Raw genomic sequence first — 121,896 nt, forward strand, 5'->3', positions numbered from 1 at the left:
CATTTTATTTCCTGTTAATTTTTTATATGAGATTTTTGCAACCCTGTAAAAAAAAACAATTTATGCCATCTAAACACAGTTTAAAACCCTGACTGATGTGTTTTTTATTGCTCTGGTTATTTCCATACCTTGACATTATTGTATGATTATTGGATACAGTCAATAAGGTAAAGATCTCTGAGGTGGGATGGGCCAAAATGTTCACTTTAAAGGGGTGATTGATTATGATTTCACATTTTTAACTTTAGTTAGTGTGTAATGTTGGTGTTAGAGCATAAACAACATCTTCAAAGTTACAATGCTCAAAGTTCAATGCAAAGGGAGATATTTTCTTTTGAAGAATTCACTGTTTAAGGACTACAACACAAATCTGGTACACATCTAGGGACTAACAAGCTTCTTCCCAGGTTAATGACATCACTAACTCTAAAATTTACATAAACCCTGCCTCTGAGAACACGCAACAAAGTGGGTGAGGCCATGCTGGACTGCTTTAGAGAAGAGGAAGAGTTGTTGTAGTAGAGTGTTGTTACCATGCCGTTATTTTACGCTGGACTGCTTTACAAACTAGGGTCAATTTAACGCTGAATTTGCACAATAGATTAACATGATGGCACATGCTAGTCGATGAGTTGAATCAACTCCACAGCAACTACATAAATTTATCTACTAACCATTCAAAAATGTCCAGTTGCGTTCTTAAAGTTGTAACTTCTTCCCGAGTCTCTCCATCAGTGTCCGACTCCGGTTTGAACAATGTAAGGCTGAACACCGTTACTGACAATCGTCATTTTGGCTGCGTGAGATTCTCCAGCTTTGTTGTTGTTGAGCAACTGAAGCACGAGTTGTTAAAGCTCCGCCCTGTTCTTGAAAGGGGGCCAGGAACAGCAGCTCATTTGCATTTAAAGGGACACACACAAAAACGGTGTGTTTTTGCTCACACTCAAATAGGGGCTAATTTGACAAGCTATAATAAATGATCTGTGGGGTATTTTGAGCTGAAACTTCACAGACACATTCTGGGGACACCAGAGACTTATATTAGTACAACATTATATCTTGTAAAAGGGGCATTATAGGACCCCTTTAAGAGAGAATAACAATGTGGAAAAAATGAGAGTGCTGTTGTTACACTTCACTATACTGTTTCACTGCATTGGTTCTCTAATTTCGCTTATGGCATTATCTTCAGTAACCGGATGTTGCTGCAGTGGACCAGGGCTTTTTTTGGCTATTATATTGCAGTGGATTCTCGTGAACAATATGTAATATGCCTGTGTGTAGGTTTTTGCCGCAGATCTAAAGCCAGCTTATTGAGAGAACAGTATAAATAGATGGCCTTCTTGTTGCAGGACTTGAATGAGCAATCTCTAATCCAATTTTGTTATTAATAACATGAGCTTATATTATTTCCACATATTAATTATACTTAGTGCTGCGCTTTAGGCAATTATCACGGGTATGCGGAAATGATCATTTTCTTCTCTTCCTTTGTTTATCATCTATGTCTCGCATGCCAATATTCGCACACACTGCCCATCAGTAAGGGAGTTGCATATTTTTCCCTCAAGCATGACGCATCCATCTGACATCCAATTCTGAGTGTATAAAAAGTGTTTGATTTTTTTGGATAAATGCGTTGTTTGATGTTTATACCGTCCCCCCACCCCCCACCCTATACCCTTCAGAGTCTGCCCCAGTTTCCAGATTGACTGTAAATAAGACAAATGCAGTGACATTGCAGTGTCTGCAGATTGAGAGGGATGGGCCAATAAATATGTATCATGTTCTGAGGGTATGTTATGTGCTTATGTGTTTGGACAAAGGGATACAATTTGATGTGAGCAGTCAAGTGTATTCAATCCACAGGATATATTTTTGTTGTAATGACTGGGCCAAGTGAAGCAGAAAGCCAATGTTCTCCCAGGGCAGATAAAAGAGCATTCAAACAACCCAGAGTACATGTATAGGTGCATGAAGCCTGACTTTGAGGAACATCTATTTAAAGGAATACAACTGTAATCATGGTATTTGAGGATAAGCTATCCACTTACATTTCATTAATCTATATAAAAAGACAACCAACATAACCTGAGACAAGTCTATTTTGTATCTGTATTATTTGCAAAAGAAAAATAATATTAATTTGCTATGATTCAGATTTGTTGAGTGATTCCTATACAGTGGCAGATGGAATAGTCCAGCCTGATTAGTACAGTAATTTGGCCCACAGCAAAAGCCTGTTTTCAGAAACAACTTGATCGCATCTACGAATTAGTTGGTGGGCAGAAAGAGGGTGGAATGACTCCAGCTGTTTCCCTGATGGATCAGAAACCATCATCTATTGATTCATCCCTCAGTTCTCAGGTCACATTGATCACTGGCAATGTTTAAGTGAGCTTTCTCTTCACTCACATTCACATTGATTGTGTAAGAGGTTTGCTGTTGTTTAATAGGGATCTCATGGGAAAGAAGGATAACATTGGACAAGGACTTATGCGATTCCATTTCTACCTACTGTCCATCCGGTTAGCAAAACGTCTATTGAATTTCTAGGGTATTAAAGTGTTTTCTGTGATGTGCAATGACAGGATCTTTATTCTTTTAAAAACCCCTTGCATTGCCACAGTGCCACAACTATGCAATCCAAAAGAGAAAATCAAAGGAGCTGTGCGCAAAATGAGTTTAAAATGCATTAATGTATACATAGGAAATTCCAAGTACCTTTCACATACTCTCTATCACCATCTGTGGTTGAAACAAAAAACTGCAAGTTACCTGCAAAGCACTTAAAGGGATAGTTCACCCAAAAATGAAAATTATTCCGTATTTTACTCACCCTCAAGCCATCCTAGGTGTATATGACTATCTTCTTTCAGACGAACACAATCTGGCGTGACAGCCATATGCATTCGACATACGTCCAAAAAGCGTTAACTTCCACAATAACATTACGTTCTACACTATGCCATGACGTACTATACGCTATGTCCTATGCTATAACGTGTAGTACGTCATGTTATTGTGTGCTTTTTGGACGTACATTGAATGCGTATGGCTGTCGCACCGGAAGCTCATTATTTTATGGATTCATTTTTTTTTATGGATGGATGCATTTTTTTTTTTTGTCTTCAAAATGTGGCCACCCATTCACAAGCATTATAAACCTTGGAGGACTAAGGACATTTTTAAGTATATCTCAGATTGTGTTCGTCTGAAAGAAGATACACCTAGGATGGCTTGAGGGTGAGTAAATCATAATTTTCATTTTTGGGTGAACTATCCCTTTAACAACAAACATCACGGTAATTTCCTAAACACCTGCTTGTCTTTGTGCATGTGAAATTTCTGTGATCCATAATTTCATTGTATGCAATAATATAAGATCGAATTTGAGAGTTTTTTGAAAGAAATTAATACTTTATTTAATCAAGGATACATTCAACTGATCAAATGTCACTGTAAAGTAATTTATAATGTTACAGAAGATTCCTATTTCACATTAATGCTGTTCTTTTGAACTTTCTTTTCATCAAAGAATCATGGTTTCCACTAAAATATGAAGCTACACAACTATCTTCAACATTGATTTTTGAAAAAAAAAAAAAAAAAAAAGCCTTGGTGAACATATAAGACTTTTAAATGGTATTAGACTAGAAAAAAAGACATTTTCTTTAAGGGAGGCTTTAAATCCCATTATATCCTTCTGTGATTTCTACCACACTTTTAATCTCGTATCGCATTTAGGATGGAAAGTAAGTGCATTGTTATTCACTCCATGTCTATATCTAACATATCTAAAACCTCTCTGTCTCATCTGGTTACACTAACAGTCCTCCACAGTATTTCACAATGCACTTCACAACACTCAGCCTCTCTCTTCCCAGTCAACTACACAGACTCTTTGAAAAGTTCTGCGAGAGATCCCAGTTAAATGAAAAGTTTGATCACAGCCATCATGTCATTATCCGTGGGATCGAGAGTGACAGAAGGCCGGGTACGGCAGCTTTAAAGTCAGACGGCAAGCCACTCTGCATACAATTTCCTCCACGAGTCCCCAGAGGCGGAGCAGTGGTAATGGAGAGCAGGAGCAGACTGTCATTATCTCTCCCTGTGACGCTCCATCTCATTGTGGAGCAACAGCACATTAGTAGACTGACTAACTACATGTAGAATAGGGGCAGTGTGGCGCTTGGTCGAGGATAAAGGACAAACATATGCTGCGGGCATCATTTCGGTGGTGCTAATCAGCTTTTAATGGAGTCACAAAGCATTAAGACTCCCTGTATTGTTTTAAAAGTTATTCATTGCTTTGTATTGTTCGCTCCTGAAACGGCTGTATGTAGTTTTAATCAATCTTGCACAAATGTTGGCTGTAACGGAATGTATGAAACAGCCCCTGTATGTCACCCCAAACTCGTAAACTATTACACAAATGCAATAACACAAATTTGTGCAAACTATGCACAAATGCAAATCACGTTATGCAATGGCGTTATGCAAATAGCAGTTTTAACTCTTTCATTATTTTACATTTCTCTCAGTTAAAATGTATCAATCTGACAGAAGCAACATGAGGTTATGTTTTGTTGCATCTGCTGTTTAGTATGTGCTCTCTATGTCAAGCATCAGTGGGTGTTAGATTGGACTCGCGGCTGTGTTCATGTGCATGTCTTGTAGGCAGGACTGACTTATGGTCAACAGCAGGACAGTATCTGCGATCGTGACAGCTAAGGTTAATAAACAAGGCACAGATCTTTGCTTCAGGGTAGTGAGCGAGTAAAAACCCTTGTCCTTTGCATGGCCAGCATTCAAAAGGTATATTTAATCCACTGGTGCTTGAGTGGCGGTCACATTTTTTTATTTTTTTATTCATTTTTTTATTTCAATGAAATGAATGTACTATATTTCAGTACGATAATGTCTTTTATGTAATATTTTGTATTTTTAGGGGATTTATTAGTACTAAATTATATTTATGCAGTAGTTATAATCCATTTATTACCTGTTGACCACTTTTTGAGCATAGACCTGAAAATGAACATTTCCAACTTAAACTCTTGAACGCTTTGGAGCACAGACTTAAATTTGTCTTTTTAAGTTTTTTAATGACTTTTTAAAAAAGACACTTGGCAGATTATTGCTGAAGTGAAAAAAGTTATTAAAAACAAAACATGTTTTACTCTAAAACTGCTAGAAAATCAAAGCCATAAATCTAAACAAGTTGTGTTCTAAATTTGAGGTTGATATCTCAAAAAATGGGCTTTCAGTAAGATTTTGTTTGGGCTCAGTACCAAACGTTTCCACTATGAAATTTGTTTCCGATTCACTTCATGAAACTTCGAAGCTTTACGAATCTTCGAATCAGTGGTTTGGAGCGCCAAAATCACGTGAGTTTAGTAAACAAGGCTTCGTTACGTCATAAGTGTTTCGAAATTTCAATAGTTCACATGACTTTGGCAGTTTGATATGCGCTCCGAACCACTGATTCGAAACAAATAATTCGTAAAGCTTCGAAGCTTCATGAAGCAGTGTTTTGGGTAACACTTTACAATACGGGTGCACTAATATGCATTAATTCATGCTTAACTAATGCACAGATAATCATGTTTTAATGTATGACTCATGAAGAACTAAACCATTAAATAATGATTACTGCATCAGCAACTAATAAAGTTTCAATATGATTAATAGATTAAGTAATATATGAATTGTTATTAATTAAATGTGTCATAATGTATTAATACCTTAATAACATATTTTATTAACTAAAAGTTTAAGTTAATGTGTTAACTACCACAATGGGTTGAAGCCATGTACTTCAGTTTCCAGTTGTCTGCTTTAATTAATCATTAACCAATGATTTGAAAATGTATCATTAAGTTATGACTTTACTTGTTGAGGCACATGACTATTAACTAATTGTTAGCTAATGTGTAATTAATGGGTTTTGACAGTTGCACATGCAGTGAGTGTAATGACAAAGAATGTGTTTGAAGGATGGGTAAGTTGGGCTGCACACAAATATCAGCACACCAGAATCTGAACTACTGACTGCTGTTACACTGTGTTTAAACTGGACGCGACCATTATCGAGTCATGCCGCAACAGTTGTTTACACTGGACATGACAGACCATTGCAAGTCCATTTGTCCTTCATAACAGAAGTGACGTTTTGTTGTGTTGTGTTGTGTTGCGTCATGCCGCATCCAGTGTAGTATCACTATCACTGATTATAATGGGTTCTATTCTCTTTGTCCGGTCTTGACACTGTGTTATGAAATAGCAGTGTCCGGCCACATGTTCTCAGTTGTACATAGTTGGAAATTGAAATCCATGGCTTAGTGGGGTCTTCAACCAACTCCCTCTCATATATAAAATTGAATTTTCATTCTTTCTTTCAAAACACAACAGTTAGAAAATCAGAAATAGAAAGTAGGCTGTTTCCATGTAATTGTTGTACCTGGCGGAGCAAAGAGCTGTTGGCCTTTTATCCCATAGTTCTTTTAGAAGTGAAACTCCAGCTAGGAAAAGGTCTGCAGGGGGTGTCCATATGCTTTATTATGCTCTGTAATAGCTGAAACTCCACCTGTTTCCTCAGTAGCACGCTCTGGAGGGAGCTCCTTTTTCAAAAAATTCTAGCTCAAACTTACTGCTTTGCAAAAGCAAGTATTAATTGAAAGGATGATGTAATGCTTTGAAACAGAAAGATTGTTCAAGGATTAAACTAGGTCAGAAAACTTTTACAGTATGTATTGTTTTTACAATAAATGACTAAATGTTTTGTGGTCACAGATTTTTTCCTCAATTATTCTAAATTATGCATGTTAACTTGTCGGAGGGTGGATGGAGGGAGACTGGGACTAGTGTTACACTTTTTACTCCAGTAAAAGCTTCTCATGGTAGGTTTACTTTTGACAGTAAGTGTATAAGTTTGTGCCAGTATATTTAATTTGTATATTTTCCATTTTCATTTTTGTTACAGTTTTAGTAATTTTGTTGTTTGTTTTTATGTCTATATATTTTTTATTAATTTCTATTCCAGTTTTAGTTATTTTAATACATTACGTTAAACTAAATGAAAAATAAATGTTTCCTTGGTAACCAGCTGAAATAAAATAAAATAAGTTTAATATTTTATTTCAGATATACGGAGCCTCGCACATGACATGCAGGGGGAAAAAAAGTAAATCGTGAGCACATTTTATTAAGTTGTTCCCTCGATTTATAAATCATGCACATGATTTACTAATTCAAGGGAAAGAATTAGTAAATCATGCTCACGATTTACTTTTTTTCCCCTGCATGTCATGTGCAAGGCTCCGTACAGTTAACATTTATTTCAAGTAACATTTTTTTTTTTTTTACTACAAAAAAGCTACTGAACATTTCCATCATTATAGACCATTTGCAGTGCTGACGTGTTTTGTGGGCGGAGCCTACCTGAAATGCAGAAAATGACAGGGTTTTTTTTTTGGTATGTTTTCCAGTTTTATGAAATATTGTGTGTTTAGAAATGGTTTAAGTCATTTGCAGCTGCGCACACATTGTGGTGGCAGAAAAACAGTGGTAACAAGCGAAGGAAAATGAGCGCGATCCATGGAAAAGAGAAAAAATGTCTTTTGAATGTCAGAATCAGAATGCAAAAAAAAGATGGTCTTCATTTCTATAGAATACCGTCGTCGAAAACACCCTTTGAAGTTAAATGCAGATGTTTATAAGCAATTAAATGGACAAACTGGATGAATCCTCCGATGATTAGTCTAATATTAAAACGTGAATTTGATATAAACAATAGATCTAGTATTCACAAGTGCAGTTCATAGGGGACATAATGTATTAAGGCCCGTTCACACCAAGAACGAAAACTATAAAGATAACTATATTAGCGTCCACACCAGCATTGTTCTGCTTATTCTAAACACGTGCTGCCGCTCGAGCTCTTTAAAGCAGGAAGCATTCTGATTGGCTTTGGCTGTCAATGTTTTTATCGTCGTCAGCTGGAAAAAAATCATTCTGAAAGTGATTCCAAAGATATCGTTTCTCTGTGCTGTTATCGTTATAGCTGTGGTGTGGACTCTGCTATTCTTTTATATTTAGAACAATTTTTAGATCTATATTGTTATAGTTATCGTCCTTTGTGTGAATGGGCCTTTAGCCTTTAACCATACAGTTACAGCATAAAATAATATTTAAACCTAGTCTATAACATTTACATAGGTAACATTTTTATTGCCATAGTGAGTTTATATCACAATTCTGAGGGAAAATAGAAAGGATTGCAGAAAAAAAACTCAATTCTGAGGAAAAAAGACAGAATCTGCAATTCTTGCAATTCATATTTTTCTTCTCAGAATTATGAGATATAAACTCAGAATTGCGAGAAAAAATTCAGAATTGTGACATATATACTCAAAATGACCTTTTTTACTCTTTTATTCCATGGCTTCCATAGACTGCTACTTCAGAAATAACATATTAAAAATTAAAAAAAGGGTTTTGAACTAGGTGTTTAAAACTAACTTCAAAAACCACTGCTAGAGAAAAGTGAAATCTTCCCTCATTTTTGTAAACTAATGAATTGTATGATTGCCGTGGTACCTCTAGAATATTTTATTTTTTTTCTACAGAGTGATAATTTTGCTCACAGGTTGGTGCTGTTATTCCTGCTGGTCTTATGAAACCAGAGCACTGGTCCTGATTTAAAAAGGTCACATGATGCTGTCACTACACTAAAAAAATATGCAAAACAAATGAAGTGCAATCTTTTTTCAGTCACAATCAATTCATTTTATTTTGATAGTCTTCTCGCAAACGATACCAATAAGGTGACTCGTGTTAGAAATTTTTCAAATGACGTGTTTTTAAAGGTTTGATTTATGTATTGTTTATGAATAAATTAACAAGAACTGGCAGTGGATATGATGGCAAGAGTTAATGTTAAGTCTCATGTGTATAAAGTGTATCTGTGGGAGCATGAAAACTCTGTGAAACAGAGCAAAGAAAATTCAAGACTCTCTCGTGCTTATAGTGCATCACACATGACTAAAAACAGCACATGATGAATGTTCTGAGTAATTCACATCGATCCATGAGTCATAGAAGTTATGTCGTATCGACAGCCACAGACAACACAACAGCATTAGCCATGCAACGAAGAATAAATCAAATTAATAATTCTTAATCATACATCATATTATTGATGTACATATACTTGATGTAATTTTTCTTAATATATATCAATGTGGGAGGGGGAATGAGACATTAAGCTGAAAATATCAATTGTCACTTGACTTTTTTTCTAAATAAAGTATTCGGGGAAACCTGAAAAAGTGTTTGAAAGTGTTTGGTGACACTAGCGATGCAGAAATGACACTTCACCTTTAAAGAGCATTATGTTCTCAGTGAGAATACTACAATGATGATGTTCTTACAGGAAAGTAAAACAACTGACAGAATGAGTATACGGAGATAATCCCTTCAACGTCCTGCATTTTGATGATAAAAGAACTTTCAGATGCAATCCCTCCAGGAAGCATTTAATCCCAAGAAAACTACCCCCCCACCCCACCCAAAAAAAAAAAAAAAAAAGCCCGGAGTGCATGATCTCAGGCACCTGGAATCACAACAGCAATGCTGATGTGGGAAGATTTATAGATGCCTGCTCAGGCTTCCATTAAAACACAGCTCAAGTCTTTCAAACACAGATGCAGATCAAGATTTTAACAGAATAGCCTATATATTTTAACCCAAATTCCCCTTTTTCTTTTCTTGGTGGCTCAGATAAATATTTGATAAACTTAGCATGACAAAAAAAAAAAAAAAAACAGTTGGTAAGGAGCTGATTAATTTTTACTCATTGCACTCAGTATAGAGGGTTCATTTGGAGTCCGTTATGGGGGTGTTACATGTTTATGTTCCATTTTCAGTATGTTGATCCCTTTTCTCTCAAATTTGCAATTAAAATCTACAACAAAATTAAAGATACAGTTTATGCTGGAGTATTTAGACAAATGTTAGAAGGGCACAGGCTGCTATTTTTCCTATCTGTGTGTGACATGCTAAAATAATTATAGAATTATGTTCAATGATATGAAATAAGTAGCTAACGGAGAATGTACAGTCATCCAGTTATTACTGCAAAATAAACAACAACTAAAATACATGGACATTAAATATTGATTTGAGTTTATTTTATTTTATAATTTTTATTATCCTAAAATGTACAAAACAATCGGCCAAGCAGCGAGATGAACACTGCAACAATATTAAGATATATTAAGATAATATTAATACTGAAGTGCTCTGCAGGTTACCCAGACAAGCAGTCTGAAATATGATTAAATATGATTGAAATATGATGAAATATGATTAATTAATAATCTGATCAAATGACTTCGCAATCAGAATCCGACAGACAATAAGAATATTCCAGAGAGCCGTATATATAAGAAGTACATTAAACCGACATCTATTTAACGCTTTACTTGCCTGTCTTTGAATCATTTTAATTTGGGGGCTTTTCTCAGCAAATATTGATATATAAAATAAGAATAATTTGGCTAATTCATCAGCATATTATGCAATTAATTTGACTATTTTACTTAAAACCCTTGTTCGCACTGTTTGAGTGATAAAAGTAAAATCATGCACAAACATGAGTTAATGAACTTTTACAATGTTAGTTCTTGAAAGAACTCCCTCAAACAACCCTGTATAGCACACACCAAGACAGGCTATTTAACAGATCCGATCTTTGTACTGGCAGGTCTGTCAAAAGGGCCTTATGATGGGATTAGGATACTGCACAACGTTTTAGTTATCGCCAAAATGGTCCCAATGTGACTTTACCTCCTCACTAATTAGCTTCCAGTGAGTTATGATAATAGGTAGCTAATTAACCAACGTAATGAAGCTCTTCCTAGACCTTGGTGAGTTTATAGCTCTTGCAGAGGTGCAACACTTCCCTTTCCAACTGCAACGGTACATTTAAGCAGCCTGATAACCACTGGGATTTTACACAGATCCACTTCAAAGAGTTGATGACCTTTCTCAGATGATCCATAGAGTGCGAGATGTGCAAAGTTAACCGGTTATTTGTACCTTCAACAATGATCTACAGGTCATTGTACAGGTTATTTCAATATATTTTTCTGATTGTGTAATGTTTAATGTCAAAAGTAATGAAATTACTTTTAATTCCAACAAAACATACAAAGCTATGTGGCACTCATTACATTATAACTCACATTATTATATGTGAGGTCAGAGGGTCTAATCTTAATTTATTCAAGAAGTCTATTTTTTGCTTCTATCTGCATATTGTATAATGTGCTAAGTTATTGTTATAATAAAATAGAGGTCAATTTAGTTGCTGAGGGAATTTAAGAGAATGTAAATGTGGTTTTGGGGAACTTAAACAGACGTCATCAGTTTAATTTTAACATTCTGATTGCTTTAAAGCTTCTAAACAGTTTTTTGGTCCAAATAGCAATCAAAGAAATAAACATGGTCTTTACTTTGTGCTGCGCCATGACTGCATTTGTTATGCTTCCGTCTTCTGTCAGCTCGCTTTCTGATTGGATATTGTTTCGTTTCACGTGATAATCTCCAGAGTGTGCGTGTGTTTGTCCTCGGGATTCCCCCCACACACCAGGATTTCTGGTCAACAAGTTGAACATTTGCGATTCGCGATCGGGGTGGCTCCGACATTCTTCCGCGCAGATTCAGTCACTCTTCACACACCTCACACCACAGGAAAATCTGATAAGATAATCTGTAGAACCATCAAGATAATCGGGACATTACCTAGTCGGAAGGGGAGAAATTGGCCCAAAATCTGCCCGATTATCTTGTGGCGTGTACCCAGCATAAGGTGTGCAATTATTTTCTGGGAAACGCACGGCTAAAGTAGTTCCAGGCAAGTCTTGACCGCATTACAGTTCCATATCACTTCGCCAAATGATTTCAGTTATTTCAAAGGTCCTTATAACCTACAATATCAAAAGAACCAAAACACACAAGGACACTGACCAAGCAAATAAGTATAGTAAACAATAGGATAAAAACGAAAAATTATTTCCATGATTTTTTGCAACAATATTACGGATTATTATGTACAGAAAGCACATACTCTCTTTCTCCCGCTCTCTCTCTCTCACTCAAACGCACACACATTCAGTACGGACTAGACATGTGCCGATATTCGGTAATATCACGATAGTGGATATGCACGATATTGTTATCGTGGGAACTTCAAAATACCGTGAATAATTATTATTACGAATTATTAACATTTTTATAATACATTTTACCCATCAACCGTATAAAATACATAACACCGCAGTATGCTGCGTCAAAAGAACGCGCGCGCTCAGATGTAAACAAGCCCGACGTGCATGAGAAGCACATGGCGGAACTAGTGAAGGAGACGCGCTGAATGAAAGTGCACGTTCACTCTCTGACAGCAGAGGGCGCTGATGGAACAGCAGAAGTGCAGCGGTTACCCCGGAAACCACGTAAACAAAGCAGCTGTTGGAATTAGCAACGGAGGCTTGGGATTAGATGAGAAATGAGTCCTACACACAAGAGCATTTAAAGGACAAAAAAACTGACAAATGTCTTGAAATACATCATCTGAACAATGTTTTGAGGTTTGGTAATCGTAGTATAAGTGGAATAATTGACTCTGAGCCAAGGAATTATTGAAAAATAATGCACACCCGAGCATTACCACCTCGGTTGTGCATTATTGTTCTAATAATTCAACAGCCTGTCATCAATTATTCCTTACATAATATAATAAATGTATAATTTTAAAAGATGCCTTTGATTTATTTCAGTCCATCTGTATGTACTGTAATCAAGATAAATCAGCCATGGCATATAGAGAGACAGCAACAGTCATTAATATTCATTGCTGGTGTTCTACAACACAGATAAAGAGAAGTGTTTCAATAATGTTCTGTATAAGCACTCCGCTACCTTTGCCAGCTAACTACTGTAGTTGAGTTTGGTGCATTTGGGAAAGTGCACCATTACCCCATAATGATGGGAGCTGTCATAAAAAATTACATCTAAATTTTATTACAACCTACAATGTGCTCTCTGCCTCTTGCATAGCATGCTATGAACTCATGAATCGGAATAATGCACGCCCCCTTTTATGATTCATATCATTTATCTTACAGCGGAGCAGTCTCTGAAGATACATGCCGTTATCGCACTAATTCAAGACTAGAATGATGAGGGAATTTTCTAGGACTGAACTCTAGTAGAGAGGGTGAGTAAGGGAAGAGGTGATGAAGGATTAATTAGGCTTTGGTACACTTGGTGAGAATGAATCTCTGCAGCCCAGTTGGAGAGTAATGATATGTGCCCATGCTGGTCAAGGATTACAGACTGTGCCTCTGATGCAATCTTATCCACCCCGTCTACTGTGACTTATTAATGCTCCAACAACACCAAAACACTTCCACTAAGTTCCTGTACACCACCTCCGGCAAACAATATGGGGCTGTGACCTGCAGTTACTTACCAGCTTTGAGGGTTTTTCTCTCACAGTGAGGGTCTGTTTTTGATAAAGACTGCCAGTTCAACCAGTTGTGCACACAATTCAGTCTTACTGACATACCTAGGGAACTTGAGTCTGCATTTCCTTGTAAATAAAATCTGAAGCCTACAATCTGGACACGCAGCAGGAGGCAGTGTAACTGAGAATTTGAAAGGTCCTTCTGACACTGTGAAAATGTGCAAATCAGATTCTCATACTTTTAGAAGTCGCACTGAGCTTCAACTCACAACTAAGTTGAAATATGTAAGCAATATCACACAAGCAAGACTGCTGTTTTATTGAATATCATTTGACTGAAGGCCTGTAATAAAATAGTGTAATAAGAAAAAAGATGTTTACAATGAATCACTTACATTCCAGATGAAATTTGCTTCTAAAGTAGTTCCTAAGAATTTTTGGTGAACTGTCATCAAGTACTTTATGTTCAACTTTTCAATTAGTTGAATTAAATCTGTATAGTTATGACAAGCAATCTTAATGGTTATTGAACATTATGTTTTAATGCCAGAGGATGAGAAAGTACAAAAACATATTCTGTTGAAAGAACCAGGATTCCTCAATTAATAGCATTATGCTGGAGAGAGTGCAAATCCCAAAGTGTCCAATGCAGCAGAATAACCAGCCCAGCTGTCATAAAGTATGCTGACAACTGTCACTGGGGAAGATACAGTTTGCACAAAGTATCTCTGTACAGGAACTATAGTGGTATGTTAAAGTCAGCAACTTTCCCCCCAAAATCATTATATTTGTCAAAACCAACCAACAGCAAGGAAATGAAAAAAGATACAACATAAATAAGGTACACAAATTCTACGTACATTTATATATGATAAACGTCAGTTATAAAATGGATAGTTCTGGTCCTTGATTCTGATTGGTTGAGCCTCATTCGAAGCCATTGTCAATACAAACATACACCCTTGACCTCATTACATCAGTTTTGTTGCTGTGTGTTTATTTCATGAATAAAATACATTTTAAAATAAATATTTTTATGGACTAAAAATATGCGTCGTGCCTAACAACGCCCCTTAGCTGTTCTAAATTCACTGTAAACCACAGCTACACAGGGCTTATTGCATTAATTTATGGTTTTTGAAGTAAAAACTTAAAACAAAGCAAAAAACAGTAAAAGGGTTTTCCCAGAATAGAGTTAAATAGAGTTAAAATTGTAGACTTGGACTTACTGTTTTTTACCATATTTGATGCACAATTACCATATCTGATGCTAAATTAAATCGGTCTAAACTTTAAATTTGGGTGAATTATACACAATAAATATTGTTGCTATCCATAATACATATGTTGCATTTTTGTATATTCTGACACAATATATTGTTACAGCCCGCATGGCACACGCTGATTGGCCTGCTGATCCTGCAGCCAATGAGATGCTTGCTCAACATTCAAACGGTCTGGTTCACTGATTGCTGTAAGCTAGTCCCGAGAGTTCCTCTGAAACCCTCCACCTCCCCAGCTCCACCTGCCTAGATCTGCTATGGGATTTATGTATGTCTATTTATGCTGCAGCAGCACATGCTCATAGCAGCGTGTATGTGTATTTATTAGCAGTAGCAAGTCCATACTTGCAGCAATAATCAACAGCAGCAGCGTAGCAGTCCGCCAAGACAAATACATTAACATTGCCATATTTAATAACATGCTAAAACTATTCTGAGAGTTTTCATGATTGAAATATATATACAGTTTTATGTATTATGTATTACTGGCTGTTCTTATGCAATACTAATATATCTTAATCTGAAATGTAATATATATAATCTACAAACCATACACCTAATTAGCCATTTGTTATATGCACCTTCATGTTCTCACACAGAGTTTAAATCTACACTCTGTGTACATGCTGAAGGAGACTTTGGCTTACATGCCGTATGGGGTTTATTGATGCTGAGTTTCAGAACGGGTCTCTGTAATCCTCATATACAATTCAAAAAGAGCATTTTTAAACCTGCATCCCCCCTCCCCCGTCTGCCTCCACAGCATGAGGGAGAGAGACTGAGAAGAGTTGAAGTTAGATGGAGGAAAGACAGGATAACAATTAATATAAGGAGACATTTTCCAATCAGTTTATGCCCCTGTGTGAAATTAAATTTTTGTTTATGTACACGCTTTCATTGGCTGCGACTGACAGCCCTGACAGCACCTGTGAAGGGAAATAGTTTTGAAGAGTCTGTGGAGCGAGGGGGTGCACACAAATCTTCTTACGCTTGAAATGTAAACACACCTGCCACCTCGCATATAACAGCAATGCAACATGTGTAACCATACCTCTGTTCTAGCAGATATATTCACCTCAGTTTTTATAGAACAGAATACTGCTTTCTGTATAACGGCATACTTCACCATACAATAATTCATTTTTTAATCAGTATTTTTGGTCTTATTTCAGTAAAAAATAAAAATATCTAAACATCCTTATAACAAAATACATTTTGTTGAGAAGAGAAAATACATAGTATATTATGATTTGTTTCCAGAGAATAGTTGTTGTTGTTTTTTTACCCCATTGATAAGTTATTTTTTTCTTTCTTTAACCATAAATCAAACATTATTTAGTGAGGCTTAAGCAATTAGGTTAAAAATATTTAAGAAATTAATTAAATCCAATCTAAACAAGTGTTATTATGATGCAACTCCTTGATGCAACTTTTCAAGTACATTTAAATAATATGCTTTCTAGAAAACACTGATTTAAAGAGTTATTTTTGCAGGGCTGTTAACAACATTATTAGCACTCTTCTAGCTTTTATTGATGATATTCAAGACCAGAGTGGTGTTCGCAAGGAGACATGCTCCTTTCTAATGCTGATAATAAGGCCCTGGCACAGGCAGTCACATGAAACAGAGCAGGAAGACTCCTTAGAGAAGCCCAGATGGGTTTCATATGAGTGGGGAAGACACAATTCAGACTACGGCCAACATGAAAGTACTTTCACTGCCATTGTTAACCAACAAGACTAACCTGAGCAGAGAACAACTGTCAAACGTTAATAAGCTACTAATGTGTGAACACTATTTTGACCAATATTTTTAATTAGAAAAAAAGACAACACTGATAAAGATTCTTTTAGGTGCAACAATCTGTGCTGTGTTTGTTACGACATCCAAAGGTACATCCACTTAAAGGGTTAGTTCACCCAAAAATGAAAATTATGTAATTAATTACTCCCCCTCATGTTGTTCCACATCCGTAAGACCTTCGTTCATCTTCGGAACACAAATTAAGATATTTTTGATTAAATCCAATGGCCTGCATCACCAGCAATAACACTCCCTTTTTCAGTGTCCAGAAAGCTACTAAAAACATATTTAAAACAGTTCATGTGACTACAGTGGTTCAACCTTAATATTATAAAGCAACAAGAACACTTTTTGTGTGCCAAAAATAACAAAATAGCAAATTTATTCAACAATATCTAGTGATGGGCGATTTCAAAACACTGCTTCATGAATCTTTTGTTTCGATTCAGTAGTTCAGAGCGCGTATCAAACTGCCAAAGTCATGTGAACTATTGAAGTTTCAAAACACTTATGACGTAACGAAGCCTCGTTTACTGAAATCATGTGATTTTGGTGCTCTGAACCACTGATTTGAAACAAATGATTCGTAAATCTTCGAAGCTTCATGAAGCATTGTTTCTAGATATTGTGGAATAAAGTCGCCATTTTGTTATTTTTGGCGCACAAAAAGTATTCTCATCGCTTTATAATATTAAGGTTAAACATGAACTGTTTTAAATATATTTTTTAGTAGCTTTCTGGGTACTGAAAAAGGGAGTGTTATTGCTGGCGATGTAGGCCTCACTGAGATTTTATCAAAAATATCTTAATTTGTGTTCCGAATATGAACGAAGGTCTTATGGGTGTGGAACGACATAAGAGTGAGTAATTAATGACAGAATTTTCATTTTTGGGTGAACTAACCATTTAACAGAGAATATGAAATTCATTATGAGTGTAAATGTTGCATCTCCAACAAACACGATAATCTTTGACAATTTCTCTATTGCTAAGATTTCTCTAAAAATCCAACCTCATTTAATAAGCAAAAGCACAGAAAACTCATTTAACTATTGTTTTTGTCATTGATTGTATTTGAATTCAACTATTTCATATTCAAGGCCAATGGATCAAGTCTACCAAAACATTTTTAAAAAGTTGCAAAGGAACTGATTTTGAAGGAGCTTCATAAAGGATGCAAAATCACCATCAAAGTATTATAAAATTAGTTTACATAAGTTGAAGCCCAGTCCTCAATCACTTTCATAATATTGAAAAAAAAAGAAACATGAGAATGCTGTGAGTAAATGATGCCATTTTCATTTTTGGCTGAAATGTCCCTTTAACTGTACAAAGACCAATAAGCAACATATTAATAAACATATAATCTTTTTGTCATTTTGGTACACAGAATTTTTTGGACAGCCAGTCAATCTAATACTAATTCAGGCTAAACCAAGAGCCAAAGAAATGTTCAGACCACCTGACAACCACACAGTTTCTAGTTTCAGCAAGACTTGGATAAAATTAACATAACACCTCTATCATATAACATTTGCCAAGCTACGAAGTTGAGAACAGATAAGAAAATCTCAGCTGAAGTTCTGCTAAAGCCGTCAGGGCCTGTTAGTGAGCCAGTATTTTACGTAACGGCAGTGTAAGGCTTAAGTCAATGAGTCATGAGGCACGTCAAGTGCCTCCATTGAATGTAGCCACTAATATAGTCGCGCTTAACCCTCAACTGCTCCTTCAAAGACAGACGTCAGCCCTCAGAATGTCAAACGGAGCAATATTTGGAAGCATTTGTCTGTATGACAACATGAGCAGCACTGAATTCATTTAACGAGACATTACTATGAAACGTATCTATTGATTTTGGTAAATATGAACACTAAAGATGTTACTTTTTATATTAAAGGGGTTCATTTTTAGTGTTTAAGCAATTTATTCCACTAGGTGAACATGCTTATGCTTCACATTGAAACTTGTTCTCTTCACATTTAAACTTGTGCCCAAAGCTACAAAGCAACTTAGAATACTGTATGAAAAAAAATTCTATACTCCACAACTCTAACCTGCATGTATAAGAACTGTGAGACAATGTAAGCCCCCTTCCTTTAATGTGGTTTCTTTGTTGCCGCCAGTCAGTAGGAGTTATTTTCATTTATTTATTTATTTTTTACAAAAGGCACATCATTAGTATCTTTTTCTGTGAATCCAGTGAATCCAGAGGTATGCTGCTGTTGCATTTTACTGCACTGTAATCATCACCAACCATGAAAGACTTCTCTGCACCTACAAAACATCCCTTAATGTTTTTTTCCCTCAAGTAAGTGTTCACGATGAAGACAGAGATGTTTCCCAAGAGCTTATTTTAAACGTTATAGTCAAAATGAAAATTCTGTCATTAATTACTCACCCTCCTGTCGTTCCACACCCGTAAGACCTTCGTTCATCTTCAGAAGACAAATTAAGATATTTTTGTTGAATAAAATATTGTTGAATAAAGACATTATTTTGTTTTTTTGGCACACAAAATGTATTCTCGTCGCTTCATAACATTAAGGCTGAACCACTGTAGTCACATTAACTATTTTAAAAATATCTTTAGTAGCTTTCTGGGCATCTGAAAGTGTTAATTATCTTGCTGCCAATGGAGGCCTCACTGAGCCATCGGATTTTATTAAAAATTTCTTAATTTGTGTTCCGAAGATGAACGAAGGTCTTACAGGTGACGAATTTTCATTTTTGGGTGAACTAACCCTTTAATTAAATGAAATGAGTTCGTTACACTCAAATAATAATGAAAGTTCACTGTAGAAAAAAGTTGTGTGAACTCAAAATTTCATTGTAGTAAGCTGTACTTAATATGATTAAGTTGAGTTGCAGCAGATTTCTAAATCCCAGCATGCTTTGTGTCAGACTGTATAAATAAATGTTGAAATTAAATTTTATTTTGTGTGTTTTTGCACAAGATTAACATAGGGAGACATAAGTTAGTGTTTAATGTTGCGTTATGTTGGGATTTACAGGGGGTTCTGTTATGTTAGCATTGTGGTGAAGAGTAGAGCCTGTGGTTAGGTTAAGGATGGGCTGCAAAACTTTTAAGACCACATATACTGTATGTTGTTTGATTATATACATGCAAGTATATAATGACAGTCTCTCTGATAGTTATAATAGCATGTGTTATTTGCTATCTAACATTTAACCGAGATCTGACTGCGATGTTTATGTAAATTAAATTTATGTTTGTAAGTAACATTAAGATGAGAACTGTGGGAGTGAAGGGATGTTGGTGAAGTGACTGTTAATAAGAGATACCTGTGCACCACACTGGCCTTGCTCCACTTTCCGCCCCACTTGTCACAAACATTTTAAGTTCTACTAACTTGAGTTAGTCTACTTAAATGTTTTGAGGTAAAAAGTTTCCTAAAGTGTTCTGAGTATTCTGAACTTATTGTGTTTTACAGTGTGTATGACTGACTTACTTCTATAGAACAAAAAAGAAGATATTTTAAAGAATACTGGTAACCAGTTTTGGTGCCCTTCCAAAAGAAAAAAAAGACATTTTTCAAAATATATTATTATAGAAAGAAAGAAAATCATACAGGTTTGCAATGAATTTTCATTTTTGGATGAAATATCCCTTAAAACAATTCAAACAATCAAGGTAAAACAAAATTTAACAAAATTTATTCATAGAAATAATGTACATATTGCTGTATCTACTAGTACAAATTTCACTAGTGGGCAATGAAAAGAGTGAAAATACTGACACTTCTTTACTTTACTGCTCTATTTTTGTCTGGAAGATGCTATATTTCTAGATTTTTTAAATGCGGGCATTTTTGTACTTTTCTATGTCAAGTTAATTTAAAGGGTTAGTTCACACAAAAATGAAAATTCTGTCATTAAGTACTCACCCTCATGTCGTCCCAAACCCATAAGACCTTCGTTTGTCTTCGGAACACAAATGAAGATATTTTTGATGAAATCCAAGGGTATCTGATCCACACATAGGCAGCAACGACACTGCACTTTTTGACGTCCAGAAAGGTACTAAAGATATCGTTAAAACCGTTGACGTGACTCCAGTGATTCAACCTTAATATTATGAAGCGACAAGAATACTTTTTGTGCAAAAAACAAACAAACAAAAATAACGACTTTATTCAACAAATTTGTCTGTCCCCTGTCATTCTGTTATGCTATTTTCGTTGCAGAGCTTCAGTGTTTATGTCCGAATGGCAGCTCAGTATTGGCCAGCTCTGGTCATGTGAGCAGCACAAAGCATGCGTGTGATGCTGACGCAGTAGCCAGCCAATACTGAACCCGCGACATGAGTGTGAGTACTTAATGACAGAAATTTTATTTTTGAGTGAACTAACCCTTTAACTACACATTTCTACCACTGATGGAGCACAGATGGAAAGAAAATGAAATAATTTTGGAAGTGACAAAATAAGACAATACTGCACATTTCCAATGGCTGTAGACATAGACAAGGTGACCTACGACTCAATTAGGCACTCTAAAGACCATTAGAGCTCCTGCTGAACCTACTGGAATGGGAAAACCATCACTGCATATGGTTTCATTAATCATTAAGTCATTATGTTAAACTATTATATGAAAATCACTCAAGTAAAAACCTGCTTGGAATTTGGCAAACAGAATAGACTAAGATCCTGATGAAAAAAAGATTCTCTGGTCTGATGAAATAAACGTTAAACTCTTCAGCATGAATGCCAAGCCCCGTGACTAAAATGGCTCAACACCTGCTACCGTACCTATGGTGAAACATGGTGATAGCAGAATCATGCTGTGGGGATGTTTCACTTAGAAAATAAGCCTCAAGATTACAGATCATTTTGGCAACCTTCTGGGCATTTTTGTATAGAAAAAGCAGCAAGCAAGTACAGCGTTTCATTCTTAAAAGGCTGTACCTTTCAAATAGCATGCTTCTAATTAAGGGCTGAAATTAGTTTCTTAATCATATTCAAATATTAAAAAGGTTAAACGCCAAAGAACACCGCCCATTCATCAGGGTTTAGTAAAGCTTGAAAGCTTGGGCATATGAAATGTTCGGTTGCATATTAGTATAAGCTAGGTCATACAGTCCTAAAAGAAAGGAAGAATGCATCTTTTCTTTTAGGGGTTAAAAAAAAGGATATAACCTCCATGCTACTGTATGTGATGAATTAGTATATTATTGTTATCTCGACTGTGTAATGTCACTCGAATATGGCCTCAATGTGGAGTAAATTTACTACAATACTCTGCACTACAACAGCAAGCACAGTTTATCTCCATCTCAATGGCATTCCAGCTAATGTAGTATATTCAGTGAAAAGTAGGTTTTCTCAAGCTGTGATTAATGTACGCTGCTGTAAAGCTGTTTATTTGATGCCAGAATCATGCCAATTTGTCACTGTAAATCTACTAGTGAAAGCGAGCTGGTTAGAGGATGCTGAGTCTGTAACAGCTGGTTGAGGGGGTGATGCAGTGAGGGGTAAGGCAACCGCAGGAGCTCCCTACTATAAGCAACGGTTGCCATAGCAACGCTGGGGGAAATTAGGTGTTAAAGGAGTATCTTGTTATGCACAAAAGCACAATGCACCAGTAATTTTGTTTTGAAAGTTAGACAGTAGATATACAGTTTTCAGAGTGTGAAAACATTGCATGCTTGAATGTTATTTTGTAGTATTTTATGACATATCACTCATCAAAATATACTATAAAAACACTTGTGTATGTGTGTGTGTGTGTATATATATATATATATATATATACTATGTGTGTGTGTGTGTTTAAAATGTGTGACTAATCTCCTGTAATATCCAATTTAATGTTTAATGACTTATTTTATTTTTTATATATGCTATGAATTCATTTTAGAAATGCTGTTCCACCAGTTCGATTTAATATCAGTTAACTGTAAAGTACTGAAGCAGAAGTTTTAAAGCAGCTTGCTTTGTAACACCTTCCCAGCATCTGAAATGCGGGACTGCAGCTTCAGCGCCCTGGGTGGAATTTAGAGAGAGAATGATGATTTCAAAGGAAGCTTATTCAGCTGTAACAATCCGATGAGGAATTCAGTCTCAGGTGGTGGTGGAAGTTTGCAGTCGGTCTCTGAGCAAGAGGGGATTTTCTAACCTCTATTTATTTCCTTTAAGCTTCACTGCTTCTAACAAAAAATAATTTGCACATGTGCATTCACAGTTTCAAGATGTGTTTATTGTGTATATACTGTATACATCAGATAGATAAATAATTGTGAACATGGGTTTAATGATATTACATAAAAATACAACATCATATAGCAGTTATACTCACCTACTAACATTATTTAGAGGGATTATATTTTGAGAGCATCTTCTACTTAGAGGCTGAAAAACAAAAACACTTTGGATAAATAATGCATTTAAAACATTTAAGAGAATCATTTGTAACATTAAAGCTGAATTCCGAAAGTTTTGCCTCTTTGTCGCAATCTCTGTTTGAAACCTTTAATTGGAGTTATATGCGGAATTATTATCGTTACGTGCGTTGTGCATCGGCACGGCTCCTCAGCGCGGATGAATCTAATGTTTGGTGTCAGTCACCGCGTCTGTGTGGATACTGTAGCCTACTTCGGAAACACAGATTCTGCGTCTTAGAAGTATGACTAAAATAAGAATTTTCACCGGAAAATGTCATCTGAACAAGTAAGTAACATGTCTGCCACTTTTGTTCTGACCAACTGAGGAAAAAAGCATTAGGCCTACACAACACCGGCCCGTGGAATAGGCGACATAGGCAGTTGCCTAGATCGCAAAATGACTGGGGGGCGCCGCACTTAAGTTTTTTTTCTCGGAAGAGCGCCCTCTTGTGACCATCGTGCGCTCCTACACCCATATATTAAGCAAATATTGACAATTAAGAATTTTAGTGCTCATCGATCATCGAAATGATTAAAATAAGAATAAAATTAAATTGACATCAACGAAAAATCATAAGAGTCATGTTGGACTAGTTTTAACACTTTCTGCGTCATGACGTAATTATAATACATCACCATAACGCATGAATTATACATGGCGCGCGCCGTTAAAATAATTTTGCCATTTATGTGCTCTTAAAGTATCATTTCTAAAAAATGATTGAAAAAAGAAACTTATCAGTGGCACAAGGCAGGAAGCGACTCAAAGAAGAAAAAAAGAGCAATATAGAGAACAATCACAAGTTAATCACTGTATTATCCCGTGATGTTTATGCAGTATTTTGAAATAGCCTTTTTAGAACATCTTAGGGGCCTTTCACATATCGCGTCTAAAAACGCGCCGCTTTCTCCTTATTTCCAAAGCGCTTGCGCTCCCGTGGCGTCTGTCGTTGCTATGCAACCATGAACTGCGCTCTCCACGAGGACGAGGAAGTTTCAGCAAAGGATAAATTGATTTCTAGCCCTTGCGTTGGCTTTACTACTAGATATATTTATGGAGATGAGAAATAAAAACCACCATGTACAGCTATGATCAGCTGTTCGGCTGAGCTTTCGATGTTTTGTTATGGAAAGGCGAAGCTGATCTGTTGGTTCTTGACACATGACCTGCGGTGCGCTTGCGGCATTCTGAAAAGTTGAGAATTTTTCATCTCGATGCGCCTGGAAAACGCACCGCATGCGCGTCACTTTCATTATGAGCGCGCCAGCCGCGCGGGTACATTTGAAATAACGAATTTGAGCGCGCAAAAGATGCGATATGTGAACGGCCCCTTAACTGGCAACACTGTGGAACGTTTTTGCTTGAGTTAACTGCTGATTTAATTTTACTCTATTTTCTTTAAAATAAATGCAAGCTTCTGTAATGTTGTTTTAATTTCAGTTACATTACTGCTTGCTTTTAATTCACCAAAAAGTGCACTAAATGTCTTTTGAAAAAGACCATGACTAGGACTATAATCTAGCATTCATGAATTAAAATAATTTAAGTTTAAGCCATTTTCCACTGTATGCACAAAATGGAAATGAAATGGGTATGCTAATTAGATTAACTGGCTAGCTTGTTGGCTAACATCTACAAATAAATTGCAATATGTAGCCTTTATTTTGTTGCCTTCAGGCGTGTTCAGTTTTGAAACTGTTCTGTAATTCTGAAAATATAATTGCACTTTTTTGTTTATTTGCACTTTAATTTCTAATTTAATTTTTGTGTTATTCTTCAGGTGACTGTAAGTCAAATTTGTTTATTATCACAATTTATTTACTTATTTATGTTAATACTTATCAGTATGTTATGTTATGTTATATTATATTATAAATCTGTATTTTTTGAATTTTTTAATGGCGAATTTTTTAAATTGCGCTGCCAATGGTTATTAAATCTAACGATCGCTTAGCTCATGCCAAACCGTGCAAATTATTATTACTGTTATATTTTGTTCTCAAATTATTAATGTTAACAACATCAGCATTGCGTGGCTATATGTTTTTAGTGTGTATTAGCATTACCTGTAGATTTCAATTTCTGTAGCCACTCCGCAGTCCAATGACTTTTGCTTTTGACTACGGGTGAATCTCCAGTTATCACTGATGATTGTCATTTGGATCTTTCTGGATTACAATCCGCTATCAAAATGATAAGTTTAATTATTTCAGCTGCTGTGAGAAAAGGCTTTAAATGATCCATCACCTGCAGCATCCTCACATGATATAGCCACTATAGCTGGGACTCCGTCCTTTCTGTTTACAGACATGACGTAATGAAGCAAAGATGAACAGCTGCATGCTCGAATTTTCCACGGAAACCCACCAGTACCGCTCTCATTATAAAACATTATTACAAGCTTACCGTTGTGAATCGAGCTAAGGTAAGGAGATAGTTTTGAACACTGGCTGGTTATGTACTTGCTCAAAAATTGATTTTGGATAATTTTTAACCAAAACAACTTACTGACTGCAGCTTTAAGTTGAATGTGAAAACATATTATTATTAAACTACCCAAAGTGACATTTCTTTTGTATCACAAATAACAAATGCACAGTTCATCCTTAGTTTTCTAGGATGTACTGCTGAGAGACTCTCCAGGTGGTGTGAAAATTATGATTATCTGCAGAACAGAAGCACTATCATTAACCTGTCAAAGTCATTGTGGTTGGAGTTATGTGAAGCATCGCCATTCAATTGCAGAAAATATCATGCTGTTATTATGCTGTGCTCCCAACTTTTGGAGGTCGCACGTGATATGATATCAGACGTGAGGGTTTTTTAGGCCCTGCAGGGAAGTTCCTCAGATTTCAGCTGGTGAATGGGTCTATCACGAAACTCTTCTGGGCTAATGCACCGAAGTCTTTGCAGAGGTGAATGATTAGCCCTCGTCTGGGCTACGTAATGTACCAACGAGTTGATACTGCAGTCACATTTCCATGGGTTATCGTGCAGATACACCTCCTTCAACCCTGAATCAAACAGAGATGTGATTAACATGTTACACTTAACAGATAAGAATAAAAAAGTATTCGTTTTTTTTTTAGCTTTGATATGTTTAGCAGCGATGCTTTAATTAGGACTGCATTTATAAGACATTGTGAAAAAGTAAAAAAATAGTCTAAACTGTAAAAGTCATCTTGAGACACCTATATTCTTTTCTATTACATTGTGCTCCATCTAGATAAACACAGAGGTATGTCTTATGGCAACACCCTCTAAGAAACAAGTCCGATTGGTGTCGGGGAACCTGAAACCAGTCTAATAATATAGTGTTTCCTTAGAACTGATAGTCAGCGACAGCTCGTCATTCAGGCAACCAACCTACTAGTCAATTTTAAAAATCCTAATTCTTACCTTGCATGTTGGCTAGCATGTTCCCATCAATAGCATGAAGGCGATTCCCACTTAAGCCCACATGAGTAAGTTTAGGTGTGTGGCGGAATACGTCAGCTGGCAGGCTCTTAATTTCATTCTTTCTGATATAGAGCTCCTGCAGGTTGGAAAGACCTTCTAGTGTGGACGCGGTAAGTGTGGAGAGCAAATTGTTGTCCAGCACCAGCATCTCAAGACCAGTCAGGGGCCCAAAGGTCCCAGCTTGAATATTCTCCAGCTTGTTGTTGTCCAAGTTGAGAAAAAGCAGCTCTTCAAGTCCAACAAAGGCTTTGGGCGAGATCCTTTGGATGCGGTTCAAGGCAAGGTCAAGAACTTTTAGGGCAATCAAAGGCTTGAACGCATTTGGTGGAAGAGCAGTGAGGGCGTTCAGGGGCAGGTCCAGCTCTGAGAGGTTCCTCATGCCAATGAACATGTTTGGTTTTAGGTTAGCTATCTGATTCTGGCCCAGCATGAGAAAGCGTAGGTTTAGGAGATCTTTGAAGCCCTTTACAGGAAGTTTGGACAGTCGGTTTCCTTGCAGATTCAAAAGCATCAATCGCTGGGCACCAGCAAATGCTTGAGGGTGTATTGATTTAATTGAGTTTCGCTCCAAGTTTAGGCTCTCGATTTTTGGGACTGAGCTCAGGATGTTTTCTGGGAGGTCTTGCAGAAAATTTTCACCTTGAAAATAAAGAAACAAATGGAAGCAAAAGAGGAGGGTTTAATTGGTGGTGCTGAATCAAACATCACTATGCTCATACTTAGGGTTAAGAACTTGAGTGCAACAGAAGTAAAATTCCCAATCCTTTTCTCCAAAGGGGAATTGATTTTTACCAATAATTAAACTACATTACTCATGATTCTGTAAAGAAAGCTTCACCAGTCAGAGAAACAAAACATGCAAATCACACCAAAAAACTCTTTACTGCTACCTACGCTCTCAAAGTACTTAAATATTTGGGCAACACTTTACAATAAGGTTCATTAGTTAACTACATTAGTTAACATGAACTAATTATGAACTGCACTTTGAACTGCGTTTATTAATATTTGTTTGTGTTAATTTCAACATTTACTAATACATTATTAGATTAGTAATTACAGTAACAATGTATTGCTCATGGTTAGTTAATGTTAGTTAATACATTAATACATAATACATTGATAAACCTTATTGTAAAGTGTTCCCAATATTTGTAACATGAAATATGTTGTTTCTATATATACGTCATCAACATCTTTGAATCAGTAATTTGATATTTGTCCATTGCTTTTAATTTGATTATGTAATTTGCCATGCGTCTTGTACCTTAACAAAGACTTTTTTTAAATCCCTATGGGAAAAATACTTTTGGAACCAATGCCGCTGAAAAAGTGAACGAGGCTGGCACTGTTTGCACTTTTACAGACAATACCTCACATTTTGCAGTTGATTTACATATATTTTGAATGAGAAACCTGAGCTGTATCTAGGGACCAGAATTTAATGCAACCTTGCTGAATAGAACTAATTTCTTTCTTTCAAAAAAAAAAAAAGTACTTATCCCAAATCTTTGAATTGTAATGTAGACACACATTTTTGTATTTTGGATGAAAATATGGTACATTTTTGAACAGGTAAGCAGTTGGTTAAGGTTACATGAAGATCCATGCACATTACTGAGAACATTCTTGCTCACCCATTTTTAGGATCCATGAGTCCAGAGGGAGTTTGGGTGGGATGCTCTGAAGTCCCCTCTTTTGACAGTTGACTTCAGTCTTTTCCGTACTGGTTTTCTGGCTGCATTTACAATCACTGGGGCAGTTTTCCACGGCCTCTGCAACCCACAGCCATAGCACGGCTAACCCTGCAACCAGCTTCATAGCCCTGAAAACACGCAGAGCCAGTGATTTAATTATGTCACGAAGGACATTATAATCCTACTGAAAAGAGCATTAGGGGTATTACTGCAAAGAGAAACCCACATATTGCCTCAAAACGGACATACCATTTGTGTTCGATGCAAATTACTCATGCAGACTTACCTTGTGACCAGATGCTTAATGGGATTTCAAAGTCTAAAGTCAACGCTGCTTTTTCACCCAAAGCTGATAGCCGGTCTGTACTCGGATGAAGTCTGAAATGAGCCGAAATGTTAGCCCCTCTAGTAAAGTGTGATCTCTGTAAAACTCCCAGCACAGCACGTTGGTGAGAAAAATGACATGCACAGATCATGACAGGTTTCCCTGCCAAATGAACTCCTGCGTCCCTAGAGAAAAATCTGCGGGCATGCGTTTTTGCGTGGGTGTGTGAATTCGCAGGGCACCTTATGCACGGCTTTGATTGTTTAACTTGGCACAGGTACGGTCTGGTTCACGGCAGATTGATGTCACTGTTATATCAGTGAGCACACATGATAATAGGCCAGGTCGATGAGCACCAGTGATCGGTGGAGGCGCCACAATCGCTCTGCCCTCGGAGAGCCTGCTGAGCTGATAAGGACAAGGACCTCATACATCTTTCCCCTTGGGCTTTTCTTGGCATTGTCCGCCAGGATTAACAGTAAGAACGAGTCACAGTTTCTCAGTTTCTCGCGAGCATCATCAGTGTCACTCTCATTTACACGGCCCCAGCGCTTTGAAAGAGGAGGGCTGGCTGCAGGAAATGCGCAGACCTCCAGAGATGTTATTATAGCTGTGTCTTTAAGTTTGACGTGTCTGCTCACCGAGATGATTTTATTGCGCGATAAAGATGAAAGCTCTTTCAAGGCCCGCCAACAGCAACACAATATGCAAGCCATCTGGAGCAACATAATTATAATTTTCTCCAGCTCCAAGCTGAGAAAAACCGACGCACCACCTCCCGCCACCCAAAAAGAGGAGCAGTCAGAGCTGATAAAAAACGCCTGCGTGGTTCTGATTAATAGGAATGTGTTAATGCTGCATCTGTTCTTTAACAATTATTAATTTCTTTATCAAGTAAACAAACAAAAAGAACACAAACAGCTAGAAAAATCAAAGATTTAAGTGCATTTCATGCTTTTACTGTGTTTGTGAAAAAGTTACACACGCATACTTCTTTCAACATCAGTGAATCCCTTTCCACCCCAATCAGATGGATGTGTTGTTGTAAAATAAAACTGCATCTCAAAAACATGTTTCAATGCACCACAGCTCTGCACTCATGCTCTGTCGGTGATGCCAAATAGTACCAAAACTGGACAATTTCCTGTAATTTCCAGTGCTGTAATAAATTGCAGATGGACTCAATCAACCGCAGCATGCTGCAGACAAGAACACAAAGAGTCTGGCTGAAGAAAAAAACACATATTACTAGAGGTTACATACATCCTCAGATTTACACTATATTGCCAAAAGTATCGGGACACCCCTCCAAATCATTGAATTCAGGTGTTCCAATCACTTCCATGGCCACAAGTTTGTAAAATCAAGCACCTAGGCATGCAGACTGCTTCTACAAACATTTGTGAAAGAATGGGTCGCTCTCAGGAGCTCAGTGGATTCAAGCGTGGTACCGTGATAGGTTGCCACCTGTGCAATAAGTCCATTCGTGAAATTTCCTCACTACTAAATATTCCACGGTCAACTGTTAGTGGTCTCATAACAAAGTGGAAGCAATTGGGAACAACAGCAACTCAGCCACGAAGTGGTAGGCCACATAAAATCACAGAGCGGGGTCAGCGCATGCTGAGGCGCACAGTGCGCAGAAGTCGCCAACTTTCTGCAGAGTCAATAGCTACAGACCTCCAAACTTCGTGTGGCCTTCAGATTACCTCAAGAACAGTGTGTAGAGAGCTTCATGGAGTGGGTTTCCATGGCCGAGCAGCTGCATCCAAGCCTTACATCACCAAGTGCAATGTAAAGTGTCGGATGCAGTGGTGTAAAGCACGCCGCCACTGGACTCTAGAGCAGTGGAGACGTGTTCTCTGGAGTGACGAATCATGCTTCTCTGTCTGGCAGTCCGATGGATGAGTCTGGGTTTGGCGGTTGCCAGGAGAACGGTACTTGCCTGACTGCATTGTGCCAAGTGTGAAGTTTGGTGGAGGGGGGCCCCTTAGTTCCAGTGGAAGGAACTCTTAATGCTTCAGCATGCAAGACATTTTGGACAATTTCATGCTCCCAACTTTGTGGGAACAGTTTGGGGATGGCCCCTTCCTGTTCCAACATGACTGCGCACCAGTGCACAAAGCAAGGTCCATAAAGACAAGGATGAGTGAGTTTGGTGTGGAGGAACTTGACTGGCCTGCACAGAGTCCTGACCTCAACCCGTTAGAACACCTTTGGGATGAATAAGAGCGAAGACTGCGAGCCAGGCCTTCTCGTCCAACATCAGTGCCTGACCTCACAAATGCACTTCTAGAAGAATGGTCAAAAATTCCCATAAACACACTCCTAAACCTTGTGGAAAGCCTTCCCAGAAGAGTTGAGGCTGTTATAGCTGCAAAGGGTGGGCCAACTCTATATTAAACCCCACGGATTAAGAATGGGATGTCATTAAAGTTCATGTGCACGTAAAGACAGGCGTCCCAAAACTTTTGGCAATATAGTGTATTACTAGAAGTTACATACGTACTCAGATTTATGTCCACCCCCAATGCCTAGGCTCTATTAAAAATGCCCATCTTGCTCTAAATGAGAAGAAACAATGGGTAACCTTTTTGTATCAGTCCCTGGCGAGTTATGATAAATGTACGCAGCTTGGAGCAACACTATGAAACACAATTGAGTGAATTTTTGAACGGACACAGATTGGATTTCACATATACAACAATATTTGACTTTGACAAATGTTTTTTATAGTCACAAAAATTATGTGTGGTAAAAAAAAAACAAGTGTTCGAATTTGCCAAACTCACAGGAAATTGTCTTAGGAAAGAAGAAAAGTCTAGTTTGAAAGTGAGAAGCACTTCACACAGATCCAGGCTAACAGATGTTGTCTGTAATAAAGCACAATTTAGCATGACACTAAAACCAATTAGCTTTCTAATGTGCACATTCATGGGTACTTCATTTGTTGCGCATTGGCCAAGGAATGAAATGGTTTCATGCATCAGTCACTTTGTCATTTCCCTTGATGAGGGAAGTGATACTCTGACACTATATCCTTCACCCCAGAAGCCTAAAATAAACATTCTTATGCCAGCTGACCTATCACAGTGCAAACCTCACATCACATTGCTGACATCTAGTGTTAGACTGTAGCTAATGCATAGGAATATCACTGATGAGTCTATAAGGGCCTGCCCTGTCCCAATACATTTTTTACAGTCTATGCCTAATACTCACAATTTCAGTCTTGGTCACTTGAGAGCATGAGCACGAAAGTAAGTGTGCAGGACTAATGCAGGTTGGGAATATGACAAAGCTTAGTGCCCATTACACACAATAAATTAACACTCTAATCCAGGGTTCCTCAAATCCGGTCCTGGAGGGCCACTGCCCTGCAGAGTTTAGTTCCAACCCTAATCAAACACACCTGAACAAGCTAGTCAAGGTCTTTAGAGTTACTAGAAAACTGCAGGTATGTGAGTTCAATCATGGTTTGAGCTAAACTCTGCAGGACAGTGGCCCTCCAGGGCTGATTTTGTCTTGTTATGTGCGTAAAGCCTATAGGAAGGAATATAGGCTTGTTTGACTTAATGCGGCACCGCAAAGATTGGCTGCTGCCTGACAAAAGCAATGCATTCTGGTTAGAAAATTTGTCCGACTTTGATTGCCGCTGCAGCCGCCTTACAATCACATGTGCCATCAAAGTACTGTGAGAGCAAAACGAGACGGCCATCTCTGTACTCCTCCCCCGCCTGTAACTGGCAGATCTCGCCAGCCAGTGACAGGCTAGTGTAGTTCATCTCGGACAAGCCTAATACTATCTCAACTTCAGTTTCATGCTGACTTTATGACTTTAAATTCATTCTCGTCCACTCATCCGTTTTGGCCAAATGCTGGATATACAGGTGCTGGTCATATAATTAGAATATCATCAAAAAGTTGATTTATTTCACTAATTCCATTCAAAAAGTGAAACTTGTATATTATATTCATTCATTACACACAGACTGATATATTTCAAATGTTTATTTCTTTTAATTTTGATGATTATAACTGACAAATAAGGAAAATCCCAAATTCGGTATCTCAGAAAATTAGAATATTGTGAAAAGGTTCAATATTGAAGACACTTGGTGCCACACTCTAATCAGCTAATTAACTCAAAACACCTGCAAAGGCCTTTAAATGGTCTCTCAGTCTAGTTCGGTAGGCTACACAATCATGGGGAAGACTGCTGACTTGACAGTTGTCCAAAAGACGACCATTGACACATTGCACACGGAGGGCAAGACACAAAAGGTCATTGCAAAAGAGGCTGGCTATTCACAGAGCTCTGTGTCCAAGCACATTAATATAGAGGTGAAGGGAAGGAAAAGATGTGGTAGAAAAAAGTGTACAAGCAATAGGGATAACCGCACCCTGGAGAGGATTGTGAAACAAAACCCATTCAAAAATGTGGGGGAGATTCACAAAGAGTGGACTGCAGCTGGAGTCAGTGCTTCAAGAACCACTACGCACAGACGTATGCAAGACATGGGTTTCAGCTTTCGCATTCCTTGTGTCAAGCCACTCTTGAACAACAGACAGCGTCAGAAGCGTCTCGCATGGGCTAAAGACAAAAAGGACTGGACTGCTGCTGAGTGGTCCAAAGTTATGTTCTCTGATGAAAGTAAATTTTGCATTTCCTTTGGAAATCAGGGTCCCAGAGTCTGGAGGAAGAGAGGAGAGACACACAATCCACGTTGCTTGAGGTCCAGTGTAAAGTTTCCACAGTCAGTGATGGTTTGGGGTGCCATGTCATCTGCTGGTGTTGGTCCACTGTGTTTTCTGAGGTCCAAGGTCAACGCAGCCATATACCAGGAAGTTTTAGAGCACTTCATGCTTCCTGCTGCTGACCAACTTTATGGAGATGCAGATTTCATTTTCCAACAGGACTTGGCACCTGCACACAGTGCCAAAGCTACCAGTACCTGGTTTAAGGACCATGGTATCCCTGTTCTTAATTGGCCAGCAAACTCGCCTGACCTTAACCCCATAGAAAATCTATGGGGTATTGTGAAGAGGAAGATGCGATATGCCAGACCCAACAATGCAGAAGAGCTGAAGGCCACTATCAGAGCAACCTGGGCTCTTATAACACCTGAGCAGTGCCACAGACTGATCGACTCCATGCCACGCTGCATTGCTGCAGTAATTCAGGCAAAAGGAGCCCCAACTAAGTATTGAGTGCTGTACATGCTCATACTTTTCATGTTCATACTTTTCAGTTGGCCAAGATTTCTAAAAATCCTTTCTTTGTATTGGTCTTAAGTAATATTCTAATTTTCTGAGATACTGAATTTGGGATTTTCCTTAGTTGTCAGTTATAATCATCAAAATTAAAAGAAATAAACATTTGAAATATATCAGTCTGTGTGTAATGAATGAATATAATATACAAGTTTCACTTTTTGAATGGAATTAGTGAAATAAATCAACGTTTTGATGATATTCTAATTATATGACCAGCACCTGTATGTCATGTAAGACAAGTGGTCAAGTGCAAAGACCGCAGGTGTGGGTATTGGGACAGGCCCTAAGTAAAAGAATAAAAATATGACAAATTTGTCAGTTTACTCACCCTTCAAAACCTGATATTTCTTCTATGGAACACAAAGGAGGATTTTTGAAGAATATGGATGCAGCTCTTGTCAGGTCCCTATAGTGACCACAGTTTTCAAGCTTCAAAAAACTACAAGAGAAGGCTGCACGTGCAACCGACTAACAACATCATGTGATCAAACAAAAATTTTAATTCTCATTTCTCACTGAGCAGGGCCATAGGCAGGTCTTTATGATTACCAAAGTCCCAAATTTGAGGTAGTTAGGGGGGTTGGTCCCCCGAGAAAATTTTGATTTCTGTGATCTACATAATTGCATTTCAAGACATTTGAAGGCCAAAAAAATGTATAAGAAATAGCTTTAAAAGCATGCAGTGGGCAGTAGATTATTCATTTTCTTTTGAGTATCCTATTAAATCCTTTTTTTCAAATAGTTTTACAATATTATAAACTTTGTTTATATTTAACTATTTTGGCATTTAATACAATAAATTGTTTTTTTATGTTACTAATTCTGAGTATGTGAATTTTTGTGTAGTTCACTGTACATAGTTACTGAAGGCATGGACTTTCTTCAATTGTTATATAATATTAAATCCAGCCAAAATATGACATTTTAAATCTTTACAAATAGTCTAAAAATATGGAAAGGAAATAAAACATTTAATATATTTTGTGATGACAAGATTCATTTCTTGTTTTGAATAACACATTTATCAATTACAAGTCATTTGACCAGAGGAAAAAAATAAAATAATTCTGTAATCTGTACATTTCATTTTTCGACAAGACATGGCAGTCTATTTGTCTAGAGTGGTTTAATTAATAATGGGTATTAAAAATGGCATTTATACAGAAATTGCTTGTCAGATAACAAAATTTAACAAAAGCGAACACTAAAATTTAACCAGATAAATAACATTGTACAATGCTTCTGTTCACTGCGATTAAGTAACAGCTCATCTTAGCTATAAACACTTATATAAAACTCTCATTAGGACAACTGTTATGCCCACAAGTGATATACTTGCATAAAACATATGCAAAAGTAATAAGTTAAGAAAAGCCTTACATTACACATTCACAGTTGAGCATGTCATTTTAAATTAAGACTTTAAAAAAATGTAAAGAAGTTTACGCTACCTTGTACAAGATTGAAGTTCAAAGCGCAAAGTTTTTGTTCACAGCACACAATTACAATTTTGAAAAAGATACTAGGACACTTCACATAGTGCCTGAAAACTTTTTTAACGGGAAAAATCTGAGGTAGCAAAGCCAAATTTTGTGAACTTTGGATAAAAGAAAGTCTTTTAGCATAGTGCATAATGCCTAAAATGCAAACTAAAACTTTTGTATTAAATATGTACAGAAATTAAGAAAATATAGTTTTGTTGTTTTTTTTTTTCCTTCACAAATTACTGGTCCTGAGAAAGAACATTACATCTTTTCTTACTATACATATTAAAAAGAAATATCCCATCATACACAATATACAAAAGCATTACACAAACTGTCATTACAAAAAGTCAACGGTAAATAGCCAAGCAGATACTTTGAATGTGTATATGTGTACAGAAGATGAGATGGCAAGTTACGGATTATGCAAAACAATCTTGTGAGTAAAAAAAAAAATTAAAAAAAATCACATCTGTACAACAATATACATCTTTAAGAGATCAAACTCTGAAAACTGGGGCAGTGTCCACAATCCGTAAACATTTTGTGACAAGGCAGAAAATTTGGTTTAAATTTGGTGCTCAATTGCAAAAAAAGTCAAAGATTTAAAAAAGACAGCAAGCTGCTACGATTCATTCCCTGTCTGATGTTTAATGTCATCCTGAGGAAAGTTTGATTTGCCCCGAGTGTCCGTAACAGATTGAGTCTTTGAGTTCTCAGTAAATCCTAGGGAAAATGCGGTACGGGACAGCTTTGCAGTACTCTTCCCATGCAGAGCCATACTTTTTCCTGCACTGACGCTCGTCTCGTGCATTACGGTGCACCAGCAGAGTGATCAAATAGATCAGGTAAAAGTATGGGATCAAATGGTTGAATCCTACAGGAAAAGACAGGGATAAAATGGTGGAATTTAATCAAAACAGGCTGATAAGACAGTTTAATTGCATCAGAAAGGTGAACTGAAGCTGAAAACTTACCACACGGTAGAGACCATGCCAAACCCATGATGATATCACCCAGGTAATTAGGATGACGGACGAACCCCCAGAGACCAGACACAATAAGACTCTTTCCAGTTGCAGTGGGAATAGTTTTCAGGTCTGATAAGATAAAGAAAAAACTATTTAGACCAAACAACCTTATGTTTATTCTTTTGTTTCATCCGTTTCAAAACACTTACGAGACACTGTCGGGTCATACGGGTTTTTCCTGAAGGCAAACTTCTGAGAGTTGGCTTTCCGGAAAATGTAGTATCCAACTCCTGATGGAGAAGTAAAAAACTCAAGTTTAAAGTCTGAGCATATCAATACCCTGTTATTATTGGCTGAATTAGAATCTATACGTACTTTATGGTGTAGCTAAAGAAAAAACAGGAAAAAATGTGTCAGAAACTGACCATTCATAATGATGAGGGTAACGATCCAGTATACAGAGAGTTCGTTGGGATGGGCGACTAGATAGTATGCTTGACAGGTGAATGTAAAGGGAACAAAAGCCAGATCTCCAAATGTCAGCATAAATCCGAAACCATCACAGACTATATCCATCATGGTCAGAAGTTTCTCCTAAAATACAGAGTGATTTAATTAGAATCAGTTCATGGTTTCCACATTGCATAAAGAAATAACTGTTTGTTTCGGAAAACCCTTGTCGTACCTCATGCCAAATGCCATCAACAACCCACAGGAGCTGGAAGATGTTGACCAGGAGCATCGCAGGAGAGGGAATCTCTAGATTCTGGTGCTTCATTTCAGCAAGCAACATCGCAAAGTTAATCAATACCTGTGGAAACAAGCAATAATTATGTTTCTTCAATAGGTAAAAAAAAAAAAAGGTACACTTTAACAAGGAAAACAGTTAGCATGTTCAAAAAAAACCCCCAAAAAACATTTTGACCACTAGAGGGAGCAAACAAACAATAACAGTACTCACCCAACCCATCAGGCCTGGGCGCATTTCACAGAAGAACTTGATATCGAAGTTTTTGATGCGGGGATTTAACTCTCTGCCCATGAAGAAGTCATAAATGAAGTAGCCTAGAGGAATAAAAAGAATAAGCATAATCTTTTAAAATCTATAAACTTATATATACCGACATATAAATGGAAATCCTTCCTTGCAATCTCTATAAATTGATTGTATTAAAAGGCTTATTTAGTAATCATAAATAACTATGAATGGTCTATTTTAACTAGCACTGTGGAAAGTAACAGGAAATACATGACAGCTCTGTCTGGATGATCATGGTGATGAGAAACTTTAAAAGCCACTGAAGTGAAAATACTCAAAATGGGAGAAGGATCTCACACTATTTGTCTTACCAGAGTTCCCTCCAGGAGCGAGCTCATCTTGAGATGCCCAGCGGGAGCGGACGAACAGGTAGATGCTGAGAAAAGTGACGATGAGCAGGGACGAGGTGTAGAACTGCAGGAAGTGAGCATGGATGTAGCTGAGGTCCACCTCCTGGTACACGGCAACACCTACTGCCATAGCCGTGAGGAGGAGTGCATAGAAACCTGACGGAGAACAGTTTCGGATATCGTCAAACAGCTCGCTCACATATATTTAGTAGTGAAGCTTTTAAATTCAAACTTGAATAAGCTTCATTTTAAGGTTTTTCAATCATTGTCAAAACAAAAACTTTATTCCATTAACATTAGAAATGACAGCATAAAATGTATCAAAACTGACCATTAATCCTATATTTCAAAGTTTTCCCATTCTTGAGAGGCATTCCGTCAACGAGCTGTAGGGTGGAGAGATAAAGAGAGATGCAGGATTTACATGTGACCACTAATGTGTTGTTATTAACTAAAACTTAAAGAAGTTGTTTTTTGTTAAATGAAATAAAGCTGAAATAAAATATAAATATTAGATAAAAAACTTGACTTAAAAATGTTGCCTTGTACTGCAGATATCATGCAGTATAAACTAAAACACTGACCAAAACTATCATATACAAGTTCAGAATCTTACTCAGCATTGATTTATTGCTAGGCAATCAGGTCCTTTTTGTTCAGAAAAACCCAGAATCATCTTGAAATAATCTCTTTAAGCTCAAACTCATGGAAAAGCACCGCAATTTTTAGATTCTATCTTAATTACCCTTAAGCGGCTGGAAATGAAACCAGATGTTTTCCAGAGAGGCTCTCTATCTGCATGCCACCTCCAGTGATTAATCTAATCTAGTCTGCTTCGCTGTAGCTAACAGGCAAAGCAGAAACAAGAGCCACAGAGTTATGTGGTCATGTGCCTAAACCCAGGTCACGGGGAGTCATGTGATTGCGGACAGTACCTTTCCGACAGGGAGCAGGGAGAGGACGGCCTGGCAAAGAAGCCAGAGCAGGACAATGCCAAAGACCTGCCAATCCCAGAGAGACTGAAGAGTAGGAAGCTCAAGAGGGAAGCTCTGGAGACTGGCATCCTTCTGCCCACAGAGAATGAGCAGAGCCAACACAGCCACAGGCAACAGAAACATCAGGAAGAACACACCTGAGAGAGAAGAGGGATGGGGATAATTTATTATAATCTTAGCCAATGATTTATTTTTAAATATGCTTGAAAAGCTATTTTAGATTTTAATAGGGGCACAAAAATAATCAGAGAATTTCTGACGAGAATTAATTAATATTTCCCTGCTTGCTTTACTGTAGACTTAATGTTTGCATTAAAGGGATAGTTTACCCAAAAATGAAAATTCTGTCATCATTTACTCACCCTCAGGTTGCTCCAAACCTGTATACATTTCTTTGTTCTGTTGAACACAAAGCAAGATATTTTGAAGAACGTTTGTAACCAGGCTGCTTTGGGGCACCACTGACTTCCATAGTAGAAAAAAAAAAAAATACTATGGAAGTCAATGGTGCCCCAGAACTGTTCAGTTTCCCACATTCTTCAAAATATCTTCCTTGTGTTTAACAAAACAAAGAAATTTATATAGGTTTGGAACAACCTGAGGGCATGTGATAAATGATGACAGAATTTTCAATTTTGGGTTGAACTATCCCTTTTAAAGAGGCCATATTCTACACTTTTTTGTTTATATGTACTTATGTTAGTCAAAATTTAGTTTCATGAAGGAATACTAGACAGATTTTAATAAAAATGGGTAAAAGTCATTTTAAAATGCTCTGACAAACATTTTACCTCAAAGAACTGTGCTGTGAATATCTACACTGTACAAAATTACAATAAATCACTGACAAGACTCACCAACTCTTCCACCAAACTCCAGATCAGTTGTCTTGATGGCAGCAGGTGTTTTAGTTTGCGATACTGCCTCTGTCTCTTCCTTTTTCTCCAACTCTACTTCCTTGCCATCGCCCTGGTCCTTCCTGCGCCGTAGATTGTAGCGTCCACCTGCCTGGTTCTCTGATTCAGTCACTGTCTTCTGCTGTTAGAGCATTACAATGAGTAAAGACAGCATACTAAATGCAAACACTTTCTTTACTCAGTACAAAAAAATACAAACCAATTAAAACAATAAATAATTTCACAACCATAAAAACAGAAACACAGTCATTCAAAAGTCTGAGGTCAGTAAGATTTCTTTTAAAGAAATTAATACTTTCATTCAGCAATGATGCATGATCAAAAGTGACAGTAAAGGCATTTATGATACAAAATATTTCTATTTCAAACAAAATATTAAGCAAGCAGCACAACTGTTTTCAACATCGATAATAATAAGAATTGTTTCTTGAGTACTGAATGAATTCGGAAGGATCACGTTACTCTGAAGAATGGAGTAAAGATGCTAAAATTTCAGCTTTGCCATCACAGGAATAAACAGCATTTTAAAATCTATTAAAACAGTTAAAATGGCAACAATAGATAACTGCAGCCTTTGTGAGCACTTTCTTCTTTCAAAAACATTTTACTAACCCCAAACATTTGAACTGTAGTGTTTATGTGTTACAGCCCCTTTAAACCACTAATTCCCAGTTTGAGAAGCTCTAGTGTCAATAAAATAAAAACATGTTGTGTCATGCTTAGACTCAGTTTCAATGGCAATCGATGTCGCTGTCAGTCTAAGTCAAGAAAAGAAATGTTACTATTATGTGGCCGCACTACTGTAAGGCTAAAGCAATCTGGTCATGCTTTGTAAAGCCCATTCAATTGTCCCATGAGGAGAAACATGCTGAAAAACGTGAGGGTATGATTAAACAGAAACCACAGTCAGCTTTAGCTTTGTGTGCACAACTAAATGGGCTCCTGTCACACATGAGAGGCACAACATGCATGCATCATGACATTCCAGCCTTTACTAGACCAGTTTCTAACATGTAACAGGAAACATTTAGGTGGTTCTATTGTTGCTACTTGCTAGTGATTAAAATATTATTGAAATGTGAATCCATGATGTATTTATACCTCAGTGACTGTGGAAGCTGTATTAGCTGTATTATTTTCTTCTTTCTTCTCATGTTTGCTGTTGCTATTGTTCTCGTGTGTCATCGGCTGAGACAGATGACAGTCAAGGACATGTGAGGTGAACCCATGAGGAAAGACAAATGAGATAACAGCATTAAAATTGTTGGGTTAATGGCTCTGAATTAGATTAAACTCCTATACTTACGATCAACAAACAAAAATACCATCACAGGAATAAAACAGATTTTAAAATACATTAAAATAGAAAACACTTTCAAAACTCATTTAAAGCTTTTAATTCTGGGTCAGACAGAGCATGTAAAGAGAAAGAAAGACAAAGCGAGTGTGTGTTTGTTTTGTCCTAACAAATGAGTGTCCTTACGATGGGTGTGAGTCGGACCTCCAGTGCTTCTTTGAGTTTTTCCTTGCGCACATCTGTGGTGCGAGAGGAAGATCGACGGGGCGTCCTAGCTGGAGAACGGGAGCGACTACGACGTGTGCGTCCCGGTGAGCGAGAGCGGGATCTGGACCGAGAGCGTGCAACACCCTGCTTAAATACGATCGTGCTCTGCAATAAAGAAAACAATATCCACAAGACACTATAAGTTCAGTTAAATCTCTATTTAACTGGTATTTTTCAGAGGCATGGATTAAAAGTTTTAGGATCTTGAAACATTTGAAGAAATATTATGACACTAAAAAATATTCTGCTGAATTTCTAGGTCACTAATCAAATAACTTATGTGACCTCAATTGTACAGACGGTCATATGTTCTGGCTTCTATTGTAGCACAAGAAGCTCTTTGAATCATTCTCAAATTATGCAGGACAACATGTCAGAGAGGTTTCATACCGTGATGTCAGACTCCTTCAGCTCCAGCTCAGTACCATCTTTGTAGATGACGGTGTAGAGCCGAGTCTTGCTGTCATAACTCAACACCTTGACCTCATAATAAAGGTTACTGCCAGGCCAGCGGCCCATTACAGTATCTCCACTCTGAAACCTTGCAGCCGGCATCCTCGTTTACCTACAAAACAATTAACACAAGATAAAAGGTCTGCATCCCAACCAATTCACCATGTTTTTTTCCCACTTGAATCAGACAGTATGATGACATTGTGCATTCTCATGACCTTTCCAGTTAAACTACATACTTAACATAACAGTCTGGAAATTAGGACATGATAGAAACAAACTGCATCAACGCTAACTTAATGATAGTATCTCTTACAGCAGTGCAGCCCTTAAAGATGAAGTCAAGTGTGTAATTTCTGGGCCAATAGCATCACCAAACCGATTTTTCAACTGGTTCAAGCGCTCAGACAGGTTTTACAAGACAAAATCTTCCACTGACCAGACAAACTCCAAAAACTCAAGGTGGGAACTTATGATGCTAAAAGTGTTTTGCTAATTCCACAGAGCCATAGTCTTTATATTTTTGGGAAAATTTACCTATGAATAGCTTTTCAATGCATATTAAGCTGGGATTTACATGGAAAAAGCACACATCACCTTAAAAAAACTTAACATGTATACTCCAAAACAAACTTTCTAGACTTAAATATTCTCTGTGTGATTATTTCAATATGTTCAATAGTAAACCCATGAGGGAAACACCAGAGTAGCTGCACATGGCCTGATGACAATGAAGCGGTGATGTCAGCTGCTGTCTCAGAAGTGCTGATGGGTCTGAATTACACATCCACACTGTACTCTCTGCACCAGTGCTATTGTTGAGCTCTCAATGGCCTTTATGAGAGGGATTCTACTATCACACAGGTAACATCAACTTCTGGCCAAAGAGATGGCTTTTACTATCCAGCTACAGACAAAATATCCCTAAAGAAAGGCCGATAGTAATTACTTAGTATTTACTTAATAGTAATAGTAAAGTATTTTATACATATTCACACTTTTCTACTTAAAGGGTTAGTTCACCCAAAAATGAAAATTATGTCATTAATTACTCACTCTCATGTCGTTCTACACCCGTAAGACCTTCGTTCATCTTCGGAACACAAATTAAGATATTTTTGATAAAATCTCAGTGAGGCCTGCGTCGCCAGCAATAACACTCCCTTTTTCAATGCCCAGAAAGCTACTAAAAAGCTATTTAAAACAGTTCATGTGACCACAGTGGTTCAACTTTAATATTATAAAGCGACAAGATACTTTTGTGCGCCAAAAATAACAAACTAGCGACTTTATTCCACAATATCTAGTGATGGGCGATTTCAAAACAATGCTTCGAAGCTTTACGAATCTTTTGTTCGAATCAGTGGTTCAGAGCGCCAAAATCACATGATTTCAGTAAACGAGGCTTCGTTACATCATAAGTGTTCTGAAACTTCAATAGTTCACGTGACTTTGGCAGTTTGATACGCGCTCTGAACTACTGAATCGAAAAAAAAAAAAAAGATTCATAAAGCTTTGAAGCTTCATGAAACAGTGTTTTGAAATCACTCATCACTAGATATTGTGGAATAAAGTCGATATTTTGTTATTTTTGCCGCACAAAAAAGTATTATCGCCGCTTTATAATATTAAGGTTGAACCACTGTAGTCACATGAACTGTTTTAAATATGTTTTTAGTAGCTTTCTGGGCATTGAAAAAGGGAGTGTCATTGCTGGCGATGCAGGCCTCACTGAGCCATCGGATTTTATCAAAAATAACTTAATTTGTATTCGGAAGATGAACGAAGGTCTTACGGTAGTGGAACGACATGAGGGTGAGTAATTAATGACAGAATTTTCTTTTTTGGGTGAACTAACCCTTTAACTGGTTCTTTAATTTTAGATCTACAGATAATTGTCCCTATTTAGTGGGTTTCTAAAGAAAAGTACCCCAAAACACCATTACACTACATCCAAAAGTAAAAAAAAATGTTTGTATTATTACTTAACTTTTTACAGACATAAAAATAAAATAGTTTAAGTTTAACAATCCCAAACCAAGATAAAAAAAAAGTTTGCAACTATTTAGACTGCAAAACACTTTCCATAAATATAATGCATCATTTAATAACATATAAATCCAGAAATAATAATAATGTATATTAATTGTTTTTTCATTGTTGCAGCCTAATGATTGTTAAATGGTATCATATATTTTAACATAAAAAAGTTAGCCAATTTTTAAATTTAACAAACTATCACTTCACCACTGAAAGATAGTAACGGCTTGATGCTGATCCTTGCAAAGAAATGTTGTTGTAACAACTAAACACCACCATAACATTAAGCAGTTTTTTTTTTTACCACCAACACATTAATGATTTTAGCACTTAAGCAAGACCAGAAGCATAAGTAAAAATTACGCTCACACATATAGAAGCATTTTAGCAGATTCAAGCAGGCACACTCCATTACAGAAAACACCCAAGATTATTAAAACCACATGTAAAGTATAGACCATAAAAACATAAGCCATCTACCCTAAAACCATCTAATCCAATGAAACACATTCCAGACATTCTTGAACCAGAACACACTGACACACACCCAACACTGAGTTGAAGTCCAGCACTGCAGAAATCCCATGTGCTTCCAGAGAGTTGAAGTGAAACTACAGAGCAAAAGATTTAAACTGTGTCAATGTGAGTGGGCGAGGTCTGTTGCCTGTTTGTTATGCAAATGTGGGGGCACAAGACGACACGCGCGCTTTACTATCACTACCAGAGGCTATTGAAATGAAAACTTACTTGAGAAAATCTGACTTCTTTAAATCAACAGTATATCAGACACTGACCACATTTGTGAACTTTTAATTTTACATTAACAGACCAACGAAATGCCTTAGCTTTGGCGGACTGAACATAAATTCTGGAATATTTTAATACAAAAAAAGCCTGTAAAATTGTTATTGTGTTTATTCTTAGTGTTTGTAATGTGATAAGGAGGCGCAGGAGCATTCGCGTGCTGCTCCTTTAACACAGCAAAAGAATGACAGGAATGGAGGGAAAACGTCATGTATTCAAACCATTGTCAGTCCGCTCCGCACGCGAGAGAGGCTAATTCACAGCAACATTAAATCAGTGTTAATAAATAACGGGTACATAAACCAACTGTTATAATGACCGAATGGTGTATTTAACACACATTTACTGCCAAACCACAGAGTCAAAGACCATTAAAAGTGACTATTTTGTGCAGGAGTGGAACGACTCACTTGCACTTTCGTGCACATACATACAAGATAATGAAACCAAAAGGTCCAATATGAAATAAGATATAATAACTTAAAACAGAATTTAATTATGGAGATAAAACAGACGAGTTGTGTTAGAGGATAATAAATGCGCGCGTGCCCAAGTTTCCTGTGTAACGAGCCGGCTGGAAATCGGGTTATTCGTTCAAACCAAACACAAAAGCAACGATAAACAGCTGTAGTATTTACATAAATAAGGATTATAATTGTTTGGAACATTATATGAAGAAAGTGTCCGTTAAAAGCAATACATTATGTTTAAGTTGCTTCATAAAGCAGAGTTGCGGGCGGACCGAGCTCTAGTTCTGTACCGTTAACTACGCAGTCAAAATAAAGGCATTTCCAGACAAAAACATTAAACATGCAAAGTGAATTAATTAAGATTTCTTACCTTCAATCGATCGTAATTCCCTATTAATCACTAAAGCTTATCCACGAAACTTCATAAAATAAAGAATATTGTTTTAAAAAACTAGCCCCCGCTCTGAATACGTTCCTCCCTCTATGACCGCTCAACCTACCAGCGTCCTTGAGGGCGGGAAGCTCTCTGATTGGCTGGGGTGTCCAGTTTTTAAATTTTTGAATTTTCTGATTGGACGGCGGTGGGGTTTACGTGAGTGTTGATTGGAAACGAGGCATTTGAGCACGAAGGGATTCGGGTTTTACAAAATGGAGTCCTGTCCTGTCGAGACAGTTGATGATCAGTGAGATATAAGAGGAGAGAGGATGGGCAACTGACGTCATACGTTGTGCTTCTACCGCGAAATGTTTTTTGTTAAATATAGTTCATTTTTAATGGGTAGAGGCATCGAAAGGTTCAATGTAACTTATTAAACTGGAATTGACGGTATTTTTCAGACACATAGGAGGGTAATGCTTTTGAAATACATAAACTAATAACTAAAACGAGACTTCTTTTACTCTGTTGGAATATTTGTTTTCTGGAAATAATTTTTAGATTAATACTGTTCATAAATGCATTTAATCGCCCACTTCTGATTTATCATGTTGATTGGAAGTTATTTATACATCATAAAACACAACCTTGTTTTGTCGTTAATTATATCTTGTATCAATATAGTAAATGTGGTATCTTAGAAAATAACACTGAATAAGATGAATATAAAGTTTAGAGTGAAAACCACAGACAATTAAGTTTTTAAAACAATATTTTATATATAGGCCTACTGAACTTTTAGCCTACTTTTTCAATCTTGTGAACTTACACATTACTTTGTGGGTCAACTAACAGTATTAAGTTTAAAATAGATTTCTGTGATATATAATTTACATTTGTACAGATTATATATTATTAAATTAATTAGATTGTTATTATTAATAGAAATCTTATATCAATGTAATTTCTATAATGACTACATAATATAATGATTCCAATATTTTTTTTTTACAATAAGCAGTGCTTAATTTACAAAAAGAATCTGTATAACAGTTTGCAGTCTCATTCACCAACCAGATTTTCTTTGGTTATGCTGAGGAGTAGGTGCACAGCATATATAGTCTCACTCAGTTTCCGTTTTTGCAAAGTTGCATTGCTGCATATGACCTCAGGTGAACTAGCAAATGCCTTTACATGCTCACTCCTGGAGCTGTCACAAAAATTGAGCATCTTGGTACTTGAACTGCTAGTAGCTGCTTTCTGGCCCAGTAAGATTGCACTTTAGCTGTGTTTAAGAAGAGTACAGTGTTCAGTAGCGATTCATGTAACCCTCATCTTTATTTGCAGTGCTAGTTTAGTCCCGCCTTCTTCCTGTTTGCCACAGCTGAACAGTGCAGCAGCAACAAAAAGCAGCATTTGATTTCAATGAGGTGTGAAAGTGGAAGTTATGTCACGTTAAACAAGGTGCAAATGAGTAATTAAGTCAAATAGGCTGACTAAGATAAGATTTGAGTAGATATTAATATAAATGCATTAATATAAAAGTTGTCAAATTTACAACCCTTCAGGATGTGTTTGCTGCTTTGAAAGAAAAATACAGTGAAGTAAAACAACTGTCGTCTTTTCAATTCAGAAATAAATGCAAACAGCAATGTATTGCAATTTTTATTTAATTTGCTCAAACAAAACAATGTTAGCATGTAAGAAACTTCTAATTAACATGAAAACAGTATGGTACAACATGAACGATAAAAAAAGAAAGATAAGGAAACTGAAAACTGCATTACAAGGACATTCGGTTGAATCTGACCAGCACAGTCTGCTCATAATCGAGTCTCAATGTACTGACAATACCATCAATGTTTTGCTAAAATTGTTCAACTGATTTCCATCATGATAAAGATCATTTCTCAGATCCCACCAGCATACACGGTCTTAACCATAACACAATCCACACTGTAATGCAACAGAAAAAAAATGACACTGAGAGAAGAATGTGAATGCATGTTTGATTTTAAACAAAGATCGTAAAAGCGTCCTTTGTAACTCACTGAAGCGAAATGCAAAACAAATGAATAAAGTTATGGCAGGCCCTAAATTAATACTCTCTATATATACGCTTTTACATTTTTGACATATCAAATGCAACTTCCGAACAAGGCACAAACCATGAAGATCACAAACAGGTTTATCCAGGAATGAATCAACCCTGATCAAAACATTTTGCTTAACCTAATATGACCTCACTTCTTAACCTAAAGACCAATCAACAATAGTTATCTGTTGTCAAAACAAAGGTGGATCAGGAGAGTGTGACGTTCTAGAGATTACCATTTAGCTTTGGTGATACTGCCGATCAAAAAGTGACGGCCATCTTGTCAGCAAGAGAGTCATTTGAATTTCTACGGGTTTTTAAAGTGCAATCAATGCTGTAAACACTCTATACAAACGTTCTGATTCCTTGAGAGATTATTTTCGAGTGATGGGTTTGAACTACTCAAGTGGAAAAAAAAAAAAAACTACAAAGGATTGACAAGTGAGCATGGCATGGGGGAAATGGATAACTGAGGAAAAATCTGATCTGAGAGAACGTCACAAATGTTCTCAGTTATTCTCCTCAAAATTTGCACAGCCTATAATCACACTTCATGTTTGTACAAAGATTTCGGTCTTAAAAAGCACATTTCCCAATAAAAGTTCCCTAACAAAAGTGTGTTGGAAGATAAAGCCCCTCTGAAAGAAAAAGTCGAGTCGAGTGCCTTCCGGTGTGCAGAAAGAGGTTAAACAATAAACGATTGGACGAAGAAAAAATCCCATTCAAAAAGATGTGTTGCTTGGCCCTCATTAGACACTCCAGACTTGTTTAGCTGGTTAATAACACCCCATGCAAAATGAATAATTTGCCATACATGATCTTTCACATCCTTGAATCCCAAAATAAAAAGGAAAATGAGTAAAATGTCATACCCCTGCAAATTTATTATGGCTATAAAGAGGTGTCTGTTGTGAACTGCACTTTGAGAATGCTTATGGAGAACATTCATCCACAATTTGAGGGCAGAGTGGATGATCAAAATAAAAAACGAACAAAGGGACAGAAAAATGCGTAACAATGCTACACTTATTGCTTATGAACTGAAAACAAAATTATTTTTCGTGGCAACCATTTTTTCCCTTACCGTTCATAAGAAGACATGCACTGAAATCGAAAGAAATACGAAAAGAGCCTACGGTGAATAAAAAGTTCATAGTATTTCTGGTTAGCACTATCTACAGATACGGTCTGAGCTGACGTTGACGTCAACCTTAACTTCGATTGGCTGAGAGGATTTTGGTAGAGAGCTACAATGATGTACAGTAGAAAGGCATTGTCCTTCGTGATCTTCCCGAACATTTAGCGAACACACAAGACGAAGAAGGTATACAGGTAACAGTGGATCATTAGAGACAGCCTGTGGAGCATTCACTTTTGAAAAGAGAAGTCTGAATAATAATGAAAAACCGACCAAAAGAGCGAGTAAGCTACCTGATGTGGTCATGGCGTACATTAGAACAGGTTGACTGAATGACTTGCAGGTATAATGTTTATTTTGTCATCACTTTAATGTACATATTCTGGTTAAAATAGTAGGAAGACAAGCTTTAGAGTCCTGCAGCAATAGACCATACTCGTTTGGTTGGCCAGATTCAAGGTTTTGCTCTATACAAGGCCAACTGAGTTAACATTACTTCACCACCACCATTACCATCTTTTAAATTCATAAACAAAGCCTGCCCTTTGCTAAACAATGTGCCGTAGAATGAATGTCATCTGCTTGATTTACAATTTCACTCTTCAATGGTTAATACAGTATGTAATTCAGTAATAGTTTGTTTATTTTCTTTCCATAGTAAAAGTCATCCATTGCATACTGACAGTCACTTCCTTAAGACTGTTTCCTGACTCCCCTCAAGATGGGGCTTTTGGTGTATGGCGTTGCTTTGAGGCGTCTGGTTATCCTCTCGCTGATACGCCTCCTGTGCCCCCACGCTCAAAGTTTGTCTTTCCCGGCATCATACTTGACAGATCCACCGAATCAACATGGTTATTGTGATCACCACTGGTTAAAACTGTAATTTTCCATTTTCATTGCTTTTGAGATAACTGAAGCTGACCTCTGAAGTGACAGATTGTGATTAAAAAATACAGGTGCATCTCATCCTCCTATGCAGAGTTTGACTTGCCCAACTCCTCCCTGATTGCTGAAAACACAAAGACGACAAAAGAATTAGAAACAGTCCTGGTCAGATAGGTACATTAGTTAAATTTTACACTAAAAATCTTACAGTCAAAGTTTTAGACACCTACCCATTCATTATTACTATTTATACAACAGTTCTTTCTGGTTCTTGAATCTGATTGGCTGAGAGCCATGCGATATTCTAGTGATAACTGCACTCCAACCTTTTCACCGTTTATATCACTCCGCTTGAAGCAACTCTCATGGTGGCCGAGCAAATCCACCATATTTTTTTTTTTTTTTTTACATATACTACACTTGTTGTACCATGAACTGTATTTTTAAGAGTTTTTTAGGTGAAAATGTAGTCGTTTAGACCTGAAATGTGACTCATATTTAATCATAGTGCCTATTTTACAATTTGTTTATACGTTATTGGAGATGCAAGCTCCAGGCTGTCAGTGGCCATTCAGTGCTCGTGTACCCGCCGAGAACAGCTTCATCTCAGCCAGTGCTCCGGGGATTTGCTGCTGGCTCATAGTGGTTAAACATGAGATATAATTCATTTTGTGTACATTAAACAGGCAATCTTTGTTCTTATTAATTACTTCTTTCTGAGCAAATCGAATTGGGCTGTTAAATGTAATAATTTAATATTAAGGCTATATTTAACTTATATCCTGTAGAGCACTGCTTTTGTATATTTGACTGAATTGTACAATTGTGTTTATTTCCTGTTGTCATTTATAATGGCTATTGTTGTTAATTTAAATATCGTTGTTCAATAAATATTATTTTGCATAAACAATGTGTTATATTTGGTATTTAGAAAGGGTCCATTAGTGCGTAATATGGATTGCATTTATACGCCATTACAGTGAATGTATTTATAATTTTTTTTTTATTTATTTATGAATTTACTTATAAATAAATACATCCACAAATATTAATCAATAAATGCTCAAATAAATTATTATTTGCCTAGATTATAGATTATTTCTAATTAAAATTCTGTAACAGCAGTTTTGTTTGTATTTAAAAAAAAAAAAAAGGAATAATAAATTAATAAATGAATACATTAAATAATTAGATTTATATATATATATATATATATATATATATATATAGCCTTTAGATCAAATGTTTTTAAGATCATAAAAAACAAATTCAAACTTTTGACTGTTAGTCTCAAGTATTTTTGTTTCTAAAGTATAAAAAAACCTCAATATGCATTATATATATTGGGGCAGTACAACACAACAAAGTGTTACCATCAATAAGTTCTTCTTTCAGCTTTGATAGTTCCTTCCTCATCTCTTCTAGAATGTCCTAAAAAGCAAAGCAATACATTAAGAATTTGATTAGAATAATGTTTGTTACATATAAATCAAAAGGAGTCAAACTGAACTGTTTTCATGTCAATAAGATTGCATTTAAGACTAAAATATATACAGCAGAATGCAAGAGAAATTAGCTGGCATAAGAACATTGTGCCAAGTAAAAATACGGACATGACCCTGTGCTATGAGTTCTTAATATAGGCTGTTACATCAAATGCTTTAAAAGTATTAAATGACGAGAGATCCAGATGAGTAGGTGTATGTCATATCTCAAGTCAGTTTAATTACAGCTGCTATTAGTAACTCTTCAACAACAAAAACACTCTCTGAGCACTTGAGGGGGGAAAGCTAAGGCAGACAGAGCTGAGCGACTTGAGTAACTGTGCCCTCAGATAAGTGAGATTCCTACATATGCCTTCCATATCTAACATGCTCATTCATAGAGAAGGGAGGTATAGCCTTTGTAGAGAGGACTATAATTGTACACACCCACATAAGCGTAACTGCACTGTGAACCAGTATTTCTCCGTCGTTTTTTTAGGAAGTGCTGTAATGAGAAATTGTACCACTAGCTTTGGTAACACTTTGCCAACGTACTGAGGAAGTGAACAGCCCCCTCTATCAAACCCGAAGGGCTAAAAGGTTAAATGAGTTTCAGTTCAAGTTAGTTACTTGTTGGTTCTAAGAAGTACCTGTTTCAATCTGTCGTAGTCAAGAGCTTCTGTTGGCACCCCATTGGCACTTATGGATCCGGTAGGAGTTGGTGTAGACCTTGGTCTAAATAGAAAAGATATGGTGTGAAGCAAAGCTATTTTAGTCACAGAAGTCGACACTGTGCAGTCAAGATGCAAGGCAGAAGTTTAGTGACACGCATTAACAGTCATTTCATATGCTGTGTAATTTTACACTGTTACAGCACCAATTATATTGGTGATTCAAAGAATATACACAACATTAACATGGAATAAACTCAAGACAAAGTGCAAGATATGTCAGATTTCAGGTACTTGAAACTCTTGAACTGAAAAGGAAATTCACACATCCAGACACATCTGCATAAATGGGTGACATGAAAATGAGACTTGAGAGGAGCTGCAAAATTCATCAAAACCCACATTTGCAAAGTCAACCCCAACTAGAAAATGGCACAGCAAACCAAAAGCTTGAGACACGATCCTCACTTCAAAACACACAATGCAGCTGCCATATCACTCTCATGCTTGTCTGTAGCTGAATCAGACAGGATACTATTGCCAACACAATAATCACCATTGGGTGGAACATGGGAAATTAGGGAAATGACGCTTTATCTATCCCATCGGAAAAGAAATAAATGCTGAACAGTGGGTTGCCTTGTGTAGAAAGGAAGTAGAAGTCAAGCGGATAAGAACATTGTGACACAGTTTAAAGAAAGAAACAAATTACAGAGCAAAAGTTCATGAGATACAAGAGTGTACTGCCTGAAGTCTTTGTAACAAAGCTGTCTGCATTTTGTATATGAGAGGATATTTTCCTTTCTTGGCAGAATAAAACAAATTAAATGCACATTTGTGGGGGGAGGAGGGAGCATGTTATCTTTGGAACCAGGTGGACAAATTGGCAAGAGTGGACAAATGCTCCAGCTTTCTGATATGACCTTTGACGACACCTAGTACTGCACAATTTATCAGGACGCTCTAATAATGATACTATGGTTAATCCTTCATAGCTTCCATAGCAATGAAAAGAAAAATTCAAATAGGTGTTTCTCTTTAACTATGTGCACTTTATTTTAACAGGGGGTGATTATTAAAATTAACAGAAGTTAATGAATATTATAGTCGTAAAAATGTATTACTTTACATTATGTATAGATTTTATTGTTTTACTATTGTCGCATATGTGAAATTATTATAAACCATTTTAACATTTATATTGTGTGAAAATTATTTATATGCACTACCATTCAAAAGTTGGAGATGGTTTGAAAGAAGCCTCTTATGCTCACCGAGGCTGCATTTATTTGATGGAAAATACAGTAAACACTGTAAAATTGTAAAATTTAGTATTTACTATTGTAAAAGTTTTAGTATATTTTTAAATGTAATTTATTCTTGTCATTCCAGTCATTACTCCAGTCAGTGTCACATGATTCTTCAGAAATCATTCTAATATGCTGGTTTGGTATTCAAGAAACATTTATTATTAGTATTAGTATTATTACAATTGAAAATGGGTGTGCTACTTAATATTTTTGTGGAAACCGAGATACATTTTTTCAAAATTCTTTCATGTACAGAAAGTAAAAAAGGCATTTATTTGATAGAGTTTTTTGTAACAATGTGAAAGTCTTTCATGTCACTTTTGATCTATGTAATGAATTTAATTACTGAATAAAAGTATTAATTTCTTTAAAAACAAAAAGCAAATTACCACTCTCACATGTGCCGCCATTTCCTTTTTTTCCCCCAAAAAAGTCCACAGGATCAAAAGTGCTCAAAGTTGAAGAAACACCTAAATATTAAATATGCATCTTTGTTATTAAAGCAGCAGCAATTTTGGGAAGCACAACATATTTTATTTATGCCATTTCATGGTGATTATATTGTTGGCAACAGCAGAATCCTTGTGTATGGAAAAAAATGAGAATAACTGTAGACAATCACTGCACCAACCCTCACCCTATTTAAAGAGCACTCTCAGCAAACAAAGTCTAGAAAGAGTTCTCAAACTAGCCTCTTATACCTGTTTAAGGAATCATAGTACTTGTCAGTACCCATCTGATTTCTCCATGGTGTGTCCCGTCTGTGAGAGTAAAGAGACTAACCAGGTCAGAGGTCAATAGTGTGGATCTGAACTATTTATTTTCATAGTAATCTTCTGAATGCACTAGGTCCAACTCAGGTGAAAGGAGAAATATTTCTATTTCAGTGTAGCCCTACTGTAAAGTGCTTCAATCATCTGTATAATTGTATGTGTAAACGCCTGAATGGATGGCATATACTAAGCAAAAAGAATAAGCAAATCCTTCAAAAAATGCGGAACAGCTCTGGTACACACAGATCTGATGAGAAGCAACAGCACTGTGTTTTAGTGATTTCAAGCACGGGACCCGACTGCCTGCATTCTGACATGCGATTGTGAGGGGCCCCCCGGCCACAAGCACGTGATGCAAAGCAGTCGAAGCAACAATAATTCAAAGTAGCTTTGAGAAAGCGGGACCTGCCGAAGAGTCAGATCCCAAAAGCAGGACATTTTTCTTCAAAAGGAACTATGAATTTGTGGAGGTATAACATGCAAATTATTACCTTCCAATGACTGGTGATTTGCTACCATTCATGGTGTTTGTCCTCTCCCAAGGCTTTCTGGGCATATCTGTAAAAAAATTCAATGCAATGTTACATTTTATGATACTGGTATTATTATATTCATCAAATAGCCATCTTTCTCAAATGATTTTGCTTCAAGATCCAGTTAAAAAAAAGCTGTTTTTACATAAATAAAAAAATCCTTAAAAAAATAAAATTTATTTTAAAAATTACCATGAACTGCACAGGATCAAAAATATGCTAAATTATGCTAAAGCCATGTAACTAACATGTGTCAAATGAATCTGCACCAAAATACCACAGACTTTGAATGAACAACAAACAAAAGATATGGGAAACGTCACCTCCCTTTTAAAAGTTGATTACCCCATTAATTTTGCAAACCTAATGATTCATAAAGAGCATTATTATTTAGTTTTATCATTTATTTTTAGCATTGCTTTTCCCCTGCTTACCTGGTGTGCTACAGGCTGACACTTTTGGAGTTATGGTAGCCTCAATGTCATCCTAAAGGAGAAATAAAAAATATATATATATCTTTTTGAAAATCCATCACAAACTGTTTGATCAAATCAATGAAAATTAAGAGTAGCCTATAATGTACAGGTTTAGTCAGAGACTGTATACAGCTGAATGAAGCACTACATTAACTCACAGCTTTCTGCTCGGGCTCTGGTGATGATCCCTTCTCAGCAATTCTTCTCCTGTATCAAATCAACGATACATATTCTTACATTTCATTACATTTCTGGATATGATACAACATTTCTGATAATTAACCTCAGAATTTTTTTTTTTTTTTTAACTAAATTCCAAGGCTAATCATTGTTTGAAAACTAGTCCCTGCTTCTATCACTGCAATCATTCTGGCATTAGAGACAAACGTAGTTCACCTCCTGGCCAGCAGGGCGCTCATCTCCTCCATTAGACCTCCTCCTCCAGGTAAAGGACCATTCCCACGGGATGCCTCAGGCTTGGCACCACCAGAACTCACCGCGGTTCCTGCAGCTGGAGCTAGGGGCTCATCACTCTACAGTAACAGAGGATTTGGTATTGAACATTTTTAGCATTTTTGATGATGTTCACGAAAAACTTCAAGACGTTATCTGTTTTAAGGCCCTGATTTACTTCAAGCGAACCAAAGAACAAACTGGTGTGATGTAATTTTGAACAAAATCAGGGAGTTTGAAACAGTTTGCCAAAATAAACACCTTCGAACTACCACTGGCGATAACATAATATGTAGGTGTGTTATGAGGCTCCACCTTCTTTGACGTGAAAATCTTTTCCGGTTCATTTCTTCTGTTTAGTCCGTCGAGGTCAGCCGCAAGTAAAGACTGACACTGACGCTGTTTTTTTCATGTTTAATACTGTAAAGCTGCTTGCTTTAAAGCAATCTATTGTATAAAGTGCTATATAAATAAACGTGATATGACTTGACTGGAGAGCCGAATTGCAGAGCTTGTGCAAAATATCCACATCACTATAGACCTTATTTACAGCAGCGCCATCTTTGATTTTTAACTGGAATGAAAGCGAGGATGTGAGGGATACACGTTTAATGCGTTTATGGATTGTTCTGCTAAGGAAACACTGCAAAAATATCTTTCCAAGAAATTTCACTAGATTAAAACTGCGGACAATATGAGGTGTGGAAAATTATAAGTGATCTATGAGCTTTACACAGCTTTTTACAGCAGATGCCATTGAAAACACAGTAAGTCACCTAAGTCACAGTAAGTTCATACCTGTAATGGCGCTGCTCTGTATAAGGTCTAAGATCATATGGTTTTTAACTGATGTTTGCTTTTGCTTTTGTTTTTTTTTTAGTTATTGATAGGAAAGCACACAGCACATATTTACATATTCATCTAAACACCGCTCCCAGTATTATATTCTAACAGTACACCGATGCAAAGGTATTTCAAACTTTTTTTTTTTACCCCCAAGGAAAGGGGAAAAAGAACTTCGCCATGAGTATATCAGGGCATTTAGGGTGCAGCGTTAAGACATTTAAGGTGTAATTCAATCCAAGTGAGAGTTTTACAGGCCTCAAACCCTTACCCTTGGCACTTTCTTTAGCTTGGCTCCAGCAAGGGCGGCTGCAAGCCCAGAGAGGCCCTTGTTCTCCTCCGTGGTGGGCGAGGGGGTGAACAGACCCGAGGGCAAAGGTGGGGCAGGGGGTGGAGGTGGTGCTGGTGGCGGAGCCTGACCTGAGGGTGGAGGTGGTGGCCCAGGGGGAGGGGGAGGCCCTGTTGGGGTAAGTGTGGGGGGCAGAGGTGGTGGGGGAGGAGGGGGACCAGGGGGTGGCGGAGGTCCAGCAGTGGTGGGAGTCACAGTAGAGCCGGGAGGGAGGGGTGGTGGGGGTGGAGGGGTTGGCATCCCCTGTACTGAATCTGTAGGGACAAATAAAAAAAGAACATAATAGTTAGGATATTTCTTTGTAACTTTCTGTGCTGATCAGTTAAACTTTGATTTGTTCTACATTCAGGACTGTTTTAACTTTTTGTTTTTGCATTGTGAAATAGATGTGAAATGATTGTAAAATGAGCTAAATGGATGTCATAATATTATATAATATAATACATACACTGCCGTAATAAGAATAATAACTCACATCCAAAGCTCATTCATAATAGTAAACACAGACAAATGACATTAACACGACTGAACACTTGTCCATAGCTGATGATCATTATAACATTATACACAAGGACGATACTGATGATTCATGGGAACATGAAACAAATCTGTACATAAATTTAACAAAATGAAGAAAAACGCAGAGTAATTGGGGTAATGGTTTTGTCCCATCTAATCCTTAAAATGTAACTTTAAGGATTGGGTTAGTTCACCCAAAAATGAAAATGATGTCATTTATTACCCTCATGTCGTTCTACAGCCGTAAGACCTTCGTTCATTTTCCGAACACAAATTAAGATATTGTTGATGAAATCCGATGGCTCGGTGAGGCCTTTATTGAGAGCAAAGCAATTCAAACTCTCAAGGTCCATAAAGGTACTAAAAACATATTTGAAACAGTTCATGTGAGTTCATTAGTTCTATCTTAATATTATAAAGCGACAAGAATACTTTTTGTGCGCCAAAAAAACTTTAACTTTAACAATATCTATATGGGCCGATTTCAAAACACTGCTTCAGAGCTTTACGAATCGAATCAGTGAATTGGAGCACCAAAGTCACATGATTTCAGCAGTTTAGCTGTTTGATAGGAGATACGAATCACTAATTCGAAACAAAATATTCATAAAGCTCAGAAGCTTCATGCAGCAGTATTTTGAAATTGGCCCATATAGATATTTTTGAAAAGTCGTTATTTTGTTTTTTTGGCACACAAAAAGTATTCTTGTCGCTTTATAATATTAAGATAGAACCACTGAACTCACATGAACTGTTTCAAATATGTTTTTAGTACCTTTATGGACCTTGAGAGTTTGAATTGCTTTGCTCTCAATAGAGGCCTCACCGAGCCATCGGATTTCATCAACAATATCTTAATTTGTGTTCCGAAGATGAATGAAGGTCTTACGGGTGTAGAACGACATGAGGGTGAGTAATAAATGACATTATTTTCATTTTTGGGTGAACTAACCCTTTAAAGCTGATGTTGCATCACTATGTATAAAGAGTAAAAAACTTCACAATTTAGGAAGGTGCCAGTCTGACTATTTTCATGCACCCCTGCCAAACACAGTGAAGTTAATCATATTAGTGTGTAGAATTCAGCTCAATGTCAAGATGCATCATGCATATGAAGTGTGAAGTCTAAAACCTCTTCTATAAATAATTCAGAGGAAGAGTTGATCTTATTTCTTCTTTGCTGATGACCTGACCTCATATGAAAAGCTCCACTTATTGTATGCAGTATGTAACATAAACCTAGTCAAAGATGAAAAAAAGGATTAATTTTAATTTCGTTTAAACGTTGCTTTTTAAAATGAGGATGTTTCATGAATAAATGTGTGAATGTGAATAATAACCAAAGAGGATGTAAAGCAGCCAGTTATAGACCATGTAAAGCTTACTGTGCAATGACAGTTTACTTCTACATGCTAACATCTAGACCTTCTTTACCATAAACCAATAATCAAAATGAGATGGTTGTGATAAACAGCAGGAAAAAAAAAATGATGAGAACTAAAGCGAAGACATTCGCTTTGCAATCTGTGAGATTCAAAGTTTCACGAGAGAGTGGAGATGTGTTTTCATGCCATGCCATATCACACAATTACAGGCCACACAAACGAGCATCCATCAAACCGATAATCACGGGAACCAGTACAACCCAACAGACAAGACAAAACAGCAAAACATTTCCTGAGGACTTTCATATTGAGCCAACAAGCAATCAATAGTAGCCAATTGCAGCCAAAAGCAACCCAGCTCAACATGGCAGGCCCCCTCCTCGAACCCCAATTAGCGGGTTAGTGGAGGCTGAGCGACACAGAAGAGGCCTTACCCGGCTGGCTGGGGAAGTCAGCAGGCTGAGTGGGCGGCTCTGGAGCACAGGAGCAGGAGTCTCCCAACCCAGAGTTTACAGAGTGCTCAGCAGAGGCGGGGAAGGCTGTGGAAGGAGAAGGGAGAACAGCAGGCTGGGGTGAGGGACAAGACACAAGGGGAGCGATGGGCAAGGTGGGTGAGGGAGAGTACAGGGGCGGTGGTGGGGGTGGCGTCGGGGGCGAAGAGAATGGCTGGCCAGAGACGGGGGATGAGGTGTGGAAGTGAAGCGAGGTGGGCGGCCCATTGGGCGCCGAGATGGGCGAAGGGGGTTTCTGGGAGAGCGGACTGGGGGCTGGGATTGCGATCATCGGGCGAGGGCCCGTTGCCTTCCCAGGGGGGCTGCTGATCATGACCGGAGGGGAAGGCGGTAAGGGAGTAAAGTTGTTAGCTGTCCAGATGACAGATTTGGAGGCCGGAGCTGATGGAGGAGGAGCTGGGGCAGGGGGCGGCGGTGTGGCCGGGGCAGGTTGTCTGCGAGGGACAGTGGCGTAATGAGGCAGGACCGGGTGGAAGGCGGAGCCCAGCGACGTGGCGAATCGAGAGGCCGAGTGACGCAGGGGCGGGGTCGGAGGAGTGGCTGTGGAGGGTGATGGCGTCGGTGGAGGGTAGCTGGGTGTGGAAGGAGAGACGGGTGAGGAGGAAGTGGTCTTGTATTCGGGAGGTGGAGGAGTGTAGAGGGTGCTTTCAAATGCTGCACATAACCGGAGGACAGGACAGGACAGGAGGGAGGTAGCAGCAACCGTGCAAAGGGAAAAACACAAGACAAAGAGAGAAAAGGGGGAAGGAGACAGAAGAGAGAAAGGGGGCAAATGAAGCAAGAAAACCAGCAGAGACCTACAAGTCCATCATATGTTCTTATTTCTGTCTATGAACAGGGAACACACTTGAATTAGTACAATCGGTTAGCTGTAGACAACATAATGAACTGGAAAAGACAGGTCAATTCCAACACGTGGGCAAAATGTTACACAAACATCCTGTTTAGCATGTAGTACTTTTAGGAGACCGAAGGGTTACTGTACTGCTGGATGCATGTCACGTGAGGTTAGCGTCTCAGCATCATCACACACCTGCTAAAGGCTAGTTATCCACTCTCTGCATGGCAAGAAAATGATAATAGATAGAAGTTATGCTAATGAAAATTTGTTTGTTTTTTTGCACTTTATACGGCTTAATATCACATTAAATTTAACAAATTTAACCCAATACTCATACATTTCCACTGAAACAGCATCACTGGTGAGCAGTGGTTGGGGTAACGCATTACAAGTAACATGAGTTACGTAATCAGATTACATTTTTTAAGTAACTAGTAAAGTAACGAAATCCTTTTAAATTTACAACAAAATATCTAAGCATTTACTCATCTCTCTTGCACAAAAACAGTGAAATGCAATCTCAGAATATTACGCAAACCTGCAATAAATAAATATATTAAATTAAACAAATATACTTTATGCATTTAATCTCACTTTATTAACCAATGTCTTTGCTGCTGACCTTCAATGATCCAGTTTAGCCATACTAATAAGCAAAAATGGCTTTAGATAAACATCAGTTGTGTTTATTTATTTTTATTTTTTTTAATTTATTGTTGAAGTAAGAGTGTTGAACTTTCTTCTCCTCCGATCCAGAATGACAGCAAAGCATAAAGGTTTGTTTGAGCTGCGCCCTCTACTGTTGCATTTCCTTCAGCCTGAGGCTTATTCGTTTAACTTTTGGTGTAAAAGAGCCTTTACATTTGCCAAAAATAGAACTTTTTTATTGTTATGAAAAATCAAACAACAAGCCCAGCCCAGGTGAAAAAAAGTAATGCAAAAATAATGTAACATTACTTTCCATAAAAAGTAACTAAGTAACACAATTAGTTTTTTAGGGAGTAAGGCAATATTGTAATGTATTACTTTTAAAAGTAACTTTCCTCAACACTGCTGGCGAGTCATGAGCTGTGTACAAATTCACAAACTTATACATTAAAAGTATGTACAAAATAGTCAAAATAATGTGAAAAAAAAAATGTTAAAAAAAATGTGAAAAAATGTGAAAACTATACTACCATTCAAAAGTTTTGGGTCAGTAAGATTTTTTTTAATGTTTTAAAAGAAGTCTCTTACGTTAAAAAAAAAATGCAGCAAAAACAGTGATTTGCAAAATATTATTACAATTTAAAATAATATATATTTTAATATATTTAAAAACGTAATTTATTCCTGTGATGACAAAGCCGAAGTTTCAGCATCACTACTCCAGTCTTCAGTGTCACATGATCCTTCAGAAAGCATTATAATATGCTGATTCTGTGCTCAAGAAACATGTTTTATTATTATCAATGTTGAAAACCCGTTGTGCTGCTTAATATTTTTGTGGAAACCGTGATAAACTTTTCAGGATTCTTTGATGAATATAAAGACGAGCATTTATTTGAAAAATAAATCTTTTGTAACATTATAAGTGTTTTTAGGGTCACTTTTGATCAATTTAATGCATTCTTGCTGAATGAAAAAAAAAAAAAAAAAAAAAAAAAAAAAAACTCCTTCAAAAAAAATTCTCTCTTTTTTATATATCTTACTGACCCCAAACAGTACTACTTTGAACAGTAGTGTACATAAATACATCACAATACGGATGTTATTAAAGGCCCGGCTTAAAGTGCATCACTTGATTTTATACAATATACATGTCTCTCTATTTACTAGTGCAAGGCAATATAATTTGCAATGTATTTATGGTTGTTTATATAGGAAATGCATGTAAATTCATGTTTTGGTTTATAGAGAGTCTGCACTGTAAGAGTCACTGCCTGCCATATGTTGGCCAAATCTTTCTGCTCTAGTGATTCTCATAAGCAGCCTGCAGACACAGCTGCCCTCCTGCTGCGTGAAGCCCACCACGCCCCCTGAGCATTCTTCAAAATACACATCAACACAAAGGCAAACACAAATTATCATGCCCTACATTCAGGTCATCTCCTTATTAACACTTTGCAATTGTTCAAGCTGGCTTCATGACTTGAGTGCAGCTGATTTCTGTTTTTTCCTTGTTTCAAATGATAATGTAACCTATTTGTACCTTACTTTCTTCCATTTCACTTGCCTCTTCTGCGTTTCTACACCATTAGCTTTGACAAGCAGACCACATGACCCGTGATGTAGTGCAGTATGTTCACCAGAGTGACTTAATGAAATTCTTCCACTCCTAAAGCACAGGCGGTCACATGGCAAGACCAATCGGCTGTGCTCTAGAAGGACTAATCCAACTTTATTAAATCAACTTGTGACTACGGATTCTCACATTCACTGTTTTTCATACTAATGAGTTTATTTGTTTACAAACTATTGCATATTATGCGCTGAAGTGAAAAAGTGAACCATTTTGGCTATAATTATCCATTTACACCTTCCATTAAATAGAAGTACCTGTATTCACTTATCCTTACTAGTGCCTTGACTAATGATACAGATTTTGTTGCACACATCCGGCAGAATCTCAGGGTATTTATTTGATAATCCTTCTCCCAGACACAACTCAGAAGTCACAGAGTCAAGACAAGATCCACTAACAAATACAACTGCCATACAGAAAGACTTCATAACAGACAGATAACTCAATTTAGTGTCAATTCAACAGTCAGAATAAAACATTAAGAGCACCTACCAGTCAGTACTGCAGTGAAAAACACATCAGCTGCAGACTAGCTGTACAATGATTTGTCTAAGCATTTTAAAAAACGACAGTGAAAACATTTATGTGAGGAATCTGCGATCAGGAAAATGTTATTCTTGCCTTCCTTGAGAGCTTTTGGGAGTATGTAAAGTGAATATAACTGTTCTAATCTAATATAAGGGGAAAGACTGTCTCTTTCACAAATCTGACTGCCAGTATGTTAATGTCTGACAGAACCAGTTGAGTTAGTAGTCATTTAGGTTCAGTACATCCCTGAGCAAACTATACTGTATTTAAAAGCTTTCTGACTTGGTACTGAAGTACTTCTGACATCCCTTCTGTGGAATAATGCATCTTGCTATATGCAAAAAATAGCATCAGTGGCATATAATACAGATTTTTTGATGCAAAGATCACACATGCACCATGCTAAACTGCTCAAATGTTTAACACTTGAATGACAATTATGCCCGTCAAAGCCTGAGGCCTGACCTCTCATACATTGTTTGTGGAATAAACACCCCATCCCCCATAGAGAAGAAAAATGTGTATTTTTGGACAGCGTATGATTCTGAGAAATGTATGCATCTAATGTGATGAACTCAAGTATGCTGTATATGCACAATTTTATAACAAGCCTTTTAAAGTAAATCAAAATTTACCTTATTTACTTACTCATTGAAAGCTCCTTGTCTTATTGTGAACTATTCATTGGTGCATGTTATTCTAAAGCAAAACTTTACTTTTCTGCTAATCTCATTTATACAGGCTATTGAAAATATTAACCAATAGCTAAATAGCTATTAAAGGTTTGGAACAACTTGAGGGTGAGTAAATGATGACAGAATTTTCATTTTTGGGTGAACTATCCCTTTAAGCCAATGTTTTAGCAAACTTGAATTCAGTCTACATTCTGTTATATAACGCACACTTTTCATGATCACATCTCAATGGATCCCAAATCGATGGATCCCAAGTTATTTTTTTATTGAATATCCTGTTTCTATCAGATCTAGATGTCAAAAGTAAAACAGGTTACAGCAACATTCGTACTGATGCTTGGTAAGATCCACAGCCCCTCTCTACTGTCACTTAAATTCTCGACACCCCCCCATTCTCGAGTCCTGGCAGGTTACCTATAATAACCTAGTGGGCTGTACACAGGAAAGTGCGAGAGAAATGTGGTTAGTTTGTGACGCTCTCCCTGAGTTTCATCATCTTTCAAGCTGTGGATTCAGACTCTTCCAACATACTGACAGATGGACACGTCAGGAGAAGATCACCTATTGATATAATAAGACGCAAGGAGGTAGTGTCCCTTTCCTTCCGTCGAACTAGAGGCCAAGCACATGCTAAAAATATATTTTACAGCAAGAACAACAAAAGGAAACATCCGAAGTAGAGATGCACAATATATCAAGACACATTGATTTTTCAGGCAATTTTTTTTGTTAAAACTTATTGGTGTCGGACAATAAGGGATATGTTTTGGTCACTCATTTCTGCCAATTTTTCGATTTTATATAACTTTTGCCATAATTTATTTTATATATATATATATATATATATATATATATATATATATATATATATATATATATATATATATCTCTTAAAGAGATAGATTGCATAAGATTTAACCGTTTAGGAGCTCTGTTTCTTGAACACTTTCCTATAATAGAGGTCCTACCTTTTTTATTCAAACAAACTTTTTTTCTTTAGTACATCTCCAATTGAATAATTATCCATATTTCATTTTATTAATTATTCATTGCTTTTATTATATTGTTGTGATGCTGCTTACATTCACTTAAACATCACAACATTGATTTAACGTTGGCATTTATTTGAGTTTTTGTGAATGTGGCGTTATTTTTAGACAAAGTAGTACAGATTTTTAATCTGTTATCAGCTTTTTATCGGTTATCAGCCATAGTATGAAAACAATTATCAGCCAGAACTGTAAAATCGGTGCATCCCCAGTTCGAATGCATAGTTAACATTAAATAACATTAAAAATAGTTTAAAATTGAAATTTCAAGGGCGCAATCACTGCAACACTGTAATAAATTATTTCTAATGGACACTAACAGCATTTCACAGGCATTTGCATGCTCAGCATAGTCTACAACAGAAGAAAAGCCACTTGTATTGTTAGTTTGTGTTAAAATCTCATTCATCTTTTGACCCCAGCCCATCCTGTCTACATCTTATCTGTCAGACCTGTCTATAAAAAGAGATTGGAGAAGATAAAGATGCTCACCAGGCGTTGGAGATGCGTCTCCCTCTCTCCCAGTCCATCTGCTCTCTGTCCAGCTGCTCTTGGTGCTCCCTCTCTTGCTTCTCTCTCTCCACACGCTCTCTCTCCATCAGCTCCCGCTCGGCGCGCTCCCGTTCCTGGCGTTCTCGCTCCAGCTGCTCCTGCTCCTGGCGCTCACGCTCCAGGCGGTCCAGACGTTCCTGCTCGGCACGTTCCCTCTCCAGCCGCTCTCGCTCCTGACGCTCCCGTTCCTGACGTTCCCTTTCCGTGCGCTCCCGTTCCAGCATCTCTCGCTCCAGCCTTTCCCGCTCTAGCCGCTCTCGCTCCAGTCGTTCCCGCTCTTGCTCCTTCTGACGCTGGAGCTCCTGCAGCTGCCTGAGGACACATAAGAGTAGAAGGGTAAACCTACAACTTTTCAATTACCAGGTTACATCTTTATCAACCATGCCACAATGCCGAATTAGCAAATTCTGATTTGATTTGGGTAGTTTTGGTACTACATACACTACCACAAAAGTTTGGGGTCAGTAAGAATTTTTTTTAAAAAGAAATACTTTTATTCAGCAAGGGTACAAATATATTGATCAAAAGGGACAGTAAAGCCTTACAGATTGTTACAAAAACATTTCTATTTTAAATAAATTCTGTTCTATTAAACTTCCATCAAAGAATCCTGAAAAAAAAAAAAAAAAAGTTTCTACAAACATATTAAGCAGCACAACTGTTTTCAACATTGATTTCTATGTTTCTTGAGCAGCAAATCAGCATATTAGAATGATATCTGAAGGATCATGAGAAACTGAAGAGAAATAAATTCACAGAAATAAATATATTAAATATATTAAAATGGAAAAAAGCTATCTTAAATTGTGATAATATTATATAATATAGATTGTAATACTTATTTTTTACTGTTTTACTGTATTTTTGATCAAATAAATGCAGCCTTGGGAGGCATAAGAGACTTCTTTCTTAAAAATCTTAGACACCAAACTTTTGAATGGTAGTGTAAAACTGTTAATATTATGGTGAGATTCAATGATTTTTTATAAAAAATAAAATATTTAAAATATATTTAAATTATTATTAATATTATTAATTACCAATATTACCATCATTCATTAATATTACCAATATTAATTTGAATATGATATTAAAATTCAATTTAGTTTAAGGGCCATTCATGCAAAATTAATGGAGAAATCATAATACTCAAAATGGTGGCAGTAGAAGTACTTTGTTTACCCTATAACGTGCAAGTGAAGCTGGACTAGCCTAAAAACTATTTTATGATTTGAGCTAAATAAAGAATAATCATAATGCCACTGATTTTTATAGATAATATTTAGATGATCAATGAGATACAGATGATTTAAAACTAACCTTGAGAAACTGTTTTGGTTTGTTTCAGTATCAGTCAGTGTATAGCAGGAGCCTATTCGGAAAACAGTTGTTTGGGGCCGTTAACAAGATGGCCTTAAAGGGCCTTTGGGACATTTTCAGTAAGAAAGACTTTTATGAGCTTTTATAGAACAAATAAAAAAAATGACTTCCTTTCTACCAGATCTGGAGACAGCGGATTACTAAAATCTCAGTACATCACATCATACACTAGAGGGCAGCACACTCAAATGGATCACAGGAGGTGTGAGAAGTGCCAACTTCAGCACCAGACCAGCTCGCCTGCAGATGTTCTGCTAAGTAAGGGTTTATGAAAGATTTGCTTGTCAGTCCTCTTGTGCTTAATCAGCATCCAGCACATCCCCATGCCCAGAATTCCAGTGTGTAATTACATTAGAGAGCCAGATACATTTAGACTGTGGAGAGCAGGGACAGTAAATGAAGAAAAATGGGCTGTTTGCAGCTCTGGCTCTGAAACTGGACAGATGGACCTAATTTGAAGACGAGGGGCAGAACAAACTGAAGAGCACTCATGAATGAAAGCAAATCAAATGCAAAGAGCCTAACAATATAAAGAGGACATGGTGTATTATTAGGAGTTTAACATCAAAGTCACACACACTATTTACCAGGTTGGTAATATAGTACAAAATACAAAGGGTTCCTATTCAAAATTATTTAAATGACTAGTAAAAACTGTCCAGAATAGGGTATTTTCTAATGGCAAAAAGGAAAGCATTCTGTTATTTTTCTCAAGGAAGCATGAGTAAATAATGGCACTTTATTTTAAAATCGAAATTATTCCTTTAAGACACCCACTTTAACCTTTTGTTAAATTATATAACCACTGAGGATCTTCCTTTGTGTTTGTGAAAACAGACAGAAGCTCACTGAACTTATTTTCTGCCAGATTTCAGCTGTCATTGAAAACTGGATATGTGATCAATAATTAGACACATCAGAGCCTCGTCATTTTGGGTTTGCATTAAGACAGGTCTGTCCGTCTGTCAAATAATCTCCCACAAATCTTTTTGCATGAATGGGCGTACATGATATCATTTCCTGGGACCTTGCCAGACACACCTTCCACTCAGCATAATAGTCATAGCAATGACAAATATCAGCTCAGGTGCAGTGACATCATGCCTCCACAAGTTCCCAAAGAAGAGAATAAGATGGGAAAACCACACCCCAATCTTTTAAAAGACCCCTTGAGAAGAGCACGTTTACACCTAAGGCTTTAACTGACACAGTCACACCTGCTATGATATAGTCACTCCTGCTGTATCATCAGTCCCGTCACTGAAACCAACCTCAAATCTAAGACCAAATCTCATAACTAAAGAATTCACAGTACCATAGTATGTTGAAACGGTAATAGTTCTGTTCACTTACACTACTGTTATCACTTAAAATTTTTTTTTCAAATTAGGCTTTTCTGTTCAGTTAACTGATCAATGTTAGCCTCGATTCTGACTTAATGGTTTTTCATTGTAATATTGCTTAATTTATTAATGTCTTTAAAGTAAAAGCGGCAAGAAAAAATTCTTTGCAATGTATCACTTCAATATAACCGTAAGAACAAATTGTATTCAATTGACCTAACAACAGCGGTTACTTAACTACGCCCACCGCTTTTCAAGGACAGGGTACTCTATCTATGTCTGTCAAACAAAATGACAACACAAAGTAATTGCCTAAATTGGAACTAGTGTTAATGAAAACTGCCCAAACACACACACTATTCAGTTTATTCAGTCGTACATTTTTATTTAACGGAGTGAACATCACGGAATCACGCAAGTTTAAAATTAATGAAAGCCAATGTTATAAAGACAGACAAAGTCTGATCCAACTTTTGCATTTTTCGAGATTACCAGGTGATTTCGGGAATGGAACGAACAAAACTCCATTAACTAGCTACTCTGGATATTTAAATTACATGTGCCATAAAAACACCTTTTTAACCATAGTTAAAGGAATTTGCCTAAAAATAAATTAATTAATTAAAAAATTAAAGGAACACTCCACTTTTTTTGAAAATAGGCTCATTCTCCAACTCCCTTAGAGTTAAACAGTTGAGTTTTACCATTTTCGAATCCATTCAGCTGATCTCCGGGTCTGGCGGTACCACTTTTAGCATAGCTTAGCATAGTTCATTGAATCTAATTAGACCGTTAGCATCTCCTTAAAAAATGACCAAAGAGTTTCAATATTTTTCCTATTTAAAACTTGACTCTTCTGTAGTTACATCATGTACTAAGACAGACGGAAAATGAAAAGTTGGAATTTTCTAGGCTGATATGGCTAGAACTATACTCTCATTCCGACGTAATAATCAAGGAAATTTGCTGCCGCACCACGGGTGCAGCAGGCGCAATGATATTACGCAGCGCCTGTGACCCCGTTTGCATAGGGAGCGTGCCTTGCAACCATGGAGACATTTGTGAGAGGCGGTGCGTAATATCATTGCGCCTGCTGCAGCCATGGTACGACAGCATCCTTGATTATTACGCCGGAATGAGAGTATAGTTCCTAGTCATACTGGCCTAGAAAATCGCAACTTTTCATTTTCTGTTGGTTGGAAAATGAGCCTATTTTCAAAAAAAGTGGAGTGTTCCTTTAAAGCTTGAAAGACAAAATGGCAGATAGCAACAACGCTTCTCTGTGCAACTATTAGGGGCCGTTTACACAATACAGTTTTCAACCAAAAATGGAAAACTTAGTGTTTTGGCCGTTTATTTAAACGACAACGGCGTTTTGAGGGCTAAAAATGCGAACTTTTGAAAACGGGTTTAAAAAAGTTCAAGTTTTTGAAAATGATACCGTTACCTGTCTCTGTGTAAACTACAAAAATGCAAATCTGTGAAAACAGTGACGTCATGCGGATGCGTATTACGTGTTCAGTCTATAGGCGCGTAGTGTTTCTTTACAAAGTGACATTGCCAACTACTGGCCTGGCATGTGTAATACAGCGTTTTTAGTCATTTTTGTGGATCCTTGTGAATGGGTATCTTTTTACCTACGTTGTCGTCTGTATGTTAAAAAAGCAAAGGAAAACCTTTTCAGTTTTTAGTACATCGTTGTCATGTAAACGTTCCCTCAGATCGGCTATTTGAGGCTGTCAGTCATCTGTCGTAAGGTCAATTTTAACCACTTTGAGCAAATTTTACAACCGCACCAAGGGTCAGGGCTTAGCAATGGGTCAATTCTTCAACATCTGAATTGCAGTTGGGTTGAATCGAGGGGAATAAAACTATAAAGAGCTAATCATGAATCCACAAGGTTTGGAAGATCTTGCAAAAGGAGTTTCCATATGCTTGGTCTACTGCCCGAGTTCTCTATATCTGCTTAATTTAGTTGCCTTGTTTCAGTTGTTCTTGTACCTGGGCTCCCAGAGGATGCATTCTAAGCCACTCCATTATGAAATGCTGTTAAGGTGTGGATTGCTGAGAGCGTGTCCCACTTCCCCCAAAATCCCTGCTGAGCCTGATCCATGCTCTCAGAGATGTAATTAAAGAGCAGAGGAAGCCTCTCTCATGTCTGTGGTAATATACTACCTCAAAAGTTCAGGGCAGCCATAGCCAGCCATAATTCACCCCCGAACAGGGTATTACAACAAGCCTCCTATAGAGATCAGCGTTGACTTCACACTTAACAGAAATGGGGTAAAAATGGACATGATATTAGAGGCCTATATTTAATTTTAGGTAAACATGACAGCGAGGATGGGTCATGACACATATGGGTCAGTTGAGGTTAACTGTTCATGATGCAAGTGCTGTGCAATCCCAGAGATCCTACATGGATGGAGGGGTCATAGTAATATAAAGTGCTTCTTGTTTTTGGAAACTGCTGAAAATAAACCCTGAACAAACATCACTTTAAACCAAACTGGCGTTTGACCAACAGGAAAAAGGATTTATTGGATCACATGTGCACGCTCCTTGTTTCTTAAATAAGAACGACACCCCAGCCCTGTTCGCACCATTTTGGTTGAGTGCTTTATTTGTGCCTAGTCACATTGGATACATATGCATTCCCTGGCATAGGAGATCACAACATTCTGAAAATAAGGAGCAGCACAAACACTTAAAATTAGAAGCGGGATCTCAGGCGAGAGACTGGAAGGGGCCAAAATATGGGGTTGAGGGGTTCAGCAACACTAAAGTCTTACGTTAGTAGGCCTTTTTTCTCAAGTTGGGCCTCATTTTCATATGTGAATTGAATTGTATTTTATGTCCTGCCTCTTTCTGATCATGTCAGGGGAAATAAGCACCCTGGTTCTTCAACATTCCTATGCATTTACATAATAACCCCTTTCAACAGAACTGGTGGTCACTTAAAGGTACTTAAATGTTTTTTGTTCCAACGCAATGACATAATGAAGCATGACTGGGATTGTTCTCATGTTTTGGAGCAGACCCAGACATATTTGTCAAAGGGCCATTCAGTATTCTTTCAAGGAGAAGTTAAACCTGCCCACAGTCAACAAGTCAAGAAGTCCCTATAAAAATAATAAAAATGATCAAATAGCAAGCAATTGATCAAAACAATACACATTTGGAATCAGCACTTGTTTAGAGCACTTCTACTGCCGTCTAGAGCATTTTGAAAATAGGAAAAACTACAAGCAATGCAAAATTTGCTTACTTTTTTCCTCTCAAACACCCCCTTCTTGAGCATGGAATAAGGGCTTAAAAGATGGGAAACATGCAGCAGATCCATTTATTGGCGTCTCCGTTCCTGACATCAGTTACCAAGGAAACAGTAGCTAAGGGAGTGTAGGCGGCTCACAGCCTGATTCAGAATGTCTTCCAACAACTTACTACAACAGATTCTAAAGGCAGTATGACTTCATTGGATTTTAAACAGGGTGATAATACAATACAAAATACAGAAAAAAATGAGAACGAAAATAAAATAAAAAAAAATCATATTTTAAAGCAATATATACAGATTTTTTTTTTATACCAGTGGTGCTTAAGTCATCACATTACACTGCAACAAAAAAAAACAAAAATAAAATAAAAAAAAACCTATTCTTAACGAGCATTTTTTGTCTAATTTTCCAGTAAAAATGTCTAAAAATATTTGAAACAAGATAATTTTACATTTATCTTCAGAAAATGTATCTTTAATACAAATGTATCTTGTCTTACTGAACTGGCAGATTTTTCACTTGTATTGAGTATGAAGTGAAAAAAAAATCTGTCGGTATAGTAACACAAAACACACTTCTATTCAAATACACTAGTATACAATCTATGAAGGCAAGTTTTATCATACGCATGTCTTTATACACATAATGTATATCATAGTCTCAGCCTCAGACGTCACACCCACGGACCGTTGGCTGAACGTCTGATGCATATGGCACACTTATCTGGAAACACTTCAGGAGTATCGAAGTCGTCATCTGGTTGGTTGAATTATACAGGATGTCCGGGAGACGTGTGTGTGTGTTGCGTTCTTTAACGGTCCGCCTGGAAACAAATGCCATGACGCCAAACCCCCTCGTAGAAGAAGAACGCTGTCATGTTTACAACTGTGACAACGAGCGCTTATCAGGATTAAATAAATGCTGGATTTTCAAAAGTATGTGAAGTTCGCAGCTCCATTGTTGCAGTAAACTTGCACAATGTTCTTGAATTTATTAGATGTATGCCAGTCTGTTATTGTTGGTACATCGACTTTCATTTTCACGCCCCTGAACCTGACGCGGAACAAAACGAACTGTGATTGGTTGCGTTACATGTCAGTCAAACATCTTCTTGGGCGGTCTTTGGCCAATGAAAGCTGCGATAGAGTCCAGACCTTCTGCCGTCAGTCTGAAGGTCTGGCTATGTGAGACTATGTATATCATAACTTGAAAACAACAAAATCATGTATGAAGATTAGTGACAGGGAGAAGAAAAAAAAAAAAAAAAATCAAGTATGCAAAAGAGTCCAAAATACAGGGGAAATGACTGCAATCTTGAAAAAAAAAAAAAAAAATGAAAAAAAATCGGAAAAATAATTAAACGTAGAAAAGAGGCCAACATTGATTAAACAATGACAGACCATTGTGAGATAGTGAGCAGAATGAGCACCATATTGAAGTCTTTTTGGCAAATGCAATTCCCCTCTCTCCTGGAAAGTCCCAGCAATTTGGTTAACGTTGGCTGTGTCCAAGCTAAGCCATATGGTGTCTTTTGCAAGGCTTCCTCCAAAATTTCAACAGATTTGGGCCCAGCTCTCTGATTCCCCTTACACAGAAGGAAGAACATCTTTGAGTAGAGAAGGCAGTGCAGCACATCCCGAAGGAGCTCAGAAAGCAGGATGTGGGCTTTCTGCAGCTGAAGGGTCATTCATAAAGAGATGACAGACATCCGGACGTGGCTGCCGAGCGATCTGGGTGCATTATTGTGCTGAAGTGTGAAGAAGTGGCGATGATTATGACAATCAACTTTAAATTATGCCATCAGTCTGTTAATGAGGTGGTGGCTCCATTCTTGCCTTGCTAGCGGGATACGGTTGGGAAAATGGGCTTTTGTGTCTCCACCTGACAGATGTGCTGAAAGCTGGCAGAGCAGCAAACCTGTATCAGCGTCCTGCTGACTATTTTTATCCTTTCATTATGCCACTTCATGTCTTTTTAATCAAATACTAATACAGTATATTTTTGGCTCACAGAACACGAGTCGACCCACATGTCACTGCGGTCCTGCTGGAGTGAAGATGGAGTTAAAACAGCCTGGAGCCAACAATCTATATCTTTATACACGTAATCCCCTTGAAAACTGTAATCCGTGATGTCCTGGTGACAACAGACACAGCTAAATATTTATTTTTCCCAGCATGAAAGGAACACAAATGTAGCATGTCTGAGTACGAGGGATGGCATGCACTTCAGACCAAAAAGGGTATAAATACGCCATTTTTGAGGTCGTGTGAGAATATTTTTTTGTCATCATTTCATTGTGAGGTTTACAAAAATGCCTAAGCCTCTAATTCAAAGCATGCGTGTACTAAAACACTCCACAAAATTAAAAGACAAAAAGAATATAATTTTGAAAAAACAAAAAACTAAACTAAAACATTGCTCCGGGAAGAAACATTCTAGGCCTCAAACATAGTGGTTCTTTTGCACAAACAAACAAAAATGGACACCGACTCATACTAAAAGAATTTAGATGTGAAACCACAGAAGACAAACACTCTTGAAATCTCCATTTTAAGTTCCAAACCGCACTTTTCTGTCATTGCGTCAATATATTTATTACTGTGAGTATTAGGATATTATGCAACATCATTTTCTTCACACTCATGCATCATTTTAAGGCGGTCTGAACTGCACTGGACAAAAATATTTGCTATTATAAAAAACACTTTTGCGCTCACTATACAAGTTAATCATGTTGTGCATAAAAAGTTCTGTCTACAATTCAAGTAATGTCTTTGTCAAGGTGACTGTTCAGAGAAAATCAACTGATGTGCTTCGGAAGTTCCAAAAATTCCTATAGCATGCTAGTATGTGATCCTTATTTTATAGTGACCTAAGCAGCCTTTTCACAAATCTCATTCACACCACTTGAGTCCTCCGGACTGTCTGACAGCACTACTAATTCATCATCTGACAGTATGCAGATGCCCTGATGGCTGTTTATAAATGGCTGAGAGTAACCTGCTTCTCATTCCTTTCTTCTGCTCTCTTTCTCAGCCGCATTGTATCAGGTTTGCATCACGAGATGACATCAGACAGTAAGCATGCACCAAGTTCCATTGACTGCAATAGCTAAATATGGCTATGGGCCGGCACACCACGGCCGGCCGGGTGGGCGGCAGCAGGCCAACTCCATTACACGAACTCAAAGACATTCTTTCAGAGAATATGAGCCCTTCACTTTCTGGCAGATCTTTCACAGGCAGAGGAAAATATCCTTATATGGAGCATTTCCACTATATGTACACTACAACACCTGGCTGATGAACACAATCTGTTAGAATGTATGAATGACTGTTACAACTTCCTATAAAAGGGATCATTCAACCTAAAATTAAACTTCTGAAAACCTGTATGACTGACTGAGGAACTACAATTAAAACTGATGCCTGAATTGAGTGACTCTTATGAATTCTTTAATGATTAGTTAAGTCAAGTTACCGGTTGGAATCAGTTTGAAACACTGCCCTGTATTATTTACAGAATTAACAAAGAGAGTCTTTCTTTTATATGTCAGTCAAATAGCCAATAAAATATACCCAAATTAATCTGAATTGAATTGAGAGTTCAATCAAAATAAAATAGTGAATTCAAAAAAGTGGCATAAAAATAGTTGTGTGTTGCTATTGTAGCATTCCTTGAACAATGGGAATTTCAAAGAGATGGATCTAGTGTTGTTATTGTTAAACTAAAACTATTCAAAATCATCTTAATTATGAAATGAAATGCTTTTTAATGCATTTTAATCTGACCCAACATTTTCTCTATACTCTCTACAAAAATGCTGGGTTAAATACAACCAAAGTTGGTTTGAAAATGGACAAACCCAGCGATTGGGTCGTTTTAACCCAGTGGTTGGGGTTAAAACGGCATAGTAAACCGCCTGAGGAGTGTATATCGCGGATACGCACATCGCTATTTCCATGTTAAAATGATATATTGTGCAGCCCTAATATAAATTCACAAAATTTACAAAGACTCTGTGACATTGACTACAACTAGAATATATATATAAAAAAAATAAATAAATAAAAATCACTTCACGGAACATTATTTTTGAAAAATAGCCAGTTTCGAAGGGAAGGCCAGAGCTATTAAGCCCTCCACAGCATCTACCCAAGTATGCAAGAGAGTAATGCAAGCACTGTCCGTCCCACACTATTTTAATAAACTCAAAAACACAGCCATGATGTGAAAGCTTGACACACATGATTACAAATCAGTATCGTGTCTGCAGTGTACTGAATCAGTGTACACTCCTCAGGCGGTCTACTATGCCGTTGAGCACGTCTGTGTGGAGCAAAAAAAGACAGCCAAACAATGTTTGTTATGCAGGACGCACAGCGGTGTCCAACGGCGTCCTCGCCTGGCTTGCAGCACGCAGGGAATACACCAATAGTTAATGTTTAACAGGCTGCAGGGGCTCTGCAGATAAAGCCTGTGAAGATTTGACATTTCTTCTGTAGCAAAAAAGTAGGACATGACCAATGCTGAGTCACCATCAAAAGACTGAGATCATGTTCAGTATTCTACAGAACGCACTAGACTCCTTTGGGGACGTCTCATGGAATTATGCATCACTGATGGAGAAACACTCATGTAGCAGAGCTGTAGAATATTTTCCCTGCTCTCCATCTCCATCCATATATACACACACATTTTAAGCCTCACTGCAATAAAATCCAATAAAGATGCAATAGCTGCATCAATAGTATGGTATTATTAAAGTAGAAAGAAGAATCTGTCAAGCAGGTTGTGAGCTTTGAGCATGTATATTCCAGTCAAACAGCCTCAACCTTGACTGCTGCTTCCTTTGGGAACTCATTGCAGAAAAGCTTTTCATTAACAAGACCTGGGTGAGTAACAGCCTCCGTCATCCTTTGAAGTCCACAGAAATCTTGATAAAAACATGCTCATGAAAAAGCGAATTCAGAGCTTCAAAGTGGGGATTTAACTGAACTTAGTCCAACAGACATTAACATTACATTGCTGCACTATCTGTGTTTGATTCTGCAGTGTGAGGGTTCACCTGGTTCATATTCTCACCATCACACATGCAGATGTCAACTCTAGATCTATGAGTGCACGTGTTCTTCTATAAGGTGGAAGTTGTTTTGTGTTTAAGACATCATGGTGTACTAAGGTGTACTAAGCCATTTTCCCTACTAAAACTACACTGTAAAAAATAATTGTTGGTCTAACTATAAAAAGTAAGTTACCTGGTTGCCTGAAAATTTTGAGTTCATTGAAATTAAAAATTTGAGTTAATACAATGAAGGCGCTTGGTTTAATCAACAGAAACTAAAAATATAATGTTACCTGAACCACATTAAGTATCTTAAGTTAATTTGACAAAAGAAAAAAATGTGATCAATCATGAAAATATTTTTTTACAGTGTAATTTTACACCTAAAAAAACAACAATTTTGGCAAATACACTAGCAAGGCCAAAGATAAGTCCAAGATTACTGTTCTATTGGGAAAACAAATAAGAGCCCATGAAACTTACCATGAAAATTACTCATCACACTTTTAAATGATGAATAAGCATCATTTGAACTACAGGATCTGAAGGCTTTTTGTTTGATTTAAGCTGAATGAAACCCTTTGGGTGACTTCTTCACATCAAGACCTATTTGTACTGTTTACTGCAGTCAGTGTCTGTAACGTTGGTATTTACCTTCTCTGTACCTCCAGCTCCTCTGGTGAAGGGCCATTCTGCACCTGAGGGGTCTGTCTTGGCAACGGGGGGCCTGTGGAAAGAGAGGAAAAATCTGAATTAAGCATCAGTTTGAAAATTTATGGTAAAGCACTAAGGACTTTTAAATCTGATCAATAACGTAAAGTGCACTGGACAGGCCCCAAAAGAGTAACAAGAGAGAGAGAGAAACATGGAGCACAGGCTACAAGACATATCGATCAGGTGTGTTGGACAGCAAGAGTTAATTAGGACATTTTATATCAGGGAAAGGGGAAAAGATTATCTGTAAAAAGAACCCGTCAGCAATAGTTCAAGTCACTGTGCATTACAAAATGGCTAAGCACAAAAACAGAGTCAGAGCCAAGATGAAAGGGGGCATTTGAAATGTCGATAATGTAGATAAAGTGTCATATTTCACTTTAACTAAACAAAATATAACACTATATCATCCTTGTCTGAAGAACAGAACTTTGTTAGAAATACAAGCAAATGCATAACTCATGTTTCACTATGTGCTCAATCGTTTATATTAGGTGGGTGGACAGACGACAAACACATAAGATACTGGGTACAAACCAGTTTAATGATTGGCAGACAAATAATTCTTAGGAACTGGAAGTCAGAGGAGGCCCCTTCTTTTCAGGAATGGGTAGCAGAACTAGGTAGAGTGGCTACATTTGAAAATATGTCTCATAAACAGATATTTATCTTATTTGGAAAAGGGGCAGTAATAATTTTGTGTGAGAAACATGTTCACAGTCGAAAGTTTGTGACGTGTTGTAATATATAATATGTACATATTATTATTCTTCTTTTCTCACCAATAAATGCTGGAAGTTATATTTATTGTATTGAATTATTTAGCCAAGTTGTGACCTCAAGTTGTAGGATTGACGATTTCTTGTGTGGATTTCTTGTGTGTGTTGTTGGGGTGAAAATGTTGATTTTGTACAGATGCATTATGTTGTATTCTGAAAAGTGCCTGAAAATCAATAAAACTGTTAATCTCGCAAATGCATAACTGTAAAACCATAGCAAACAATAAAAATGTATTTTAAATAAATAAAATTAAAAACAATCATATTATATTAACATATTATTAGAGTATGTTATTTATATTAATATTAGAATTAATTAATTATTATTATTGTCACTATTATCATTAGTTAAAATTATATTTATAAATTTCTTACAAGAAAATCTAAAATAAAACTAATATTTAAAAAGGAAATACCCAACTAAAATTTAAGAGGATGTATGGTTTTATTTTGTGATTTAACTAACATGACTGTATTATCAACACCAGCCTCAGAAAGACTGATTGATGACCGGGAATATATCATGTAGATAGAAAACCGAGCCAAGTTATTGTCTTATTTTGGATACAGAGGCCCTGTTACTTTTGCCAGGTTGGATTTGAAAGCACAGGGAAGCAGAGGTCGGAATGAAAGCTTAGAACTAATCCAGGACAGGTCTCTGCCGTGACACGATTGACTAATCGATCAATGCAGCATTGTGCAGGTGAGAGAGGTCTGTTTACAGAGTCTGGAGGTAAGGCCCTCTCTGCAGCTCATTACCAGACTACATATGCCCTCCGCCATTTCCTGTTTATTTGCTTCACACAGCAGGGCATTGCAAAAACAAAACCTTTTTTATCCTTTCACCTGTTTAACCCGTTTCTTTCCTGCAGTTTGATCATTTTAGCGGGGGAAGGTTGTCTAAATAGCCACATAGCTAAACTATTGACTACGTAGCAAAATGTCTGGTCCACATTGCAGATTTAAGACCTTCTGTCCAACAAAGGAACAACAGTTAATCATTTGTTTAGTTTTTACATGTTTCGCTATACCACAATAATAAAATGTAAGCACTAACATAACAAAACAAAACAAACATAAAACACATCAAAACATCAAAAACAACATTTAACAAACATAAAATCTAAAAAAATAACAGAAAACTAAACATAACATACAAACATAAAACCTAAGAAATAACAAAACATAAAACATAATAAAATGTAAAACATAAAACCATAACAAAAAACAATAACATTTAACAAAACACAACATAACAAAAAACATAAAACAAAACAACATTTAATATGAAACACAAAACATGAAACAACATTAAACCATAACAAAACATAACATTAAAAACAAAAACTAAAAACATCATAAAACAGCAAAACATAAAACAACATAAAACATAACATATAAAACAACATCTGTCTTGGGATAAAGTGCTGTTGTTTTTAATCAATATGAAAGTTGGAGCAAAGAAGATGCATGGCATGCAATGCACATCGAGTAACAAAGTTAAACTTCACCTTAACCAGAAACAAATGTCTTGCAGAACACGTTAATTGGATTAAACAAGTCTGAATGTAGAACTCTCCCTACAGCACAAGACTCCATGAAAAAACATGACATTATAGCTGAGCCATCTGGACAAGCCAAGCAGTAATCAAGTCATCTGTCAAATCTAATCTAACATTACAGTTTTGTGCCCCCCTTTAAGAAAGCCAAACGTTCCTGATTGTCCATGTTTGTGTAACCCACTCTACAAATTCCCTTCTCAAATGTTCTTTGTCTTTAACACATAAAACACACCTACGCTAGCCTTAATGTGTATGTAAAAGGCCGTTATATAAGCAAGCACCATCCATTTCTCTTCCTTCCTTGAAACAGAAACAAACATTACTCTTAAAACGTGTTGAGCTAATCACAAATTATCAAAGCCAAAAACAGATCATATCTAATGAGTCAGCAGATTTAGCCTCTCCAGATACTAAGGTCAAATTGTACAAATACTAACTTGATTGGTTATTATGGCCACTTTATAGAGATTTTCAAGTGCAATGACTGTAATTTGAAACTCTGACACAAAGGCAAGCATACTTGGCCCATTTAACCCGGCCAATCCGAACAGCACTTTAAATGCTGGCTCTGGTCCAAAAGCACTCAGTGTCAGCTTTAATATGAACTGATCCTCCTTCAAGCTTGGTAATGTACTACCATTAGATCACACACTGATAGCATAACGTCCAATGTACTTCCTATTCTGCAAACTTGCACAAATAATAAAATTAAAATAAAATATAACATACATATGTAATAAAATTAATATATTATTTTTCATTTTATAATGTATAATAAATTATAAAAAGAATAAATAAAAACATGGTATCATTATTGGATTCATAATTAAATTGCATCAGTGTATTTGCACCACTTAGCCTACTGATTTAACACAAAAATTAGATATTCAAACAATACTAACTATATTTTAATTAGAAATTTCAAAAAATGTATATAAAAAAAAAAAAAAAAAAAACCTTAGACCGTGAAACCAAAGATCACACTCAAACAACAGCTCCATTTCTACCTATTAAATAGACCAGTTACGGACCAATATAAAGTTAAAGAGTCCGAACAGCACCTACATGAGAGGAGGGAACCACCGAGCCTCTTCTGACAGCAAATGTACTGTAGAAGTCCATCCTGGTCTTTAGGTGCACTTGTAACAAGCGCGTTAGAGCCGTTCGCATCAGTTCCCAAACTGCCATCAATGACTCCATGAGATCTCAGAGAAAGCAGCATGTTGTTCTGGCTATTCTCAGGCAAACACTGCTGTGGTAAAATAAGACCGGACCAATAGGCTGGCAGTTAGACGTTAGACGCTCTGCCACAACATTCACAGAGCAGGATGTGGTCCACTTATTGCACTTTCCGGACCTGATCAATTATTCATGCCTGGTTGGGCGAAGGGTAAAGCGGTCAATGTTACAATCACATCACAACTATTACAATCAGGTGGGTGGAGAAAAACATGGAAGTATTTACAGGCTTAACCCTTTCGAAAACACAGTAGATGCAGAAGGACTGAGACTGTGCCTCTGAAACCTAGCGAGCTACCTAAAAAAAGGACAATTTAAGATATACATTTCAGAAAAATTAGAAACAAAGAAAATGTTTTCAACACAATGGATCAAAGGTGTTTCAGGAAGTCTTTTTAAGCACTGACAGGGAGATACATAGCTTGTCTCGAAAGCCAAAGGACCAAATAATGGGCTTGAAATCAAGTTATCGGATGATGTCACCAACAACTAATAGCCAGAAATACACTGGGCAGCTTTGATTTCAGAGTTGAAGGATCTCTAAAAATTCACACCACACATTAGGACCACAATAAGAGCACTATGAGCTCAAGGGAGGAAAAATAAACACTGCTTCCCTCTGAAACTTGATGGTGTCGCTGTTAGACAGTATTACAGTACTTACTATATGTACTACACAAATACTAAAATATACAATATATAAATATATATCATACTATTTATTTTAGTATATTATTTGCACTATATTTATTATTCTCTAACCCAAAATTTTTGATGTGGCACTGCCTCTATTGCCTCATTAGTGAAAACACCACTGCTGTAAACCACCAAGAATCTTGGTTTTTGCTGGTATGTATCTAAGGAAAAACACATATATTAGTCATATAACTTGCTGGATTGTTCAGAGCTTACAGTGAAAGGAGTAGTTTAGTCATCATTGTATCGTTCCAAACCTGTATTACTTTCTTCTGTGGAACACAAAGATGATATTTTTAAGATTATTTCCAGGTTCTACGTTAGAACGCATTAATGAGCTGGCTCCTGCATCAGCATCACACGCATGCGTCGTGCTGCTCACGTGAACAGCGTCTGCCAATAATGAGTAAGCGTTCCGACGTAGAACCTGGAAGCCCTGGACATAAACAGCGTAGGAGAATGACACAGAAGAGAAGATATTGTTGAATGAAGTCGTTATTTTTGTTTCATTTTTGCGAACAAAAAGTATTCTTGTCGCTTCATAAAATTAAGGTTGAACCACTGTAGTCACGTGGACTATTTTAACAATGTCTTTAGTACCTTTCTGGAACTTGAAAGTGGTGGTTAAAGGGTTAGTTCACCCAAAAATGAAAATAATGTCATTTATTACTCACCCTCATGTCGTTCTACACCCGTAAGACCTTCGTTCATCTTCAGAACAGAAATTAAGATAATTTTAATGAAATCCGATGGCTCAGTGAGGCCTCTATTGCCAGCAATGTCACCAAATTTCTCAAGATCCAGAAAGGTTCTAAAAACATATTTAAAACAGTTCATGTGATTTCAGTGGTTCTACCTTAATATTATAAAGAGCCAAAAAAACAAAATAACTTATCTAGTGATGGCCGATTTCAAAACACTGGTTCGAATCTTTTGTTTCGAATCAGTGGTTCGGAGCGCTAAAGTCACGTGATTTCAGCAGTTTGACGTGCAATCCGAACCACTGATTCAAAACAAAAGATTCAAAGCAGTGTTTTGAAAACACCCATCACTAGATATTGTTGAAAAGTCATTATTTTGTTTTTCTGGTGCACAAAAAGTATTCTCATCGCTGTTTTAAATACGTTTTGAGTACCTTTCTGGATCTTGAGAAGTTTGGTGGCATTGCTGGCAATAGAGGCCACACTGAGCCATCAAATTTCATCAAAAATATCTTAATTTGTGTTCCGAAGATGAACGAAGGTCTTATGGGTGTAGAACGACATGAGGGTGAGTAATACATGATAGAATTTTCATTTTTGGGTGAACTAACCCTTTAAATTGCTATCTATTGAGGAGTTAGAGAGCTCTCGGATTTCATCAAAAATATTCATTTTTGGGTGAACTAACCCTTTAAGATCTCTTTAACAGCCACATTAACTCAAACACCCTAGGTGTGACAAAGTAACAGAAACAGAAAGCAGCTGATTGACAAATGTCCCATCGCTATCATGGCTGGTCTGGACAAAAATGTATTTACATGGAAGTAATAGTGGAGCAACTAATTTACATGAAGTGATCGTTCAAATCCCTAAACCTATATGAGCAGTAGTAACTGGGATGTTTCCTTAGCAAGCACATTAACGGCGCCCAAAGACTTGGCAATCAGTCCAGAATTGATACACCACCTGTTCTTGAAAGACAAAACAACTTTTTCCTCCTCCTACAGCAACATTTGGGAAAAACAAACATCATCTGACACACAGCCTCATTACCACACCCTGATGCCATCACCTTGTAAATACAACACACAAATCCCCTTATCATTCATATGCGTCGCACAACAAGAGCGCAAGCCTTCCAATTAATTCCACAGTTGTGGTTCCGCAAATGGGAAATTAGAGTCAAGAGCTGCATAATTTTAAGATGAGGAAGCAAATGATTACTCCTCTAGCTCTAAACAGATTCTGATTGGATAGTGAACAGGTCAATGAACCGGTTAAATGTGATGTTATTAAAGCAATTTACATGAGTCAAAAGAAATGTTGCAATTCAACGTATACAGAATCAAGGTTTCCATCTCAATGGGTAGAAAGCTCAAGAAGTCAAACAAGACTATCTGTGTGTTTGCAGACATCCTGGGATAAAATGAATATAGTGTCATGGTTTTGGCGAGTCTCGTTACTCAGGGCTCCAAGTCAGAGACCGAAAGTCTGGTAAGAAATGGGACGGGGACCTAAAAATAGTAGCAGTTATCAGGTTCTACTTACTACAACATGCTTAAAATGTTAGTCCATCTAGTTACACAGTCTATCATGTCCACATAGATATGATAACCTCCAATGTAAAAAAATAAAACCAAACCAAACCAAAACTAAAAAAAAAAAAAAAAAAAAAAAAAAAAACCCAAACTAAACAAAAACCCAAACCAAAACCAAACAAACCAGAACTAACCAAACAAAACCAGAACCCAAACCAACCAAAAAAAACAAACAAAAAAAAAGTATTACAAGAAATGGGACTGGGACCTAAAGATAGTAGATGTTACTGGGTTCCCTAGATCAGCTGTTTCGTCCACAAGGTGTTGATGTTTTCAGTGTTCTGCATTACCCCAGAGATACTAAATAGCATCACCTGATCCCACTTCAACTCTGGGGTGGGCAAATGAATGCAGTGGCAGGAATGAGCTGCAAAACCATTGAGGGGAGGCTTTTTGATGCAATGTTGCCTAATAAAAGAAGCTCTGCTTGGAAACAGTTCTGCCATTTGTAGTCTAAAAGAAACAAGAACACACTTTTCATTGCAAAACAACCCCACCTCCGAACATGTGCAGAGTGTAAACAATCATATTTAGCACTTCTGAAATAAGATAACAAGACTGCTTTTATACAAAGACATCCTGTCGAACCGCTGTCCATATACAATGCAACTTTTGTTGAGATAATGGACATCTTTACAGGCTATTGTCAAACTAGCTTCATTACATTGTGTAGACCATCGCAAACACGTCACTTATACTTCTGACAGAAAATGAAATGACATTGGAAAACTCAAATGGAGAAAAAACCTACAGGATAAGCAAGATTGAGAATGTGAGAATGGCTGGTAAAGGAGTGAAAAGACTGACTCAGCACACAGAGCTAAAACAAGCACACATTTCACTGAGAAAAACAGAACAGCTCTTGGATCGTTATGGACAATCTGTTTTAGACATTTAATGGTTTTCCATGATAAACTTGGCATGGCTGTGCTGTTAAACCTCAGCAAAGGAGTGTGGAGAGGTTAAGTGGTTTGATTAGATGAAAACTGTCAGCTGTCACAATTAAAATACCTGTATTTTGGTTTGACATTCAACAAATTCAATTCCAGAATTAAGTTCCTGTCATAACTTGAGGAAACTTGTAAATTGCTATGAACTTATGCTACGCTCAAGCCCTCCTGGGAAGATCTCATTTACGAGTTGGGAAGTCATAATTATGACATCAGGTATGTGCAAATAACTTTAGTCGAAGTAAGATGACGATGTACCTTTTTTTTTGTTGCATAAAATCCAACAAGATTTTTTTTAACTCCACATCTACAAAATGATAAACAAATAATGTGAAAAGAATGGTGTGTTTTTCAATTGATGAAGGTGCTGTAAATGGAATTGTTATATATTTTTTCGTAATTGCACAATACTATGGTATTTTGTACATGCAACTTAATTTTGTTGTAAACGAAAAAAACAACAACATTTAATTCATTTTAACAAATTTACCATTAATACAGATGCTGACGTTTATATGTGTTCAACTCATAAATAAGATCTTTCCGACATAACTTGCACCATTAAAGGTTAGTACAAAAGTAATTCTGCGCCACTAGTGGCAACAAACGGAAGTGCAAAAATAATGACCGTTTCAAATGTCATTGTTCAGCCAAACTGATAATCCTGCCATCAAACTCATGCAATTGGTTGAGTCTATGAATAGTACACTTCAAAACAAGCACTACACATATGCATTTTATAGCTAAAGTGTTAATAAAGCTAAATATTCAAACCATCATTATAATAAACATCATATTTCATTAATTTCATTGGTGCTCAGAGAGATAATGCTCATTTCTAAGACAGAATATGACAAGCAGGCAATCAGCATATTAACAACTGATCCAGATTTTTACAAAGATTAGATTTTTTAGATGTGTCTTTACATCTAAATGTTATATTTTGCTACATACCATAAGCACATTGCACTTTATCTGATCCCAAAAGTGACCTCCTGTAAAAGAGTTGTACCTGACTGCCCCTGCTGGGATTCTCTCATGGTTAAAGCCCCTTCCCTCCCCATCAAACTCACTCCTCAAGATGATCTCAGTGCGGCTGATCTTCTGCGGGAAGCGGTACACTCTGGGGGCTGGCATGATGGGCAGGTGCCTGCAGGCCTGCCTTTCTGCTCTGATGCTCTGAACCCGGACCAAGTCCCTCTGGGAGAGTTGTGGTAGAGATATTGAGCTCTAATGTTGTATACCTGAGTCAGATTCCAACAAGAAAAATTGAAGAATGAAACTGTATAACTAAGCTCAGAACTCGAAATGAAGCTAGTTCCAAAGCAACAAAGCTAACCTGCAGCCTGGAAGAACTTAAGAAGTGGCAAGACGAGCTCTGCAGTTATTTAGAAAGCTGTAGAGGAAACCCTTCTGCAACGAAGTCTACTAAGAGTCTGGGGCAAGAGAATGATCTCATCGATAAAAAGTGTTCGGAGCTGTCAACGTCATCTTCCCCACCTTGGCTGTTGGAGCAATTGGGTGGTCATGTGGTATCAAGAACACATACCAGACACGGGGTCCACCCCACCCCTTTTCAAGCCATATTCAGGCTCCACAGCCAGAAAAACAAACTCTTTTTGGCTCAGGAATGTTCTGTCCTGCTAGGAACCATGTCTCAAAAGATAAACACCTGTCCTGCCAAACTGTGAAGTCTCAAAGGAGGGTGACCTTCATTTAGACCTCTAGACACAGAAGGCTCCTGGGGGTCTATGGTTGAACGGGGTGAAAAGCCTGCTTTGTTCTGACATGGATGAGCTCATGCAAATCCCACATATCTGACGACTGTCAACAGGTCATCACAAGACAGTATTTATACACAGAAAGGTGACACAAAACCTTAACTCATGACCTTCTTACATGTTGTGGTTAAGCTACTGGTCTAGGCAGGATGCTATATGAAAGCCAGTGACCGATACCTAAAATTAGAGTGCCATTTGATTATAAATGATCACATGTATTAGTTATATCAGTTACCAGGCACAGTTTCTGTAAAATAGAACAACTTTTATGACTATACAAAGTTATTTTCCTGTGTTTCTAGTTTTTCTACCAGAATTTTCCTTCATCTTTCCATTTCAGAAGTGATGAAATGAAGTTCAGGACACATGAGCCATGTGAGCCATCTGGACTTCTACAGATCAGATTTTTCCCATTTTAGGTAAAAAAAAACACTGGGTATTAATCTGAAAACTATATAAGGGGGAACTGTGGCTTAAGAAGGGCAGAAATCCTTATTACTATACACTGCCGTTCAAAAGTTTGAGATTTTTAATGTTTTTAAAACAAGTCTCTTATGCTCACCAAGGCTGCATTTATTTAATTAAAAAAAAAAAAAAAAAAAAAAAGTAATATTGTGAAATATTACTACAATTTAAAATAACAGTTTTCTATTTGAATATATTTTAAAATGCCATTTATTCCTGTGATGGCAAAGCTGAATTTTCAGCATCAATTCTCCAGTCTTCAGTGTCACATGATCCTTCAGAAATCATTCTAATATGTTGATTTGCTGCTCAAGAAACATTTGTTATTATCATCAATGCTGAAAACAGTTGTGTACATTTTTTTCAGGATTCTTTGATGAATAAAAAAAAAAAAAAAAAAAAAAAAAAAAAAATCTCAAAAGAACAGCGTTGTAACATTATACACTACTGTTTAAAAGTTTGGGTTCAGTAAGATTTTTTTTTTTTTTTTTTAAAGAAATTAATGAAATTAATACTTCTCTGCAAGGATGCATTAAATTTATCAAAAGTGACAGTAAAGACATATATAACGTTACAAAAGATTCTATTTCAAATAAAATGCTGTTCTTTTGAACTTTGCATTCAAAGAATCCTGAAAAAAAAATTGTATACAACTGTTTTCTACTGATAATAACAAGGTTTCTTGAGCAGCAAATCAGCATATTAGAATGATTTCTAAAGGATCATGTGACTGAAGACCAGAGTAATGATGCTGAAAATTCAGCTTTGCCAACACAAGAATAAATTACATTTTAAAATATATTCAAAAAAAAAAACAGTTATTTTAAATTGTAAAATTATTTCATAATATTACACACTATTATTTTTTTTGTACTTTTAATCAAAATAAATGCAGCCTTGATGAGCATAAGAGACTTCTTTTAAAAACATTAACAATCTTACCAATCCCAAACTTTTGAATGGCAGTGTACATATTACTCATCAGGCACATTAATCTTGTTTTAAAATCTTGTTTACTTATTTATTTTTTACTAGAAAGAGAGACAAAAATACTCCTTAAGAATTGCACAATACATTGGTACCACATCAGTTATCAGCTGATATTAGACTTTTTTATTAATTGCTTGGTATCCATCAATATTTTATATTATGAATAATCATTTCCATTAGGTTTTTCCATTGACTGTCTTTTATCAGTTATCGACCATAAGATGAACATAATTATTGCCTTATCATATCAGCCATACTATTAATATCTGTGTTCACTTATGCCAAGGTGATTATTTAGGTAGAGGACAAGGTCTTTTTCTTCACTGTGAAGGTGTGAGAAATCACACTGCTTCAGCTAAGCCAGGGTATTGGATGAGCTTAACCAACAGCAACTAAATTACCCGACTGCTGCCGGCCTGTCAGCACTACAACAAACTTCACATCCGAGTCCTAAACCACAAACACCTGCCTGTCTGTGCCAGTAAGCAATCATTCCTTTGTTCACACATTCCTAGCAGTCATGTCAAGGTGGGAGATAAACAAAAAACAATAGTGAAGAAAGTTTACAATAATTAAACAAAATTTACCCGTGGGAAAGATAAAAGGTCACACTTCTCATGTATGCTCCTCAGGCGGATTGTCAGGTTTTGATTTCTCAATGACAAAACATGTTCATACATTTACCTCACCAATACATCATTCAGCACATCCATCACATCTGCATGTATATATAGTCCATGTTACCAAGAGCTCTATGGCTGTCTGCCTTCTAAGAGCTCCTCAGTCATGCTGGCAACAGCATTTATATAAAAACTCACAAAATCTCACACAGTCCACGGCTCCAGTGTCAGGGTAACATCACCCTGGCATGTGACTCTGTGTTGCACATTACACCCGACTAAAATTAGAAGACACATTCTAGGGGTTTGGAAAAAAGGCCTTTTGATTCTCCTGGACCCCTCAACCAGCATTTACACGTCCCTTCAGGGGGCCGGATGACATACTACATATAAAACTACACAAAATATACACACAAATGTCTTCAAAGGGGATCGTCATTACCTAAACATCTGCTTTTACAATGAGATGACACACAACAAGGCACAAACGGGTCACAAACATTCCTTTTAGGCCATGTAAACATACTACCCAATGTGATGCTCCAAAAATACAAACACAGCAACTAAGAGTCTTAAAAAAAGAGATGACTACATTGTTATTCCACCTGAGTCTGGGTTTAGACACAGAGTAAAAGACAGTGGATCACTTTCTGGGATTGAGGCATGTGGCATTTGACAGGTATTAGCCCACCTCATGAATATGCTAAGAAAACACCGGCTGACATGATTTAGTAACAAGTCTGCCTAGCAACACTGCAAATCATTGTACAATCAACAGGGGGCGCATTTTAATTTTATGAGTCTTTTTTTTCTTTTCTTCAGCATGAGTTTGCCAAGTGTGTTAATAAATAACATCAAATAGCCAAGAGCTAAATTGTTTAAAACAAATCAATTGTTTTTTTGCCCACCAGTGCCTTAATTTTCTAAATTACTTGGCTTGTGGTTTATTCAAAGTATGTAAATAAATGAGTGGAAAAACAGTCATGAAGGATTTCAAGTTCAAAAACACAAATACTGTAATTTGACAAAGTGTGTTGCCAAACAAACGTCTACAAATCTCAAAGCCCTCAAACATGCACTGAGGTTAATTGCATCTTGACTGAACTTCATTCAGAGCTTCAGTAAAACTCACTGCAAACAAGTTCACTTAGAGACCTGGATACAGACTGCAGTTAGTTAGATGGCTCTAACAGAACTGAGCGCAGCCATTTAGCCCTACTGCAGCTGTACACAGCTTAATGTTGACAATGGAGTGAATTAAGGGAGAGCCAATTACGCTTTCCTGTTTTGGCTCAGTCGTATGGGATCCTACTGCTGGATGGTTAGTGCAGTTTAACACACTCCCCAAAATCACTGTCTCCATGCCAGGTACCTACAGGCATTAACAAATTCAGCAGAGATAGAGTAGCACACACAACAGTGTTGGGGAGTGATGCTACAAACGTAACATTTGTTAAGTAGAGTGACAGTTGCTCAGTGGTTTTCAAAATATTACATCTTTTCTAGTTACAAGCTGCTTTTTCAAATATCACAGCATCACTGTTCATCTTCTCACATCGCATTTCACACTTTTAACCCCTTTTGCCCCTTGCTTATTTTTATGTAACATTGGAAAATTGGGTAGAACCGTTCATTCAAATGATTCATAAAGTGGTTCAAAAATTATTTACAGATTAATTTGCTTCATACATCACATTTTAGGTAGCAAATTTAGTTAAATGCTGCTATTCAGCACTATATATTTCAATTCAGTATTATAAATTATGTTTTGTAGTTTTATTAGTTGCATTTTATACAGACACACACTACCACTCAATTTTTTTTAAAGAAATTAATTCTTTAATTCAGCAAGGATGCATTAAATTTAGAATGTTTTATAAAGTTTTTATAACATATATAAATGTTACACAAATTTCTATTTAAAAAAAAAAAAAAAAATGCAGTTCTTTTGAACATTCCCAATATTCAGCTTAAAACAAGGTTTCCAAAATAATAAAAAAAATATAAAAAATATAAAAAAAAAAAATGTAGAAAAAGTAATGGCTGCTTAAAATTCAGCTTTAACATCACAGTAAATAATATATTTTAAAATATATTAAATTAGGGGAAAAAGGTATTTATTGTAATAATACTTCACAATATTACTGTTTTTACTGCATCTTTGATCAAATAAATGCAGCCTTGGACATAAGAGAATAAAAATAGTGTAGGTAACTACTGTATATACAAAAAATATTTGTATATTGCATCCATAAATAGCTGAAGTATAGTTAGGTATGTTCTGTTATTGTATCTAATTATTTTTCAAAAGTGCAGCTTGACTGTAGTCAACACTGGCACAACGTACAACTAAATGTAAACCTAGCTCTTAATAAGGAAGAAAGTGGACGAATAACGAAGGAGGAGAGGACGAGAGGGATCAGATGTGAGAAGAAAGCTGCAAGGCAGATGAGAGGAGGGAGAAATGCAAATCCCAAAGGCAAAACTTCTATGTTGAAGACTCCTCTCCCCCCAAGGCAACAGGAGATGAGCAGACATTTCTTCATGTCTGTGGGGTCTGAGAGTCAGATTAAAATGAATATTCACAGAAAACAGCATTTTATATAGTTAATTCACTGTTTTTTGGATTGCAACAGTCAGAGAATTTGGACTGCTAGGATATCCGCACATCAGCAAAGTATGCATAATTAACATCGCTTTGCATAATTAACTGCCGTGCTATCAGGTAATTAATAGACAGTAATAAGGCCACAGAGTCTGAAGCTTCCTGTGGTGATAACAGGAGCCCAGCGTAGTGACTAGATAAATTTCCATAGCAAGATTAGTGAGACAAAGAAGTGAAGGTCATGGAAAATGGCAACAGTAACAGTTTCTGCATTGCTTGGATGAATATTGTCTCACAAATTCCCTTTCTCCCTTCTCGGATACACGCATACAAAAAAAGAACTGAACTGTGGAAAATACAGCAAATTCTCTACTTTTACACAAACAAAAAATTACTGTGGTGGTAAAACTTGTGGATGAACAAACTCTAAATTTACATTAAAGAAAGAAATGCTGTTCAGCAAATTCCAGGAACACAACAGAGTGGATCAAATGAATCAGTGAATCGTTTTCTAGGGCTGGTACACTTGGATGCATCATCCTAACGAACTGACTCATCAAATGAATCACCAACTATTTGATGGAGGGTGCATCACAATCAACTCCCTAACTTCCTAGGTCGTGAACCAGTACACAAATTGGCACTGGAAAGGACTAAGGACCCTGGATCACTACACAATGACACACTGATGACTCTGTATCCTCATTGAACAACATCACTACTGGTATTTATGAACGGCAGAACTGACATCATTATTACATTTAAAAAAAAATAAAAAATAATTTCAAGTACATTATGGTAAATACTTTGCTTGTTACATATATGTGCAACATTTCAGCCATAAATAAATTATAAATGTTAGCTAGATTATGTTCATTACCTGTCTATTGATGTACTATATGTTTATGCTGACATATTTAAATAGTGGTTTGTTTTATATAAAAAAATAAAAATAAAATAAATCTTACGAGTGTCATTGTGTGTAGTGAGTTTCCTCACGTGATTTTTCTTTCATGCTTTAGAACTTCGGTTAAGGGAACATATAGTGAGCATCGATACTCCCTGGTTTTCACACTGCATTGTGGGACTTTTTAGAGAGTAAACGTTTCAGTGCACTGGAAGGATTTTGCAATTGAGATGGCCCTTAAAGGGTTAGTTCACCCAAAAATGAAAATAACGTCATTTATTACTCACCCTCATGTCGTTCTACACCAGTAAGACCTTCGTTCATCTTCGGAACACAAATTAAGATATTTTTGATTAAATCCGATGGCTCAGCGAGGCCTGCATAGACAGCAATGGTACGTCCTCTCTCAAGATCCATAAAGGTACTAAAAACATATTTAAATCAGTTCATGTGAGTTCAGTGGTTCTACCTCAATATTATAAAGCGACAAGAATATTTTTTGTGCACCAAAAAAAAACAAAATAACGACTTTTTAACAATATCTAGTGATGTCCAATTTCAAAACACTGCTTCGGAGCTTTATGAATCTTTTAATTCGAATCAGTGATTCGGACTGCGTATCAAACCGCCAAACTGCTGAAATCATGTGACTTTGGCGCTCCGAACCACTGATTTGATTCATAAAACAAGAAGCTTCATGAAGCAGTGTTTTGAAATTGGTCATCACTAGATATTGTTAAAAAGTCGTTATTGTGTTTTTTTTTGGGTGCACAAAATATTCTCGTCGCTTTATAATATTAAGATAGAATCACTGAACTCACAAGAAATGGTCGACTCCCTGATCAGTGCCTTGACTACTCAACTAGGGAGCTGATTGACACCAGGCCTGGTTCTAGAATCAAATCACTGAGGGTGCTTCTGAAATTACTGAGGTGCTCTAGTAAAGTGCAGATGTAGGCTAAGCAACAGCTCCACCACAGCAGTGTACAATGAGACATTTAAGATTATTCACATCATCACTTTTACCAATAATAAGAATTTCAAAATTATTTTGCTGCGGATATTTTTCTATTAATCTATTAGTCTGCTGTTACATTGCTTTAATGTGTTGCTATTTTAACATGTCATATTTCTGTCCAGTGCAGAGTGAATCCAGCATTTATATGTAGATGTCACTTCCGAAACTTTGCAGCATCCAATTGACCCTTCGCAAAGACCTGCCCCCCCTTAGTCACTGTTGCTTTGTCCGACAAGCCATGGCGCTCTCACGCCACACAGAGTGAAAAATACATCGCGGAGCATAGAGGACACTGACAACACGTCGACAGACAAGACAGAGCAGGTTACTTATGATATTAAACAAAGTCCCAGCTTTCCAATTATGTATTTTTTTAAGAAATTCGAACAATAAAAGACGTTTTGTGGCTCTTTAATGTGTCGTGACAGATTGTTGTAGGACCTCAGCTGTGGCTCGTGAACCAATCATCTCTTCTTACTAGTTCATTTATAGCATCAAATAAACATGAATGAACATCAGAAGGAATGTTGTTTCAAAAGCCGAAAGACGTCAATACACAAAATTTTTCAAGTTCAAGTCCACTGAGGTTAATCTTCTAACTCCTGACTGCTTTGTCGGACAAAATGGCGGATTCTGTGTTATGATTGGTTAGATGGCTTGTCAATCAAACTCCCGGCGAAGGGTCAATTTTCTGTCGGTTCTCTTAGCAGCATGAAAACCAATAGTTTTATTCAATACATTATATAGGCTGTAGTTTTGAAAGCGAGCCAAGACCACTCCCTTTACAATCACTAAAATGCTGTTGCTTTTTGATTACGATCTCACAAAGTTCCGTTATAATCAATGAAGCTGCTAACAATGAACAATAAATCTCTTACATCGTGTCTACACTTTGTTTGTTAATGAGGTTTCGCTTGGCATTTTGAGCAGTGAGTGTATTCTGACTAACTTAAACTCTGATTGGCCATTGCATTCAAGAGATCAACAACGTGTTTTTACAGCATTGAGCAATGTAGCCAAATCTGTTTCACCAATATATTATTACAGTATCAACTGAGGGTGCTCTTGGCTTGCGTTTGAGGGTGCTTAGCACCCCCTTAGAACTGGGCCTGACTGAGACACACCCAGAGAGACATTCTAGTTTTATTAGATTTGATTGTCTACTGTGCATAACTATTTGTTGGAAAAAATAGCTTATTACAGGAAAGGACACTTTATTTAGGAAACAGCTTACCTATTGTCACGCTACTGAGAAAATAAGTTATTACCATCGCTACTAAATAGTTAGTGTAACTCTCTAACACTGCTTAGAACCAATTTTTTTTTATTGTTAACTAAAACTTAAAAATAGTTCTTGTTACCTGAAATAAATCTGAAAGAAAACATAGCCTAAATATTAGATGAAAAACATAAAAGAAAAAAAAGCATCCTTGCCTCAAGTGTGGGGTTAACAGAATTACCTTACTATTGTGATACACTGTAGAACAGAGAACAGCTCAATATGCAACAGTTAAGGACTCACTGATCAGCCATATCTCAAAGAGACAAGCAGAGTCCAGTCCACAAAACAAAGCATCATCTGTTTCTAAAGGGAAAACAACCTCAGCAATGAACTGTCCTGACACGCTGAGAACATTGAGCTCAGTATGAGGATGACCCCCTGCTGTGATTGTGCCAGGGTCTCAGACAGAAGAGGAAAAAAGGCAGAAAGCGACACGTGTATGAGCACATGCACACACAACCACTGCAGACGAATGGATTTTATGCAGACTGTTATTCACAAGCAAGCCGAGGCACCTCCCCCTAAACCCAATCAGCGCAAACAGAGTTAACCCAGACTCTCTCTCATAAACAACACACATACAAAACAAAACCCCCTGTGAGCAGGCCCCGTTTGCTAAATTACAATTAATTGAGCACAATAGGCTGAGTCTGGCTCCAAATGTGACCTCACTAACTGGGTAGAGACCAGAACACAATTACTTTCTGCAAGGCTCACCAGCACCAAACAAAAACAGTAAAAGAACATTTACTAATTAGACTTTTTTTAAAGATTTAAATAGTGTCTGACATAAAATAAAAAGAGTTTGTATTCTGCAGCATCAGCAATCTTATGGTACAGTGATTTTACCAGGATTAAGGTCTGACGTTACAGTGGCAAAAATCTCTTTTCAAATGGTGGCAACAGTAATATGTTAAAGTCACTAAAATAAATACTACTCATGGTTTACTCATGTCAGGTGTAAACCATTGCTGTAAAATAGTTTTTTTTTAGCAGCAGTGAAGCCAGACATTAACAGTCTTCTCTGAACTAATGTAAACTTCATCAAGAATCATCATCATCATTGAGCAACAAAAGACAAGGATCAAGGTCAAACTGCAACTTTGTGATGTTTTAAGCAATTGAACTACATGTTTCCAGAAATGGGAATCCCAAAACATATGCAAAAATATTAATTAATAAACTTTTATTTTAAAGCTATTATTCTAAGCTTTGCCTATGATATAATCTTTATTTCTAAGTGATTTCTACACACTAAAAAATAATGTGTTGGCTCAAAAAAAAAAAAAAAAAAGAACAAAACAGTTTGCATCAATTTTGAGTTATGAAAACTTTGAGTGAATTTACGTTCAATCAACAAGCTACATTGAGTCAGAGGAACTTAATAATTTGTAGCATAAACAAATAAACACAAAGGAAAAAAAAAAAAAAGAAAAAAAAGGTCGCTCCAACTACCAGAGCTGTAGCCCTGGAACCAATTAATCTTATCTCTTTCAGTTCAAATCAACAGCTATCATAGCACATGCTAACATAACTTAACTTAATGAACAAGTAAGATATTACTTGTCACTGGCATTAGCGCAGTCATTGCTTATAGAGTCAATGTAGTGTTAACCTTCATGTATCTACTCTTCAGCACAATGGTAACCACAAAAACTTCAACATTACAGAAACTCTTTTAAATGTCAAACATTACAGCATTAAACACTAACAGGTCTTTCTCTTCAATAAAAACAAATAAATTAACACAATTTCAACATTTATTCTCCATATCCAGTCCTATGCAAAGCATGCAGGAAACTAGAAATCCACTGCCTACTTTTCAAAGTTATCAAGACAATTAAGTTACTACAACCTAATTTTTTTTTTTTTTTTTTTTTTTTTTTTAAAGCGAATAAACGCAGAAATTTGAGTTCAAATTTCAGACAATATTAAGTTGATTTAATGATTAACATTGATATGTCTACAGAATTTTTAACCTGAGTATCAATTTTGGAATGCAACGTAATAGTACCACAACACAGAAGCCAGTTCACACAATTCACATGTCATTAAGCTTCGCACGCTGGTGTGAAAACGGCATTCTCACCTGCATCCTGAGAGTTCAGCACCTCCAGGGCATGCATCATGGCACTGGCAAATACGTTGGCATCTTCTTTGCTGCCAAAGTTAAGGCCGTACACCTGCCGTGCATCTCGCCACTGGTGAAACGTTTGCGTGGCCTGGTTGTATTTCAGCCCCTTGGGAATGGCACAGTTTATTACCACCTGTTGACAGAAGAGAACAGCATATATACATTTAAATCAATGCATGAATGCTATTTGTTTTGAAATGCAAATCCTAACTAAACTTAAAAGCTCAGAAGACTATGAAGCACTACATATCTGCTAATAAGCCAAAAGGGAGCAGTCTATAAAATTTCACAGGCAAAATGTGGCACTAAACATGGTAAATAAATTAAATCAATGCTTTCAGGCATATTAAAAGGACAGTTCACCCATAAAATGTAAATTCTGTCATCATGCAACCAGTTGACGGAAACCATTGACTTTCATAGTATGGACACAAAACAAAAAATAAATAAATAATACTATGGAAGTCAATGGCTACCATCAACTGTTTGGTTACCCACATTCTTCAAAATATGAATTCTTCTGTGTTCAGCAGAAGAAAGAAATTTATACAAGTTTGGAACAACTTGTGGTTGAGTAAATGACAGAATTTTATTTTTTGGGTGAACTAAATAAAACTGATGTTTAGTATGGCCAACCTATTCCATGTTTTGCAAAAACAAAGTCAAGTTTTCTCATGAGATCAAGTCGATATAACTCAAGGCTTCAAAAGTTTCAAGTAAAAATCTCTAAAACCTCTCACTAAACCACCTAAAAGCAGAAACATCGGCATTACTGGAAGATGACAGATAACACTGCTTTTCAGGGACCAAGACTCGTTCGCTTAAAAGATTCACAAGGACGAACTAGAGATTGAAAAACTGCTGCTTGCAGCACCTCTATTTTTGTAGATAACAAAAAGTAAATCCATTTCTTTATAAGTTTCACCAAGGTTACGGAGGCCAGCTCGGCTCCAGACAGAGGTGTTACAGCATTAACACTAAATGGTAAATATGGTAACTGCATATGGGTGGGAGATACTAAAATATCAAATACTTGACTGACTTCCTAAACTCTTCCAAAAAGCATGTCCTCAACAGGGTGAGCTTCTGTGGTAACTGGCTGTTTTCCCAGTCATTTCAATTTCTCATCCTTTGACATCAATGTAATTATCATAAGAAGTGCAACTAATTAGCAAGCGTTATAAAAGGAACTGTGAACTGTAAGCCATCCTGTCACAACTGACAAGTGCAGAAAACTTCTCAGTTTTCTCAACACATTAATGAAACTAAGCAACAAGAATTAAAACTGGGCCACGGTCCTATTAAAAGCAACTTAGTCAAGTTTTTTTGGACAGTTTTCCTTTGTTTTACATCAACATCCAAAAGTCTTTAAGTGGTAGTCATTTCTGGCTAAACAGTATCATACAAAGTGAAAATGTGCATTAAAGACATTGATATGTTAATGTGGAAAAATGGTGGGTATATTTTAAATCTGTAAATAACTCAAATTTTTTATATATATGTTTAGCAGAAGTGTCTACTAAATGAGTAGTTACTGGCACACTTGCAAATATAGATCTGAAGACATTAGTCATTTATATATAGATGACAAGGCTATCATGGTAGGTCAAACGTAAAATGTGTGTTGACAATTGGTTTGCATTCGGCACTTCAACGCTTTACTCATATCGGTCATTAAACCACCATGAACGGCTCATCAACAAATGCCAGTAAGTTTCCTGAAGTAATCTGATACGCTCCATCCTCAGATATCACTGTGATGATTGTGCCGTTCATGAATTATTAACGTAACCAGGACTAAAAAAGGCCTAGCTACTCTCAGAGGCAGAAATAGGTTTTCCACGAAACACTGAATAACCATAAAATAGCAATGAGTCATGTACAGTGACACCACCCCCTCAGCATTTCTGCCATTTGTGTAGCAGGGTGCAACAACCACAGTCAGTGCTGAATAAAGGTTACCTTTAAGTGCACATTACCTTGCACTTCACTTAAAGTGTAGAAAAGTGCCCTCACCTAAACAATGGAAAAGAAAAAAGGTTTCTTTAACGGTTCATTTCTTCACAGGAAATGAACAGATAAAGAAAGAACGAGGCCAGACACTAATTAAATACATATGCAATATAAAGCCTGCAGTGAATTACATGATATGAAACACTCTAAATTTAGCAAGCAAAGGTGAAGTGTAACTTCTGTGAAGTAAAAGAAAAGTAAAAAAAAAAAAAAAAAAAAAATCCAAAAAGGTTTTCAAAACACTCTCCATCAGCCATTGGTTGAATAAACAAATAGCTCCGCCTAAAACTCACATTATTGGTTAGACCATTGTTGCTATGCCAAGCTGGTCAGAGTGCTAAAACATAGCAATGTTCAACACGGTCAATCAGCCTACAAATTACTGCTTACCTACAAATTACAGGTAATTCCGACTTATTTGGTGGAACAGGAGAATGTTTCGAAAAAAAAAAAAAAAAATTAATTCACTTAAAATAGTCCTTAATAGATAAAAAGTAAACAGCTACAAGTGCTGGACACTCCAGACTAAAAAAAAAAAATAAATGTTTTAATGCAGTGACAATATAGCTGAACACTTAAAATTATGCTGTTTAAAGACAAAATCTTACACAGCCTTCACTAAGTAACCTTCATAGAGACATTGATTGGCTGCCTTTTAACAAGGATATAATGGACAGGGTTATATCAGGATACAGCATAAAAATAAGTCCTTGATGATGTCAAGTAATATAATGCAGACTTTACAAAAAGGCTGTTTTGAAAGGCGGGACAGCATCAACTTACATTGGGCCTAAAAAAATGAAAGGATAATCAAAATTACAAAACATAAGCAAGCGCTGCTATTCATTTCAAATGCAAAGAGGTTGTTTTTTCATTAGTCAAAAGAAGAAAAAAAAAATCCCAATCTTTTTCATTCTAAAGGAGAGAGTGAAGGTGGAAAATGATCATGTAAACAACAGTTTTTGATGCATGAAACCTTGACTTGTATATTATAAGTAAACGAGCAGGGAAAAATTAACTATCACTTTAAAAAAATATGTATATATAAATACAACTTACGCTCTACTGACCACATCTGTGGCATGCTCGTTTGTAAAAACAAGTGAAAAACATGAATAAATGCATGACCAATAGAAGTCTATATTTCCAATGTAAGCACAAAACTGTTGCTAAACAGATGCTTCCATTTTTGAATAACCTATTTTCCAAGTAAAGACTGCACGAGTACTGTTTTTTTCTGTTTCTCATTATAAACAGTGTAGTTCCTTGATTATGCTGCATTTTGTGTTTTTACAACAAAAATGCATTACAAGCAACATTCAACATTAAAAGGAGGTCCCTTGGTTAGTGTTTTGAAGTTTAGGGGCAGTTAATGAAGTCTCTCCCACTACATACTGGAGTTCACAAAACTCACAAAAAGATGACAAAATGTTAAAAGGTTGCTGAAGCAGCACCGCTCACATGTGTGTAGAAGTTTTAGCAATCTCATGAACTTTTAAATACCCTCAATAAAAAGTACTGCCATTTTTCAGTAATATGCCCTCATCCTAAAAGTATTCAGAGCAGAATTTTTTACTGCTACACCATGTTTCCTGAACACGAACATGGCCGTTTTATTTAAGACACGTTAATAGCTTTCAAATGGGGACTAGGGTTACAATTAATCTCAGCAAATGCCACCTTAAACCCAGAGACAAATGGCTTCCTAACCACAGGAAAAAGTTCTTGTACAGAACCTAAATCGTGAAATTAAGAAATTTTCATTTCCATTTAATTCAGTAGCTACAAGGCATAGTTAATCCAGTATTATTTATATGACATCAGAAAGATGCAGCAATAGTATAAATAGGCAGGAAAACTGACCTGTGTATTTGGTTATGAACAGTTTTTTGCTTCAGAAATAAATGGGATTTTTAATGTTTTGGTGACCTTTTTCTTTTTGTTTGACCCATAAATCTTTGAATATTCATTCTCAGGTCACCGAATAGATTGGGTGCTTGATCTATTAATAGCTAGAAAAATAAGGAGGCATTTCTGCAATTCAAACCAATAGATAAGGTCAATGTTATTCTGAGTAAAACAACATTCTCAAATCTTGAATAGGCAAAAAGTATTGTTCAGTGCATGTAGCCTTTTTCTTAAAGGAATAGTTCACTGGGAGGGGAAATATCATTTACTTTCTTTCTTCCATGGAACACAAAAGGAGAAAAGGACAATTTACTGGCCATTCTTTCCCATGTAATAAAAGTGAAAGAGGACCTGTGCTGTCACACTACAAAATGACCACAAAAAAGCACCACAAAAGTAGTCCATATGCACTATATTTCAAGACTTCTGAAGTCGATGATGGCGCTATGTGGCAACGGACAGATTAATATAGAGCATGAATCGTTTGGATCACTTGTTTGATCATTTTGGACATTGACAGTATAAATACTCATTCACTTTCATCACATGAGAAAAAAAAGTATCCAGTACATTCTTCATCATTTATCATTTATCCTTTTATGTTTCACAGAAGAAAGACAGTCATTCTTGTTTGGAACAAATTGAGGGAGAGTAAATGATGACAGAATTTTTTCTTTGTGTGAACTATTTCTTGAAATCCAACAATGAATCACTAAAAGGAAAAATAACAGCATTTTCCAGAATGTACCCAAGCATAACATTCTTGTAATGACAACAAAAATAGGAGCATTTCTCATGAGATGTTATTCCCTTTAAACCACGCTGCGCTGATCTGTGAGCCACTCAAACCTCCTGTGTTCTGTGTCATGGGTCATCAAAGCACTGCAGTGAAACCAGACCCCTCTCTGCAGGGGAAGCCAACAAGGCCAAGCAGACAACTCTCAGTTAAACCCACTGGATGTGGATGGCCTTTACAACGTTCATTTTGCTCTAGATTCTAAAAGATGCCATGCACGACAACATGTTTCAGCTGTGACAATGTTCACAATACATTTGCAGCATTGCATACTTTATTAAGAAAATTAAGAGAGAAAATATAAGCACAATCAATTTTAGTTTTAAAATATTTTTTTAAAAGAGCAAATATCTACATTAAAAAGCAGAACAAGTGCCTCATAAATGCCTAAAAGTGGTTTGAAACAGGGCCGTAACCACCAGAGACATTGAGGGTAACAAGTCCCCCCCAATAATTAGCACCGCTCTGTTTGATGTTAGGATGAAGAAGGAAAAAAAGTTTTAAAAGTTACATTTTTAGGCTGGTCTGCCTAAGCGGTCTAACAACCCTCATCTCTGTCAGAATGAGTGAGCTTGCCAATCAAATCAAAGAAGGCGGTGCTTACTGTTCTCATAAGACAAGTGTGAATTCCAATATGACTCTTGTTTTAGCAGTGAGAGAGTATGTGATGACTAAGTAGCTGCTAAACATTTAATATCTGATGACTGTTGTATGACTGAAATATTCAGTGACCGACAGTAATATCCAGCGATGCAAACTTCAACATTTTTATGAAATTTCACAATTTTGAATTGAAAACATGTTATTATTTGATTAATATGATATGATTAATGTAATTCATAACTGAATGTGATGAGACAAGAAACGTTTTACGTTTTTGACATATTAGACATACAAATAAGAGTGAATTTTTTTTTTTTAAAAAGTTTTAAAAAATAGTTTAAATTTCTTTTCCCCTTAAATGCCTTTTAATTATTTAATTCCTTTTAATTAAAAAAAAATTACCCAAAAAAAATTACCCAAAAAATGGTTACGGCCTTGGTTTGAAATGTTGACAAAATGTATTATACAATTATTTCATATAAATTAATAAAATTTTTATAAATAAATACAAAAATAAAGTATTTATAAATAAATAAATAAAATATATATAAAACTAAGGGTAAATATTGACCTCTCTACCTGTGACAAGAGCATTTCTTTGTCAATCCATCATGCTAATGAATAATTTTCAACTCATTGGAGAGCACAGCTCCCCTTTCTCTTACCTGGTGGTCCTGAATTTTACGGCCCACTACTCTGAAGGCGTTGTTGCCAGTGTGGTGATAGATGTGGACTCGACTAAAGCCTGTGGATCCACCAGCCGGAACCCACTTCTTATTGGCGTCGTCATATACCATGACAGCAGCCCGCGCCTGACAGATACTCTGCTCACTGAAAAGAAAGAAAAGAGGCATATGCATGATTGGATGATGGAAAACTTTTCGCTGTGAAAAATCTTCAATGGTTAACAAAAACAATTCACTCAATGAAATTTTTACTCCCATTTGTTTTTCTGTCGCCCCCCCCCAGTAGAACGTCACCCCCCTCTGGTCTAAAGTTGCAATAAAATGTGTTCATTAAATTCAATGAGAATTTAACAGTTCCTTAAATCCATGCAGACTGCAATAGTTAAACGTTCTTTCAATCACAGAAAGCTTTAAACCACAGAGAAGTAACCATCTGTCATGTGATCCTGCATTGGCACTCAAGTGCAATACACCTTTATAGGTCACGCTTTCATTAAGCAGTCACCCATTAAATGTAAACACTGGAAATCAATTTCCCCTGTCTCTCTGCTCACTTTGCACTATAGAGCAACTCTACCTTGCATATAACACTAAATTATTTACAATGACTTCCAAACTCCCACTGCGTTAATAGAATAGCAAAAGAGCCACTGAAAGGCTTCTCTTGTCATGTGATCACATTGAAGCACTTTTAATGCAGGTGGCAAACGGAGAGAGAGCAAGAAAGCAAGAGGAAAAAGTGAAAAAAGTACTCTGATAAAAAAAATAAAAAAAAAAAATACTTCTGGTTGCGCACATCCCCCTACTCTAGAAACCTTGACAATGCATCTTAATACATTTTTTCTTTGACACTTTGTTGCAAAAAAAGACCATAGGAAAGAAATGGAAACTAGATTTATGTAAGAGTTCATGTCCTAAGCAGTTGCATTTTTTTGGTTGCTGCGCCAAGTCGCACAAGTAGTTCTGATCGGCCTGGTTAGGACACGGCGTAAAACTAACAACAATAACCTGATGTCCAAGCTACTTAATTTACACTAACCTCAGTTCTCACAAGCATTGATGTCACTTAATGATCACATACAAAAGACAGACTCTGGACCACTGGGGAGATGGAAAGACTTCGAGATCAGATGCCACATGGCTAACAGAATCAAGTTAATCTGGTAAAATAAATAATCATGACAAAGCGCTCCAGAATATACATCGACAGACTGTTGAGTGTTTTGTTTTGCTTTTCCCTGAAATCAATCTGGGGACTGAGATGAGATCCTGGGATCATCCGCCTAGCAGATAAGGGCTAATCTAACAGGATTGTCCTCTGAGACCAATCTCTGCACTTTAATTAAGGAAGAAGCATGCGGGCGTGGGCAGAGCGGGCTCTTCGGTGCTCTATGTCATATTACGGTGTAATTGATGGCAGACAGTCAAAGAGCAAATGCTTACAGGACAACTGGCCAAGGGGAGCGAGCCATGACACATACACAAAAAAAAAAACAAAAAAAAAAAAAAACCCAACAACCTCTTTCAACAAAAATCTATGACTCGAATAGAAAAACTGCATCATTAGCCTAAGCGCTAATGATTAAATTAAATTTTATTTAATTTAATTTTTATATTTTATTTTATTATTGAGATCATACATAAAATTTGTTTGGTTTTAAAGTCTTAGAATATAGTGATTGTGTTGTATTGGCCTCTTCCATGATAATTTTACCTAATTTTGATCCATGAGAGCATATAAAATACATACTGCACACTACCATTCAAATGTTTTAGATCTGTAAGATATTTTAATGTTTTTAAAAAAAGTCTCTTTTGCTCAACAAGGCTGCATTTTTGGATCAAAAATACAGCAAAAACAGTAATATTGTGAAATGTTTTTACAATTTAAAATAACCATTTTCTATTTGAATATATTTTAAAATGCAATTTATTCTTGTGTTGGCAAAGCTGAATTTTCAGCATCATTACTCCAGTCTTCAGTGTCACATAATCCTTCAGAAATCATTCTAATATGTTGATTTGCTGCTCAAGAAACATTTCTTATTATCAATGTTGATACAGTTGTGTGCAATTTTGAACAGTTGTGTGCAATTTTTCATGATTCTTTGATGAATAGAAAGTTCAAAAGAACAGCATTTATCTGAAATAGAAAGCTTTTATACACTAGCAAAGGTTTTTTTTTTTTTTTTAAAGAAATTAAAGAAATAACATTCAGCAAGGATGCATTAAATTGATCAAAAGTGACAGTAAAACATTTATAATGTTAAAAAAAGCTTTCTATTTCAGATAAATGCTGTTCTTCTGAATGTTCTATTCATCAAAGAAACCTGAAAAAAATAAAAATGTTTCTTGAGCAGCAAATCAGCATATTAGAATGATTTCTGAAGGATCATGTGACACTGAAGACTGGAGTAATGATGCTGAAAATTCAAGAGATTTTTTAAAAACATTAAAAATCTAACCAATCTAAAACTTTTGAACGATAGTGTCAATAAAATATACAGTCAAACCAAAAATTATTCAGACACTAGATATAATTTTTTTATATTTTTTTACTAGTGGGTGCAGGACACTATAGAGTACCTCAGGGATAATATGTTTTTGTAGGCAAAACCCGGAAGCGAGTTAGCATTTTAGGACTTCTGGTTCCATTGCCCCGAAGTCAATGGGTTTTTTGAATGGGTTTTTGCTAAATCACCTAAAATAAGGTCTGTGGTTAATGAAGCCTCTAAATATTTTCACGTTTTGATCTATGACATAAAACACACCAGTTATAACCTGCTTGTGATTTTTTAAACCTTTATGGTGTCTTAAAAACGGCGGTTGCTAACGAATTGCTAAAAGGGACTACTTCCTTTGGCGGGGACTTTAGACGTCATCATGACAAACAGGACATATGGACAGCATTTCTCATGAAAAAGTGGATAAGTATTCATACACAGCGCAGATCATAATCAGTGAGCATGTTTTTAAAAGTTGTTGTTGTTTTCTAAATAAAGTTTGAGGAAGCTTGGTGGTGGTGACGCTGTAGTCCGTTTATAGCCTACTGTTAGATTTTTATATCTGACGACTTTATTCAGGCTTCAAAATGTATAAATGTTGTGTTAACTTGTAAAGATTATCTTGATAGACAAAACGTAAGTGTCATAACCCTTTGTTAAACACAGAGCTTATTTTTTGCGATTTTCCAAAAGTCTATGGGAAAAATGCATTGGCTTTCGATCGAGGGAACCCGTGCGGCGCTAACTTCAGGGTTGGAATATAAAAACATGTCATCCCTGAGGTACTCTATAGCTCATTTATGTAAGTGAGGATAGCAAAATAACTGACATATTATACCCAAAAATTCTTCATATAGTGGACTACCAGTAAAATTGATAAAAAAAAATTGGGACCAAAAATTATTCAGACACTTCAACCTGACCATGTTTTGCTTAGGTGTTATCTGAAATAATTAAGATTTTTTTTTTTTTTCTGACACAGTTTAACTCTATCTTGTCATATTTTATTGACATTTTTTTAACTATAGTGAATAAACTTCAAGGTATCTGAATAAATTTTGGTTAGACTGTATACAAAACAGAAGCAGAACTCTACTCAGCAGACTGACCATCCAGCTTTATCTACAGATCATAGACCACAGCATTAAGAGCATCAGTATGAGGGTCAGGACGACAGCTGACAAGGACAAAACAGGCCACACTGCTGGTATTTGCTGATCACATGATACCTGGGAATGATTCTTTCACCCACACCTTGTTATTGTATGTAAATTCAATCTGACACTTCAGCAGGCCTGGAGAAGTGTGGATTTCAAACACACAGTACGACTACACAAAATAGTGTCAGCCCACCATTCATGTTCATATAGTTGTTCTGATTTGACAATAAAACAACCTAATAACCTTCAAATAGATAATGTTTCCCCTCAGTCTCATTTCAGAGATGCAAATAAATTCCAAGGACAGAGGGAGGAAAGCACACAGGGTTCTGTGATGAAAGGAAAACAACGTGATGGAATAATGCACGTAGCCAAATTATGACAGCTATGCAATCTATGCTTACATTTTCTCATCAATCATAGGATTAATAAACCATTTAGGGAATTTGTCAAAATAAAAAGCTCCACTGTGCTGGAATTGGAGGCAAATAAAAAAGCAGTTTAATATAAATAAGCTAAACTACTGGTGTGGGGGGTGATTATGCATTGAGTCAAGTATAAAATAAAGCTGAAAAACTTAAACCTCACATTATTTGTCTTTCTTCAAGACTCAATAGAACAATGGTAATTATATGAATAATTATATATTAACATTAATTCGCAAATAATTTTCTGAATCTCTGTTGCATGTCAAGTGTTTGACATTTGGATCAAAGATGAACTAAAAAAAACTTTGGTTAAAGCTTAAAGGAATTAATTTGGCTGTAAACAAGCACTATGACAACGTGTGATCAAAAACCCTCTGATATAAAAAAAAAAATACATCCAAAGCACTGCAGCAATGCAATCAGGAAACATTTTCATTCCTTTATTGCCTTAACGTCTCAACAGCTAAAAAATACGACATCAGAGAGCTTCGTGCTGAGGCTGCAGTGACGCGAGAGCAAGCACTGCCTGCAAAATGCTCTGGGGAAGAGCATGGTAAACCAAGATCTGATTATGCAACCCAGCGCCCACAACATCAGGAAAAATAATCATCAACCTTCTACACAGCTCAAAGTAACGTCCTCAATGACAGCTCCATTGTCTCTGCCCATGTAACACACTCATTCACAAATAAACTACACAAGTTAAGATGAAGGGATTCTTGTTGTAGCATGTGTGATAATGGCATTGTGCCTATAAACAAGGATGTGGATTCTGAAAGCCGACAACACACCAAAAATGCTACCAAAATAACACTGCGAACATCATAATTATTTTAATGTGCTTTTTATTCAGCTGTTATGTCATTAGACATGTTATACAAACCTTATTCAACTCTGACTCAACAATATGCTTGCGTCATCACTCAGAAATGTTTACAGAAGCAATTTTTATGCATTAAAAAGTGTTAGTAAATGCATCTAGGTAAATGTTTAATTTGTTTTTTAGGTGCATACTAATTGAAGACTAGAAAAATGTATATATTTGTTGTATTAATTTGATAAAAACAATGGCAACAATGGCTGTTTGGCTGAAATGATAGCATCACTGCTTTTATTTTTATGTAAAAAAACAAACAAAAAAAAAACCATCTATTTAGGAATTTCAAATCATGCATTAATGTTCTATATAATTCACAAGTTGCAACAGACTACTAGAATTATACACAGATCTTGATATTTGTGTCAATGTATGATGAACTAGCCCTGAAGATTTGATATGAATCATGCATGTCACGAAGGCCAACTCTGACACGCTCACACTTTAACACTTAGTTTGTTTACACAGCTCAAATTGTCTAACACTATAACTCAACTAGCTGCCATCCCTAAGCCACATCACAAATCCACTGAGACTCTAGCAAACACAAGGATTCAAACCTCCTCATGAGTCAAGTGGACCCACTGACCTCAGGTCCAGATATCTTCTTCAATCCTGCACAGAGGCCCAGGGATTTCTAAGGTATTGAGGTAAAGAATACCAAAAAAGAAAGAATGAAATACAGACAAACAGTGAGAGAAAGTCTCAGTCAAGGTTACCACAATACAACCCTGTACTTCTGTGATGGCTCAAAGTTGTTTCAGCTTTAAGCTCAAACTTCAGCAACACCAACAGAGAAGACCACAATGCGTTTCACACAATGAAGGAATAGGGATCTTGAAGGACACAGCGACAGAGATCATGCTGTAAATCTTCAAGATTGAAATGTGTCCTCTAAACTTTCATAGACAATGCTGCAAGAGAAACAAAAGCCAACAAAGAAGGGACACAATTTAGACTTCTTTGAAAGCCATACTTGCCAAGTTAGTGAAGAGCACACGCATTTGAGTCAATTCAGTGAGAAAGAAGGGTATTTTCATGGATGGCAGGTGGTATTTCTGAGTAAGGGTTGGAAATGCAAGAGAAACATTGAGTCGTCATCAGGTTTGAGGGATAACTGGAACTTCCCGGGCCCTGTGACAATAAGGGCCCATTAAAGGCCCTCTATGGCATAGCCCTACACTTTGGGCCTATATATATTTTATATTGTGCACTGTCTGAGGCGTTTTTGTGCGAGCACTTCAGATCTGTCAGTCAGCGCGAGTAAGATCGTTTTGTTTACATCAGCATGAGTTTGAAAATCACATTTCATTGGTTCAGACTCATGCCATCGAAAATTCACTGTTATTCGCTAAGATATTCGCTAAGTTATGCTGTGCTTTACAACAACTCCAAACTTGTGCTGAGGGAAGCACAAGTTGTCCAGAAGCGAGCAGAGAAAAACTGCATTTTTCATGGTCAAAGGAAAGGTACTCCTCTCAGAAAACGTACAAATAAAGATACTTTTAGATGTTTAATTGCTATTTGGAGCATTGGGATCGCCAGACGAGGGCCTAATGAACTCATTTTTGTGGAAACCTCAATTTTGACCAAAAATTGACATTTTTCACTTGTTTTGCCTGTAGCTCGAAATTAGCCTGTGCGCATTCCGACTCATTTTGCCAGCACAGGTCACATATACTGTCTGATTTCAGAAACAAATGACTCTTATGAGCTGGTTCTTTTAACAGCTAGTTCAAAAAGATTTTGATTCAGTCTAAAACACTCAAATAAACCCAAATGAATCAAAATAAAATCTGAAATTTGATCAAGAGTTGTATAGATACCCTGCCTTATTTTCCAAAAGGGTTCCTGAACAATCACCTCATCTGTAATTGGTCAGTTAAACAGATAGTACTAGTCCCCACTCCAAACTCATGCCTTTGGTTGAGCCAATATAATCATGTTCAAGGATATTAGCACCACGTGGTTTACTTGTACTTATCTCTGCATATTAAAGCTGGAATTCGAGAAAACACTTTAACACTGAAAAAAAAATTACACACTTCAAGTTTAATAGCAAAATGGACCAAATAATCAATGGCAACATGAAGGGATAAATATCTTGTTTGAACGATTCTACAAACCCCTAAGAGGGCCATACACTCCTAAAATAACACTTCTGCTGCGTCTTACCTACTCAACTAGCCACAGGTGCGTGAGAAAGAGCAGACAGGAGCTATTTTAAACCATACTCCTGTAACAGAGATGGCTCAGGCTGAGAGCTGACTGCTCACAGGGAGCTCGAGGGTCCACGGCATGGTGTAGGCGTAGCAGGGAGCTGGAAATAGGCTCCAACTCCCACTGTGAGATGCATACCGTCTCTCAGCCTCAAGGTGAGATCAGCATACAGTGACAAATAACTGAAACACTGATCACTGTCTGCAAAATGAGATCATGATGAACCTGACAGGATATAACTAAAATACATACATATACAAGATATAAATAACATAATATATAAAACATACACTACATACAAATGATCAAAAAAAGATTTACCCATTTTATGTACCTATTTCCTCACTACTTTGAGTAACGGATGGAACAAAATTTTGGTGACATCGATCATTCACGTTAGCGCTCAGCTAACGTATACACCGTTATTGATACAGTTAATAATACGGTTCCCACATGTTCACTTCAATAAATTTGAAATATACACATCGGTTTGTTGATGGACATACACTTGATGGTGAGAATTACATTTGCAACATCTCATAATGTATGACAAACTGACAAACAGTACTTCCCACTAAGAAAAGTCATGCTTGCGTTGGACATTCGGGTTGAATAACTAGTTCTTCCAATCTTTCATTATCAGACTCGCATTTGAATTGATATGGTAAAAATCAACGCCATCATTACTGTCTTTACAGTATGTACAATCTCTGAGGATTTAAGAATTTTTCAGTGCTGAAATTCAGATATGGTAACGAGCCTTTCGTTTCAGACACTCGCTGTAAGTAGTCGACCAATCACAACAGACTGGGCCATCTGACCAATCAGAGCAGAGTAGCTCTCGGAAAGGAGGGGCTTAGACTGAATCTTCAAACAAGTCGTTTTGAGTTTCTCTGAGAAATTAGATGATGTGCAATGTACATTATGAGAAAATGAATGTTTTTGGCATTTCACGCATGTAAACGTGTTGTAGGAGACCTCAAAAACAAAATTAGAAGCCTTTAAAATATCTTAAATAGGCACTTTAAATAATTTTAGTTTACAGGTGAACTGCACTCCTACAATTACAAGCATGAGCAAACGCTTTTGAGGAGTAGACAGGCTAGGTGATGAAATCTGAACTTTGCTCTTCCTATATGACTACATAGGAGGCAGTTGGAAGGAGAGAATGTCGAACTTACTATATGAAGCAGCATGTCAACTGATTCAGCACTTGTATCTGTTTTCCTGTGCATTTAATTTCCTCCATTTTGAGGAGATACTATCGTGATACAATCTTCATGCCAATTCAAAAGATTTCAGACTCTGTAGTGATCACACACTAGTGTCGAGAGAGACATTCTCATAAGTCACAATCCCTCGTTGGTGTTTTTGCTCTCCTTTGGTCTTTTTATAGACTGAGGAATTAAAGCCATCACCTTAGCAACACTGTGTACGTGGGTGGATTTTATGTGTAGCTCCTACATAATACTGGGAAAAAAAATTCTGTATGAAGGGGGGGGAGACAGAGCCATTCAGGCTTCTCTTTTGCTTGCCTTTTGTTTTGCTCAATAGCACAAGCTCTGAGTGAATGATCAGCGCTAAATAGACAGTAAAGTAGTCTATTACGATTCTATCCCGAGTTATATGAAAATATTCAATGGACGTTAATACTCTCAACCCAGTGTTCATTGTTCACCCTTACTATGATCCTTTGCAGCTAACGACACTGACTGCTTCCTTCCACAGTCGAGATGGAGAGTCCCTGAGCTGCCAACACCTCACCTCCTCCACAGAAACTGCAAAAACTGGCTTAAAAATACACTCCACTCACAAACCATGAGTCACGCAGAACACCCGTTTCGGAAGATGCCAGTGCAGATTCATTCATGCCATGCTTTGCAGGACAATGGAAGACATCATCACTGTATAAACAGCCCTGGTGACATCCTCTGCATGGGCAGCTATTTGTGAGAAGAGTCTGCTTTTAAGCCACTGGCAAGGGGACAAGAACACACTTAAAAAGGACAGAAACCAATACGAGCAGTGCGCTAATACGGTTTTAATTCACTGATTTTTGAGTACGCACACAAAATGGGCTATATGAAAACTTGGGGGGGGGGAATCAGCACCATCAGAAACAAAAATGTGCCAAATATTTATTAAATATAGACAAATGTAGCATTAACTTTAGTGAATCAACTGAGACTTCATCTTTTTGTCTGGACATCATAGTAATGTTTTATTTATATTATACACATTTAATTATGATAACACAATACATAATATATTAAATTAAAAATTATTATTGTTTATATTAATAATAATAATAATCTACATGAAGTGTTGAGTTTCATTTATATAAAATATCAGTTATAATTTATCTATCTCTCTTTTATCCATTATATAAAATCTTATTAATCTTTAAACATTAACAAAAAGATAATGATTCTGAGAATAAAGTGTAAATGACCAAAGAGTTCTGATACTTTTTCCTGATTAAAACTTGACTCTTCTGTAGTTACATCGTGTACTAAGACTGACGGAAAATGAAAAGTTGCTATTTTCTAGGCTGATATGGCTAGGAACTATACTCCCATTCCGGCGTAATAACCATAGAACTTTGCTGCTGTACCGTGGGTGCAGCAGGCACAATGATATTATGCAGCGGCTGAAAATAGTCCCCAGCTAGGTAACTTCCAACGTGACTGGCACTAAGTCTGTGTAGTTGCAGAGTTGCAGCCGGCAAATTGGGTAGTGGCTGGATTTACCTGTGTGCGATTAGCCATGGTTGTGTGCATTGTAAAGGGCTGTGATAGTAAGTCGAAGGTGTACTCTACCATCATGTTTCATAGAATTCCAACAAAAACAAGGAACGAAAGAATCAATGGCTGGCTGCTCTGAACATAGATCTCAAAACACCAGTAGAATCAATCAAGAAATGGTTCAGGATCTGCACCAAAGTAAATATCTTCTGAATCATCTCTCACAAATGTCTCCATGGTTGCAAGGCACGCTCCCTGTGCAAGCAGGTGGTCACTTTGGTTATGTTGACGGAAGTTAGCCTATTTTCAGGCACTGCGTAATATCATTGCGCCTGCTGCACCCACTGTACGGCAGCAAAGTTCCTTGATTATTACGCCGGAATGAGAGTATAGTTCCAAGCCATATCGGCCTGGAAAATCGCAACTTTCATTTTCCGTCGGTCTTAGTAAACGATGTAACTACAGAAGAGTCAAGTTTTAAATAGGAAAAATATCAAAAATCTTTGGTCATTTTTGAGCGAGATGCTAACAGTCTAATCAGATTCAATGAACTATGCTAAGCTGCAGCTAAAAGTGCTACCGCCAGACCCGGAGATCGGCTGAATGGATTCGAAAACGGTAAAACTCAACTGTTTAACTCTAGGGGAGATGGAAAATGAGCCTATATTTTCAAAAATAGTGGCGTGTTCCTTTAAGCAAAACATGGTCAGGTCAAAGTGTCCGAATAATTTTTGGTCATAAATTTTTATCAATTTTACTGGTAGTCCACTGTATGAAGAATTGTTGGGTATAATATGTCACAGTTTACTTTATCTTGCTATCCTCATTTACATAAATGAACTATAGTGTCCTGCACCCACTAGTAAAAAATATAAAACATTATATCTAGTGTCTGAATAATGGTACATTTCTGTTAAGAATATAGTGATCATCTCATTTCATTTCAATTTGGAAATGATGCTAAGTCTTATGTGTCAAGCATCACTGAATTATGACCTTTCCTCCCCTCTAAGACACATTGAGGAAACCACAAAGCACTAAAATGAAGGTTAAAAACCTTGTCATTGTGGAAAATTAGTGTTTTGAATGTTTTAAGTCAGAGAATGTGTTGGTGAACTGAGGTTGTAATACTTTTCAGACCCCAAAACACTTCAGAGAATGTGTGTTCTACCCGATTTACAATATGCCAATATCTATTGCAGTGCAAATTTATGCCTTTTTCCTTCAAGCGTCCTTGTATGACTGGCCACTGAAAAACATCAGCAAAATACTGCTATCCTAAATACATTTTCTCTTTGACAGCTGCCATCTGTCATCTTTATCTAAGCAGTGTGTCGGGTATAATCTACACAGTTTGACATGTAGGAAATTCAAGGTGTTTATGGTTGTGTAGTAAAGCCAGATGGATGGCATTATGAAGTGAAGATATTACTTCCTTCTATTTAATTGAGGAACTTTTACAGTAGGTTTCCAATTACATTTGGAACTCAAGCTGACAATAATTACTGTGACCTTTGACAGCATCATGAAAACCACAACCTCTCCTTCACACACACAAAAACTCTTCTATTATATCTAATCACTGAATAGTAAAATCACATGTATGTGTACATATATACGTAAAATAATATATATATTTTAGATATTTATATCAATAAAAATATTTAATACTTATATTTACATATACACACTTGCATATAAGTGGAGTAATTGTTTCCAAAGCGAAAAAAAAAAAAAAAAAAAATTCTTAAGAACGAACAGTCACAACTCATAACACAGGACCAGCAATACTGGTTTTCCTTAGCACAGTATTGCAAAACATGAACATCAGCAAAACAAAGAAATTCAAAGAATCTTCTCATTCCAGAAAAAGCTACCACAAGCATCTGACCTCCAAAATGCTCTCCGAAAAGCAGGTTCATACTGTGTTTACATACACCAAGGCAATTTATTTTTTAACAAAGTATCAGGTGAGTTCTGACAGCGACCTGTTTTGCCTCCACTGAGCAGCCATTCACACCCAAAGAACGCACAGCGACTTCTCACACCAAACCTTTTGCATGCATGGAGGTTCCCCTTAAGAACGTCATAAGTGATACTTAGTCATGGCAGTGAGTGGCAGCATGGTTTATAAAAACACCCCATTCATTGTGGCTACATGGGGAAACACCTTTCCTGAGAAACCAAATTTCATTTGGTTGAGACCCCTTATCAGTAAAATGAGGACAAAAATTAACTTTGATTTGGTCTGCAGGGCAATAATTGTGCGATGGGATAAACTAGACATGAATGTTTGATAAGTGAATTTGCAGTGCATAAATGTTGGTAGCCTGCCACCGGTTTTATAGGCCAATTTGTGCATCTCCCATCCATTCCACAGGGAGCTATTAGAGCAAATGAAACTGTAATCTTACTGAAAACATTTTCCACCACACTTCCTAAAGCAGCTCACATCCTCCATAATTACAATAGAGCACTGCTTTATTAAACCCATAATCCCAGAGAGCCAACCATGAAGTAGAAATTAAACCGATGAGAACCTAAACATGCATTTCAACAATGTCTTTGAGCTACATTAAGGATGCAACAGTTGCTCGTATCAGAATGCACAGGATAACAAACCTATGAAGCCTGTGTGCGTACGTACCGGTGGACTTCCATTTTCGAAGACAGGGCGCATCTTTCATTCAGTATGAAGCCGGACACCTTGCATTGTGCTGCAGACTGGAGCTGCATGGCTTCCCCCGGCTCCGACGCTGCGGATTCGATCCCGATCACACTCGCCTATTCATTGTGTTCCCTCTATTCTGAATGCTTCGGTGATTCATTATTTAAAGATGGGCGCAAGTCAGCGGCGCTTCTCCATGCTGCTCGCGTACACAATCCCGCTTTTCACAGTGCTGGACGGTAACCTGGCAACAGGCATTTGAGTTCTCACAGTTGTTAAAGGAGATCACGTTTGGGAAGATGAAATTGCTACGCTGTGTTAATACTGCTCAACTGAGCAGGCTTTTTCCCGCCCTGCCTCTCTCTCTTTCTCTCTCCCTCGCTCTGGTCTTTCCTACCCCCACCCTCCTCTCTTTAATCTGTGCTGCTCTGTTTCAATAGTGATTTATCTTTACTGGCTAAGCTTTGTTTTGAAGCAGCATGTGCATGCAGTCATCTGTGTAGGATGAGGTAAACAATACTTCAAACGCATGATATGCAAAACACTAAATAATTAATGATTGAGAGGTAGTTTTGTCATCAAAAAAAAGGAAACTCTTATTTTTGGCCTTAAGTGACCTCTCAGGTCACAAACATACTATAAGTATATACGTAAATGTGAGTGTTTAGATCTTACGTTAGCCTAACAGTACTTTTAATTTAAGGCCTTATAAAATCCATATTTTTTCCCAAATTCTTCGTTTTCCATTTTATTTTTTCTGGATTCTATTTTATGATTTAAAGGGTTAGTTCATCCAAAAATGAAAATTCTGTCATTAATTACTCGCCCTCATGTCGTTCCAAATCCGTAAGACCGTTCCATCTTCGGAACACAAATTAAGATATTTTTGATGAAATCCGAGAGCTGTCTGACTCCTCCATAGCAATTTAACCACCACTTTCAAGGTCCAAAAAGGTACTAAAGACGTCGTTAAAATAGTCCATGTGACTGCAGTGGTTTAACCTTAAATGTTATGAAGCGACAAGAAAACTTTTTGTGCGCAAAAACAAAACAAAAATAATGACTTTATTCAACAATATCTTCTCTTCTGTGTCAGTCTCCTACGCGGTTTACGTTCAGTGTTTCCAGGTTCTACGTCAGAACGCCGGCTCAGTATTGGCCGACGCTGATCACATGAGCAGCACAATGCATGCGTGTGATGCTGACGCAGGAGCCGGGCCAATAACGAGCCAGCATTCGGACGTACACACCGAAGCACTGCACTGTGCTTACTACATCAACTGTGTAGGAGACTGACATGGAAGAGAAGATATTGTTAAATAAAGTCGTTATTTTTGTTTTTGCGCACAAAAAGTATTCTTGTCACTTCATAAAATGAAGGTTGAACCACTGCAGTCACATGGACTATTTTAATGATGTCTTTAGTACCTTTCTGGACCTTGAAAGTGGTGGTTAAATTGCTGTCTACGGAGGAGTCAGACAGCTCTCGGATTTCATGAAAAATATCTCAATTTGCGTTCCTAAGATGAACGAAGGTTTTACGGGTGTGGAACAACATGAGGGTGAGTAATTAATGACAATTTTCATTTTTGGGTGAACTAACCCTTAAATACAAATTTATTATCAAAAAGGTTGTCTAATGAAAGACTAGTAAGTTATTAGTTATAGTTATTAATTAGTTATTTCTACTACTACTACTACTACTACTACTACTACTACTACTTCTTTGAGAACTATATTTTACTATACAATAGAATACAGTTCTTAATTTTAAGTTAAACCGAACTTTAATTTTGTTTTTAGTGACATCTTATCATTTTGATATAGGTAAAGTAGAAAAAGGCGGTTTATGCTAATATATGAAATACAGCAACCCTGATCTGATACCCTTTGTAACAACACACAAAACCGAGCTTGTGTAGCTAGAAACGTCTGTGTTCACATACTTGCATGTTTTGGGCCTTAGACACTCAGTAGAGAAAGACAATTCATCAATACTAAAGACGTACTATTATATAAAACATTTACAGTGGTACAATATAATTCATTTAAATTGAAAATGTGGTAAGGTACTGAACCTTCAAAAACCAGGGAATGATTTGACCAGCACACTGAATTCAGCTTTGTTCCAACTGCTGGAGGCCAAAAAAAATTAGCAATCAATCTACACAAAATTGCTGTGCACTACCTCGATCTCAAATGGGAATAGCTCAACATGATACTTACAACAGTGCCACTGAGCTGAAGAGAGCAATAAAGTCAAATCAATTAAATTATTTATGTATTTTAAAGCAAGATCTCGGAGCAGTAAAACAGGGTAAAATGTGACAGATGCACTCTGGGATCATGTGGTTTGGTGCATGGCACAGATCCTGTGGTTTGCGATTGTCTGGCTTGTCTCCACAGGAACAGATGGGTGTGAGTGACAGGTCAGGTGCAAAAGAAAGGCCTTGTCATTTTTGAGGGTGGGGTTCAATGCGCAGATGCCTGATCATAATGCACGGTCACGCTCTAAGCATCCAGCCTGTAAACTCTGCAATTAATCACTCAGGCGCTGACGAGGGCAGCACCGGTCAAGGACCCATCCAAATCAACAATCACTGACAGGGACGGGTTGACAGCAAGAGCAAATCGATATGACTTTGGTGATCCTCAATAGGGCTTGTCAAGATACCAAACTTTTAGTAGTCAATACCAGTGAAATTTCACACTAATTGCCACAGCAAATATGCTAATATAAATAATAATAATTTAATTATTGAATAGTATTAATATTATTATTATTATCATTATTATTTCAACACAACAGCCAGTATGCTAATATATAATACTAATGCAATATTTAATAATAATCATCATAATAATAAAATGTGGTTGTCAATTCACCTTTTAGTGCTTAATACTGTTTTGTACACTAGTGTTGTCACGATACTGGAATTTCCAACTTCGATACAATATCGTGATAAATATCGATACCACAGTTTTCATTGTAAAAATTAATTACAGATTAATGCTTTACAATTAAAGTTACAAATGTTAATCAGTCTAGAGCAGCGAGTCATTTTCTCTTTGTCTTTTGTTCTTTGATTAACATGACAGATAGCAGCAGGTTTATTAGGCTGCTGTCACTTTAAGAGCTTATGCACAAATCCAATATACTGTTACACAACATGCAATTTCTCTCAACTATTCACATTCTAAAACTGACTGTATTTACCTGAATACTCGACAAGACAGGCATTTTGACATAATTTTGTATGTATTTGACCGTTTAAGCAAAATAAGCCACAAAAAAAAAGAAGTCAATTTGGTACTCGCGAGCTGTTTGAGAGGCAGCTTTATGGAAGTGCCACTTATATAGATCAGTGCTGCACGCGCTTTTGGTGTGAGCGCGAAACCTGCAGGAATGACCCATGTGACCCGCTCCTGCCCACTTTAATAACTTGATTGCTTTATGAGCCAAGCTTAAACAACAAGGCCAAAAACACTTATAATCAATAGACATGGCAACACTGCAATAGAGTGCTCTGTGAAGCAGCCTTACAAACAAAAAGAAAACACGATGGCTCTGTTCATGGTGGCTTAGTTAAAATTGCAGAACATAATGCACCTTTGGTCACTGTAATATTACCTTGGTCAAAAAAAAAAAAAAAAAAAAAACCAAACTAAGATACCAGAACGTTCCTGTGGTTACCACAGTGTTAATCATCGCATTTCAGGAGTCATGTTCCGAACGCACACAGAATGATAAGTTAGGGGATACACTGCCATATTTAGAGCAGTTTATTACTCCTGAAACTTTACAGTGTGGCCACAGTCTAGCAAGAATACAAAAATCGAAAGTATACTGCCTGAGCTCCATGCTGGCAAATTTTACAAATTGTTGGGTTGGATTTAACACTTGCTGAAAGCAGACCATTTTCACTCTGATTTTCCATTTCATTGATGGAAAACAACTATTTTCAGACCATCGAGTGTTATCACACTCCAGCAAATGTGCAAGTCAAGCACAGTGACAACAGACTCTCGCGTTTAGAGAGCAGCGCAATTACGTAGGAATCAATTAGCTACTCTGGATCTGACAGCAGTATGCTAATACGCTACAGACTACTTCAACAGCAAACGTAAACCTTTCGAATCTCACGTAGACTAGTTGGCATGCAACATCCCAGACTTTTCAGGCACTGAGAGAGCCACCTGGAAGCACCAGGTTCCCGTGAGTGGGCGGCGCAATCGGGTCAGGCTGAGAGTGTGAAACCTTGAGCCCGGCATCAGCGGAACACATGGTGCATGGGAGGATGCATGCAACACCTCTGCTTATAAACCACATGTCCACAGGAGGCCTGGCACTGCCGTTTCAAGCTTTATGCCTCTGCAGGTGGTGGCAACACCACCATAGAGCCAGTCTGGGCTTGTCCCTTTCAATAAAACCAGTGTTCCATAAGAATATAAGTCACTATATGAGTGTCTTCAATTCTCCATAGAAAGTCACAGTGGTTAATCAGATAAGGGCTAATTCAGGGTTATTTGCCCTGAAAACGTTTTGAAAATTTGACATTTCCATTATCTTCATTGGTAACAAGCCTTCACTATCTTTCCTGTTTGAGGTTGCCAGATGTCAAGAGCATAAATCCTCCAAAAGGAGCTTTTCTCTTAAAAGGATACGTTTTCTGTCCAGCGTTTTATTTAATCCTCCCAACCTGGCAACCATACGCACACATTCTGCTCTCTCTGACCTGCAAAAAATGCGCTGATGATCTGACCACACCGATAAATGTGTGTTCAAGTTTAGAAATGTCCATTGTAATATTCTGCTCAAATGAAAGTATCATACAGCCAGTCTGTGTTACTTCACGAGGCAGCATCTGCGATTTGCTGCTACTAATCTGCGAGTGAACCTCTGTGACAAACTGTAATAAATCCAAACATGAATCTCGACCATATTGTTTGCGATCATGGTTGGTGAATAAATGTACTTATGCAACCTCTGTGCTATGATATAAAGTAAAAACACAACATTAGAAATTATTGGAATTAAGATTAGGAGCCATCAGTTTTGTATTGATTTTCCTTTTGATAATTATATAATAAAAGTGTATATATATATATATATATATATATATATATATATATATATATATATATATATATATATATATAAAAAATTTGGAAATCTGGACTGAGTAAAATTTTACAAAAAAAAAAAAATATATATATATAATAAATATAATTAATGTAAATACTTTGGGTATTAATGTAGTAATCAATTGAATATTAAATCTTGAATTTTTAACAGATACATTATTAAAATCAATGTATATTTACACCTCTAATTGTGATCCAAATCTTGAGCTGCTCAAAGCTGAAATGCAAAACCATGCAAATGACTTTACCTATACATATGCAAGCGCTCTATCCTGCCCCTAGCAACAACCTCCCAGCATGTTGCTATATTCTAATACATGTGACAGCAGACAGACAGACTGAGTGACTGCTAGGGTCTGGCTCCAAGCAGGATACCAAACTAAACTCAAACCATCTCAATGTCACATGAAAAAACTAAACGCTACAATAGGTATCAAGCATGACATTAAATGACATTTAAACCATCAAGAATCACTGTATTGCTTTACATAATACTTTTGGACTTGAGTTATAACTTAAATTTCAAATGAACTCAATAAAACAGTATAACCCCTAGCAGTAGAAAGACCATGAATCATCTGAAGTGGTGAGGATACAACTCATCCGCTCTTAGACTAAACAGACCTCTGAATAATGCTGACAGCAGAGTTTCTTCATACCAACACTTACAGGCAAAACCTTACAAAAGGTTAAGAGGTCACCAACAAACTACCATATATGATCACTACTGACCAGCATGGTAGAAAGTCAAGATATAGTACTGATTCATTGGTATTTTAAGTTTGTATATGCGTAACTTCACTAAAGATTAGAATCATAAAGTTTTTAGCTCGCATCCAGTCATTTTTTTTTTTTTTTTTAGTACTGGTACTGGTAAACTGGTTCTGAATAAGAACCATTCTTGATTCCAATGATAATTTTCATTTTCACTTCAAAAAGATGGAGGAATGAATATTGTGCCCTTCAAATATTCAAAAAGAACAGCAGAAGGCCACAGGGCTCTTGTGTTCTCTGCACTCTTAGAAGCAGACAGACAGAAAAATCCCCAGATCAGTACCACACATCATCCTCAGAATAACAAATGGAGGGAAGTAATGCGGCACTGTACATATTCACTCGTTTTTCCTCAAATACATGTTTTACCTTGTGTATAGATGCATGGCATCTACAACCTTATAATAACGACAGGTCACGAGATGAGATGTTAATTGGGGAAGCATTACGGATGATCTCACCGGGACACCAGCTATGCCGAGGGGTAGAAAGAGACTGGATTAGACCAGGCAGGACAAGCTAGGCAATGCTAATGATCTACTGCAGCACAGACACACAGACCCATATAGAGCATCAATATCCCAAACAAACACATACGGCAGTTCCAGGTGACTTATGCAGCTATCACTTCAATCAGCTCAGCAAACTATAATGACAGTACATGCCAGACGCCTGCTGCGTCATGACAGAGTGCATTATAAACCAACAGATTTTATATTTAGACCTTTGTTAGCATATTAAAAAAATGCAGCTGAATCCTATTATATAATAAAAATCCAAGAAAGAATCTTCCAAAATAGCGTGCATCATTTCAACATTCAAGCACACAGATAAAAGAAATGTTCAAAAAAAATAAATTAAGCACATTTGCAAATACAGAAAAAAAGTGTATGTAGAGCCCCGTTTTCACTGCAAGAACTTTCCCCAGGAACTAGGGACTTTAAGGTGGTACTCAGTGTGTTTTGAACGCAAGAACGAGGGTCTAAATAAAGTTGCAGGTAAAAATTCTCCCCTCAAAAAGTCCCTGCTCGTGAGGTAGTACTTTTTCAAAGTTTAGGAACTTTCGGGGGTGGGACTTTTGCACTGAACATGCTGATTGGTTGAGTTCAGGCAGCATTTTGATTGGTTGACTCCACTCAGCATTTTATTTCAACCACCATTTTTAAAAGTCTGTTGCGGTGCGTGCAATAAGAGTTGTTTGCTATTCGATTCAACAGCCTCGTTTCCACCGAAATTACCTGGAACAATTTGTCCCAGGAACTTTTTTCCCCCCCCAGACCTGTTGCTGTCTGTGTTTCCATAGCGGTCTTAAATAGAGTAAAGATTAGCCTGGTAACGTAGGATTGCGTGCAACTTTCCAGTTCCAGCTGGATTTCGTCCTCTGCATATAAGCTTAATAAAACCTGAACCTAGTCATCGACTCGTCGGTCCATCGGTCGTATTTTTAACCAACCAATCAAAATGCTGCGTGAACTCAACCAATCAGCATGTTCAGCGCCCAAGTCCAACCCCCGAAAGTTCCTAAACTTTGAAAAAAGTACTACCTCATGAGCAGGGACTTTTTGAGGGGAGAATTTTTACCAGGAACTTTGTTTAGACCCTTGTTTCTGTGGTCAAAACACACTGAGTACCACCCCAAAGT

At 36.9% G+C, this 121,896-nt stretch overlaps 3 protein-coding genes across 4 annotated transcripts; all 3 read right to left on the reverse strand.

Annotated features, from left to right (window-relative positions):
• Positions 1-22,839: 22,839 nt before the first annotated feature.
• Positions 22,840-28,986, reverse strand: si:dkey-1j5.4 (leucine-rich repeat-containing protein 15). Its single transcript, XM_051875267.1, has 4 exons — positions 28,465-28,986; positions 28,119-28,306; positions 26,422-27,120; positions 22,840-26,036 (listed from the first exon to the last, which is right to left on the reverse strand). Exons 2-4 carry the CDS (start codon positions 28,300-28,302, stop codon positions 25,846-25,848), a joined length of 1,074 nt encoding a protein of 357 aa, XP_051731227.1. The 5' UTR covers positions 28,303-28,306; positions 28,465-28,986; the 3' UTR covers positions 22,840-25,845.
• Positions 28,987-34,887: 5,901 nt separating this feature from the next.
• Positions 34,888-45,404, reverse strand: lbr (lamin B receptor). Of its 2 annotated transcripts, none has more exons than XM_051875512.1 (14): positions 45,238-45,404; positions 41,491-41,665; positions 41,020-41,205; positions 40,638-40,724; positions 39,477-39,657; positions 38,560-38,756; positions 37,956-38,010; positions 37,586-37,780; positions 37,197-37,300; positions 36,921-37,046; positions 36,661-36,829; positions 36,445-36,525; positions 36,242-36,364; positions 34,888-36,141 (listed from the first exon to the last, which is right to left on the reverse strand). In XM_051875512.1, exons 2-14 carry the CDS (start codon positions 41,653-41,655, stop codon positions 35,981-35,983), a joined length of 1,830 nt encoding a protein of 609 aa, XP_051731472.1. In that variant the 5' UTR covers positions 41,656-41,665; positions 45,238-45,404; the 3' UTR covers positions 34,888-35,980. The 2 variants fall into 2 exon arrangements, with proteins under 2 accessions (XP_051731472.1, XP_051731473.1); XM_051875513.1 differs by lacking the exon at positions 45,238-45,404 and adding an exon at positions 44,141-44,275.
• Positions 45,405-46,895: 1,491 nt separating this feature from the next.
• Positions 46,896-114,673, reverse strand: enah (ENAH actin regulator). The gene is made up of 14 exons (XM_051873940.1): positions 114,315-114,673; positions 101,714-101,879; positions 95,684-95,861; positions 76,342-76,414; positions 64,565-64,930; positions 58,592-59,328; positions 56,176-56,507; positions 55,005-55,141; positions 54,767-54,815; positions 54,567-54,618; positions 54,091-54,157; positions 51,496-51,580; positions 50,735-50,792; positions 46,896-49,485 (listed from the first exon to the last, which is right to left on the reverse strand). Exons 1-14 carry the CDS (start codon positions 114,401-114,403, stop codon positions 49,448-49,450), a joined length of 2,427 nt encoding a protein of 808 aa, XP_051729900.1. The 5' UTR covers positions 114,404-114,673; the 3' UTR covers positions 46,896-49,447.
• Between the last annotated feature and the right edge of the window lie 7,223 nt (positions 114,674-121,896).

This window comes from Ctenopharyngodon idella, chromosome 20 (assembly GCF_019924925.1).
Source record: "Ctenopharyngodon idella isolate HZGC_01 chromosome 20, HZGC01, whole genome shotgun sequence".
Classification (NCBI taxonomy): domain Eukaryota; kingdom Metazoa; phylum Chordata; class Actinopteri; order Cypriniformes; family Xenocyprididae; genus Ctenopharyngodon; species Ctenopharyngodon idella.

Coding starts and splice junctions, on each gene's coding strand:
- si:dkey-1j5.4 (XM_051875267.1), bottom strand. CDS start 28,302: ATGAAGCTGGTTGCAGGGTTAGCCGTGCTATGGCTGTGGGTTGCAGAG. Junction 27,121..28,118: donor CTCATGGATCCTAAAAATGG/GTGAGCAAGAAT, acceptor TTTATTTTCAAG/GTGAAAATTTTCTGCAAGAC. Junction 26,037..26,421: donor CATGCTAGCCAACATGCAAG/GTAAGAATTAGG, acceptor TGTTTGATTCAG/GGTTGAAGGAGGTGTATCTG.
- lbr (XM_051875512.1), bottom strand. CDS start 41,655: ATGCCGGCTGCAAGGTTTCAGAGTGGAGATACTGTAATGGGCCGCTGG. Junction 40,725..41,019: donor AGGTCCGACTCACACCCATC/GTAAGGACACTC, acceptor CATCTGTCTCAG/CCGATGACACACGAGAACAA. Junction 36,526..36,660: donor TACCCTCATCATTATGAATG/GTCAGTTTCTGA, acceptor CTTCTCCATCAG/GAGTTGGATACTACATTTTC.
- enah (XM_051873940.1), bottom strand. CDS start 114,403: ATGCAGCTCCAGTCTGCAGCACAATGCAAGGTGTCCGGCTTCATACTG. Junction 56,508..58,591: donor TGACTTCCCCAGCCAGCCGG/GTAAGGCCTCTT, acceptor TTGTCCCTACAG/ATTCAGTACAGGGGATGCCA. Junction 54,619..54,766: donor CAGAGCCCGAGCAGAAAGCT/GTGAGTTAATGT, acceptor TTTCTCCTTTAG/GATGACATTGAGGCTACCAT.